The sequence below is a fragment of the Mytilus trossulus genome, chromosome 6 (assembly GCF_036588685.1).
Source record: "Mytilus trossulus isolate FHL-02 chromosome 6, PNRI_Mtr1.1.1.hap1, whole genome shotgun sequence".
NCBI classification, from domain to species: domain Eukaryota; kingdom Metazoa; phylum Mollusca; class Bivalvia; order Mytilida; family Mytilidae; genus Mytilus; species Mytilus trossulus.
In genome coordinates, this window is record NC_086378.1 from 54,510,812 (window position 1) to 54,632,707 (window position 121,896).

Genomic DNA, 121,896 nt, shown 5'->3' on the forward strand with positions numbered 1-121,896 from the left:
CTGGGATTGAGTTTGGGGGTAATAAAAGAAGATGAAGAAGAAGATGATTGGTGTGTGCCCAAATGTTAGCATGAATAAAGCATTTAAGAGAGATTGAGTATCATGTACCTTACAATACGGTGCTAAATTTTCTTTGATTTCGACAGCCAGCAACCAATGTAAAATTTTGGATGATTTTCGTTATTTTGTTAACGTTTTTAATTGAATATTTCAATAAATATGATTACTCTACAAATCACTCGTTTTCATCCCCCCCCCCCATAAAAAATAAATAAATAAAAAAGTGAGAGGCATTAGATGCCAAAGAAACATTCGGGAAAGATGGACAACACTTGAATAATTTCTGTCGTCACACGTGAAATAAAAAACGAGATCAAATAGCACTTCAAACACTATTTACGTCCAGTGGCAAGTTTAGTTCATACAAGTATTCAGAACTACAACATATTAATTTTGACCCTGCTTTGTATTGACCCGACAGTCTGCGCCGGATAAATATAAATATGGACATTAGAAACCTGTCTGTTATTTTCTGTGAAACGGATGTTCCATAACGATCAACCAACCCGTGAAGGCATCTTTGAAACTTACAAAGAAATGATTGCAACTTTACCATTTGGAACTCTTGTTTTAATAGCTTCTTTATGAGCCGCAACCCTTTATCATGCAAATCATGATAGACAACACAAGCCCTGGAATATCATAACAACTGGGAGAAATTAACCTAAGAGACAAGTAAGAAAACAAATACGAATATGAGTTACATGGCATGAAGATGACTTTCAAAATATTGTTACTAAAACATTTATATTTTAAGATCGAACAGAAATTGTCATGGAAAAGCTTTTGAATTTTATAAAAGAAATCAAGCAAATAAGTTAAAGTAACTGTGATTATTTTTTTAAGTTCAAATATTTACTAAGATGGACGAACCATATTTTCAAGGTTCCAATATACTTACTGATTGATATCTTAGTCTTAGATGTATGGTTGTTTTAATAGTTGTTAGTGGCTTTTAACCAGCTGTCAGTAGATGCGGGGACTCTCTTTTCTGTACTTAGAGTCTTCTTGTTGTTGGGATATACAAGTACCCGGCCACGTTCACTAGTATTTGTAGTATTTGTATATTTATCCGTCTGATGAGTTAAGCCTTTTTCTATTGATATGTATAGTTCGATCTTCTATTGTACTGTTATACCACTGTCCAAGGTAATGGGAGGGTTGGGATCCAGCTTACAAGTTTAACCCCTCCACATTCTGTGTGTATGTGCCTGTCCAGAGTCAGGAGCCTGTAATTCACTGGTTGATGTTTGTTTATGTGTTGCATATTTGTTGGGGGTTTTTTTTGTTCATTTATTGTACATACATTACGTTAGTTTTTCTGTTTGAATTGTTTTACATTGTCTTTTCGGGGCCTTTTATAGCTGACTATGCGGTATGGGCTTTGCTCATTGTTGAAGGCCAAGCGGTGATCTACAGTTATTAATTTTTGTGTCATTTCGTGTCTTGTGGAGAGTCTCATTGGCAATCATAATGTAAGTGTACTTTCATCCCACCATGTTTTTATCCTTGGTAATTGTTTAAACCTAGAAAATATTGGAATGTAAATAGCGTGAAAGCGTCGATCTTGATATCGTTGTTTTTGTTTATATTATACCGTTTTATTGTTTACAGGGAAATTACATTTCCAAGGAACCAGTTTAATTAATCTGAGCCAAACTTACGAATAATCATGTGTGATGAAGATAAGGAGGATATTTTTATAACTTAAAATGCTTTCAACAATGATCGAGATATAAAACTTGATATGTAAACTAAATAGCAGATTTGTTCTCACAGAAAGTTTCAATTATAGATATTGACATAGAAGATATATTATAATCTCTAAGGCGACCCTTGAATACACAGTAAAACCTCGGCAATCCAGTATATATAAATATTTCAATTAGTGACAATTTAAAGTAAATGCTATGAAAGCACTAGAGTAATCAATCCCGCTACAAAATCCCTAGTGTACTCATTCCTGGTTCAAAATCATTGTTTGGAACATTCCTTGGATGAAAATCCTCTGTTTATTACATAAATCAACTATGAAAAGTTCAAATACATAAGAAAAATCAATAACCCCATTTATATATATTTCCCCTTCAAGAACGCTTTTTTTCGAATTTATAAGGACTTGTGGATGTTTTACACTAGACCCGGATCAAAAACCTTGTAAATTTTTGTTGGTGGATAAAGTGCACTGGCGGAATCAACCACTATTACAATTGTGCCCTTTTACCAATTACAATGATTGATGTAATGTTCTATTTTTCCATATGGTACGAAATGGCGAAGCATCTTTCCATATGGTACGAAATGGTAAATATGTTTTATGATATTTCACGCTAGTAACTTTTGTTATTGGAAGAATGGTATAGCGGTATGTTTATCATTGCCATAAAAGCGGAAGGTTTAGCTAGCCATTAAATCAGGATCAACCCAACATCTTTTTTTCTAAAAATGTCCTGTGATAAGTCACATATGTGTATGGCAGTTGCTATCAATTAGTTTGTTTCAATGACGTCGGAGTTCCGTATTTTTCTGATTTTACTTTTGGTTTCTTAATAACATGAATGGTACCAATTTTCCTGCACCAGATGCGCATTTCGACAATACATGTCTCTTAAGTGATGCTCGTGGCCAAAATATTTGAAATCCAAAGCTTATATAAAAGATGAGGAGCTATAATCCAAAAGGACCAAAAAGTATAGCCAAAATCCGTGAAAGGAATCATTTTAACTTTTTAAGTTTGAGGGGTGCATGTGAAAAACCTTATAAGCTATGTTGCAGTTGTTCCTCTGATAAAGTTTATGAGGAGCGGATGTATGATCTCAACAAGCTCATTAAGCTGAGTAAAATATTCAAGTTCAGCTTGATGTCAAAAGTTTTCAATACCAGTCTCTTGTATTATCTTAAATGGTTTGCCAATTTGGGAATTTGGACAAAATCTTTCAAACTTTGGTCGACAGGGAACATGCTACGTCGTATTAAAACTTTTGCCGATTGAGAACATGCTATGTCGTGTTAAAACTTTGGGCGATTGAGAACATGCTTGGTCGTGTCAAACCTTTGGGCGATTGAGACCATGCTATGTCGTATAAATAACAGTCTATCGTAGTTTAAACATCAATAATTTTGTTTTTATTTGTCGTTTAAACATTTGCTATCTCAGTTACATCGTCAATACTGTTTTATTCATTTGTAAATAAGCTAACAATATAGATAATTTGATTTTTTGAAGAAAATAATTTAGAAAATCTTGTGTAACAATGCTTCGTTGACTTAGCTAAGCGTGTGTATGGAAGTACATCGGTTTTCCTTTTGGGTGTGTCGATCAAAACAAACCAGTCTGTATTAATGTTATAATCCTTGATATCTTTTTTCAGCTGGACATCAACTTGCCATCCATAAATAAATCACAAAGCTTAATAACATAACAGCATGTATTTAGTACTAGGTTTCAATTATTATCAGCTGTGATACATGTATTAACAAGGTTAGGTTTGAAGTATAGGCTAAAATACATATAACTGGTGTACGTGTTTCTAGTTATATGTTCAACCATTCTTATATATAGCATTCTAGATGATTTTGAATGTAAGAATATTCCCTCTGCTTCTATTCCTTCATACAAACAAGGAAAGTTTACCATGAGGTGAATGCAGTATGTTATGATCTTATTTTTCAATCGTATCAAGGACATTTTTGTAACAAGTTGTCATGTAAAAGGAATGAAAAAACAAGAAAAAGTCAAACAATATGTTTATTACCCTGAGTAAATACATTTTATTTTTAGAATCACCATTGTTGTCAGGTGTCAAAAGCAGAAAAATCATGAGAAGAGGATAATAACTATTTGAGCGCATATACATTGATTAATACACAAATAAGCAGTTAATTAATTTGTGTTTTCATATTTCAAATACATAAAATACAAATGTATGGTGTACTTAATTGTACGCTTGTTTTGATATCTTAACTTCATATCAACCAATAAGAAATGAGAATGATTATCTAGGTTTTTATATTACTTTTATATTTTGTCATTCAAGTTCTTCTCCTTGAATCGTATAACTTGAAACGATCATATATTCGATAAATTTACTAAAGGTATGATAGTTAATTTTTGAGGTATGTTCACGATTGTCACTAGTCTAGATGACAGTCTCTAGTTTTCAAAACGTTTCCCAGTGAATTTATCAACTTATAACACAACTGCAGCTGCTATTTCTCTTTGAGGTTATAGGTACATTATCATCCCCGTCATATTCACTATTTCTATCATAATAATCATCAATATTACCGCAATTTTCTATAAGTCGTTTTATTACAGACATGAACATTTCGGTTACGTTTTCATTTAATTTTGCGCTTGTTTCTATGTGAGGCATCTGTCTCTTTTCTGCAAAAATCTAAAAAACATGAAAATAACGAGATAAAGATATATTTCCAACATTTTGATGGTTTACCTATTATTTCATTTAAATATGTATTTTATACAACTGTATATGTGAACATTAATTCCATTGTTTTGTATATATGTTTATGCACCGTTGTCAAAAATTCTTTGCTCATCTAACAACAACTCGTCTGTATTAAAAAGTACACAAATTAAGTAAAAATCAGCTTCGAACTGTCAAAACGTTTAAAAGAGTGGTGAAAGATACCAAAGGAACATTGATACTCATAAGTAGACAATAAATTGACAACGCCATAGATTAAGAAAAAGATCAAAAATTTAAATTTCCTATTATTGGTCAAGCAAACATTAAACAATATAAAATTCATTCGTTGACTTTTAATGGTCAAATTTTCAGTACATATACTGGAGAAGTAAGTAAATAAACTCATTAAAGATACCAGAACCAAAATGTTTTATTGACGCCAGACGCGCGTTTTGTCTAAAAATAAGAGACTCGTCAGTGACGCTCGAATCAAAAAGTGGTGTTTCAAATGCCAAATAGAGTACAAAGTTAAGGTAATGAGGACGACATCAGTTACAAAATTCTTATGTTCATGGAGGTTTCTTACTTCAAAGACCGTGACTTAGTCTACATCAAATTACTTGAAAATGAAATTGCCGGATAATCTTGCACAAGTAACTGCAAGACTTTTTGCTGAACAGCTGACAAATATAAAGCAGCTATTTCTGACATGAAATAGACATATTTTATTTTTTACCATTTTATAGTATAGATGGTAACGTGTACATGTCTAAACAACTTAAAAAGTCGGTCACACTTGCAATTACATTTCAGTATCAGGTTTGATAAATTAATGTATGCGATCCTGTAAACCAAAAGAGATATATATATATAAATATGTTACAGTAAATAGGTGAAATTAGGAATTACATGTAATTACTAAAATTTAGGAATTACATGTAATCCCCGATGCACCTAGTAAATACGTGTAATTCCTGAAACGGCGTAGTTATTACTAGTTATAATCACTAATTTTAAAATGAATTTTTACACCTATTTACTAACTGTTAAAACAATGGTGTAATATGGTCAGCTGTCAAAAGTTAGGATAATACTTACTATAGAAGATCAGTGAGCAGTCTTAAAAAGTGATTGGTCTAACATGTATCTTTTTGTTATAGGAGCATATAATAGCTACGAGAGATAAAAAAAAAATGATTTCTTTTTGTTAAATCATTAATGAAAATGATAAAGTGAAATTATAATTCACTTTTAGCAGTCAATCTGGATCTATTTTACTAAAAATAAGCTGAGAAGCCTGCCTGATGAGTTGTGCACTTGCAGGTGAATAATTGGACCTCATTGAATACTTATTCATGTGACCTTTCATTTAACACCTAGCTGTATATAGGTTACCGGTGTATTCAGATTTAAAATTGTGAGGGTTTCGTTGAACCCTGTACATCGCCTACATTTGCTGTTAGTTGCAGGTTCAACAAAAATGGAGAAAAAATATTAAATTGTCCCTCCATATACTATCTTTTATCTAGGACTGTAAGAAGCTTTTGTCCAATTTTGGTTAAAATCCAGGATGGTTTATGAAATCGAATAAATGGTTAAGAAAAAAAATTACATTAGAGTATGTGATGTTGACAGGAGAAAAAAAACGAAGTCCATTTATAAGGAAAATAAGAAAAAGGAATTTTTTTTCAAACCTTACTTCTGGATATTGTCTCATGATCATAACCATGCTTCTGTTTAAGTTTGGTAGAAATCCAGGATATTTGGAGATTATTATTTTCAAAACTTTAACCACAGTGTGAATGTAATATTAACTGGCATAAAAACTAGATAAGTCTATCTATACGGAAAAAGTTGATTTAATTTTTACAAAATTTACTTCTTACAAATTTTCTTATGATCATAAGCAGGCTTCTGTTCAAGTTTTGGAGAAATCTATGATAATTTAAGAAAGTTATCAAGAATTTTAAGGGGGTAGGCCTTAGTAACACCAAAAGTTTCCTCTCGTTTAATTTTTCTTATATTTACATCATTGAAAGGGTAGGTCCATGCATCATCTGCCAAAGTCTTAAGGAAATTCACCGTTTCATTTTATGTTTAGGGTATATTGAATATGACCAGTTTTGGGGTACCCTATAAAACGCTCGAAAACGATAGAAGGTAAACATAATTGAGTGTGTTTGCACATGTTGTCATTAGAAATAACCCTGACTGTTAAATTGCAAAGAAGAAACACATTTTATAGTAAATCTGAAACGTAACCAAACTTTAATAACAAAAAAAAAAATCAGTGAATACCAGTGATCACTGAAACAACAAGTACAAACATGTAATTACTAAATTGGCTATTAATTACATGTATTTACTTGAACGTTTAGTAATTGCAGGTATTTACTTGAACGTTTAGTAATTACTTGTAATTCCTAATTTCACCTGTTTACTGTAACATATATAATTCTTTATGCCGTGGATTTTTGATTCTCTAATTCTATTTATCTCTTTTCCGAACCAAAGGCGGATTTAGAGGGGGCAGGGGGGCAGGCCCCCGCCCCCCTTTTTGGGAATAAAATTGGTTGCTTATATAGGGAATCACTGAAGCGTGACTGGAGCGGGCCCCCTCTTAGGTCAGTCAGTGGCCCACAACTTATGAAAATTCCTGGATCCGCCACTGCGAACCCATTGTATAAAAAAATTAATCAACGTGTGGTGGACGGTGATCTCAATAGATCATTGGATGATTTTAAGGGTCGTGATCTTTTAGCTAACAGGATGAATCAAAATATGATAAAACAGGTGTTAATGAAATTGACAACTTCGTGCAATGTGAAAGGCACTCGAATGGGATTTTCGGTTAACAAAAAAAAAAGAAAATGTATTTTTTAATCATTACATAGTTACTCGTGGATTATCGGATTTATCCAATCTCGATAGTTATAATATAAATTTTAAAGTCTTCGCCGAGGCTCGGACTTTATAATTGATAATTTGACTATCTTGATTGGATAAATTCGATAATCCACTGGTACACAGTAAGAATCTATATATATTTATTTAACAGTTTGCAAAAAATACTCAATTTCTTTATTCCTTAAAAATAAGATTGCTTAATTGAAGGAATCGTCAGTTAAAATAGGTATTCAGTGTATTAAACAGAGTATATATTGGTTTCAAAAGCATTGTCTCTGAAGGTGTTGATCGTTCATTTGATGACTAAACTGATAAAACACTCCCGCTTCCTCCCCTACCTCCAATCCCTCAAATCGCATAGAATTAGAGTGGTTGTGAATGAGGTTTCTACTGTTGTAATATTCTTTACTTTGACGGTCCCTGTTAACAATTTTTTTCAATAGCAAAAAATACGTATTTTGGGACTAGCTTGGCTATTCAGCTCATCTAATCCTTCTGTATTTCCTATTGTGCCATATTCTAAAATTGGAATTCATTTAAGACCTCAAAATTGGAAATTTTACAAGTTAATTAAAAGTTACGAATCACTTCAAGAAATGCTCTTTTAGTTTTTTTTGCAGAAGAATTTGCAATTGAAGCCTTCACGATCTTGGACACAAAGATAGATAACCCCTCCGCATTTTTGCGCCTGTCCCAAGCCAGGAGCCTCTGGCCTTTGTTAGTCTTGTTTGATTTTTAATTATTTTAGTTTCTTGAGTATAATGTGGAGTTTAGTATGACGTCCATTATCACTGAACTAAAACATATATATTTGTTTAGGAGCCAGCTGAAGGAGGCCTCGGGTGGGGGAGTTTCTCTTTGCATTGAAAACCTATTGGCTACTTTCTGTTGTAGTCTGTTCTGTGGACGGGTTGTTGTCTCTTTGACACATTCCCTATTTCCATTTTCAAATTTAAATGTAATTATTATAGTGATAACACAAAAAATGACGGTTTGCAACAGTAGTGTCAATTTTGTCTTAGGAAAATAAAACCTCTGTTTGTTTAATCATAGATGTAATGGGTATTACATCTATGGTTTAATCCATTAATATACCTCCACGTCTTCTTTGTTAATTTCACGCTTCATATCAGATTTGTTCCCTACAAGAATGTATACTGCTTTCCGTCGTTCACAAATGTCCGTCACATTTTCTAAAGATTCCTGAAAGAATAAAATTGAGGATGGAAATGAGGAATGTGTCAAAGAGACAACAACCCGATCGTAGAAAAAAACTACAGCAGAAGATAACAAACAGGTCTTTAATGTAGCGAGAAATTCCCGCACCCGGAGGCGTCCTTCAGCTGGCCCCTAAACAAATATATACTAGTTCAGTGATAATGAACGCCATACTAATTTCCAAATTGTACACAAGAAACTAAAATTAAAATAATACAAGACTAACAAAAGCCAGAGGCTCCTGACTTGGGACAGGCGCAAAAATGCGGAGGGGTTAAACATGTTTGTGAGATCGCAACCCTGCCCCTATACATCTAGCCAATGTAGAAAAGTAAACGCATAACAATACGAACATTAAAATTCAGTTCAAGAGAAGTCCGAGTCTGACGTCAGAAGATGTACCAAATAAAATAAACAAAATGACAATAATACATAAATAACAACTGACTAACAGTCTAATAAATCTAATAGTCTAATAAAAGTTTAATAAATCATATAGATATGTTAAACCATTTTCGCGTTCTCATTATCGACGCATTTTCTGTCCTCGTTTCTTTAAATTTTTGTATTAGCTTCTAAATCATACAGATATTTTATATGCAACAGAAACAATCATAGAACTGACAATATTATCCGACATAACAAAAAAAAATATAGTACTAAGATAATGACTCGAAATCACAACTACTTTAAAGTGTTACAGATGTCTTTAGCCTCGGACAAGTATGTACAAATATGGCGGTTTAGGTTGTAATGTATACCCCATCTTTGTTATTAGGATTCATAGACGCCAGAAAAGATGCAGAAAAATTACTTTAAGAAAAGAACTAAGTTTTTTTTTCAACTTTTTTTCTACATTTACCTGATTAATTATTTCGTTATTTTAGGTTAAATCCGGGTTTTTTTCAAAGAACTATTGTAACTCCTTTTTCTTGAGCACCTGAGATCACCCCTAAGGTTTTGGTGGAGTTCTTGTTGTCTAGTCTTTAGTTTTTTATATTGTGCCATGCGTATTATTATTTTCCTGTTTGCCTTTTTATTTTTTTAGCCATGTTGTTGTCAGTTTGTTTTCGATCTATGAGTATGAATCTCCCTCTGGTATCTTTTGCTCCCCTTTCATCTTGATATACCAAGGGATAACTTACTCATTGATTGTAGAAATACTAATCAGATCTTATCGTTGAGGTGATTACCTTACACATTTACATAACATAAAAAGGTTTCGCTTCTTTTACAGGAAATTAATTATCTTTAGGTAATTATATAATTCATAGTAAGTTTGGGGCCCTTCATAGCTTGCTGTTCGGTGTGAGCTTGGGCTCTGTGTTGAAGGTCGTACCTTGACTCATAATGGTTTATTTTTATAAATTTTAACTTGGATGGAGAGTTGTCTCATTAGCACTCATGTCACATCTCCTTTTATCTATCTATAGAATAGGTTGAATTGACATGAACATAATATATCAAAAAGAAGAGGTGGTATGATTGTCAATGAGACAACTGTCCACAAGAGACCAAAATGACAGACATTAACAACTATAGGTCAACGTACGGCTTTCAACAATGAGCAAATCCCATACCGCATAGTTAGCTATATAAGTCCCCGATATAACAATGTAAAACAATTCAAACGAGAAAACTAAAGAATGTTTGTTTTAACTTACCTGGTTGGAAATATCATAGATTATAATAAGTGCATCCATAGTAGCATAGTAATTGATAGAATAACCCTCGTAATTTCTCTCTGCATCTGTGTCAGACTGAAATGTTATGCATAATGCTCATTATTGGATATTTTGATTTTGATATGACACGTCTTCTGATTGGATGAGATATTTTATTTTTATCATGTAATAGACATAATTTTGTCATGTGACCATGGTGTCATTAACGTTTTTTCATGATATACTTCGATGCCAAATGGCATTTAGAATTCAATTATAAGATATATTGTAATAAAAACAATTCTGTCTTTTCGAAATAATATAAACAAAAATATGGACAGGTACACACTGTAAGTGTTAAATAACCCGCTACGCGCGTTATTCAATGAGCACCACATTTCTTCATAGATATTACGGTCAATTCTAAAATAGTCTACAAAACAATGTAAACATAATTCTTTATAAACAAAATGTTAAAAAACTAAAACACAGAAAAACAAATGTAGAATAATTAATTAAGTAAATTTTCAAACTATAAATATCTGAATATAAATTGAGATTAATCCAAAAGGTACCAGATACAGTACAGAGGTACAACATTTTAAATATATTCATTATGTTATCAAATTGTAAACTATCCACGAATACAACACCTATAAAAGTGAACAATATCATCAATTTAGACAAATATTGAATAAAGAAATCGTAGCTCAACGCGAGCAAAGCTAGGATTGGGACTTCATTTGCCTTGAATCATTTTGGCAATGTTACGCGTGAGTCATCCTTAAATTTTATAGCTGTTAGGAATAGTCAGGAAGATGGTCATTGTTATATTATTGTTCGTTTCTGTGTGTGTTGCATTTTAACGTTGAGTCGTTTGTGTTTTCTCTCATTTTTGAGATATTGAGATAAGGTACTTGTTATTCTCGTGGTGTGTGTTGCGTTTCGGTGTTGTGTCGTTGTTCTCCTCTTATATTTAATGTGTTTCCCTCGGTTTTGGTTTGTTACCTCGATATTGTTTTTTGTCCATGGAATTATGAGTTTTGAACAGCGGTATACTACTGTTGCCTTTAATTAGATCAGTTAAGGTAAAACAGGAAATAGAAAAACTAATAATGTGGATTCAATATTATTAATTAGATATCAATTTTCGTCGAAATCGTAGATATTGATCTGATTGTTGTGCAAGTGAGAGGTTTGTCGCTATAAAACTAGGTTCAATCCACCATTTTCTACATAGGAAATGCCTGTATCAAGTCAGGAATTTGACAGTTGGTATGCTTTCGTTTGATGTGTTTCAGCTCTTGATCTAAGTGCTCACGGATGAATACAACCATTATATTTTTGTATTTCTATATAACAAATGTATGCGCTGATCTAAAGCCAGAGTAGAATATTAAGGGACAAAAAGATAAGTTTATTTAATTTAGGGTTAAATCTAAACATTAACCACCATGACATTTTATGAAAGGAATAGCCAAAAAAGACAAGCTTCTAAAATAAGAAAGGATATTCAGGCCTGTATGTCCCACGACAATAAAATATTTGAAAACTATTTCATATTGGTACACAGGTTTGGAAAAACATAAAGTCAAGAAATAAAAATGAAAAACATCGCAATTTTTATTTGATGATGTCACAATCGCGTCATTATATGATACATTTTCATGCAAATTGAAAAAAAGAAATACAGAACTTATACAGTTTTCCATCGTTATTTCCATTATAGAAACATCGTTCGCATCAACGAAACGTCAAAACTATTTAAGAGAAGCTCAATTGTTTCTAATATTAATCTCACAAGAAATAAAGTTGTTTCTCGGATGCGCTCATGATTTGCCAATCTAAATAAAAAACTTAAACTTGATAAAAAAAAAGAAGGAAAATCAAGACATTTTACTTTACAATTGTGAAAGGAGTAGGTTCAGTAAGACCCCTTTTTGGCCCCAAAATAGAGCAGTTTTACATAATTGTGAAAATTAAATCTTTTAGATATTTAGAATGCCTCTGCTACATAAATATGGGCTGTTGTTGACAATATACTGCACATATATCGAGATATCTTCATAAAATCATGCTAAATTACTGAAATCTTCACAATTTCAGCATTTTAGTTAAATTTTAGACGGTTTGCGTCTTAAATGAAAGTGGCCGCATTCGTGTTCATTCATAATATTGAGATCTGAGCTGTATTTGATGATAATACATGTACATAACATATATAAAGGTTGAGGATGAACACGGATGCGGCCACTTTCATTTTTGACAAAAACCAACTGAAAAGTGACTTTTTTTTGGCATATTTGATAAACTTTTAATTTTTAATCTTGAATCGGAGCGTTTAAAATGACTAAATCAGTGAAAATTTTCACATAAACGAATTGAATCAATTGAAACAGACACTTTAGTGATTAAAAAGTGTCCACAATCTTTCGTTATTTGAACCTGAAATTTGAGGCCAAAATCGGTCCTTACCGGACTTACTCCTTTGTCTTCATTTTCTAAATACCTGTTTCCTAAGTCTAAAATTAAGAATATGTATGATAATTTGCAAATTTACAGTGATATTTGGGCGAAACAAGATCTACTCCTTTATTTTTTAATAAAGGCACATACTTTATACTTACTATCTGTACATTGATTCGTTTTCCGTTTACTTGAGCAACATATTTCATCTATTAAAATACAAACATAAATTATTTTAAGCTTTTCCCTTATGGTGACAACCTTTACATTATAAAAATACTAGTCAATATTGCTTTATATGGTATGTTCATAATTCAAGACCAGGTTATTCATGTTTCAATTCTGTTTTTACATGTGTTATTATGGATTTGTCTTCCTTATATTAATTCATTGTTCTTAAAATATGTAAATATAAAAAGTCCTTCAAAATTCTTGTATTTTCAAAACATCATCCAAAACATAAGGCCTTGATCAGATTTTGATTTAAAATAAAAACAAATTTGATAAGTAATCTACTACTTACATGTAGCTATTTTTTAAGTGTACAACTGTTTTTGACTCCAGCAATACTATTGAATATCAACTCTTTAAGGTATCACTACAGTCTAACAATGATTTTTTAAAGATATTTTTTTTATCACATAATTGTGAAGTTAGTACTATTTTGCACAGTTTGTAAAAATCCCAAAGTCATTATCATATCACAAAAGGGAGTATATTGATAATTGACTTATGTAAATAAAAGCACATGGTAATTTATCTCAATATATAGGCATTTGGGAGGGGCTAATATTCCAATCATCTGTTGATGCCAGTGTCCAGCTGTTAATCCCTGACCACAAGATAAATATTATAGTCTTATTTCACTGTTTTGCAACAAAAATAATTTATAAAACAGGGAAGTGAACAGAGAAAAATAAAAATCTAAACTAAATAAAATCTACCAAAAAAAAATAAAAAATACAATGGAAAAGAGTGGGAAAGTATTAAAAGCCTCCGACTGCCTGTATAAATTTTTTCCCTTGGTCTTCTTCATTTGAATACAGTTTTATGCATTTTAACTAATTTTCAGTTTATGTGTATTTTTTCAGTTCCATGAAATTAGTTCCATTAAATTAAGAAAAAATCTGAGGAAAAGTGTTTTTTCAAGAAGAGGATGGTCTAACTCTGGATCTTTTTATGAACCTGTTTTTATGCACACTTTTAATGTTCTAGCTTACTGTATTTCAGACATAGTTAATTTCTTTTTGCATGAACCCCCTGAGGGGTTCATGCTTATATATTGGTGAGTTTTGGGTGTGTCTATGGGCCACTCGATATCTCTCGGCCGGAAGTCAGAATAAAATTCTCGGAACGTCTCGAAAGTTATCGGTAATTTATACAGGTTGTTATCTACGTCTTTGAATGATATGGTCATTTGATGGCCCTTGACGACGCAATTATATTTGTTTTAAAACGAACACTGTACACCGTTTGTATCTGGGTCATTTATAACGTGGTATTGTCTGTTGTCTTGATAACATGTAAACTAATTATGTTTGAAGATTTAACCACGGGTATCACTGTGTATTTCATCATAGCCTTACGGGAGAGAACATTCTGGTTAAAATATTAATATTAGATCGGAAAACAGAAAGATAATATTCTTATCAAAAGTATTTAATTCAATCAGTATCAAAGAAATATATACAAATTACATACTGTATTTATGTTTTCTTTTAGAAACTAACAATGATTGAAATCAGAATATTTTCACAGCTGCAATTAAGAAATGAAGTATTTTATATATGACGAGATACTCTGCTTTGGCATTTTTGAATATTCATTTGTAAAGGATACAAAAAAATTGAATCTAAATAAATTCTTTATAAACAATAATCATTATATTTCTACGTTAATTATTTCATACCATTTTAGTTTTTAGGTTTTTTATTTATTATCTATATTTTTGTATTGTACTATATCCATAAAACGGAAAGTAAGATATTTTTTTTTATTTTTTTTTATTTTAAACGGTCGTGAATAAAATACTTGTGTATTTTCGATTCATAAAGCATGATTTTAAATCCTTGCAGCTCACAACAACCGTAAAAATAGTTTACAATAATCACAACAAAATTTAATTACAACCATAATGTTGATTATTTTATACTGTTTAAGTATGGATTTAGAAGTCTTTGCTTATATTTTGTATAGTAAAATATTCACATAGTGGAATGTTAGAATTTAAAAAATCGATAAATAAAATGTCCATCCGTAAATACTTGACGTTCGTGTTCATAGATATTATATATATTCAAAAGAATTTGAAAAAAATACTAATTGGAATGTTATTTTATCACAAAATTTCAATTCAATTTTTGTTCGTATGTTTTAATAGTTTAACCTTTTAGCATCTACATATTTGTACTATGGAACGGTTCTGAAATTTGTATTCATTGTGTTGACCAACTATCCTACACGTCTAGATTCATTCACATTATAGATCACATTTCAAAAGCACACTATCCGTTTGCGTTCTAAAACAATCCGGATAAGATGTCAACGAATCCGGAGTCAAAACATTTAATGTAGGCCGTTTGACATTCGAATTCGAAAATATGTGATGACACAAATGCGTATTCTTTTCCTGAGTATCAGTGAGATGCTTTCTATTTACTATTTCGTGCGCTAAAAGATTATTTGCATGCAATACCATTAAATTCACTCGTGAAAGTTTATTTTCGTTTTCGTTATTTAAATTCAGGACACGGCATAAAGAGTTTTACATGTGACTTTCAAGCACGGTCATCATTACAAATGGTATTCTGACCTCGAGTTGTTTCTTTTTTGAGTCACTGTCCTGTTATAAACTTTGTCCTTTACAAAAAGCTAAGAATAGATTCCTGAACTTTTTAATATATTTAGCCTTTTAACTTTTTTCATTCGATCGTCAATGATGTTTTTTTGTAGACTTAACTCGTGTCTGGCATACATCATTTTAATTCTGGTACTTTTTTTATATCTACATAACTTTTTATACAAATTGGTTATTTTGAAAGTGACATGTATTCATAAATTTCTGAATAAAGAAATTCTTCGGCAAAACTGAGTTTCCCTGTACTGCTGTAGAATGTTTGAATTGATTTAAGAAAAGTTAGGAAATCCTTGAGATGTTTTATGAGACCAAAATAAGTCTCTTCATAAGTGGTCCCAGTCAATTGCATGCCACTGGTTTCACCGCTCACAATGTCTGCCATGAGTAAAGACAGCTTCGAATACGAGTTGAGAATTTTATAGGCATTCATTTAGGAAACACAATATAAAGATATGATAGATAAATTAAATGCATCCACAATTCCAGATTATAAAACAAACTGAGTGCATAAATTTATATTGCGATAGGTTTGTGAAATTTGCATAAGTCATCCGGTTAGTAGAAATTATGATTTGTCAAAGGGTTATAATCGGGAAAATTATGAACATTCCCAAGTAATACATAAAATAGTCGAGCTTTAAAATAACTATTCAAATAGAAGCTGTAAATATATACTTTCAACTGGCTTCTTCTATTCACATTCAATTATTTCAATTCAAAAGTAAACACAAATTCAGCAACAATCATGAATGACCCGGCAGTCAGTGGTCTTAGGTTCATGTATTGCTTTTCTTTTTTTAAAGAAAGCAACTTGTTTTAAATTTAAATGAAAATTATTCTTTATACATAGAGAATAATGATGTTAAACAATTGATTATATGCAGCTGGTCAATCATGTTATTCTCTTATCTTAGACTGTCTGGAAAAAGTCGGAGCTTTGTCTATATTTAATTACTACATCATAGATGTTGGTCAAATCTGTGACGTCAAACTCCCGCCAAATGCCAAGTTAGTGTTGGACAATTCACATATAAATGCAAAATTTACAGCATTAGAGCATCAAAGACACAAAGTGTGTGGTTCTATTGATATAGTAATGGTATCAGAACACTCCTGGGGTGTTCCCAGTGGAATTTTTGTATTTATATTGACTTTATAGAGGTTCTAAGGGGGAAATTCAGTTTTTATGTCATTTCTCAGAACAATTTTTCATGAGAATTGTAATGAAAAAATAAAAATAGAAACTTTATTGGTACCCCCTTTGGCTTGATTTTGATATATATGATTGAAGGGTGCATTTTCTACAATACCGTGTCCCAGTTTTTGAATAATATGCTTCTAAATGATTAAATATGTCTTCAAAGATGAAAGGTGAAATGAGGTTTGGAACCCAGTAGTTAAATAAATGTGTCTTCTTACTGGAGCATATATCAAAAATCTAAGACACGGTTTTGTTGATTTTATATGGTTGATTAAAGAGATGAAAACAAACTTTTACTACCATTTGACATGAATGTGCCATTTTCACCCAAGTTGGAAGACCACTTTTTTTTGCAAATAATGAGCTATATTTTGAGATTAATCAAACCAAAAATAAATTTTTAATAGAATAAGAAAGGACTATATTTTAGCTTTAAAATGAGTGAAAGATTTTAAAAATCCATTGAGTAGTTTTAGAGAAATTTATCTTTAAAGACTGTTGATTGGAGTCGGAAAATTCTGTTAAACTATACGTCTAGTAAAAAGAAGAACGATACACTTCTTTTTATTTCGAAATCAAGATGAAGTTTTCATTACATACGACCATTTTTCAAGATGGTAATACCGAATGACCACAGAATTATAAATACGTTTACTAAAAACATTTTTTTTTACTTCTATGACGTCATTGGGCCAAATTACAAAAAAAACAGAAGTTTCAATTAATGATGCCAATCTCTCATTTAAAGATAAAGGCAATGTTTGCCACCAATTTGTTTTTTTTTTAAATCATACAGTTTCTTTGTTAATTTGTAAAGCGAAATTCGACTTGATAAGAAATCGGTAAAATGTATACATTATCCTTTCCAAGGCCTTGTTGATAAATATTCCGTATCAACTTCACAAATAATACATGATGGTCTTGATGTATAGATTATGTGTACTGACGTTGTTTATCATCTTAACAAGGTGTTATATTTTTCTTTCATTTGTCTTTGTTCTATAATTAATATTACTTTTAATTTTGGATTGTTTTCTGTGATATCCTTTTAAGGATGTACACCTCTGAGGAGCCAAACATTTCTAGAATTAAACTTTTTTTCTTAACCTGATTTTTGGGCTTATAAGACTGTAACAAAATAATTGGTGAAGAGAAAACCATACGGTGGTGCACTTCTTTTTTTGCTAAGGTCCTTTGAAAATGCCCAATTTTGATGATTTTCCCATTTTTCATCGATTTTTACCTATTTTTTGGCTATTATTGTGAAAAAATCACAGTTCCACAATTAAACTTTTTTTCATACTTTCTATAAAGATGAAATGGACCAATCTGAACAATTTTTACTAACAAAAACTATTATAGGTAGGTGTTGATATAAGAAAGTTTTATCATATTTTGACGCTTTTTTGTGTAAGATTTACCATGCTGTCAATTTTGTATTTTTGTGTTTTTTCTCAGTTTTAAGAATAAAATGCATATTATTTCAACTTTTTTTATATAAATGATTGAAAAGATACATATCTAAGAAATTAGAAAGACCAAAATGATATGGGATGTACATGATTCTTGAAAAATGTTTTTTTTGTATCCCTCACCCATTTTCTCAAAATTTTGGCTAAAAATACTGACTTGATTGGTCACGTCGTAAAATTTGAAAACTGAATTACTCAAAAACCATTCATTGTACAAACACACTGTTTTCACATATTCATGTTTGGTTATAATATTTTTAAAATTCATTGATATTTTCCACTTCTATCACATGTTTTGGAAATAATTCAAAAACGAGATTTCAACGGGACTGAACGAGACTGAAAAGTCAGAAGAATACATCCTTAACGTGGCTCGGTACTTATAATTAATATATATAAGTTGATCATCAAACGTCACAATTATTCAATCAAATAGTGAAATTAACCGTTTGTGGATTCTGATAAATTCTATAGAACTTTTGGACTATTTCAAATCTAATTTTAATCTAATTGTCCGCAAAAAATAAATTTGAATCCTTTGATCATTTACGCGAAATTTAGTTTCTTTCCGACAGGTTTTGATTTTCATAGTCATGCACATACATGGCAAATGAAAAGTTTTAAAAGAGTGCATCTCATTTTGTTTTATATTATCAATTGAAATCGTGTATCGTTCTTTTGTTGACATTTTGGTAGGACATAATATGTATTGTCACTATCGACTCTACTACTTCATTCAAAATATACATCTTTTAAAACATGTTTTCACTAACAGTAGACAACTGTCAAATTGTCAAACCTTTTTTCTTTTATTTTTCTCAATATAGCCCCTGTATTATAATTTGTCATGATTATCTTTGATACGTCGATTATTATCTTTTTTTGTACATTATTTCAAAAAGGCATTAATTTCTGTTACAGAATAGAACTTTATTTTAATTTCAAGCTTTAAGGGGAGACAATTACAGCAACAACAAAAAACAGAATACTGCTTTTAACATTTAGCATAATTAGTCGACGGTCGAATGTAAAACGATGCAAACTAGCAAAGGTAGAATTAATTATTTCAATATTGTAATATGTTCACTTATGGATACATCTTACTTACCTTACTCATATGTTGTGTAGGTACATGTTCTTTATTGAAGGTATCTTTCTGAAAGAAAAAAATCATAGTTTTGACATTGCACTAACATTGCCTTATGAAACAGAGGCGCGAATATATTTATACGGTTTTTTTCAAAAACTTTGATGAACGTCTCGTTTTGCATCTTCTCGTGACACTTTTTTTATATATATAATTAAAAGGCGAGCTTTAGTTGGCTTCAAAACAGAAATGTGTACTAGTTCAATGAAAATGAAGCCCATACTAAACTCCAAAACATATAAATGAAATAAAATCTAAAATCAGACAAGGTTAATAAAGGTCAGAGGCTCATGACTTGGGAAAGGCGCAAACATGGAGCGGGGTTTAACATGTAAAGTGAGATCTCAACCCTCCTCCTATACCTCTAGCCAATTCAATGAATCATGCATCACCCGCAGTGCGACATGAAAAAAATTAACGACCCAATGTCTAATATACAAATTGAATGATCATCAGTGGACATCATTTTAACCATGATAAACGAAACAATATACTTGTAAAAGAAAAAGTGAAAAACTGGAACAACAGCTTCCAGAAAAGGGTAATTGAAATGACAAACAGAAATAAAGACTTTTTTAAAACCCTTATTGAATAAAAATGCTGTTGTTGAAGACTATACTATATATAAATAGTTGATTTTCCTTCAACTAGCTTGAAGCAACGGTTTATTTCATTCAATAATATGTTGAACTACAACTGTCATATTTAGTGTGAGTTTTTTTAAATGTGATATGATTGCCCATGAGACAACTCTTCACAAGAGACCAAAGGACACAGAAATTAAGAACTATAGTTATAGATACCCGTACGACCTTCAGCAATGAGAAAAATCAATACCGCATAATTTTTAAATAAATAAATAAATACTAGTATGCAATTTCATAAGTTCATATTTATAGAGAAGTTAAACTGTTTGCAGCAAATATGTAGTATTTAATTTTTATTGTACTCACAATTAAGCGATTAATCAAGCTTGTCTTCCCACAGCCTGACGAACCCGTAACAAGTATTGAGAAATGCCTGAAATAAAACCAAAAACAAAGTTTGATATTGTGTATTCTAATGCAACAACGATTGTAACGTTCATTTTGATTGGATAACGTCACCTTTTTACATGGCATCAATTGGCAATTGATGATATGGGGCGCAAGCGCAGACGGCATATGACAGATTTTAATTACATGTTTTAACGTTGTTTTCTGTCAGTTTCATTAAAATGGAGATAACAATATTGTATGTAAAGCTCCGACGGCATCAATTGGGTATTTGATGGTCCTAACGCGTCGCCAGTAAACTTAGTTTGCGACCATCAAATCCACAATTGATGCCGTCGGAGCTTAACATACAATACAATTATCTCCTAAATGTTATAACCTGGTTCTATACAAACCAAAAGAAATTTGCGGTCATCTGAATTAAACTTAAATAATGCAAATCGAGCAAACTGGAAGTGTTTGAATTCGTAACCGCCTGGTTTTCTCTGTTGAAAAGTTTAAACTCTTTATGGTGTGTATACATGTACCATGCCAATAACATGTTTGAACTCAAATCTTTCGGTAATCTTCATCGAGGGAAAGTTACTGTTTAAAATATAACATAGTTTGGGGTTTTTTTTAAAAGGATTTTTATTATTTTATCACTTTGCGTTATTAAATCAGAATTTACTGAATCCCGAACTCTTCTGCATGTTTACCAAAATTCCTCAATATGTTTTGATCCGAAAATTTTACGGCTTCCTTAACAATTCAAAATGTAGCCGGGTTCAACACTAAGCAATGTTTAAATGATGTTAAGGGATTTTTTTTTGCGTTAGAAATATACATATAAGTACAAAATCTCTTATATCTATGCACACGTACATAAAAGGTGTTAAGGCACGCGGAAAAATATTTAAAGAAGGACGTTTTGCAGGAAAATATGAATGCCTACTCATTTCCAATCTATTAGAAACATCGAATTATTACAGAAGAGAGTCAAACATGCACATGCACTGCACTATTATTAATATAGTAGAATAGAATGATATACAAAAGGATGAAAATTATATATACATGTAACTGTAATTTACAAATATTAATATAACATACAACAAACCAGAGTATACTGATTTGTATCAATACAAAATGAATATATAATAGTCATTACGGTTAGGTTGAATTCTCTGTCATGTGTTTGTCATCCACGCACGAATTTGTCCCAGAAAAAAAACCTCTCGTGTATATAAATGTGAATTTTTTTTCAGAGACAAGTGCTAATGACCATCTACAAGAACTTACGGTCATCCGATGTTCAGTACTTCAGTATTTTGATGATACAATGTCGTAGTGTATCGTCAACAAGAGACTTATTTTTGATAGATGTGATTAATATTGGACCCATTGAGTTTAGCGCAAAGTTTCATCATATGGAAGACACAAACTTGACACTAACTCCGCTATCATGTAACAGCGACAATTGTTTTCCTTCTTGAAAAATCAGATGCAGACAGTTTCACGTTCTCTTTATATGTAAAGTGTATCTATAGATTAAGCATGGAATATGACAGTTAATTTGATATTCATTACTACTAAAATATCTAAATAGACATAATTCGATTTATCTGAACATTTATTTGTTTATTCTATTTTTATCAATTATCTATTTAATTATTCATAAAGCTAATTATAATTTATTCATTTATTTATTCGTCTATTTTATTCAAATCTAAATTCTCATTATTAACACGGTAGCTCTGTGTTATAACTTCTTTTGTATCTATGTTCATCCTCTCCTGAAGGAGAACAATAAATAAATATAGTACACATACTTCAAAGCTCAATCCATTTCACCCACCATTTTTAAAAATAAAAAGGTGAATTCCGAACTATTGTTCACCTGAATTAATTAGAATATCATAAGTTAAAATCCATAGTAAAGTTACTGCATCATAATACCGGTACCTGTACATAAATGAGAAAATGCAGAGTCTGACATAAATGATATAATCCTGCTATTTACCTTTGCTTTTTTTTAGGTTTACCATCCATTTCTAATATAAAAGGTTAATATCTAGTTTGTTTATTAGTTACCATCCGCGATCGACCTGTTTAGTAGCATTCTCATTAAATGTGGTACATGTATTCTCTCATACGGGTAATCCATTAAAGGGAAAGGTTAAACAATTATCAAAATACTTAAATGGATTTAATGTCAATGCCCTTTGTCAAACAAAGTAGTCAACAATACCAATCAAATTTAAATGCTTGTGTTAAAATAACCAAGCATTGAATTTATGTTATTTTCTTTCTTCCCCTCTCTGTGTTTTGTTGGTATGGAGGAATGGCCGGGGGGTTTGTTAAATTTGAATATTACACATAATCTTTTTTTTCTTTCAAATTGAATGTTTTAATTTTAGGATATTTTCAAATTAGTACCAAGACTTTTAATTACTCAATATAAATTTTCCTTTAGATTAAAAAAATAAATGAATAAAGAGAAAAATATATGAGCGGGCGACCGAAAGTACATGTCATTGAGCTTAAGTATTTCAATTCCAAATCTCATTTGTACGATAAAACAAGCGTGTTTATGTCTAAACTATGAGCGAGTAAATATCTACAAGTATTCTCTTCTTCATTAAAAAAGACAGGAAGAAGAAAGTCTTGTTCATCATTTTATTGTTTTGAATGAACGTTTTTAGTATAATATGAACAATTCAGTGGTTGTCGTTTGTTTCTGTGTTACATATTTGTTTTTTGTTCATTTTTTTACATAAATAAAGCAGTTAGTTTTCTCGTTTGAATTGTTTTACATTGTCTTATCGGGGCCTTTTATAGCTGACTATGCGGTATGGGCTTTGCTCATTGTTGAAGGCCGTACGGTGACCTATAGTTGTTAATGTTTGTGTCATTTTGGTCTTTTGTGGATAGTTGTCTCATTGGCAATCATAACACATCTTCTTTTTTATAATTAATATATCACAAACATTTATTAATGAATATTAGATTTTTTAATGTTTTAATTTACGTGAGAAGAAATAATACGACAATTTTTGGTTTCCAACATTTCGTAGACCGAAACAAATGGATCGCAAGACTGACCTAACATATACACGTTTATATACAATTTGAATATTATTATATATATATATATATATATCAAAGTCACATTTTTTAGTGTCTACCTCTACCTAAGATAATCAGTCTACATGATCACAATAAATTTTTCGAAAAGTTTGAAGTTGATCAATCTATAAATATTTATGTTCAAAGTCTGCTCATTTATAAGTCAAATTGTTCATCAGTTAATTACATAAATCTCCTTACATGAACGTGTACAATTCTATTCACACTTGTTATATAAAAAAGAAGATGTGGTATGCTTGCCAATGAGACAACTATCCACAAAAGACCAAAATGACACAAACATTAACAACTATAGGTCACTGTACGGCCTTCAACAATGAGCAAAGCCCATACCGCATAGTCAGCTATAAAAGGCCCCGATAAGACAATGTAAAACAATTCGAACGAGAAAACTAACGCTCTTATTTATACAAAAAAATGAAGGAAAAACAAATATGTAACACATAAACAAACGACAACCACTGAATTACAGGCTCCTGACTTGGGACAGGCACATACATAAATAATGTGGCGGGGTTTAACATGTAAGCGGGATCCCAACCCTCCCCCTAACCTGGGACAGTGGTATAACAGAACAACATAAGAACGAACTATAAAAATCAGTTGAAAAAGGCTTCATCAGATAGACAAAAAATACAAGTGGACGTGGCCGGGTACTTATACATCCCGACACAAAAAGACACAATTAACAGATCTGAGAGTACTCGGAGTTATCTGACAGCTAGTTCAAAGCCAATAACAACTAATAAGAAAATCGTGCCTCTAAGACTAAACATGTAAGTTTGTTAATCTATGATTGGACCCCCTGAGAAATTCTGAGAAAAATGTACATGTCTGAACGCTATATTTTTATGTGTTAATGTGAATGCAATGTAAATTTTTAATGTTATGATAAAAGTAAGAGATCCAATTTGTATATTAAAATATATGTAATGTGAATCATTTTACTGTTGAAACAAACTTGAATTATAACTATGTTTCAAACTTACTCAATTTACAAGATAAAACACTTAGTGGAATATACATGTATGATCACTGGAACAGGCACACATGAGACAATGATATACACAATAATACAAATTCATTTTAGCACAGTAGAACCAATTTATACCTTGACCCAGCTACCTTTAAAAAAAAGATAAAAGCAAACAAAATACATCCAAATAAGAAGCAAATGTCAATTTTTTTATTTGGATAAAGGGAGATAACCCAAATTAACACCAAGATGAAAAGGCAAACTACACATTTATACAAACTCTAGTCATTAAATATATATTTTATAATATCTGCATTGTACTAAATAGGGCCTGGTCTGTTCATTGTTAAACATGCTTGTTATGTACTTTTTGTGATAAATAATGTTATATTTTTTTTTTACTTGTATGCATTTACATGTATAAAAAAAGAAGATGTGGTATGATTGCCAATGAGACAACTGTCCACAAGAGACCAAAACGACACATAAATTAATAACTATAGGTCAACATGCGGCCTTCAACAATGAATAAAGCCAATACCGCAAAGTCAGCTTTAAAAGGCCCCGAAAATGACAATGTAAAATAATTCAAACGAGAAAAGTAATGGCCTTATTTATGTACAAAAAAAGAAAGACAAACGAATATGTGACACATAAACAAACGACAACCACTGAATTATAGGCTCCTGACTTGGAAAGGCACATTCATACAGAACGTTGCTGGGTTAAACATGATAGCTGGATCCCAAACCTCCCCTAACCTGTGACAGTGATATAACAGTACAACATAAGAACGAACTATAAAAATCAGTACCTGCTAACACAGAAAATGGGATAAATTATTCTTACATAGATCAACTGTCAGAATTTAGTCATTTCTAGGTGATAAATTCTCTGTTATCTTTTATTTCAATTTCTTCTTTTTTTCATAATATAATGTGGATAGTACTTCCAAAGAGGGACAACTCTTATCTTCCTAATTTTCCATAAACAACCCTTGCATTATCAAACAAAAATTATTAAGTTTATACTTTTATTTACATTTTCTAATTTAATTAGTAAACACAACTAATAGATTGAAACTAACTAATAAGAATTAATCCTCAAATATAATAAGGATTATTGGATTTGAAAATTATTCATATCATTTTTCGTACATAAATGACAGAGCATCATAAGCCTCTAAAGGCTAGTTCAGCCTGGTATACAAATACATGTTACTTGACTGCTTATGTTTAAAATTGAAATATATTGTATTAATGCTCTTTGGTCGATTTGTTTTCTCTTTGAAACATTCCCCGTGTCCATTCTCAATTGTATACTAGTATGATGACAATCCATTGTAAACTAGTATGATGACAGTTCATTGTATACTAGTATGATGACATTCAATTGTATACTAGTATGATGACAGTCAATTGTATACTAGTATGATGACAGTCAATTGTATACTAGAATGATGACAGTCAATTGTATACTAGTATGATGACAGTCAATTGTATACTAGTATGATGACAGTCAATTGTATATTAGAATGATGACAGTCAATTGTATACTAGTATGATGACAGTCAATTGTATACTAGTATGATGACAGTCCATTGTATACTAGTATGATGACAATCCATTGTAAACTAGTATGATGACAGTCAATTGTATACTAGTATGATGACAGTCCATTGTAAACTAGTATGATGACAGTCCATTGTATACTAGTATGATGACAGTCAATTGTATACTAGTATGATGACAGTTAATTGTATACTAGTATGATGACAGTCAATTGTACATGTATACTAGTATGATGACAGTCAATTGTAAACTAGTATGATGACAGTCAATAATATACTAGTATGATGACAGTCAATTGTATACTAGGACAGTCAATTGTACATGTATACTAGTATGATGACAGTCAATTGTATACTAGTATGATGACAGTCAATTGTATACTAGTATGATGACAGTCAATTGTAAACTAGTATGATGACAGTCAATTGTATACTAGTATGATGACAGTCAATTGTATACTAGTATGATGACAGTCGTTGTATACTAGTATGATGACAGTCAATTGTACATGTATACTAGTATGATGACAGTCCATTGTTAACTAGTATGATGACAGTCAATTGTATACTAGTATGATGACAGTCAATTGTATACTAGTATGCTGAAAGTCAATTGTATACTAGTATGATGACAGTCAATTGTATACTAGTATGATGACAGTCCATTGTAAACTAGTATGATGACAGTCCATTGTAAACTAGTATGATGACAGTCAATTGTATACTAGTATGATGACAGTCCATTGTAAACTAGTATGATGACAGTCAATTGTATACTAGTATGATGACAGTCAATTGTCTACTAGTATGATGACAGTCAATTGTATACTAGTATGATGACAGTCCATTGTAAACTAGTATGATGACAGTCCATTGTATACTAGTATGATGACAGTCAATTGTATACTAGTATGATGACAGTTCATTGTATACTAGTATGATGACAGTCAATTGTACATGTATACTAGTATGATGACAGTCAATTGTAAACTAGTATGATGACAGTCAATTGTATACTAGTATGATGACAGTCAATTGTATACTAGGACAGTCAATTGTACATGTATACTAGTATGATGACAGTCAATTGTATACTAGTATGATGACAGTCAATTGTATACTAGTATGATGACAGTCAATTGTATACTAGTATGATGACAGTCAATTGTATACTAGTATGATGACAGTCGTTGTATACTAGTATGATGACAGTCAATTGTACATGTATACTAGTATGATGACAGTCCATTGTAAACTAGTATGATGACAGTCAATTGTATACTAGTATGATGACAGTCAATTGTATACTAGTATGCTGAAAGTCAATTGTATACTAGTATGATGACAGTCAATTGTATACTAGTATGATGACAGTCCATTGTAAACTAGTATGATGACAGTCCATTGTAAACTAGTATGATGACAGTCAATTGTATACTAGTATGATGACAGTCCATTGTAAACTAGTATGATGACAGTCAATTGTATACTAGTATGATGACAGTCAATTGTCTACTAGTATGATGACAGTCAATTGTATACTAGTATGATGACAGTCGTTGTATACTAGTATGATGACAGTCAATTGTACATGTATACTAGTATGATGACAGTCCATTGTAAACTAGTATAATGAGAGTCAATTGTATACTATTATGATGACAGTCAATTGTATACTAGTATGATGAGAGTCAATTGTATACTATTATGATGACATTCAATTGTATACTAGTATGATGACAGTCAATTGTATATTAGTATGATGACAGTCAATTGTATACTAGTATGATGACAGTCCATTGTAAACTAGTATGATGACAGTCCATTGTATACTAGTATGATGACAGTCAATTGTATACTAGTATGATGACAGTCCATTGTATACTAGTATGATGACAGTTAATTGTACATGTATACTAGTATGATGACAGTCAATTGTAAACTAGTATGACAGTCAATTGTATACTAGTATGATGACAGTCAATTGTATAATAGGACAGTCAATTGTACATGTATACTAGTATGATGACAGTCAATTGTATACTAGTATGATGACAGTCAATTGTATACTAGTATGATGACAGTCAATTGTATACTAGTATGATGACAGTCAATTGTATACTAGTATGATGACAGCCAATTGTAAACTAGTATGATGACAGTCAATTGTATACTAGTATGATGACAGTCAATTGTATACTAGGACAGTCAATTGTACATGTATACTAGTATGATGACAGTCAATTGTATACTAGTATGATGACAGTCAATTGTATACTAGTATGATGACAGTCGTTGTATACTAGTATGATGACAGTCAATTGTACATGTATACTAGTATGATGACAGTCCATTGTAAACTAGTATAATGAGAGTCAATTGTATACTATTATGATGACAGTCAATTGTATACTAGTATGATGAGAGTCAATTGTATACTATTATGATGACAGTCAATTGTATACTAGTATGATGACAGTCAATTGTATATTAGTATGATGACAGTCAATTGTATACTAGTATGATGACAGTCCATTGTAAACTAGTATGATGACAGTCCATTGTATACTAGTATGATGACAGTCAATTGTATACTAGTATGATGACAGTTCATTGTATACTAGTATGATGACAGTCAATTGTACATGTATACTAGTATGATGACAGTCAATTGTAAACTAGTATGATGACAGTCAATTGTATACTAGTATGATGACAGTCAATTGTATACTAGGACAGTCAATTGTACATGTATACTAGTATGATGACAGTCAATTGTATACTAGTATGATGACAGTCAATTGTATACTAGTATGATGACAGTCGTTGTATACTAGTATGATGACAGTCAATTGTACATGTATACTAGTATGATGACAGTCCATTGTAAACTAGTATGATGACAGTCAATTGTATACTAGTATGATGACAGTCAATTGTATACTAGTATGATGACAGTCAATTGTATATTAGAATGATGACAGTCAATTGTATACTAGTATGATGACAGTCAATTGTATACTAGTATGATGACAGTCCATTGTATACTAGTATGATGACAATCCATTGTAAACTAGTATGATGACAGTCAATTGTATACTAGTATGATGACAGTCCATTGTAAACTAGTATGATGACAGTCCATTGTATACTAGTATGATGACAGTCAATTGTATACTAGTATGATGACAGTTAATTGTATACTAGTATGATGACAGTCAATTGTACATGTATACTAGTATGATGACAGTCAATTGTAAACTAGTATGATGAGTCAATAATATACTAGTATGATGACAGTCAATTGTATACTAGGACAGTCAATTGTACATGTATACTAGTATGATGACAGTCAATTGTATACTAGTATGATGACAGTCAATTGTATACTAGTATGATGACAGTCAATTGTAAACTAGTATGATGACAGTCAATTGTATACTAGTATGATGACAGTCAATTGTATACTAGGACAGTCAATTGTACATGTATACTAGTATGATGACAGTCCATTGTATACTAGTATGATGACAGTCAATTGTATACTAGTATGATGACAGTCGTTGTATACTAGTATGATGACAGTCAATTGTACATGTATACTAGTATGATGACAGTCAATTGTATACTAGTATGATGACAGTCAATTGTATACTAGTATGCTGAAAGTCAATTGTATACTAGTATGATGACAGTCAATTGTATACTAGTATGATGACAGTCCATTGTAAACTAGTATGATGACAGTCCATTGTAAACTAGTATGATGACAGTCAATTGTATACTAGTATGATGACAGTCCATTGTAAACTAGTATGATGACAGTCAATTGTATACTAGTATGATGACAGTCAATTGTCTACTAGTATGATGACAGTCAATTGTATACTAGTATGATGACAGTCCATTGTAAACTAGTATGATGACAGTCCATTGTATACTAGTATGATGACAGTCAATTGTATACTAGTATGATGACAGTTCATTGTATACTAGTATGATGACAGTCAATTGTACATGTATACTAGTATGATGACAGTCAATTGTAAACTAGTATGATGACAGTCAATTGTATACTAGTATGATGACAGTCAATTGTATACTAGGACAGTCAATTGTACATGTATACTAGTATGATGACAGTCAATTGTATACTAGTATGATGACAGTCAATTGTATACTAGTATGATGACAGTCAATTGTATACTAGTATGATGACAGTCAATTGTATACTAGTATGATGACAGTCGTTGTATACTAGTATGATGACAGTCAATTGTACATGTATACTAGTATGATGACAGTCCATTGTAAACTAGTATGATGACAGTCAATTGTATACTAGTATGATGACAGTCAATTGTATACTAGTATGCTGAAAGTCAATTGTATACTAGTATGATGACAGTCAATTGTATACTAGTATGATGACAGTCCATTGTAAACTAGTATGATGACAGTCCATTGTAAACTAGTATGATGACAGTCAATTGTATACTAGTATGATGACAGTCCATTGTAAACTAGTATGATGACAGTCAATTGTATACTAGTATGATGACAGTCAATTGTCTACTAGTATGATGACAGTCAATTGTATACTAGTATGATGACAGTCGTTGTATACTAGTATGATGACAGTCAATTGTACATGTATACTAGTATGATGACAGTCCATTGTAAACTAGTATAATGAGAGTCAATTGTATACTATTATGATGACAGTCAATTGTATACTAGTATGATGAGAGTCAATTGTATACTATTATGATGACAGTCAATTGTATACTAGTATGATGACAGTCAATTGTATATTAGTATGATGACAGTCAATTGTATACTAGTATGATGACAGTCCATTGTAAACTAGTATGATGACAGTCCATTGTATACTAGTATGATGACAGTCAATTGTATACTAGTATGATGACAGTCCATTGTATACTAGTATGATGACAGTTAATTGTACATGTATACTAGTATGATGACAGTCAATTGTAAACTAGTATGACAGTCAATTGTATACTAGTATGATGACAGTCAATTGTATAATAGGACAGTCAATTGTACATGTATACTAGTATGATGACAGTCAATTGTATACTAGTATGATGACAGTCAATTGTATACTAGTATGATGACAGCCAATTGTAAACTAGTATGATGACAGTCAATTGTATACTAGTATGATGACAGTCAATTGTATACTAGTATGATGACAGTCAATTGTATACTAGTATGATGACAGTCGTTGTATATTAGTATGATGACAGTCAATTGTACATGTATACTAGTATGATGACAGTCCATTGTAAACTAGTATAATGAGAGTCAATTGTATACTATTATGATGACAGTCAATTGTATACTAGTATGATGAGAGTCAATTGTATACTATTATGATGACAGTCAATTGTATACTAGTATGATGACAGTCAATTGTATATTAGTATGATGACAGTCAATTGTATACTAGTATGATGACAGTCCATTGTAAACTAGTATGATGACAGTCCATTGTATACTAGTATGATGACAGTCAATTGTATACTAGTATGATGACAGTTCATTGTATACTAGTATGATGACAGTCAATTGTACATGTATACTAGTATGATGACAGTCAATTGTAAACTAGTATGATGACAGTCAATTGTATACTAGTATGATGACAGTCAATTGTATACTAGTATGATGACAGTTCATTGTATACTAGTATGATGACAGTTCATTGTATACTAGTATGATGACAGTCAATTGTACATGTATACTAGTATGATGACAGTCAATTGTCTACTAGTATGATGACAGTCAATTGTATACTAGTATGATGACAGTCGTTGTATACTAGTATGATGACAGTCAATTGTACATGTATACTAGTATGATGACAGTCCATTGTAAACTAGTATAATGAGAGTCAATTGTATACTATTATGATGACAGTCAATTGTATACTAGTATGATGAGAGTCAATTGTATACTATTATGATGACAGTCAATTGTATACTAGTATGATGACAGTCCATTGTAAACTAGTATGATGACAGTCCATTGTAAACTAGTATGATGACAGTCCATTGTAAACTAGTATGATGACAGTCAATTGTATACTAGTATGATGACAGTCCATTGTAAACTAGTATGATGACAGTCAATTGTATACTAGTATGATGACAGTCAATTGTCTACTAGTATGATGACAGTCAATTGTATACTAGTATGATGACAGTCGTTGTATACTAGTATGATGACAGTCAATTGTACATGTATACTAGTATGATGACAGTCCATTGTAAACTAGTATAATGAGAGTCAATTGTATACTATTATGATGAGTCAATTGTATACTAGTATGATGAGAGTCAATTGTATACTATTATGATGACAGTCAATTGTATACTAGTATGATGACAGTCAATTGTATATTAGTATGATGACAGTCAATTGTATACTAGTATGATGACAGTCCATTGTAAACTAGTATGATGACAGTCCATTGTATACTAGTATGATGACAGTCAATTGTATACTAGTATGATGACAGTCCATTGTATACTAGTATGATGACAGTTAATTGTACATGTATACTAGTATGATGACAGTCAATTGTAAACTAGTATGACAGTCAATTGTATACTAGTATGATGACAGTCAATTGTATAATAGGACAGTCAATTGTACATGTATACTAGTATGATGACAGTCAATTGTATACTAGTATGATGACAGTCAATTGTATACTAGTATGATGACAGCCAATTGTAAACTAATATGATGACAGTCAATTGTATACTAGTATGATGACAGTCAATTGTATACTAGGACAGTCAATTGTACATGTATACTAGTATGATGACAGTCAATTGTATACTAGTATGATGACAGTCAATTGTATACTAGGACAGTCAATTGTACATGTATACTAGTATGATGACAGTCAATTGTATACTAGTATGATGACAGTCAATTGTATACTAGTATGATGACAGTCGTTGTATACTAGTATGATGACAGTCAATTGTACATGTATACTAGTATGATGACAGTCCATTGTAAACTAGTATAATGAGAGTCAATTGTATACTATTATGATGACAGTCAATTGTATACTTGTATGATGAGAGTCAATTGTATACTATTATGATGACAGTCAATTGTATACTAGTATGATGACAGTCAATTGTATACTAGTATGATGACAGTCCATTGTAAACTAGTATGATGACAGTCTATTGTATACTAGTATGATGACAGTCAATTGTATACTAGTATGATGACAGTTCATTGTATACTAGTATGATGACAGTCAATTGTACATGTATACTAGTATGATGACAGTCAATTGTAAACTAGTATGATGACAGTCAATAATATACTAGTATGATGACAGTCAATTGTATACTAGGACAGTCAATTGTACATGTATACTAGTATGATGACAGTCAATTGTATACTAGTATGATGACAGTCAATTGTAAACTAGTATGATGACAGTCAATTGTATACTAGTATGATGACAGTCAATTGTATACTAGGACAGTCAATTGTACATGTATACTAGTATGATGACAGTCAATTGTATACTAGTATGATGACAGTCCATTGTAAACTAGTATGATGACAGTCCATTGTATACTATTATGATGACAGTCAATTGTATACTAGTATGATGACAGTCCATTGTATACTAGTATGATGACAGTTAATTGTACATGTATACTAGTATGATGACAGTCAATTGTAAACTAGTATGACAGTCAATTGTATACTAGTATGATGACAGTCAATTGTATAATAGGACAGTCAATTGTACATGTATACTAGTATGATGACAGTCAATTGTATACTAGTATGATGACAGTCAATTGTATACTAGTATGATGACAGCCAATTGTAAACTAGTATGATGACAGTCAATTGTATACTAGTATGATGACAGTCAATTGTATACTAGGACAGTCAATTGTACATGTATACTAGTATGATGACAGTCAATTGTATACTAGTATGATGACAGTCAATTGTATACTAGTATGATGACAGTCGTTGTATACTAGTATGATGACAGTCAATTGTACATGTATACTAGTATGATGACAGTCCATTGTAAACTAGTATAATGAGAGTCAATTGTATACTATTATGATGACAGTCAATTGTATACTAGTATGATGAGAGTCAATTGTATACTATTATGATGACAGTCAATTGTATACTAGTATGATGACAGTCAATTGTATATTAGTATGATGACAGTCAATTGTATACTAGTATGATGACAGTCCATTGTAAACTAGTATGATGACAGTCCATTGTATACTAGTATGATGACAGTCAATTGTATACTAGTATGATGACAGTTCATTGTATACTAGTATGATGACAGTCAATTGTACATGTATACTAGTATGATGACAGTCAATTGTAAACTAGTATGATGACAGTCAATTGTATACTAGTATGATGACAGTCAATTGTATACTAGGACAGTCAATTGTACATGTATACTAGTATGATGACAGTCAATTGTATACTAGTATGATGACAGTCAATTGTATACTAGTATGATGACAGTCGTTGTATACTAGTATGATGACAGTCAATTGTACATGTATACTAGTATGATGACAGTCCATTGTATACTAGTATGATGACAGTCAATTGTATACTAGGACAGTCAATTGTACATGTATACTAGTATGATGACAGTCAATTGTATACTAGTATGATGACAGTCAATTGTATACTAGTATGATGACAGTCGTTGTATACTAGTATGATGACAGTCAATTGTACATGTATACTAGTATGATGACAGTCCATTGTAAACTAGTATGATGACAGTCAATTGTATACTAGTATGATGACAGTCAATTGTATACTAGTATGCTGAAAGTCAATTGTATACTAGTATGATGACAGTCAATTGTATACTAGTATGATGACAGTCCATTGTATACTAGTATGATGTCAGTCAATTGTATATTAGTATGATGACAGTCAATTGTATACTAGTATGATGACAGTCCATTGTAAACTAGTATGATGACAGTCCATTGTATACTAGTATGATGACAGTCAATTGTATACTAGTATGATGACAGTTCATTGTATACTAGTATGATGACAGTCAATTGTAAACTAGTATGATGACAGTCAATTGTAAACTAGTATGATGACAGTCAATTGTATACTAGTATGATGACAGTCAATTGTATACTAGGACAGTCAATTGTACATGTATACTAGTATGATGACAGTCAATTGTATACTAGTATGATGACAGTCAATTGTATACTAGTATGATGACAGTCGTTGTATACTAGTATGATGACAGTCAATTGTACATGTATACTAGTATGATGACAGTCCATTGTAAACTAGTATGATGACAGTCAATTGTATACTAGTATGATGACAGTCAATTGTATACTAGTATGATGAAAGTCAATTGTATACTAGTATGATGACAGTCAATTGTATACTAGTATGATGACAGTCAATTGTATATTAGTATGATGACAGTCAATTGTATACTAGTATGATGACAGTCCATTGTAAACTAGTATGATGACAGTCCATTGTATACTAGTATGATGACAGTCAATTGTATACTAGTATGATGACAGTCCATTGTATACTAGTATGATGACAGTTAATTGTACATGTATACTAGTATGATGACAGTCAATTGTAAACTAGTATGACAGTCAATTGTATACTAGTATGATGACAGTCAATTGTATACTAGGACAGTCAATTGTACATGTATACTAGTATGATGACAGTCAATTGTATACTAGTATGATGACAGTTCATTGTATACTAGTATGATGACAGTCAATTGTACATGTATACTAGTATGATGACAGTCAATTGTAAACTAGTATGATGACAGTCAATAATATACTAGTATGATGACAGTCAATTGTATACTAGGACAGTCAATTGTACATGTATACTAGTATGATGACAGTCAATTGTATACTAGTATGATGACAGTCAATTGTATACTAGTATGATGACAGTCAATTGTAAACTAGTATGATGACAGTCAATTGTATACTAGTATGATGACAGTCAATTGTATACTAGGACAGTCAATTGTACATGTATACTAGTATGATGACAGTCAATTGTATACTAGTATGATGACAGTCAATTGTATACTAGTATGATGACAGTCGTTGTATACTAGTATGATGACAGTCAATTGTACATGTATACTAGTATGATGACAGTCCATTGTAAACTAGTATGATGACAGTCAATTGTATACTAGTATGATGACAGTCAATTGTATACTAGTATGCTGAAAGTCAATTGTATACTAGTATGATGACAGTCAATTGTATACTAGTATGATGACAGTCCATTGTAAACTAGTATGATGACAGTCCATTGTAAACTAGTATGATGACAGTCAATTGTATACTAGTATGATGACAGTCCATTGTAAACTAGTATGATGACAGTCAATTGTATACTAGTATGATGACAGTCAATTGTCTACTAGTATGATGACAGTCAATTGTATACTAGTATGATGACAGTCGTTGTATACTAGTATGATGACAGTCAATTGTACATGTATACTAGTATGATGACAGTCCATTGTAAACTAGTATAATGAGAGTCAATTGTATACTATTATGATGACAGTCAATTGTATACTAGTATGATGAGAGTCAATTGTATACTATTATGATGACAGTCAATTGTATACTAGTATGATGACAGTCAATTGTATATTAGTATGATGACAGTCAATTGTATACTAGTATGATGACAGTCCATTGTAAACTAGTATGATGACAGTCCATTGTATACTAGTATGATGACAGTCAATTGTATACTAGTATGATGACAGTTAATTGTACATGTATACTAGTATGATGACAGTCAATTGTAAACTAGTATGACAGTCAATTGTATACTAGTATGATGACAGTCAATTGTATAATAGGACAGTCAATTGTACATGTATACTAGTATGATGACAGTCAATTGTATACTAGTATGATGACAGTCAATTGTATACTAGTATGATGACAGCCAATTGTAAACTAGTATGATGACAGTCAATTGTATACTAGTATGATGACAGTCAATTGTATACTAGGACAGTCAATTGTACATGTATACTAGTATGATGACAGTCAATTGTATACTAGTATGATGACAGTCAATTGTATACTAGGACAGTCAATTGTACATGTATACTAGTATGATGACAGTCAATTGTATACTAGTATGATGACAGTCAATTGTATACTAGTATGATGACAGTCGTTGTATACTAGTATGATGACAGTCAATTGTACATGTATACTAGTATGATGACAGTCCATTGTAAACTAGTATAATGAGAGTCAATTGTATACTATTATGATGACAGTCAATTGTATACTTGTATGATGAGAGTCAATTGTATACTAGTATGATGACAGTCAATTGTATACTAGTATGATGACAGTCAATTGTATATTAGTATGATGACAGTCAATTGTATACTAGTATGATGACAGTCCATTGTAAACTAGTATGATGACAGTCTATTGTATACTAGTATGATGACAGTCAATTGTATACTAGTATGATGACAGTTCATTGTATACTAGTATGATGACAGTCAATTGTACATGTATACTAGTATGATGACAGTCAATTGTAAACTAGTATGATGACAGTCAATAATATACTAGTATGATGACAGTCAATTGTATACTAGGACAGTCAATTGTACATGTATACTAGTATGATGACAGTCAATTGTTTACTAGTATGATGACAGTCAATTGTATACTAGTATGATGACAGTCAATTGTAAACTAGTATGATGACAGTCAATTGTATACTAGTATGATGACAGTCAATTGTATACTAGGACAGTCAATTGTACATGTATACTAGTATGATGACAGTCAATTGTATACTAGTATGATGACAGTCGTTGTATACTAGTATGATGACAGTCAATTGTACATGTATACTAGTATGATGACAGTCCATTGTAAACTAGTATGATGACAGTCAATTGTATACTAGTATGATGACAGTCAATTGTATACTAGTATGCTGAAAGTCAATTGTATACTAGTATGATGACAGTCAATTGTATACTAGTATGATGACAGTCCATTGTAAACTAGTATGATGACAGTCCATTGTAAACTAGTATGATGACAGTCAATTGTATACTAGTATGATGACAGTCCATTGTAAACTAGTATGATGACAGTCAATTGTATACTAGTATGATGACAGTCAATTGTCTACTAGTATGATGACAGTCAATTGTATACTAGTATGATGACAGTCCATTGTAAACTAGTATGATGACAGTCCATTGTATACAAGCATGATGACAGTCATTTGTATACTAGTATGATGACAGTTCATTGTATACTAGTATGATGACAGTCAATTGTACATGTATACTAGTATGATGACAGTCAATTGTAAACTAGTATGATGACAGTCAATTGTATACTAGTATGATGACAGTCAATTGTATACTAGGACAGTCAATTGTACATGTATACTAGTATGATGACAGTCAATTGTATACTAGTATGATGACAGTCGTTGTATACTAGTATGATGACAGTCAATTGTACATGTATACTAGTATGATGACAGTCCATTGTAAACTAGTATGATGACAGTCAATTGTATACTAGTATGATGACAGTCAATTGTATACTAGTATGCTGAAAGTCAATTGTATACTAGTATGATGACAGTCAATTGTATACTAGTATGATGACAGTCCATTGTAAACTAGTATGATGACAGTCCATTGTAAACTAGTATGATGACAGTCAATTGTATACTAGTATGATGACAGTCCATTGTAAACTAGTATGATGACAGTCAATTGTATACTAGTATGATGACAGTCAATTGTCTACTAGTATGATGACAGTCAATTGTATACTAGTATGATGACAGTCGTTGTATACTAGTATGATGACAGTCAATTGTACATGTATACTAGTATGATGACAGTCCATTGTAAACTAGTATGATGACAGTCCATTGTAAACTAGTATGATGACAGTCAATTGTATACTAGTATGATGACAGTCAATTGTATACTAGTATGATGACAGTCAATTGTATACTAGGACAGTCAATTGTACATGTATACTAGTATGATGACAGTCAATTGTATACTAGTATGATGACAGTCCATTGTAAACTAGTATGATGACAGTCAAGAATAAAAAATTCCAATCTAATTAAAATATTGATCTCTGATTACGTTATACTACATATGTAGTATAACGTAATCAGAGATCAATATTTTAGATTGGAAAAATGCAGTAGTCATCTTGATCTTTGGTTTATTGAAACTATGGACAGTGACTGATGACAGTCAATTGTACATGTATACTAGTATGATGACAGTCAATTGTAAACTAGTATGATGACAGTCAATTGTATACTAGTATGATGACAGTCAATTGTATACTAGGACAGTCAATTGTACATGTATACTAGTATGATGACAGTCAATTGTATACTAGTATGATGACAGTCAATTGTATACTAGTATGATGACAGTCAATTGTATACTAGTATGATGACAGTCAATTGTAAACTAGTATGATGACAGTCAATTGTATACTAGTATGATGACAGTCAATTGTATACTAGGACAGTCAATTGTACATGTATACTAGTATGATGACAGTCAATTGTATACTAGTATGATGACAGTCGTTGTATACTAGTATGATGACAGTCAATTGTACATGTATACTAGTATGATGACAGTCCATTGTAAACTAGTATGATGACAGTCAATTGTATACTAGTATGATGACAGTCAATTGTATACTAGTATGCTGAAAGTCAATTGTATACTAGTATGATGACAGTCAATTGTATACTAGTATGATGACAGTCCATTGTAAACTAGTATGATGACAGTCCATTGTAAACTAGTATGATGACAGTCAATTGTATACTAGTAAGATGACAGTCCATTGTAAACTAGTATGATGACAGTCCATTGTAAACTAGTATGATGACAGTCAATTGTATACTAGTATGATGACAGTCAATTGTATACTAGTATGATGACAGTCGTTGTATACTAGTATGATGACAGTCAATTGTACATGTATACTAGTATGATGACAGTCCATTGTAAACTAGTATGATGACAGTCAATTGTATACTAGTATGATGACAGTCCATTGTAAACTAGTATGATGACAGTCCATTGTATACTAGTATGATGACAGTCAATTGTCTACTAGTATGATGACAGTCAATTGTATACTAGTATGATGACAGTCGTTGTATACTAGTATGATGACAGTCAATTGTACATGTATACTAGTATGATGACAGTCCATTGTAAACTAGTATGATGACAGTCCATTGTAAACTAGTATGATGACAGTCAATTGTATACTAGTATGATGACAGTCAATTGTATACTAGTATGATGACAGTCAATTGTATACTAGGACAGTCAATTGTACATGTATACTAGTATGATGACAGTCAATTGTATACTAGTATGATGACAGTCCATTGTAAACTAGTATGATGACAGTCAAGAATAAAAAATTCCAATCTAATTAAAATATTGATCTCTGATTACGTTATACTACATATGTAGTATAACGTAATCAGAGATCAATATTTTAGATTGGAAAAATGCAGTAGTCATCTTGATCTTTGGTTTATTGAAACTATGGACAGTGACTGATGACAGTCAATTGTACATGTATACTAGTATGATGACAGTCAATTGTAAACTAGTATGATGACAGTCAATTGTATACTAGTATGATGACAGTCAATTGTATACTAGGACAGTCAATTGTACATGTATACTAGTATGATGACAGTCAATTGTATACTAGTATGATGACAGTCAATTGTATACTAGTATGATGACAGTCAATTGTATACTAGTATGATGACAGTCAATTGTAAACTAGTATGATGACAGTCAATTGTATACTAGTATGATGACAGTCAATTGTATACTAGGACAGTCAATTGTACATGTATACTAGTATGATGACAGTCAATTGTATACTAGTATGATGACAGTCGTTGTATACTAGTATGATGACAGTCAATTGTACATGTATACTAGTATGATGACAGTCCATTGTAAACTAGTATGATGACAGTCAATTGTATACTAGTATGATGACAGTCAATTGTATACTAGTATGCTGAAAGTCAATTGTATACTAGTATGATGACAGTCAATTGTATACTAGTATGATGACAGTCCATTGTAAACTAGTATGATGACAGTCCATTGTAAACTAGTATGATGACAGTCAATTGTATACTAGTAAGATGACAGTCCATTGTAAACTAGTATGATGACAGTCCATTGTAAACTAGTATGATGACAGTCAATTGTATACTAGTATGATGACAGTCAATTGTATACTAGTATGATGACAGTCGTTGTATACTAGTATGATGACAGTCAATTGTACATGTATACTAGTATGATGACAGTCCATTGTAAACTAGTATGATGACAGTCAATTGTATACTAGTATGATGACAGTCAATTGTATACTAGTATGATGACAGTCAATTGTATACTAGGACAGTCAATTGTAAAATTAAAAAATAAAAAATTCCAATCTAATTAAAATATTGATCTCTGATTACGTTATACTACACATGTAGTATAACGTAATCAGAGATCAATATTTTAGATTGGAAAAATGCAGTAGTCATCTTGATCTTTGGTTTATTGAAACTATGGACAGTGACTGATGACAGTCAATTGTACATGTATACTAGTATGATGACAGTCAATTGTAAACTAGTATGATGACAGTCAATTGTATACTAGTATGATGACAGTCAATTGTATACTAGGACAGTCAATTGTACATGTATACTAGTATGATGACAGTCAATTGTATACTAGTATGATGACAGTCAATTGTATACTAGTATGATGACAGTCAATTGTATACTAGTATGATGACAGTCAATTGTAAACTAGTATAATGACAGTCAATTGTATACTAGTATGATGACAGTCAATTGTATACTAGGACAGTCAATTGTACATGTATACTAGTATGATGACAGTCAATTGTATACTAGTATGATGACAGTCAATTGTATACTAGTATGATGACAGTCGTTGTATACTAGTATGATGACAGTCAATTGTACATGTATACTAGTATGATGACAGTCCATTGTAAACTAGTATGATGACAGTCAATTGTATACTAGTATGATGACAGTCAATTGTATACTAGTATGATGACAGTCAATTGTATACTAGTATGATGACAGTCCATTGTAAACTAGTATGATGACAGTCAAGAATAAAAAATTCCAATCTAATTAAAATATTGATCTCTGATTACGTTATACTACATATGTAGTATAACGTAATCAGAGATCAATATTTTAGATTGGAAAAATGCAGTAGTCATCTTGATTTTTGGTTTATTGAAACTATGGACAGTGACATTAAAGTAAGGAAAAAAACTAGGAAAAAACAACATCTTTAAAATCATATTCATGCACTTTTTTTGGGCCCTTTATAGCTTGTTGTTCGGGTTGAGTCAAGGCTCCGTGTTGAAGGCCGCACATTGACATATAATGGTTTACGTTTATAAATTGTTATTTGGATGGAGATTTGTCTCGTTTGCACTCACACCACATCTTCCTGTATCTACTTTACGTACTTCAATCGCTTCATTAGCCCTGGAAGGAGGTTAGATTTGGATTATACGAGTATAATCAGGAATTTGTTAAGTTAATTCACTTTTCTTGTTTTGACATTAAAAATGTTTACAGTAAAACAAATTACACCGAGATATATAAACAATTAACATTTCTCTCATTTCACCATTAGATTATGACTTGATTCAACTATCGTGAACAGAATTTCAAGGTATGTTTTACAAAATTATTTATGAAGTATTATATGACAAAAATGGACAACGAACAGAAATAGATCAATTCTACTTAAGGTGAATTAGAGGAGTAAATTACGGGATTATCTAGTTCGATGAGATTTGGGGCGTGTTTTTTCGGTAAATTGCAGTTAATTAGTTATATTATAAGGGAGTGAATAGAAAAGTACAAGTAGACCAAGACAACGAGGAAAACGCGTCAATGGTTTCTTTGTATCGATGGGTTTATTTTTTTTGGAAGAAGTGAACGAGTGGTCGCTATTTACATACTAGGAATTAGCGTTGATCACCGGGTAGCTTGTTATTATGTACCTTGAACAATTCGTAGCCCAAAATAACTATTTCGTCACCACGACCAAAAACATTTGAGGAATTTTGGCCCTCAAAGCTCTCCAACTTTATACTTTATTTGGCCTCTTGACTTTGTTTTTTATTCGAGCGTCACTCTTGAGTATTCGGAGACGAAACGCGCGTCTGGCGCAAATACAAAATTTTAATCCTGGTATCTATGATGAGTTTATTTAGTACTCTATGGACTTACTGCATAATTTCTATTAAGTAACATACATGTATGTTGTTTGTATCGTTAAAATTTATCACTACATCGGTATTCGAGATTTTGTAAAAACGAAAATTAATAATTCGGAAAGACAAGATCCTTCGTTCTTCTCAGATAATTGAATATTCTTGAATTATTAACAAATTGTTTGACTGGCCAGGGGACGCTTTAGAACTTAAATATTGAAGAGACAAATGTCTGTTGTTGAAGTCAAAAGTATGCTGTCCTCCACAAATGAAGTAGTGTATACGTAATAAAGTATTAAAACGTTTCAGACCACTGTGACAGACGAAAAATATACGCTAAAGAAGATAAGTTTCATCAACCTTTCACCTATTGTATTCTTAACTTTAATTTCCGAAAATGATGAAATATAAACAAAGAAGATTGTTTTCTTGTCATTTCTTTAAATCATTATTTATCAAGGGTAATATGAAAACTAAATGAAACCCAAAGTCATAACAATGAATAAGTATCACAATAACGGAATATATATATAAAAAAATATAAAACAGTCGAAGAATTCTTATAAAAACAATATTGAACAGCCCGACAGAATAGCGTTAGTAAAACGACAAACATAGGTCAGAGAAAACAGTTATATCGTAGTGAATTTACCTACGACAGAAAATGCAAATGCTCTATCCATCAAATATTGTTTATATATATATATATATATATATATATACAACTCGTCTAAACATCAACCCAACAATGTTAGATCTGTAAATTTGCTTTCGCATACATTGTAGTGTATAAATATTGGGACACATTATATCAAAATTATAGAAAAGTATACATTAACTGTCACGCGAAAATGGACAATTTTTATATAGGGTGGGTGTATAATACAGCTGCAGATCTAGACATACTAATTTATGATATTTTCAAACTGATCCAACTTATCTACATGTAAACATTGTTCTCAACTGTTGATGCATATTTACTTCTGCTGCATCTTTTTATATTATTTTTCTTTTCAGTAAGCTAAGATGAGGATTTCAAATCTTTTAACAGCTATAGTCTGTTTCGTTTTTTACATAACTTCTATCATGGCTCAATTAAATGTCGACATTTCTGGTGGCGGCGGCGGAGGTGGTGGCGGTGGTGGTGCTCCAGGCGGAAGAGGAGGAGATGTAATTACTAACATAAGAATTAATGGAGGTGGGAGATTCTTTCGAGGTGGAGGTAATAATCAAGGAGGAAAAGGAAAAGGAAAAGGACGTGGTAAAGGTAAAGGAAGAGGCTTTGGTTGAAAGCGACGAGGTCAGTCAAGATTAGAAAAGTCGGCCGTATATAATGACTTATTTTGTACTTTAAATGAATTCCTGTAGAAACTAAATAAAGTGCTCTGTTGTTTTGTGGTTGCTTTGTGGTCTTAATTGACTGTTGTTTTGATTAGTTTTATTGTTAGGGGGTGTTTTAGTGCTTTTAGACTGAATTCTTAGGCATTTATACACATTTATTGCGTTCGATCTTCTTTCAGTCTATTTCTATCAAACGTCAGTATTCAATTCAAATACCCTTTTTAAAATTCTACAGCTTTGATCTCCAATGCTGTACCAAATTTTCCGTATTCTATAATTTCACATACGATACATGATTGGTGATTCACTTGGTGTTATCCAAATTTTCACTTGGTCCAATTTCTATTATACTATCAGAATTGTCACTTGAGTCAATTTTTATTATCAGAATAACCATAACTGGCATGCGTGTTTCAGTTACATGTCCTGTCTCCACTGATCTGGGTATTTTTGTATTTTATAAGTAAGTTTTATAAATGTTTTTTATGTAATACTTGTAAAGTATATATATTGCTTTTCAGAAAAAAAAATCTAAAAATCAAATTGATAATAAAGTATCACTGGCTGCACGTACTACTTTCAAAAATTCAATAAAAAAAAAACCTAAATCATTAAAAATGGATCCCTCAAATGCCCTAGATCAAAAATATCCCTATATCAAAAACAGAAACTAGTAATTTCTTTAAGAAAAATTCAACGTGCATACTATAACTTATTCAGTTATTGTACAAGTTACGGAAAAAAATCAACCAAGGCAGAACTGCCTCAACGGCCGAAACGCTTTGTTTACACAATTAACAATTTTCTAGGTCCATACCACAAGTAATATAATAAGATCTACGAGTCATCTACTGGTTTGGTCCTGGACAGATTTATTTTCATACAGTGGAGATCACTTCTAACCTCTCATTAAATCTGTCAGAATCTGTCAGGAGAACCGTTCTAGGACAGTACGTAGAACTGTCAGTCTGACACCTTTTAGTCAGTTCTATGTTAGAACTGTTCTAGCTAGAACTGATTTGGTCAGTTCTACCTAGAACTGATTTGGACAGTTCTACCTAGAACTGATCCTGACAGTTCTACCCTAGAACTGATTTGGACAGTTCTACCTAGAACTGATCCTGACAGTTCTACTTTAGAACAGTTTTAGACAGTTCTACTTCTAGAACAGTTCTGATTACAAATTATACGGCTAGAATTGATTTATAAAGTCTACGGCTAGAATTGATTTATAAATTCTACGGCTAGAATTGATTTATAAATTCTACGGCTAGAATTGATTTTTAAATCCGACGGCAAATATTGATTTATAAATTCTACGTCTAGAATTGATTTATATGTTTTAAGAACTCTTTGTCTAAATATAAAGGCTTTGGCAAAATAGCGATTAATATTATAAAGAGTTTTGCTATTTTGCCGGTTTTATTTCAAATTTTTCGTCGGCAAGAGAACATGTTTAACCCCGTCATATTCTGCATGTATGTGACTGTTCCAAGTCTGGAGCCTGTTATTCAGTGATTTTCTTTTGTTGATGTGTTACATAAATTATTTGTTTTTCTTTCATTTTTGAACACAGATTAAGCCGTTAATATTGGGAAAAAGGGGGGGAGCATTTTTATTTCAATTGTTTTACATTTGTCATTTGGGGAGTCAGGATGGCTCATTTTACATAAAAAAATTATCTGACCTTAATCTTTGTGTAAAATGTTATTCTGGCCCAAACCACCAGGAACGGATCCAGCAGTTTTAAAAGGGGGGTCCAACTAAATGTCCTCATTCAAATGCATTGATCGTCAAAAAGGGGTCCCCCACCGCTCTGGATCTGCCATTGAGCCACTATCAACTTAAACTGATCATATTTGATTTCATCATATAAATCTATATACATTTAGCTGCAAACTGTAGGAATCCAGTTTATCTTTAGGCAAGGATACCAATTATATTGGAAAACATTAATGATTTCAAAATTGTATTTGCACTCAATTTATGATAGAACTAGCATGTCCTCTTTTTATTTAAAATATTGAATTGTAAACAAATGTGATATCTTTTTACAAGTAGTTTTCATACCTTAGACGGACCTGTTATACAAAAATCTTTTGACCGCATCAATCTAAACTGACCTTATTTGCTCTTTCTTCCTGCAAATCTATATAGCTGCACAGTAATTCAGTTATAAATTTAGGTCAAGAGGGACTGTAATATACAAGTTACTGCAATATTGGAAAACAATGACCTCAAAATTTTGTTCCCATGAATTTAAAGTGCTAGCATGACCTCTTTTTATTCAAAGTATTGAATCGTAAACAAATATCAGTAGTTTTCATACTTCAGACTGAGTCGTGTAATAAAATATTTTGACCGCACCAATCTAAACTGACCTTATTTGCTCTTTCTTTCTACAAATCTGCTTAGTATATAGCTGCACAGTAATTCAGTTATAATTTTAGGTTAAGAGGGACTATAATATACAAGTTACAGCAATATTGGAAAACAATGACCTCAAAATTTTGTTCGCATGAATTTATAGTGCCAGCATATCCTCTTTTTATTCAAAGTATTGAATCGTAAACAAATATCAGTAGTTTATATACTTCAGACTGAGTCGTGTAATAAATTGTTTGACCGCATCAACCAAAAATTACCATATTTTCGTTTTTTTTGCAAGTCTATAAAGTTGGACAGTACATCAGTTATAATTTTAGGTCCAGAGGGATTGTAGTTTATAAATAAATAAATTTTTGAAGTTTAAATATATAATAATTCAAATGACAGTTTGTCCTCTTTTTATTCAAAATATTGAATTGTTAACAAATTTCAGAAGTTTCGATATATCAGACTGAGTCGTTTTAATAACAAAATTATTTGACCGCATCAACCAAAACTGAACATATGGGACCTTTTATAGCTTGTTGTTTGGTGTGAGCCAAGGCTCAGTGTTGAAGGGCGTACATTGACCTATAATGGTTTACTTATTTTTAAATTGTTATTTGGATGGAGAGTTTTCTCATTGGCACTCACACCACATCTTCATGATCTTCCTATATCTATATATTCTTTATCATGTAAATATATATGGCTTCATTGTAAACCAATAATATTTCTAAGTCAGGACAGATATTGAATGATAAAGAGGACACCAAATTTTATCCACATCATTTTAGAGCGCCATTATTTCCTCTCTGTATCGATAATATTACTATTTAAGGAATGACTGTAATATTTTTTCTGTCTATGAAGAAATAACATAAAAAAATTTGGTGCACACTGATAAATGTGCGTAGCGGGTTTTTAAACAGTGTGCACCACATTTTTTACGTTATTTCAAATAGACAAAAAAATATTACAGTCATTTCTTATAATTTAATTCTAAATTTCATTTTAACAAAATGTTTAAACCTTGGCGAACCATAAAAAAACGTTGATGATGTTACGTTCACATGACTAACTTATGTCTATGGGTGTTGATAACAAAATAACGTCAGAAGACCCGTAACATGTACATCCAAACTTATATTATTAAATATTGAACCGTCACAAAAGTGACTTTTTAAGTCAGTATAGTTCATGATGGTTTTTTTTAAACAAAACTATTTAACAGCATAATCCAACACTCACATGACTGATTCATATACTTTATTTTAAAATGAAAAGTACATGTATGAGAAGTTCTCTTCTTGGAATAGTATACTGACTATACTGTTAATATATAATTTGAAGAAGGACAATGATTGGTTTTGTTTGTAGCCTAACGTCCAGTGGCAAATATTTCATTTATGTTCAGATCGAGTATATTTTTCAGACTTTCAGGACTCCCAGATATTATTCATAATCGTTATGGATAAGTTTGGCAACGAGCTAATGCAAATGTACATACACAATGACATGTAGTTTTTTTTACGTTTAACAACACTGATTTCATTAATCCCATAATCCATCCACTGTACAATTTTCGTTTGAACATTTGTCAAAACAGAATCCTTAATCATGAATGTAAATCCAAGGCAAACAAGGTAAATTAAGATTAAATTTCCATGAATTAAATGCCGAGTTATATTTATGAAGAGACTGTTAAAAACGGGGAACGAAGAAACGTAAATAATGATGTTTCATTTGCAATCTTATAAAAATATTTCTCCGATGAGTTGGATAACCTCCTATCCACTTCGATTTTTGTACATGTAAATTTTGATCAGTAAAAATATAGAAAAATCCGCTATTATATATAGTAAAGTAATTGGAACTGATTCTTTCTTCTAAATTCTAAAGTGCCCTTCCTGCAGTGACGTCATTTAGAACTGTTCTTCAGTCCTGACTGATTTGGTCAGTTCTGCTGACAGTTCTACAGTTAGAACTGACTCGTTTGGTCAGTTCTACCTAGAACAGTTTTAGACAGTTCTACCCTAGAACTGATCCTGACAGTTCTACCTAGAACTGATTTAGTCAGTTCTACATAGAACTGATCCTGACAGTTCTACCTAGAACAGTTCTAGGGTAGAACTGTTCTAGCTAGAACTGTTCTAGGACAGGTTAGAACAGTTCTATGACAGATTATTCTGACAGTTCTAATGAGAGGTTAGAACTGATCTCCACTGTATTTCATTTACTGTTATCTGTTATTATCCCTATTCAATTCCTTGTTATCTGTTTTTCACAAAATCAATTCACTGTTTTGCTGTTATGGGGACCCCCCTTGCCCCCCCCCCCTCTTCAATTATGTTCTGTCTCGTTGTATGGCATACGATACAGTTACAGCGGAGGTAATGACGTTGCTAACGTAAGTTGTTATTTTCGCGACATCAAACTATCATGACTTATCGGGAAAATATTCAGTTTTCGACTAATTTTTATCATTCAAACTAATTTAACTTGAAAACGAGTTCATGGACCCCTTTTTTTTAGCTCACCTGACCCAAAGGGGGCCAAGTTAGCTTTTCTCATCACTTGGCGTCCGTCGTCCGTCGTCGTCCGTCGTCGTCGTCGTCGTCCGGCGTTAGCTTTTACAAAAATCTTCTCCTCTGAAACTACTGGGCCAAATTAAACCAAACTTGGCCACAATAATCATTGGGATATCTAGTTTAAAAATGTGTCCGGTGACCCCGCCAACCAACCAAGATGGCCGCCATGGCTAAAAATAGAACATAGGGGTAAAATACAGTTTTTGGCTTATAGCTCAAAAACCAAAGCATTTAGAGAAAATCTGACAGGGGAAAAACTGTTTATCAGGTCAAGATCTATCTGCCCTGAAATTTTCAGATGAATCGGAAAACCCGTTGTTGGGTTGCTGTCCCTAAATTGGTAATTTTAAGGAAATTTTACTGTTTTTGGTTATTATCTTTAATAATATTATAGATAGAGATAAACTGTGAACAGCAATAATGTTCAGCAAAGTAAGATTTACAAATAAGTCAACATGACCGAAATGGTCAGTTGACCCCTTTAGGAGTTATTGCCCTTTATAGTCAATTTTTAACCATTTTACGTAAATCTTAGTAATCTTTTACAAATATCTCCTCTGAAACTACTGGGCCAAATTAAACCAAACTCGGCCACAATCATCATTGGGGTATCTAGTTTAAAAAATGTGTCCGGTGACCCCGCCAACCAACCAAGATGGCCGCCATGGCTAAAAATAGAATATAGGGGTAAAATACAGTTTGTATGCCCCACCTACGATAGTAGAGGGGCATTATGTTTTCTGGTCTGTGCGTCTGTTCGTCCGTCTGTTAGTTCGTCCGTTCGTTCGTCTGTCCGTTCGTTCGTCGTACCGTTCGTTCGTCCGTCTGTCCCGCTTCAGGTTAAAGTTTTTGGTCAAGGTAGTTTTTGATGAAGTTGAAGTCCAATCAACTTGACACTTAGTACACATGTTCCTTATGATATGATCTTTCTAATTTTAAAGCCAAATTAAACTTTTGACCCCAATTTCACGGTCCACTGAACATAGAAAATGAAAGTGCATGTTTCAGGTTAAAGTTTTTGGTCAAGGAAGTTTTTGATGAAGTTGAGGTCCAATCAACTTGAAACTTGGTACACATGTTCCCTATGATATTATCTTTCTAATTTTAATGCCTAATTATATTTTTTATTCAATTTCACGGTCCATTGAATATGGAAAATGATAGTGCGAGTGGGGCATCCGTGTACCTTAGACACATTCTTGTTGACTTATAACTCAAAAACCAAAGCATTTAGAAAATTTCTGACATGTGGTAAAATTGTTTATCAGGTCAAGATCTATCTGCCCTGAAATTTTCAGATGAATCAGACAACCCGTTGCTGGGTTGCTGCCCCTGAATTGGTAATTTTAAGGAAATTTTGCTGTTTTTGGTCATTATCTTGAATATTATTATAGATAGAGATAAACTGTAAACATCATTAATGTTCAGCAAAGTAAGATTTACACATAAGTCAATATGACTGAAGTGGTCAATTGACCCCCTAAGGAGTTATTGTCCTTTATAGTCAATTTTTAACAATTTTCATAAAATTTGTAAATTTTTACTAACATTTTCCACTGAAACTAATGGGCCAAGTTCATTATTGATAGAGATAATTGCAAATTGCAAGAATGTTCAGTAAAGTAAGATGTACAAACACATCACCATCACCAAAAAATAATTTTGTCATGAATCCATCTGCTTCCTTTCTTAAAAACTCACATATACTTAGGTGAGCGACACAGGCTCTTTAGAGCCTCTAGTTTAAAATGTCATTTGGTTTGTTTAAGTAAGAAGATGGTGTGTGCCAATTTTCATCTAAAACGTAAATAGTGCAATTTTTTAAAATTTTGATAAATATATAGCAAAAAATATCGTTTTTTTTTCTCAATTCATGAACATTTGATAAATATGAGTTATTTCTGAATAAAAAATGCATAAATTTTTAGGATACTTACAACATAAAGAAATTACATTTTATTTAACAAAAAACAAATTGTGTTTATCTTTTAAAACAAAAAAGTTACGTCTTTGTTTCGAAATCGATAATACAACCTCATTTTACTCAAAAGTAGCATATGAAGGTACATTTTTTATTACATATTTGATTTAATCAGGTAAAAAGTAAATGTAAATCAGGATCAAAACTGTATCGTATGCCCTTAACTGATAATAACTATTGGTCGACTCGGGTCGGTACTGTAATATTGTTCCTTATATGCCGTAGTAAGACGTTTCTCCTGTCCGGGTCATATACCTAATTTAAAATCTCATTGTACCCAAAAGAACTTTACCAAATCATAAGGCAACCAATCAAAACCGTACATCTATATATCCATTTGGTGTGACGGCAAAGTACAGTAAATTGATCATCCGTTACGATAGACAAACACAGCTGATCTGCAAAGTATACCAACTACTTGCTACGGTACATAATGCACTGTGTCACAACCCTAGTTAAATGCATTACAAAATACAAGATGAACGAAAGCTAAAAAACAAAAAAGAGACCATATGACACAGAAATTAACAACTATAGGTCACTGTACGTCCTTCAACAATAAGCCAAACCCATACCACATAGTCGGCTATAAAAGGCCCCGAAATGACAATGTAAAACAATTCAAACGAGAAAAATAACGGCCTTATCTATGTTTATTATAACCTTGTTGTTAGAGTGGTCTTACATGTAATTAACTTCCCTGTGTAAGCGGTGTTGCCCTTATGTTTCAGATGCAGGGGTTCGAATCTCACTAATAGAAGAACAAAAATTGGCTAATTTAAAATTGTAGATTTAACATGACTTTGCTATTTAGAGACGAAGTATAAATACATTATGGTGTTAGTCCTGTATAATCACAGGAGAACGTCTGTCGGGGATTGACAAAAATGCAACAGTCTTTTTATTCCTTGACATTTTGAATCCAGGGACACTGACATAAATCTAAAGAGAAAGAGAGTACTTTATATTATTATGTTACGAACTACGATCGCTCGATTAACCCTGATATCATTTGGAATTCATTAAGTTTTGTCACTCTTCTAGTTTTGACATTAAAAAATGTGAACAGTTTAAATACATTATACTGAGGTACATAAACAATAAATGCTTCACTCATTTCACCATTAGATTGTTTTAACTGAGGTGTCAACGATTTTAAGGTATGTTTTACACATTTATGTATTGAAATGTATACACAAAAATTAACAATAAACAAAAACCGTTTATTTTTCAAGATGAATTAAATTGCTGGCAGTTTTTTTTTCTAGTTAATGACACGCGTTAGTAATAAAAGGGGATGTAGATAAAGAAGATAAAAGTTGACCAAGCTAACTAGTAGTGTCTATTCCAAGTCAGAGAGCTAGTTATTGGACAAGGAACTTAGGCGTTTGTCTTAGAAGATTACAATTTTCAAAAAAGACAAAATTATTGGATAATTATTTTATTCAATTAGTTGTTTGTTATTGTCACCAAGTTTTTTGTCTGTAAACTTACAGTTGAACGTGTTTTTAATGCATAATACGTCATTCTGAAAATGCCTGTATTTGAGATGTTTAAAACGTTAATAAAACAAATGTATTAACACAAATGCTGAACACCAGGTTAAATTGAAATGGGGGACGTCCGACTATATCAACCTATGGGAAGAATGTAAAACAACTGTCACATTCCTGATTTAAAGCGTTTGTTGCTATTTTTCCTGTGACAAAGAATGTTGGTTGTTCTCGTTGTTAGTTTGCTGTATCATTGACATGTTTACCACGTCTTTTTTTGTATTCCTACTTTATAAATTAAAAGTAACATATTCATATTGATAAAACTGAAAGGACAAGGTTCACTTTAGACTTATTATGGCTCTGAGTTAATTTTATCATTGGATTATAAAATTGCCATATTCAGGTCTTTTATTGGATCTGTTTCAAAAGCCTAACTTCTTTGAAATACATGTATAAATCTCTTCATAATAGTACAGTTTTGGCTTTAAAATCAGCACAGTTTGGATATATTGTCAAATACGATAATTTTGCGCATTGTTCGGACCTTAAAGCTTGAAGGAACCCTTGACCGTAACGTAGGATCCACAATGTTCTGTAACCAAGAGTTGACTATAATGTTTGGTTTTTTTTTAATGTTGAGGTCTTTATATTGGTGGGGGTAGGGGTTTCTGCTTTGAGAAATTACTCTGATAACAGATATTTTGTATTTTCTTACTAAATTATTCATCCAGGGGCGGATCCAGAACCTTGATGTCTAGGGGGGCACCATGAAACCAAAATTTTAGATTTTTTAGAGATGTATATATGGTATATGCGTGTGAGTGTTTTGTTTTTTGGTTGTTTTAAGAAGGATCAGATCAGATCATCGTTTCTATATCTTTATATTTCTAGATCTTTTATTGTTTTTATTTATTTCACTTTATACTTTCTTTCTGCCAATAGATCTTTATTATATTTGTCCTCAACATGCATCAAATATTTGCCACTGGACGTCAAACAACATACAATCAATCAATATTTTCTACCATCACTTCTATATTTGTTTGACCTTGCTTCCAACCTTACTTTTTTGTAAAATATTCTAATTTCTGTAAAACACCTTCATATCCTTACAAATGGTGACCTTTTTTTAGCCTCGTACATGTACATGGCAATTGAAACAAGAAAAATAAACAAATATAACTATATGCTCGAGCATTTAAAGAAATGATTAAGTCCCAGATTCAGTTACAAAAGTTTAATAAGAAAATGTCAACTCATCATGTTTTCCTAGGCCGTTGGAAAAGGGGGGGGGTGCAATTCTCGATTTCCCATGTAAAATAAGAGGGAGGGAAATAGGACATTCCATTTAAAAAACAAACGTGTATGGTATTATAAAATAATAAATGATTTGATTTATTGCTGCATAAATTCACAAAAAGACGGTTTTGAAGAGAGAAAAAACATAAATTCTAAATAAAATGGTATTGTGAGTACTGTATTTTGAAATGAAGAGAAACTAAGTACTATTAAAATATAGATGTATACCAACATTAAACATATAATTTGTACCTAATCTTTAAAGGTACACAGATCAGGAGTTTCACCTGGTAATCGATCTTAATCTGTATTGTATAATTATAAACCAATAAAAATTTGTACTATTCCAATCAACATGTATATGTATTTTCCATAATTTAAGCTTCCAAAGAGACATTAAAAACACACAAAAGTGTCAATATTTACACACCCATCGATAAGTTGTCATAAATCACGCATGTGGACGCTGGCATTAATTAACGACCAGTTTAAGAAGTCAAATCAAGCTGTGATTCATTTCCGCTCTAGATAAGAAGATTCAGTAGCAATAAAATTATGTTAGAAATTATTTTTTTGGTGACCTGAACTGGGGGGGGGGGGGCACGTGCCCCCTGTGCCCCCCCCCCCCCCGGTAAATCCGCCACTGTCATCCATATTTTGACTGGTTACGTTATAGAGCTTGAATATCGAAAAGATACATATATAGTGTTGAAGGGTATAATAAAATTTAATATGTTATCTGATAAACAGGTTAAAAAACAACATTAGTTGCGCTACAATTGCTTATTGAATAAAAGGAAATTTTAACGTATAGCAAACTTCTTCAAAACATGCAGACAAGGAACTTAGACGTTTGTCATAGAAGATTACAATTTTCAAAAAAGACAAAAATATTGGATAATTATTTTACTTCAACTAGTTGTATGTTATTGTCACCAAGTTTTTCGTCTGTAAACTTACAGTTGAACGTGTTTTTAATGCATAATACGTCATTCTGAAAATGCCTGTATTTGAGATGTTTAAAACGTTAGTAAAACAAATGTATTAACACAATTGCTGAACACCAGGTTAAATTGAAATGGGGGACGTCCGACTATATCAACCTATGGAAAGAATGTAAAACAACCGTCACATTCCTGATTTAAAGCGTTTGTTGTTATTTTTTCCTGTGACAAAGAATGTTGGTTATTCTCGTTGTTAGTTTGCTGTATCATTGACATGTTTACCACGTCTTTTTTTGTATTCCTACTTTATAAATTAGAAGTAACATATTCATATTGATAAAACTGAAAGGACAAGGTTCACTTTAGACTTATTATGGCTCTGAGTTAATTTTATCATTGGATTATAAAATTGCCATATTCAGGTCTTTTATTGGATCTGTTTCAAAAGCCTAACTTCTTTGAAATACATGTATAAATCTCTTCATAAGAGTACAGTTTTGGCTTTAAAATCAGCACAGTTTGGATATATTGTCAAAATACGATAATTTTGCGCATTGTTCGGACCTTAAAGCTTGAAGGAACCCTTGACCGTTACGTAGGATCCACAATGTTATGTAACCAAGAGTTGACTATAATGTTATTGAATCACTAAACACAAACGTTTTGTGGATCTTGAGTGGCGGCCAAAGTAAATTTGCTTAAAACTGTTAAGAATTATTAAAAATTTGATCAAAACTGACACTACAACACAATATTATCCTTTGAATAGACATCAATGATATCATGGATATAGCAACCCGGTCAACAACAAAATTAACAAAGCACAAAATGTGTTAAACTCCGCCATATTCTTTATATTCATATAAATAAAGAGACGTTGTATGCGTGCTCATAATCAGAAGTGGTTGACTTTTCATCAATATTTGTTATATGTTTAATTGTTTCAAGCTCAGACCCAACCGTTGGTGATATCTTTCAAATGTTTATATATTAAGTTTCATTCTATTCCTTTTAATATTTGCTATATGGTATGGGCTTCGTGCGTTGTTGAAGGTCGTACCGTGATCTATAGTTATTTACATACTCTGTGGTCTCCGGTGAATAGTTGCATGTTGGCAATTATACAAACATTGTTTTTAGAGAGAATATTTTAAGGGCAACATAGAGGCATAAACACTAAGTCAGACGTGTTTAATACAATTTGCTTTTCTACTATATATTAAAATGTATTTCATAATATAGCATAACTTAAAAATGATTTTTTTATGTAATGTTCGTAGGCTTGTTTAATCGATAATTTTCGGCTATTTTGCAATGTTTTTGAATAGTGCGATATTGCAGCGGCTGGTCAAATTGTCAAACACAGTGTACAGTACTTCGGAATGATCTAACTGTCCAAAAACTAAAAAGAGACATAAACTATATACGTAGGAACTACTAAAAAGGGGGGGGGGAAACGAAATTAAAGTGTAGTTTTTTAATGTTTAAATAGAAGGTAACCCTAGTAAAAAAGTATCCACATACAGCATTTAAGGACATATATGATTAAAGTTAAACTTTAGAAAGCTTATACTTATTTCTATGTAACGTATGCGTGGACTTATATATGGGGAGCAGTGGCGGATCCAGGGGGGACCGATTGATTGGAACCAGATCAATGCATTTGAATGGGGACTTATAGTTGGACCCCCCTTTTTGTCCTGGGTTGGGACCCCTCTTTTTTAAAATGTCTGGATCCGCCCCTGGGGAGCATGCATAGCAGGAGACGCTTACCCTGTTGAACCCGTTCTTGCTCACTTTTGGTTAATGTCATTCCCTCAATTTTTTATTGTAACCTTGATTTGTACCTTATATATATATTTTTTAGATTCTAACATCGATAATCTACTGATGCCTGACTTAATCTATCTTAATAGGTTATTACAATAAGACAACATGTATCTTTGATTCAGACGAGTAGCTTATTTTATAGAAAATGATGAAATGTTTTGCTAACGCTGCATCATTTTATATTTTTTTTTCAGGAAGCTAAGATGAGGATTTCCACTCTTTTAACAGTTGCAATATGTATCATAATTACCATAACTTCTATAATGGCACAATTTAATGTCGACATTGCTGGTGGCGGCGGCGGCGGCGGCGGTGGACCTAACGCTCCAGGCGGGAGAGGAGGAGATGTAATTACAAACATAAGAATTAATGGAGGTGGAAGATTCTTTCGTGGGGGAGGTAATGATCAAGGCGGAAGAGGAAACCAAAGAGGCAATGGAAGAGGAAATAATAGAGGAAACGGAAGAGGAAATAGTAGAGGAAATGGTAGAGGAAATAATAGAGGAAATGGTAGAGGAAATGGAAGAGGGAATGGACGTGGTAAAGGTAAAGGAAGAGGTTGAAAGAAGTGAAGTCAAGAATAAAAACTTCACCCGTATATGACTTTGAATTACACAGCTTTGATGAAATGGTGTAGATAATGACAAAGCTATTCATATTTTTGTTGTTGTTTTTAGTTGTGTTTTTGTTGTTGTTGTGTGTGTGTGTGTGGTTTTTTTTATACAGTTGTTGCTCTCGATCTTCTTTAAAACTTCAGTAACCATATCCTGACATGTCAGCTTAACACAAAACGAAGTGATTTGCCCAACACTGAAAGGACTATTTATAGGCATTAGAAGATGTTCAGAGATAACGGATTTTATAGTATTTTTTCACGTGTAAGAAAACATTGTGAATAAAATTAGTTTTCACTTCATCTTTTTGTCTACAATGAAGTACCATATGTCTTCACCGAACATAATCAGATTTGCAAAACTGTACCTGGTAGATTCAAATCAAATTGTTTTAGATCTATATAGATCTGTTAACGAATTATACTAGAATCGTTAGCGAGCTCTATGATTCTGATGGGCCGCACATTACGAGTTTCTGTATTAAACTTTAACAGGTATACATGTATATGAAAAAAGAGATATTCGCGCGTACGACACGTGTTTCTGGAATAAACTTTATACAGAAACAAAAAGATGTGGTATGAGTGCCAATGAGACAACTCTCAATCTAAGTCACAATTTTTAAACAGTAAAACATTTTAGGTCAAAGTACGATCTTCTACAAGTTACATTCAAGTTCAACTCGAAGTATGGAAAGCCATCAATGTGAAATGCGAAAGAGGTCAACTTTTTTTAATAAAAGATACTTGAACAGAACAACCAAAAACTGCATAAAAACCAATTCCCAGGAAAAAGATATCTGAGCGCTCATAAGCATGTTTAACCCCGCTACATTCTATAGGTACCTGTCCCAAGTAAGGAACCTGTTATTTAGGGAAAATCCTTGATTGCTGTCTTTTTCTGTTGTTTGTTTTATTTTTACACACAAACATATATAACCCCACCACATTATATGTGTGCCTATCACATAGTAAGGAACCTGTTATTTAGGGATAGTCCTTGGTTGCTGTCTTTTTCTGATGTTATTTTTATTTTTACACGGAAACATATTCAACCCAACCACATCTATTTGTGCCTTTCACTTAGTAATGCACCTATAATTCAGCAAAAGTTGTTGGTTGCTGTCTTTCATATTTTTTTTTCATTTATTGTTGTTTACAAAACACAGACCGTGGGTTTCCTCGTTAGAATTGTTCCACATTTTGTCACATCGGGCTCTTTATTAGCTGACTATATGATATGGGTTTTGCTCATTGTTGAATATCGTACGGTGATCTATGGTGCTTATATCCATTTCATTCGGACTGAGGTGTAAAGTTCATACGGACATACCACATCTTATTCTATAACGTCAACTTCTATTAGATAAACAACTCAGTCTGGCTTAGGTCTTGGAACACAGTTATTGTCCTTTATACGAATATAGTCCCTAGAATGGACAGTGTGTTACTTGCAATTTTTTCTTTACCCCTTCCAAATCTATGTCATCATGTTCATGTCTCAAATAGCACATTGGGTGATAAAATTACACTGTAAAACCATTTGGGTCATAAATTTTAAAGTAAAGAAGTGATTTTTGTCTAACTGAAAAAGGGACAAAAGAGCATTTCGGAAGCTGTCAAAAGATTCCAAGACCCCCTATACATAAAACTTCCATATTTTGAGTTATAGCTGATGAAGTTTTGAATAATTTTGATATAATTTGTCCCAAAAGTAGTACAACACACTGTAAAATATTATTGAGAAAGCGCAGGTGCTTTTTTTTTAAATTTCCATGTATTGTCTCTACGTTATAACTGTGATCTCAGGCCATTAGTAGCGAATGATTTGGGGGTATGAATGAATTTCCTCGTCACAAAGCCATCTAAATATGATGATTTCTTTATAGCTACATTGTATGATGGTGACATGTAAAGAGAAGGTATTTATTATTTGTTGACGTCCACAATAAATTCATGTTGTGTTTCCTTGTAATAAATTTGACATTTATTTATTTTCCTCGCACTTGTTTGTAAAAGTTCAGACGTGAACGACCAACCATTTGAGAACCAGGTAAAGTTGTGTTATTTTGTATGATAATTATTCTTTCTACACATTTTTATGTAATAATTAATAGTTCTTTCTACACATTTTTATCTAGAATATAAAGATAGGCTAATTTACATATTTACATAATTTTTTATGAGCGTTTAAACATTTTGACATAATTGTGAATTAATTTGTTGACGTCTTTATGATAGGTTTTACCTTATGATTATACACGGAGATAAATAAACACACTGACATATTATAATATATATTATATTATAAAATGCGGAAACGTAAATAACATTTAACAAAATCAATGTAAAAACAATGCAGAGAAGAGTACTATAATTGTATAAAATCACGGACAATAAAAGTCACAATTTAGTTTTTGAGATTATTTTCTCTTCGAATAAGAAAAAACTTATTACTAGAAAATATTTTGTATTTTTCTTGAACTATTATACGTAAACAAAATTTATCAAAAATATGAATAATGATAAAATATTTTTTTAAGAAAACAAAATGTCAAATCATTTTACCTTTGGAGAATGGATCCCCTGTTTCTATATGAAAATTCATTTTTGCTCGTTTCTCAATTGCATATATTCTGTGAAAATTTACCTTCTTTTCACTTTTGTGTTTTGCTTTTTTAATACGATACTACAATGACAAAATTTCAGAGACTGAATTTTCGGCTCTCCCTTGACACCATTTGCGAGTATGGTCTTGAGGAAACGATGATAGTCCGTCGGAAGGGAACGATCCACATGGTTGACCCGTGTTAAGAGAGAGCCATATCTCTTGCACGTAAAAGACACCCTTGTAGATTTTGCAAAGGAGCAGGATAATGCCGCTACAAGGCAGCACTTTTCCCCCATTCCACTTTAAATAAATATGTTTAAACTAAACTACAATGAGAGTAGTTTATGAAAAAAATAAATATGTTTAAACTAAACTACAATGAGAGTAGTTTATGAAAAAAAAACATTTACCAAAAATACCGAATTCAAGTCAATAACAAAAAGGGAAGTCCATAAAAAGCGACAAAATTGAACGCCATCAATCAACGGTAGAAGTGAACTAAATCTCAACCCTATGTTATTGTTTTGCAGGGTCAACTTTATTTACTACTGTCATTTCAATATCGTATGGAAAAGAGCAAAAATACATTAGATAAGTTAAAATATCATGAATATTTACTAAAGCCTCGGTCACACCTTACCGGATAGCACGAACGGACGGCTATCGGATGAAAATAAAAGTTGTCCGTTGACAAAATTGTTATCCGTTTGGAGTCCGTTGATATACTGACCGAATAAAACGGACGTGTAACGAATGCATAACGGACACACATCGGATATGCACCGGACGTTTAACGGAAACGTACCGGACAGAACGGATGTCTAACGTACATCCAACGGACGAGTACCGCATAGAACGGACACCTAACGGAAGCGTACCGGATAAAACGGATGAATAAGATATACGGAAAAATTAAAGACGACAATAAGAATACATGTAAATCGCATAAATATTCAAAAGGTTTCTGTGTAACTAGTTTTGGTTTGTTCAAAATGCCGCCAAAGGGCAGTGTGTGGCCTGAATAAGAGCTGTTTGATTGTGAAGACGTTGCCTTTACTCTAAGATCGATTTTGAATGATAAGAATTCATGAACCTTCAGAAATCTGACATACCAATAATTGGCATTTCTGACGCGAAATTTTCAATTGGCATTTATCCGTTTCAGATCCGTTCATCATCCGTTTTATCAGTTATACGTCCGGTAGAAGTCCGTTTCTCATTCGTTCAACATCCGTTTTATCCGTTAAACGTCCGGTAGAAGTCCGTTGGTAAATTTATCTTCCAGACCTCCAACGGATGTATAACGGACACTGAACGGATACCAAACGGAAACGAAACGGATGAGCACCGTACAAAACGGACGCCTAACGGACGTTCAACGGACATTTTATCCGTTGGATGTCCGTTCAAAGTTTTGAACATGCTCAAAATTTTCCACCGGACAGAACGGACGTCGACGGATAAAACGTACGCTTAACGGACATGCAATGGATATGGACGGACGTCTAACGGATAAGAACGGACGTCTAACGGACATGAACGGATTGAAAATAAGTTATCCGTTAGGCGTCCGTGCGAGCTATCCGGTAAGGTGTGACCGAGGGTTAAAAAAAAATCAATAAGGCAAAACAAAAAAAAATAGAAAAAGAGGAATCTGTTCCCCCTAAGAGCCTGTGATTCATGATAACAAAATTGTGTCATGATTAATGCTTACAAAATTGTGTCATGTTTTATGATAACAAAATTGTGTCCTGGTTTACTATCACAAAATTTTGTCATGGTTTATGATAACAAATTTGTGTCATGGTTTCAGGTATTTTTGGATAAGGTATGATCTAAAATTCGTAATGGCGTTTAAGAAGAGGACCCAGTCCGTACTACAACTTCTACTCAGTCAACATTGCAGTCTATATAATGATTATATGATAATGTATATCGCTTCTGAACAGTAAGAAAACGTATGCTCACCCAGACGTTAGTGTTCAAGCTGTTAAAAAGATTTACGTATGAAGCGGTGACCAATTTCTTCGTTTATATTATCCTAAAAAATAAAAACATGTCTAATATGTCCAATAATCAAGGCCTTTGATTATAGAAATTCCTTTTTATGGATGGAATTAACATGGAAATTATACAAAAAATGGACACTTTACGAAAAAAAAATATCAAACAATGACAAATGTATAGCAAAGTAGGTAAAGACCGGTTGGTCTGGGTTTTTGTAAATCATTATTGTTAACCATTCCTCCCGACTTTTGACTATTTACCACAAACGATATGTTAACATATAGTATATAACAAGGAGCACTCATCGCAATTACGTTGTTTATCAATTCATTTAATTAATGGACTGTCACAACAAATCGGGTTATATGTCTAATCAAACTGAACCGTCTTTTGTAACCAGTTAAAAAACAAAAAAAAAGGCAATAGTAGTTTACCACTTTTCAATAGGCATAAATCAATTTAACTGAAACAAATACGGGTCACAAACAAAGACTGAGTAAACACATCAACTATAAGACGGGAAAACGAAACAAACACCAACGTACATAGAAACGATCTATGTGATAACAACTGCCATAATCCCGACTTGGGACATGACATTTTAAGAAAACAAATGATTTCAGCATAGCGATTTTAGAGATTAATAATTAGGTTTATTCTACATTATATAAAATTGAGAATGGAAATGGGGAATGTGTCAAAGAGACAACAACCCGACTATAGAGCAGACAACATCAGAAGGTCACCAATAGGTCTTAAATGCAGAGAGAAATTCCCACACCCGGAGGCGTCCTTCAGCTGACCCCTAAACAAATATATATACTAGTCAGATGACTATTTCCCCCAAGAACTTATTTCATTAAGTCACAGGGACAAATTCCAAAAGTCGTTGAAACTTACTGGAACATAACCATAAGAATTAAGCAATGAGTTTACTCAATGATAATATGTTTATGATATGAGTTGTCAATAATCTCTAAACATTGTTGTTGAAGTAAATTTTGAAAAAAAAATAGATAACCGAAACTTGTTTCCCTTAAATTTGAATTGATGATTTGATTGACTGAATGTTTTGCTTAATGTTTAGTCACAATTTTTCACGCATACTCAGGACTAGCGTCAATCAAGAATAACCGCTTAAGGTGGCTCGGGTGTCTTCCTCCATCCTGGATTTTGAAGAATCAGATAACTTTGGTCTAGATATTTGATGAAATGTGCAAATTTTGAGAGTTGGATGTAATTTATGTGAAAGACTTTTGATATTAATATAGAAAATTGTGTGTTTTATCATAATTTCTATACAGTTGTAATTTCTCAAAAACACCTTGTTTGTGTTTGATTAGATTTTTTTCAACTTTGTCAAATAATGGGATATAACTCGGATAAAGTTATTCTAAATTAATAATAGAAAGTGTTATGAATTTACCTATTTTGATATGTAGCAAGAAAACAAGTTCGGTGACCCCATTTTATTCTTTTTCTTATCTGAAAGCATGTTTTAAGTTCAATATTCTCACATTTTATCTGAAAGTTCTAATAGTACGTTTTCTTTTTATCACACAAAATTTGATTTTCTATGTATAATCTATACAAAATCTGACAATTTTGCACAACCTGTAGCGTGAAAAAAAGTCTGGTGACCCATACTTTTTAATACAGTTTTGAAAAAAGCATGATAAAAACCTCATTTTGACAATTTATCAAAACATTCTATCAATTTTAAGTAATACGCCCTAGCCACCTTAACTGTTATACAATAAAATAAACTTTTCCTCCGAACAACATCTTGTTTATCAAATATGTGTAATATTTTGAATTTGTAATTGATTTATTGGAAATCTTTTAGTAGCATGCGTATGTTCTGTAAATCAGCTATAATCCCTAAACCTATCGCACTGTATAAAATTTACAATTTATTAATTTATAAATTTCTCAAAAGGTATGCACACAATTTAAATAGCCTCCGAGCAAATGAATCGGGTTAGAACTTTCTTAATAAGTGTTTTGGAAATTTTAAAAAGATTTAACCAAGTGACAACATTTAATTTTTTTTTATTGCAAAGCGATTTAGGCTGTAAGTACTACATGTATTTTGGCTGGAAATACTTTTATCAATAAAAACTATTACTTTATTTATGAATACTGTTAATTTAAAAATTATTGCGAAAAATGCGCCAGGGTTGTTTAAACTCGCATTTTGAATTTTTTTATTAGAACTATACAGAATTTTTTCACTATCGTAAAAATAAAAATCGAATTTTAGTCTTAAATGACAAAATCGCAATCATAAATGCACGCAATAATGTCTGAATTTGCAGTATGTAGTAATAAGAGATTTTTCGGTTAACTTAAATCAAACGACAACTGCACATATGCTCTAAAACGAAGAGTCGATACTTTAAGATCTAGTTAGAGACTTGGCTTGATACAACTCTGTGTAGTTGATCTATTACAATTGAATGACGCCTGGTTAGACCAAAAAGAGAGATTAAAGTTACAAAAAGGATAACCAAATTCATTAGTCAAAAACATACAGGTAATGCAGTGGTCAAATATAAAAAAAACGATAAAAAGACAAACAACAGTACACAAAATAAAACATAAACTAAAGACTTAGCAAGACGAACCGCACCAAAAAATCCGTAATGATCTGAGGTGCTCCGGAAGGGTAAAGAAAAACATATACTGCTCGACATGTGACCCAAGAAATATTTGCCTATATTTTTCGTATGATGTCAAAGCATATATAAAAGCATAAAATATAATTAGAAAGGAACACAATCTTTCACAATGTCCATTGAAAATGTGCATATTTCAGATATGTTTTCAAATCAGTTCAAGTAAGAATGTGGGATTTCCCTAATGTCTCATCAATGTGTTTTTTTTTTCTTTTTCAGTGACAGATTATGAACTGTTCTATCGTTTTTTTGATAGCTTCAATATCTATTGTGTATTACATCAACTCTGTTTCTGCCCAAGTAAATGTCGACATAACTGGTGGCGGAGGAGGCGGCGGTGGTGGTGATCAAGCACCTGGCGGTAGAGGTGGCGATGTCAATACTAAGATTGTCATAAAAAAAGGTAGAGGAGGAAAAAGAGACAAAATTAAAGTAAACGGAAAAACAGTTGGGAAAGGAGAAAATGCAGGTGTTATAAAAGTAAATGGAAAAAAAGTTGATATAGGAGGAAAAACAGGTATAAAAGTAGACGGAAAAGGTGTTATCGGAGGTAGAGGGAGAGGACAAGTTGGACAGAGAGGACCAGTTGTAGGGAGAGGACAAGTTGGAGGGAGGGGACCAGTTGTAGGGAGAGGACAATTTGGAGGCAGAGGACCATTTGTAGGGAGGAGACAAGTTGGAGGACAAGGACTAGGGGGACTTCTATTAAACGGACTAAGAAGACAAGTTAGAAAGTTACTGGGAAATGCTGTTAGTCCAAGGGTTAGACGATTTTAATTATTTAAATATCCAAAGACAATAAATCGACAAATATCATTTGTTTTATTTCTATGTCCGAGTATTCTTTTTACAATCACATATACATAGGCATTCCATTCCCTAGCAAGACTGAATAAACAATCAGTCAGCATCAGGAAACACACCAGGATCAATATCAAAAGCATCTCAAATTTGAAGAGTATCGCACATTATCGTTTTAGCTAAATGTCAATCATACAAAGTGACTATGATACATCATTATATTTATAGTAAGAATAAAACTAAAACGTCTGATGAAAATAACTACGAATTAAAATGTTTTATTCAACACTGGCATGCCCGATTTAACGTTGTCTGTATTTTTATATGACATCATACATTTATCTTATTTTCTTTTAAGTTGAGAAATAATAAAATTGAAGAATTTTTTAAATTCAAAATTCTGAATAAATTACGATCTATAACATGTAAAACACTATATTTCAAACAGCCAATCTGAAATGAATCATACAATGAAAACTCGAAATAGATTTTCATTTTCATTTTACCTTCATCAAATGACCAACTCAAAAGCTCAAACACATCAAATGAGGGATAACAACTGTGACTTGGTACAGGCATTTTCTTATATGCAAATGGTAGATTACACCTGGTTTTAAAGCTAGCCAAACCTTTCACTTGTATGACAGTCGCATCATAATCCATTATATTGACAACGATACGTAAACAAAACAAACAGACATAATACGAACAAAATGTTAAAATTAGGGGTATAGCAGTCAACATTGTGTTATAATCTTAATCACTAAAAAACAACAAATATGTAACTAAATAAAACGAGTAACATACATTGTACATGTAAAGTTATGCTGGATTCTAATCGGTTTTTTTTTTTCGTCAAAGAATTGTGTACAAACTTACATTTCAGCAATGATGTAAAGGTGTGATATTATAACTAGGGATGGCAAAGAGTACTCGACTACTCAGGTACTCGGTCGGAAGCCCGAGTACTCGAGTACAGTTTTAGTACTCGGATACTCGTTTTCCTGTCATCTTGAGATATTTCTCTTCACATTTCCACTGACTTTAGTTCCGTTGAAATATCCCCTTCGTAATACTAAACAAAATCAAGTAACAACTTAAACATGTTTATCCTGGGGATACTATTTGTTACAGTAGAACCAGCAACACTATTTCCTTCCAAGGGAATGTTTTCATGTGTACAACTTGTAAAAAAAAATAAGAATTCAAACAGTCTTTCATTTGAAATTGTTGACCAGATCATATTTCTAAACAAGAACAAAATCTAAGTGACCTGCGGTGAACCCTACGCAACTGATTAGAGACATTTGTAACGGCGTTTTAACACGGATCAACACTTTCATGGATTAATAATTAACTCATCACAAGCCGTAAAAACTTACTGTTGTTTGTTAATCAAGACTTCTGTGTAAACGTGATTGGTATGCGATGTACATTTAAATTAATTAATTACTCTGTATTTGAAACTTATTAAGTAAACTGATAACTGTTTAATTTACAATTTAAAGATAGGCGAAAGTACGAGAGAGGCATTCGAACCCAAAAGTCGAAAATAAACTGACAACGTCATGGCTAAAAAAATGAAAATCAGAAAAACGATAGTGCAAGAAAAACAAAACACAGAAAAAGTAGAACCGAGAACGCCAAAAACACAAGTAATTTGTAAACCAATATTGTTGTTGACAAATTAATTGACAAGATGTATTATAACAAATTAACAACTCATCAGGAACTGATGATACATATATTGCAAATATTTTTGATTTTATTGGAATTTGGTTCATGAACACGTACACAAACAATAATTGCTATTATGATAGGTTATTTGTAGAAACGGCGGTCGGCAATTCGTTGTTTAATTGACACAAAAACAGAGGATAAAGCTCTGTTTGAAGTACGTATGTTTGTCGTTAATATGTATATGAAAGGTGATAACAAAAATGTTTGTAGTACGTATGTCTGTCGTTAATATGTATATGAAAGGGGTTATTGTCCTTTAATGACAATTTTTCACAATTTGTTCATCATATTTGCTAACTTTTAAAAAATCTTCTCCTCTGAATAGTTATCAAAAGTACCAGGATTATAATTTTTTTATACGCCAGACGCGCGTTTCGTCTACATAAGACTCATCAGTGACGCTCACATCAAAAAAGTTCAAAAGCCAAACAAATACAAAGTTGAAGAGCATTGAGGACCCAAAATTCCAAAAAGTTGTGCCAAATACGTCTAAGGTAATCTACTCCTGGGGTAAGAAAATCCTTAGTATTTCGTAAAATTCAAAGTTTTGTAAACAGAAAATTTATAAAAATGACCATGTAATTGATATTCATGTCAACACCGAAGTGCTGACTACTGGGCTGGTGATACCCTCGGGGACGAAACGTCCACCAGCAGTGGCATCGACCCAGTGGTGTAAATAGTTATCAAAAGTACCAGGATTATAATTTTTTTATACGCCAGACGCGCGTTTCGTCTACATAAGACTCATCAGTGACGCTCACATCAAAAAAGTTCAAAAGCCAAACAAATACAAAGTTGAAGAGCATTGAGGACCCAAAATTCCAAAAAGTTGTGCCAAATACGTCTAAGGTAATCTACTCCTGGGGTAAGAAAATCCTTAGTATTTCGTAAAATTCAAAGTTTTGTAAACAGAAAATTTATAAAAATGACCATGTAATTGATATTCATGTCAACACCGAAGTGCTGACTACTGGGCTGGTGATACCCTCGGGGACGAAACGTCCACCAGCAGTGGCATCGACCCAGTGGTGTAAATAGTTATCAAAAGTACCAGGATTATAATTTTTTTATACGCCAGACGCGCGTTTCGTCTACATAAGACTCATCAGTGACGCTCACATCAAAAAAGTTCAAAAGCCAAACAAATACAAAGTTGAAGAGCATTGAGGACCCAAAATTCCAAAAAGTTGTGCCAAATACGTCTAAGGTAATCTACTCCTGGGGTAAGAAAATCCTTAGTATTTCGTAAAATTCAAAGTTTTGTAAACAGAAAATTTATAAAAATGACCATGTAATTGATATTCATGTCAACACCGAAGTGCTGACTACTGGGCTGGTGATACACTCGGGGACGAAACGTCCACCAGCAGTGGCATCGACCCAGTGGTGTAAATAGTTATCAAAAGTACCAGGATTATAATTTTTTTATACGCCAGACGCGCGTTTCGTCTACATAAGACTCATCAGTGACGCTCACATCCAAAAAGTTCAAAAGCCAAACAAATACAAAGTTGAAGAGCATTGAGGACCCAAAATTCCAAAAAGTTGTGCCAAATACGTCTAAGGTAATCTACTCCTGGGGTAAGAAAATCCTTAGTATTTCGTAAAATTCAAAGTTTTGTAAACAGAAAATTTATAAAAATGACCATGTAATTGATATTCATGTCAACACCGAAGTGCTGACTACTGGGCTGGTGATACCCTCGGGGACGAAACGTCCACCAGCAGTGGCATCGATCCAGTGGTGTAAATAGTTATCAAAAGTACCAGGATTATAATTTTTTTATACGCCAGACGCGCGTTTCGTCTACATAAGACTCATCAGTGACGCTCACATCCAAAAAGTTCAAAAGCCAAACAAATACAAAGTTGAAGAGCATTGAGGACCAACTACTGAATGGATTTGGATAAAACTTAGCATGATTGTTCCTTAGATTATCCTGCACAAAGTGTGTGCTTAGATTTTCGATCCATCAAAAAACATGGCCGCCGTTACTTAAAATAGAACATAGGGGTCAAATGCAGTTTTTGGCTTATATCTCAAAAATGAAAGCATTAAGAGCAAATCTGAGAGGGGTAAAAATGTTCATTAGGTTAATATATATCAGCCCTGAACTTTTCAGATGAATCAAACAACCCATTGTTGGGTTGCTGCCACTTAATTGGTAATTTTAAGGAAATTTTGCAGTTTTTGGTCATTATCTTGAATATTATTATAGATACAGATAAACTGGTTATAGCAAAAATGTAAAGCAAAGTAAGATATACAAATAAGTCAATTTGACCAAAATTGTCAATTGACCTCTTAAGGAGTTATTGCCCTTTAAAGACTTTTTTCACAATTTGTTCATCATGTTGACTTACTTTAAAAAATCCTCTCCTTTGAAACTGCTGTATCAATTTCAGCCAAACTTAGGCTAAATGAGTTTCAGAGTTTCAGAGTATCTAGTATAAATTTTATATTTCATTTCCTTGTATGTCAAGAAACATAGCTCCTATGGCTAAAATAAAACATAGGAGAAAATGATTTTTTTTTGCTTTTGAAGAAAATAGGACGATCCAAAAAACATTTAAATAAATTGAAAAGCCAAAATAATCATTGATGAGAGATTTAACCAAAAGAATTAAGGTGAGCGATTCAGGCTCTTGAGAGCCTCTTGTTTATTGTAGTTTTTTGTATATCATATATATAAAAGTAACCATTACTCTCTGACCTTTGGATGATACTGTGAGTATTTGCATTGCAATTTCTTGTTTAGATGTGATAAATAAACGATAAATCTTTTATTGCAAATTTCTCTGCTGTTAAAAAAATTGTGTTATGCTTGCACAGTTCAAAATAAACCTTCAGAATAAAAAAAAAACGTAAACCCTTCTTAAAGTTGAATAAATAGTTCATTATTTTGTTGTGTTGGTATTATAATACACGATGTATTCATTGCTGTTTGAATAATGTATTGCTACAAATATCCCAAAACATGAATAATCCTTTTTGGTTTATAGTTCTTTAAGCTTTGGATTTTTAAAACATTTTGCCTCGCGCATCACTAAAGAGACATTAATTGTTGAAATTGGCATCTGCAATTTTGTTGTTCAACACTATTGGTACGTTTATGTAAATACTATCATTGGGTCGATGCCTCTGCTTGTGGACATATAGTTCCTAAGACTAACTCCATCCCAGAAGCCAATACTACGGTACTGGCATGATGATATGGATTTGCGTTATCAAAATTTGCTGTTACAAAATTTTGGAAATTATTTTAAATCAAGGACTATATTTCTCTCATTCAAAGCTCTAATTACTTCCGCGTTGTTTTGTTTGTTTGTTTTTTGTCTATATTGTTTTGTCCTTTTTGCTTAATAAATATTGATCTGCTTGATAAGCTTTGGGATTTTAAATATTTTGGCCTCGAGCAACTCTGAAGAGACATTTATTGTCGAAATGCGCATATAGAGACGTGATTCTGGTACCGTGTTTGATATTAAACAATATGTACAATCATTAGATCATGTATACATTTTGCAGTTGGTCAACCATGATTTTGTAGGATAAGGGGATAAGACTTCCATCTTCATTCCAACTTATAGCACCTCAAAGAAGTTGCAAGGGGTCGTAAACATACAGATAGAGTGACACTCTCTCTACATGCACCATAGGATTTTATCGCCCCCTTTTTGCATTAGTAAAATGTATATGAATTCCAAAATTCAAATTTTATATAGATCTTCGTTTACAATAAAGAAAATATTTTAGAATAAAGGCAAATGAACACAGGGTAAACAAACTGTCTGAACAACGGTGGTCGGACACACAAGTTATGTTTGGAAAAAACACTATTCAATTGTTATAATACCAGGCTCAACCCACCTTTTCTTCTTATAATGTCCTGTATCATGTTAGGAATATGGCAATTGTTATAAAAAAGGCCGTATCTATAAAATATATTATGTTGGCGTTTATTTTTATAGAAGTTCAGTGTTTATGTCATTCCGTTGTTTCTCACTTAATGTTGATGTATATCTCTCAGTTTTTTTGTTGTGTCCTGGATTTGTTTTTAACCTAATCGATTTATGACTATTGAACAGTTGTATACTCCTATTGCCTTAATTTTTAGGTTACTTATATGCGTATTACTTTTACTTCATGCATTAAAGTTGAATTGAAAATAACGAAATTGATTATATTTAAGGAGACGAAATATTTGACAAAATTGGTTTCATTGTTAATGGAAGATGGGGTAAAAAAATAAACATACACATTTGTCAGTTGATAGCAGAATTGTGAATCTATTTAGTTAGGCTATATGTAGACGATACGGTGTATATTTTGAAAGATAAGTAAAGGTTGAAACTATTGCATATTCGTTTTCATTCAATACGTTAACTTAAGTTGAAATCACTCTAACTACTAAGTAAATTTTATCCAGGTAACCAACGTCCAACATACGGTTGAGTAGTTTTAATCTGTTAATATCGATGCTTATATCTCATCAATCGAATTTGGAAGATATAAACCAAACTGAGGATCGTGTCCGCAGTGTGCATAAGTTAATTTATAAAGGAAATTGTAATATTTCGTTATTATTTTAGTTAAATCAAATAAACCCGACTTTTGCATAATAGCGTATGTGCTTGCAAAAAGTAATATCACAAAAGTACTGAACTCCAAGGAAAAATTCAAGTGCAAAGCAGGTAATAAAATTGTTAAAAAAATCGGGGTATTTACCGACCTATTATATGCGCACTCGTCATAACTGCGTCGTTTATCCATTTACTTAATAAATTGACTGTCTCAAATTACAACAAAAAAGGTTAAATGTCAAGCTTGACCGTCATATTGTCTCCAATAAAATATATAAACAAACCCAAAATATTGGTTGGACGATTCTGAAGTTATAATACAGACATAAGTGTTACCACTTACAGTATTACTCAAAAATTAATAATTGGTTTTCTGGTTTGAAAATAGATTTAAACGTCGTTTATATATAGAACATCAACTTTATACGCATATTTGGGTATGTATAGTTAAAATAATTATCAATTTAACTAAACATTTAGCATGGCGATTCTAATGTGTACGGAGTTTTATTTAAAGAAGATTTATACTTGCTGTCATCGACTTTCATTATTTACCGTTGTTACTTTTTGTAAAACCTTCAATTGGAAACAGAGGAAATTAGTTCATTATTTTATTTTGTTGTTGAGGTCAAATTTGAAATGAAAATGACCAAAAAAGGAAATATGTTTTAGTAAGATACTTTGAGGGTTTGATTGCTTGAATTTTTTTCTAATGGATTTGTGCCTTTGCGTGCATATTCAGGACGACCATTTAAAAGATGTAGTCAACCAAAGCTTATACATTTATATAAAAAAAAAAGCATACCGAGTTTGAGGCGACAATACAATCCATTGTTTCTATAAACCATTTTAGACAAGGCGGAGTGAGACCTTTCTGAAAGATATATATATATATTTTTTAACCAATTATGTTTATAATTGAATGTGAATAAAACAAGAAATAACGTTAAATAATCATGAACAACTGAGCATGCGCTATAGGGTGAATGGATTAGGTTTATAATGTAACATATAGTTAAAGTCTAATTAAAAACCAGATATTATTAAACAGTCCAGGACACAATTCTAAAGTTAGACAAATGTTTAAAAAATACAAACCAAAAAACAAAGAAAAATTACGATTTCAGTAAAAAAAAAAAAAAATCATGTAGTTAAACGCATTAAATACGTTATCTATTTTCAATTATGGGTAGCAAATTCAGACCTATGTATATGATCTGTTAAAACTGAATGACGCCTGACTGGCCTTACAAAGAGAAGGGATATACTAAATGGATAATCAAACTCCTAAGTGGAAAATTAACAGTCAATGCAATGGTCAAAAATGAAAAACGACAAAAAGACACAAATCAATATACAAAACCCAGCAATGAAAACTAAAAACGAGCAACTCGAACTCCCAAAAAGAAACAAGGGTATAGCAGGTGCACTGGAAGGGTAAACATATCCTGTTCGACAAGTGACAACCCAAATATCGGCCTTTATACTTCATAATAGACATATATCAAAGCAACATATAGAAATAAAAAAAATAATACTAGTTCTCACAATGCACATTGACAATTTGTATTTTCACGAAAGTTTTCAAATCAGCTCAAATTAGGTATAAAGGAAGTGGGTTTTCCCTTATAATGTCTCATAATTATATATAGATTCTATTGATTTTTTTTCAGTGACGGATTATGAACTGTGCAACCATTATTGTGATAGCTTCGATATCTGTTGTATTTTACCTCAACTCAGTAACTGCTCAAGTAAATGTCGACATAACTGGTGGCGGAGGAGGCGGCGGTGGTGGTGATCAAGCACCTGGCGGTAGAGGTGGCGATGTCAATACTAAGATTGTCATAAAAGGAGTTGGAAGAGGAGGTATAAAAGTAAACGGAAACGGAGTTCGACAAGGAGGTAAAGGCAGATTAAATAATAAAGGTAGAAGACGAGGAGGACAAAACATCGGGTTTGGAGGAAGAGGACAAGTTCGAGGGAGAGGACAAGTTTGGGGGCGAGGACAAATTCGAGGACTAGGACGAGGCGGGGGTCAGTATAGAGGATCACTAGGACATGCTGGTGGATTTAGACGTTTTTAGTTATTTTAATTTTAAAGGGAATAAAACTTCAAATATCATATGTTTTGATTTATGTCAGAATTTTGCTATTTTAATCGCAATACTGTGTTGCATTTAGTTAGAAAACGCAGATTGTAGTAATTTAACTTTGTATACCTTACATGTTTTCTGTGAGTGACTCGATTTCTATATCCTCTTCAAATATTGATTGATTTGCGAAATGTGAATAATATGTAAATAACGTGGGGATATAATGTAATAATTGTTGTAAATAGGATAGGCACCCTTATAACACTACCAGATCTTGTAAAAAGAGTGATGAATGTTTTAAAGTTTAATCCCAATCAAATCTTACGACAATATTTTGCTTGGCATCTTTTCTATTACAGGTTTTGCATTAAACTTCGCAAACGATTTGGTATTGTGTGCCTTACCCTTTCATGATAACCTTCGTGCAATATGTATTTACATAGATATAGTTATGAGTGCCAATGAGACAAGTCTCCATCCAAGTCACAATTTTAAAAAGTAAACCACTATAGGTCAAGGTACGGTCTTCCACACGGAGCCTAGGCTCACACCGAACAGCAAGATATAAAGGGTCCAAAAAATTACTAGTGTAAAATCATTCAAACGGAAAAACAAACTGTCTAATCTTTATAAAAAACGAGACACAAGAAACACTTATGAACCACATAAACGACAACCACTGCACATACATTGTATGTTTTACCACAGCACTAGTTGTTGCATAAGATAAGAATTAACTGATTGTCTCTCTTTGACTGATGTTTTTTTTGTATTTCCTTTTCTGTATGAAAATGATTTTTTAATTACGCGAGAGTGTGGTTTAATAATAGTAACTTACATCCAGGTCAATTGTAGTACGATATAAGGTAGTGACAATTGTCTCATAAATCATCTCTATATTCTTTATATTACTTTATTAATATATGAATACAAGAAAACAAGTTGTTTATGTGCATTGTTTCTCTATATGACCTTCAACCTCCATTTCTTAAAACTAATGGTCAGCTGAGTACTAAACGTTTTCGACCGATATATAAACAGCTGAATTACGTCATGATATTATTCTAAAGAAAGTAGCAATTTATTATTATCCTTGCGAAGGTTACAAGAGAAATATGATGTTTTCGAATTTAAAACATTTCCGATAAATCATTCGAAACTTAAATCTGGTTTTTATAAAAATATTAATTACATTAAGTATCAACATGCTCCCGTTCTTAAAGTGCATGTAATATTTAACAACGTCCTTTACTGTCCCTTTGGTATCTTTCGTCCCTTACTTGATTATTTACACTAACTTCGATCATTCAATCATAAAATGAAAAAAGTATGGCAAAATCGTGGGAATGCTTGGGTTATTTTAAGACCTTTAACATGTTTGAGAGGTTCTGGATTTTCTCATTGTTCTACAGTTAATGTTTATATATCAGTCCTTTCAAAAACATCGTAAAAATTCTTTTACTAAAACGTTGGTGGTTTTATTTTTATTTATTTGTTTGAATAAAAAAGAAAAGTGTGCGTCTCTCATTTAAGGAAGATAAAGAACTACTTCGATAAAAAAAAAATAAGAAGGTATTGTTCGAATGAGATTTTTATATTTCATACATTATGTCTTTGATATATCAAGTGGATTATTCGATTGAAATCTATGAGCAACAATTGTGGATGTTTCTTGATATGCATGAAACAGATGATATGAAAAGTACATTAAGCATGAAACATAATTCAAAATTTCATGAATTTAGTTTTCTTTTTGTGGTTTTTCCTTTCTCTATTTACTTTGCCATTTAGCCTTTTCTATACCCATTGTGTTAACAAAGTACATCACCGCGTGGTTGCCGATGATCCCAATAGGTGGTTGACTTAGTTAAAAGGTTGATACCTTTTTGAGCTTTCAGTGTCAATCGAAATAGGGTAAGAGGTGTTAGAGAAACTGACAACTTTCAGTGTATGCCGAAAAATAAAGAATGTGGTAGGCAATCAAAGAATTAATTTTGTCATTATTAAGGAAACAGATTATAGTATGAATGGTTCCACATGTAAGAACTGAATGCTTCTTTTTGAAACTACATTGCCGCGCTTCATACAAAATGTACTTCGGTCAACGCTTTTACAACCCTATGAAGTTACGAAAAGAAGCATTCAATACTTATAATTACATTTTTTAGCTAGGATCGATTTTTATCAAGTTTTTATTTAATTTACCTGTGCACTTTATTGTGGGACCTCTTGCCATCATGAACGATAATTTTTATTGTGTAATGAATCTGCTTAATGAATAACGCGAGATTGTAGTGTAGCCAATCAGAAAAGCGTATTATAATGAAACATACATCTAATGTAATTTTTCAGTTATGATGTTGTGCTCGCTGTTCTTATAGATATCCATCAACGGTTGATCTGTTCACCTGTCACTTGGCATTCATTTTTTTCGTTTTCGAATTTTGAGTTGTTTGCTCGCTCTAATTTTGATGTCTTCGCCTATAATATACATCTAATGAAAACCACGAAGTATATGTCAAATCCTCTAAATGCGTGTTATGTCGAACTTTATTAAACTCGCACAAATTTTTACTTTGAAACTACTACACAATCATAAAACAAAATTTAAATGTTAACGTTTTGTCAGATTTTCGGAATCCTCTTAATAAAGCTTGTTTTATACATTTGAATGCCTTAAAAAAAATTGGCCCATTGACCCCAAATTTTCTTTTTATAAATCATTTACATGTATAATTATAAGCCTAATAAAATCTTTGTTATTTAAAAAAAAAAAATTGAGAACTGAAACTTGTCAATGATAATGCTAAGAACAATCAAGAGAGAACATTTCCAACCAAATTTCAATGGCTAATATCTCAGGAACAAGCACATTGACCTATATTCTATTTTTGCTCTTTTTGTTCCTTTATTAATCTGACGGTAATAGTGCATATTGTATCTGTTAAAATTCCATCTTCCACAGATCGAAATAAAAAGAGATAACACCCAACTCAGATCAGAAACCTCGTCAATGGTTGTCGTAAGTTCATAACGATTTGTTTTGTAGTAGGTGGTAGAACTATTGTAGCCTGTTAAATTTGTCTACGACTTGCCTAGAGTTTTGAAAAAATATTAAGATGTTAATAACCTGTCCAGTTCTTGGGGTGAACACTAAATTTTTGTAAAAATCTGGATGCCTGCTAGACGACTTAGTTTGTTTAAAATTGGTATGGACTAATACTGTTACATGCAATGCATTACAAGCTAATGTTGATTTTTCAGAAGATGTATTGGTTTATGAGTTTCAGTTAATTTCATGTATCTAAGTGAACGAATATCGAAGGTACAATACATAAATTGGACAAACATGCCATTGAACCATATTTATTTGACAAAACAACATTAGCTTGTACTGCATTACATGTAACAGTATTCATCCATACCAATTTTGAACAATTTAAGTCGTCTAGCAGGCCTCCAGATTTTTCGGAAAATTCAGTGTTCACCCCAAGAACCGGTTTGGCCACAACATAACAATTTCAAGTTTATTAACAATTTACACTGTGTGTTTATGTTAAGTATGTCTAAATGAAGATATGTTTCCATAGTTTAGGACTTTTTTCATTATAGGTTGAAAAATAAGTTTAGATGTTTTTATGCTTCCTATATTTTGACTTTAGTGGAATCTTAAAACACTTGTCTATTGTTAAAGAACGTACATAGCTAATATATGTTGATCTCCAGATGTCCCTATTTGTATAGTGTTGGGTAAAAGTCTCATTAAAATGCATGTCAAACCCTTTTTTTCAACTATTTTGGCTATATTCATACAAAAATAAATTTCTTAAAAAAATTATCTGCAGTAATACGATAAATGTTGGTACCCATTTGCTCTTAAACAAATTTTCAGGTACACATCATATACGGACTTTCTAAAACTCAATTTTATTATCTGCAATTAAAATTATATAATAAAATCGCACTTAAATAGGATGTATTTCATTATATCACTTCCATGTTATTATGTCAAGATCACAATCTTTGCATGTTTTTTTTAAGAAAAAGCAAAAAATGCATGTAATTTTTCATTTGCAATCCCGGATATATGATGGTAACCAAAAGCGATTTCGAACTAAAAGGTGCATTTTCAAAGTGTAGATGAAACTTTAGGAAGAAAGGTAATATGTTTAAATATTTTTGATTATTTTATATAATCGTAAGGCTAGTAATTTTGTATTCTTTTAAATGTTAGTTTGTACCGGAATATCAAAGACGCACGGTATTTAAAATATTTGTTTTTTTTTCTCCTCTTGCTTTCCAAACTTTCTAATGTTGTTTTTTTTTTTTTTATTTTTATAAGATATATGATTTTTATTTTCTCTTTGCTTTTCCAAACTTTCTAAAGTTTTTTTTTTTTTTTTAATTTATGATATCTAGTCTATTCCTCATTAAAGTTTCTTCGTCTAATGTTATGTATAATAAGGCCTTAAAGTGTTACCCTGATTCATTGAGAAACATGCGTTCTCCTTAATTAAATGTTTTTTCATACCGGTATATGATACAAACTGTATATAAATTCAGTCGTCTAATAAAAAAATCATGCTTACCACCATTGCACCAATTTGCAGTAGATATTCACTATGGAAGTCACGAACTTTGTCTTTGCATGCATTTATGTATTTCTCTGTTCATGGTTCCTACAAAACTGGTTGTTAACTTTGTAGTGTCATCAGTCTTATTGTTCCTGTAAGTATAACATAACAAGGATACATGTTAATATATAATTACTACTGAAAAAAATAAAAATGTTTTGTAACAGAACTTCATAACAAATTGACCATAAATTGCGCAGCGTTCTGAGGTTCACGATTGCTTAATTTATATCAGAAAACATCTTATTTTGTAATTTCGTAAATTGGACAAGTTTTATATATCGACAAATAACATGTTCCGCTTAACAAAAAATCTTCAAACGAGTTGTTTTATATATTATATTGTTTTTACTAATATGAATAATCCTCTTTTTTTGTTTTTCGTTTCTTGTTTTACCCAGCTCGCATTAAAAGGCAAAGTAAAGGCTTGGACAAGACAATGCTGTTCGTAAAAATGTTAGAAAATCGTCAAATCTTTCAATATTTAAAATTTACAAGTTTTATAACCATTTCAAGATCAACTTTGTACATGAAACAAACCGGACATACTTCAAGTTAGCTTTGTGCTTTGTTTAATTAATTTGTTTGTGGTTTTGTTTCTAGGTTCAAGAGGTCATGCGTGTTTTTTCACCTAAATATATATATGTCTTCTATTTTTACTTTTTTACCATTTGCCTCGCTATGAATAATGGAGCTGTTACTTTAATTTTGCTGAAACAGCACTTCAATAACGCAAACAAAACCGCATACAGAAGTCAACATACGGTATTTAACGATATAGGCTCTGAATATCCCAGCTTTAAACAAATAGCAGAGACTACAACATTTTGTCATCAAAACCATATTATCAAAATAACAAAAACTTTTTTGAGGATGCACTTTTCTTTAAAAGTCATATTTAGGAATTTGAGTTATATGTTCGGTCTCCTTGGATTTTTCTGTACAATATAAGGTAAAATAGTTTTCCCCATGTATAACCACCAATTTTACTTTCCTTGTAAATCTTCGATTGCTCATACCAGTTCATTTACCAAAATATTAGCAGATTCTCGCTTTCTTTTCTAACGCTTGAAGACTGTAATATTGACCATCGTGTACTAAGGTAAACACTAGGTTAGTCTTTCTCGCCATATTTCAAAAATCAAAAATCTCGATGTTAAAAACCTATCAATATATTTGGCTTATTTGTTCCTGAACTAATGTTCTTCTGACTTATTATATCAATTTCAAATGCTAGTTTAATTTCAACTAAAATCACCCTAAGATATAACACCATTATATCTTTTTAATCAAATATCTCAAAACGTAGTTGGATAACCTATCAATATGTGTGGCATATTTGTTTCTTAACTAATGCTCTTCTGATTTATAGTATCAATTCCAAATTCTAGCGGTTTTTTTTATTTCAACTAATTACATCCATAAATGTAATACAATAATATTTCAAAAATCAAATATCTCAAAAAGGAGTTCGATAACCTATCAATTTTTTTCGCATATTTGTTCCTTAACTCATGCTCCTCTGATTTATAGTATTATTTTAAATTCTAGCGGGTTTTTTTTTTATTATTTCATTTAAGTACATCCATAGTTATAACACAATAATATTTAAAAAGAATCAAATATCTCAAAATGGAGTTCCATTAGTTATCAAAGGTACCAGGATTATAATTTAATACGCCAGACGCGCGTTTCGTCTACATAAGACTCATCAGTGACGCTCAGATCAAAACAGTTAAAAAGCCAAACAAATACAAAGTTGAAGAGCATTGAGGACCCAAAAATTCCAAAAAGTTGTGCCAAATACGGCTAAGGTAATCTACTCCTGGGCGTAAGAAAATCCTTAGTTTTTCGAAAATATCAAAGTTTTATAAACAGAAAATTTATAAAAATTACCATATAATTGATATTCATGTCAACACCGAAGTGCTGACTACTGGGCTGGTGATACCCTCGGGGACGAAACGTCCACCAGCAGTGGCATCGACCCAGTGGTGTAAATAGTTATCAAAGGTACCAGGATTATAATTTAATACGCCAGACGCGCGTTTCGTCTACATAAGACTCATCAGTGACGCTCAGATCAAAACAGTTAAAAAGCCAAACAAATACAAAGTTGAAGAGCATTGAGGACCCAAAAATTCCAAAAAGTTGTGCCAAATACGGCTACGGTAATCTACTCCTGGGCGTAAGACAATCCTTAGTTTTTCGAAAATATCAAAGTTTTATAAACAGAAAATTTATAAAAATGACCATATAATTGATATTCATGTCAACACCGAAGTGCTGACTACTGGGCTGGTGATACCCTCGGGGACGAAACGTCCACCAGCAGTGGCATCGACCCAGTGGTGTAAATAGTTATCAAAGGTACCAGGATTATAATTTAATACGCCAGACGCGCGTTTCGTCAACATAAGACTCATCAGTGACGCTCAGATCAAAACAGTTTAAATGCCAAACAAATACAAAGTTGAAGAGCATTGAGGACCCAAAAATTCCAAAAAGTTGTGCCAAATACGGCTAAGGTAATCTACTCCAGGGCGTAAGAAAATCCATAGTAATGCTCTTCTGACCTATAGTATCAACTTCAAAATCTAGTAATCACATCCTTTAACATAACACAATAATAACCACTGGCACAGAAGCTATGCAAGCCAATTCACACGAAAGTATGTAAAATTACATATTGTATTTTAATAAAATCCCCTTTCTTTTCCCAATCTTAAAACATTATAATCTACAAATTACAAAAAAAAATTGACAATGACAATGACAAATCATACGGATTCTATGTAATGATTCAAAATTCATTTCATTGGATAATATAAATGGGTATGCAAATTTAAGAAAGGTGTTTCACCTCAGTCTATACATGTAATGCATTTATATATTTATTTTATTTTTTTTATTTTTAATAGATTGTACGAAGCTACGACAAACTGAACTAATGAAAAACAGTCATAAAGACCAAGTTTTACTCTATACACAATGAAAGTTGCAAACGGTTTATTAACAATCCTTATCTTTTACAATTGTTGTTCTGTGCTGATCTGTGGACAGAAAAGTCACAATAATGGTTTAAATTTGAATATTTCTGGAGGAGGGGGTGGAGGAATTGGAGGAATTGGTCCCGGGGGAGACGGTGGAAGCGTCATCACTAACCTGAATATCAAGAAAATAAAAAATGTTCGCAAGAATAAAGGCGACAGACAAAAGATTAAGTTAGCAAACGGGACAACCCTTGAAGGATTTAATTTAAATATTAATGGCGGCGGAGGTGGTGGCGGCGGTGGTCCTGGAGCAGGAGGCGATGGTGGAGATGTAATTACTAATGTTAATGTGGGAAAGATGAAGAATGTTGATAAGATTAAACCGTGGAAGAAAAAGAAAGACAAAAAAGACAAAAAGAAGGATAAAAAAGATAAAAAGAAAGACAAAGAAACAAAATAAACTAAAGAATTACGGTGAACAGCATTATAATAGCAAAAGAGCAATAAATCAGATTTTAGATAAAAAAAAAAATTAAAGAATTACGATTGGTGTTGATAAGGAAATATTATATGAATAAAGATGTAATTACACACGTCTTTATTATTTCTCTATTGACTGAGATTTGAGACAAAATAAATTCGATTGCTAATATATTGTTTATATTTGCCTTATGTTAGATTCGACCGTCCTATATATAACAAGGACACTTAACAAATTTAAATTCAAATCTTTATTGTCATTACACTACATATTTATAGTATGTGACAAAGCATAACAAAATAAAAAGAAACAATAAAGTTAACGAACACATGTTATAGTTCTCATAGTTCATATACTTTTTTTTAACTCACATTGACCTAAACGTCAACGTGAGCTTTTCACGATACTTGGCAACCGTCGTCTGTCGTCAGCGGTCGTCATTAACTTTTACAAAAATCTTCTTCTCTACTGAGACAAATTTAACAAAACTCTGCCAACAATCATTATTGAGGTATATATTTTAAAAAAAGTGTCCGATGACCCTGCTTGCTTACCAACAAGGCCGACATGGCATAAAAACAGAACATAGAGGCTTTTAGTTATTATCTCTGACACTAAAGCAAATGTTTGCATTATTTCTTCATGCAACAATTGTTAACAAAAATATCGTGAGCGACACAGGATCCATGAAGCCTCTAGTTTGTATACACGACCGGTTGAACAACATTCCTTTTAAGTAACGTTACCGTAAATATAAATAACATATCATGTTTACAATAAGTTACAAAGATTATGATATGAAACAGTTGATGGTACAAATGTAACTGTTAAATAAGTTTACAACCATATCACTGTAGGCCTAGGACTGTTTGTTTCTCTTCTTTCACATTGATGACACAATAATGCTTTTTAATCTATAAAAACATAAGTTGAGTGATATTTTTTTTATTGAATTAAAGAACACAACCGTAGCTCCGTCATGCAAAAATTGTATTAGCTCTTTATTTTTGTATTGAATTATGTTACTAATAAATCAGAAAATGCAATAAATACTTTTTGCCTCCGAACTCTAAAGTTTCACTTTTCCTCCGTCTTCGTTTTTTACCTCTCTGTTTCTTTCTAAATCCTACAAGTGCAGCTATTATCAAAGAGAGTTAAAATTATAAAAGGGACATTAAAACTCCTAAGTCAAAATTCAACTTACTGCGACATGGCTAAAAAAGAAAAACAGACACACAACAGTGCTTGCACAGAACACAGCACAGACCCTAGAGACTGTTTAACACGAACCACAACAAAAACTTGGATGACCTCAAGTACAGCAGAAAGGTAAGTAGATACTACTCCAAATATGGCAGATCGTCGTGCAGCTCATGGTAATATTACAAATCCTGTAATAAGCTTATTCTGTGCGTCTCATTTGGGGAAAACAAACAGGATTACATTTAGTAAGACATTTGGAAAATTTCTGCCAGCATCTTTGAAACTGATATTCCATAAATGGGAACCAACTCGTGGTGGCTACCGTAAATTTTACGAAGTGATAATTTCAACTTCAACACTTGAAGCTCTTGTTTTGATAGCTTCCTTATAAATAATAATTTATCAAATTGAATATTTCATATTCATTTTAGAAATTATAAATCTATATAAAGGCAAAAGTAGTATACCAATGTTCAAAACTCATAAATCGACAGAAAAAATAAACAAATTCGGGTCACAAACCAAAACCGAGGAAAACGCATTAGACAAAATCCTATCAGAATAACAAATATAACATCAAAACTAAAAACATGAATTTGGGATAGAAAAGTACCGTGACACGTCTTATGTGAATTCACACTCAAATATAAGAGGAAAAAACGACACAGAATAAACACAACGTTAAAATGTAACACACAGACACGAACTATAATATAACAATGACCATATTCCTGACTATATTATAGACTAGTTGATTATCTAATGTGATTTTAATATCAAATTGTCAACATGCAGGAGAGGACTTCATAAGTGGGTAAAACTTGTGACTGATCCTTTAAAATGAACACAAACCTTTTTATTAAAAACAACTTATATAAAAACTTTCATAGCTGACTATGCAGAATGGGCGTTACTTATTGTCGAAGGTAGTCTGGTGACCTATAGTTGTTACTTTCTGTGTCGTGTGGTCTCCTTTGAAAAGTTGTCCTATTGACAATCATACCACATCTTCTTTTTCATATGGAAAACTATTTTGCATTTTAACTGATTGTATGTGCTTCCAATGTAATTTGAATATTGGGACCGTCAGATTAAACTAATAAATGCAAGGGAACGAAGGCACAAAATGATAAAATATTCACAATGATGATCTATCTATTTTCAAGTCCAAGTATTATTAAGGTATCTTCTCTTGTTTCATCTAAATATTCTTAATTTTTTTCCGGCGTTATTCAAATTTCAAATGGATTTCAAGACTAAAAAGAATATTACAATTTTGGGATAATTTGAGTTTTCTCTTCCACTTATGATATAATTTGCCTCATTCCCTGAGTTTTAAACACATCCTTGGCTTTCACATATTCAACTCTGGTGAAGGTAAGTCAAGAAAAGCGGTTCTGGCGCATGCAATTGATATTGTTGCTTTTATTTTTATACAGCAGTGCTCCTAAGAACTTTTCTTGATTTACCTTTACCAGAACGGCATCGCTGCTTGTGAACTGGCTTCATCCGAGTCTATCATCAGCTCAGAAGTTAGTACAGAGTTGCAAACATTATTTAAAACCACTCTTTATAATATTGTCCGTTAAAAAGTTCTTTCAGTTCCCTTAGTTAAAGTTGACCCTAAATGGATTTCGCTTTATTTTGATTTTTTTAATTTGGTCATAAAGCTCCTCAGTTGTTTGCGTTTTTATGCATCCTCGTCTTTCAAATGTTTGCTATTGAGCGTTCTTTGTAAAGGTAAATCAAGAAAAGTGCTTAGGACCACAGGTTCATGTCTGTGGAATAATATCAAACATATAAAAATGAGAAGACGTGGTATGATTCCCAATGAAACAACTTAAGAAATAGTTCCTTCATGTCATGCTCTATGCTCATTTTAACATGGGTAGGCATTATATTTGTCGATATTTTACACTGAGCGTTAGCGAGGTGTAAAATGTGGTCAAATATAATGCCTACCCATGTTAAAATGAGCATAGAGCATGACATGAAGGAATAATTTCGATTCTAATAGGACAAATGCAGTATTTTTATAGGTCGAAGCGTAAGAAAATACCGTAAACACTTTTGGCTTTTCTCGTTTCCTCCCCGAGGAGTATGTGCATTACAATTCATATTTGATAAGTTTAAAAACCGCGATCAGGGTAAATATATGTTGTTTGATATAAATATATAATAACAGTTTATGCTAGCTGCTTAAATGTATACATTTTAAAGGATAACGATGGACATAACGTTTATACAAACAGTAAGGTCGTGCGCATGTGTCAAACATATTTTTTATGCTCATTAGAACACGGCTTTGTTAACAAAGCGTAATAAGGACGTCATATTAGAATCTCCATTAGAGACCAAAATGACATAATAAATAGACCTAGATTACTCTCAGGTCGGACGTCTGAGCTCGTCGCATATAGAAAAATAGATATTTGCCCATCCAAAAAGGATGCGCTGCTTCGTTCCTTCTGGAGACTTCTGATTGCATTAGATCCATACAAATCGGACCTCAATTTTTTCATTTTTTATTTATATTTATTCATTTATGTAAGTTTCATCAACCTGCCTACCTTTATTTTCTCACATTTGGACAGTTTCGCAGTGAACAATCGTTGTGTACCAGAAAAATATAATAAAAATTTACAAAAAATCAGGCTTAACTTATCAAATCGATATACGAAAAGGTATACATTTGACAAAAACACGGACCGGATATTGCAAGATATTTATACACTCCTTATCGCATAAATCACAAATTCTTTCAGATCTATCAATAGAAAAAATCTACCAGTCTCAATTGGCAACTTGTGACTTCCACATCTGCATTTAATAATATTATACCTCAAATCCGGTGGGAATACCGAGAGATACTTCTCAAGACCAAATTCAGTCTTATAAATTATATAATTAATACACACAGGGGAGTAAAAAATTTATGCTTTCCAAATTTCAACAAATTTTTCATGAAGAACTTGTTTAACTTGTCTTGACAGAATAACATTTCTTTCAACATTTTGGTTATTCCAACAATGAGTATAACCACATTCAAGTAAAATTTCTTTGATACATGATGACCATTTTAAGTGATACACATCACCTTCGTCAAGTCTATTTAACATCTCATATGCAGTCAGGATTATAATACTTCGTCAAAATTATCTCCCCATTACGCCGCTTTTTTTTATGAATATAAACATGGAATTCAATTGTAGTGATGAAGCGCCGTCAATTTCATGAATTTAAATCTTGAAAACCGATCAATTTATTCACATAGTATTCTTACGATCCTTTACTTATGTCAGTTGTGTTTTTAAAAACGAATGTATGGACTTGCGCATCTTCTAATGTTCTTTTAGGCATTTTGATCAGCTTGAAACTATTGTCTGATCGGTTGTAAGGGATACTTTTGAAAGATCAAAAATTAAAAAAATACCTGGAAGGGCAGAATAAAAAAAATAGATGTAAAGATTAATAACCATAGATAACACATACTTTAAAAAATGATGTCATTCGAACACGCCTTCTCTATCATTGTCTATTGTTATGACTCATTAGAAAGTTGGTTTACTTAAACCATATATTTACTCTTTTAGTACTGTTACATTTTGATATATGTTTGTATCAACCTTAAGTCTATATATACATGTATTTATTGATAATAGAATCTGAAGCGAGATGTTGTATAAACTATTTTTCTTTTTAAAAGTTTCAAGACAAAATAGTCAACTCAACCCCATTTGAACAAAAAAGGTGTACTCCACTTTCTCTTCCCGATGATGCAATTATTGGATATTTTGAGAATTTTTTCAAAAAAGACTTTAACCGGGGACAGAGATACAAATAAATGCCATTTCTTTTGCTTGATTTGAACTGAATTTCAGCCTGGATGAGAATTATCTGTCTATTTTTTTTAAATGCTTCATGATATATTTGAAAATATGAATACGATTTGTTATTCTTATACTAAGACTGCTTTAACATAACGCGAAATTATGTTAATTTTGATACGATTCAACAGCCCAACTCAAAGTTAAGGTCAATACACCTTATCGCTTATCCCGGCCTACCAGGCCGCTTGAAATTTTGACGTATACAACAATCACTTTTCCATTGTGGCGTCAGATTTTTTTTACGGGAACCTGTGTGATATCCAGTAATGGCGGACAAATAGAGATACGGTGTATTGTTCAATTATTTAGACCTAATGTTTCCCTGTTTTAGCTCACCGTTGGAAAGTATGCATTCTGATATGTAGCTTTTTGTGACAGTGTTGCTATTTTAGAGTAAATAAGTCTTGAATCTTGAAATCTGGGGATGTTCAGTTTTAAAATAAAAACAATCCAAACATGTTTTCATGGTTTATAATTAGTCGAAAAACTGTTTTCTTAATATATCAACTATCATACTTTCAGTTTTTCACTGTATGGTTTGATGACTATGCTTTTTTATTGGTTTGTTTTCTTCGCTTTTTAAGAGTGGTTGTTTTAATTAAAAACGCAAATTAGAATCAATTATTCTCTAACTTTAAAAAAAAACATAAACATTTTGTTGTACTTGCATAATACCGTTGACGACACAAAACAACATCAACACACATAGCATTATAAAATTACTCAAAGAAATATTGCAAAAAGTTCTTTTCAGCATATAGACATAATTTATCATTTTGAAGTACACAAGGATACATGCACCATTTGTATGCATGTTATAAAGTAGATATAGTTCAACATTTTACATTTATTGCTCGGCGTAAGAATCAAATATTAAAGGTAGGTTAAACAACTCTGTAATAATAATGATTTAAATTTGTATAATTGAATAAACATTTCCATTCAAACCACCAAATAAATAAATATACATGTATGTATTAGATGAAAACCAATCCAGAATAGCTATTTGGACGCAAAAAGTTTTTGTTTATTGTTTATTGCAGTTTGACGATAAGTTTCTTTTTTTTTTTTTGCAATTTTGATTTTAATAAATATTTTGTATATTGATATTTGCCAAATATGGATGCCAATGATATGCGAAGATTCTGAAAATAAATTGTTTTAAAACATGTGAATACCGCTTCTTGTTTCATATTATTTCACAAAAAAATCGTTAATCATTGGTTGATTTGAAGTAATTTCAAGATTTCGTTTCTAACAATACATTTTCTCCCGGAATACCATGGCAGCTTTCAAGATTGTTGAAAAATTCAATAAATATATATTTATTTCTAGGAAATGCTTTTATCAACAAGATAAAAAAATCTAGCTAAAAAAATATGGCTAAAAAAATCTAAATTAAGTAGAAGTATTTGAAGTTCCCAGTTTTGTTTACTTTTTTGCAAATTAAACATAAATATAAAACAGACAGAAATATGACTCATTCGATGTGTTAAAACTTTTGATTTAGCCATTTGATAATATTATACTTTCCGTTTTGAATTTTTCTTGGAGTTCGGTATTTTTTCTCTTCTAGTTTTACTCGGAATCAATTGATCTTAGATATCTGCTCAGTTAAAAGAGTTATTGGATACACAGTTTAATTTTGTTCACCTAATAACAAAGCTAAAACAAAAACTAAACAAAAGAAATATGTTTGTACGCAACTATTGTGTGTTTTCCTTTCCTTTTTGTAGAAAAGATGAACATCTCAATAACTGACATCGGGCTGATATGGATCCTTTGCATTTATAACTATTGTTCATGCCATGGATATTATGGAGATCATTATTATAGAGGACAGGGACGATATTCAAGGCAAAAACCGCAATCATACGGTAGAGATTTAGAAAGTCCATTTAAAACGGAAGCCATAGAACAAAGTCAATTAATCAAAGACTTAAAAGCACGTGTTAGCAATTTAGAAAAAGTTATCCGTGATTATAAGGATGGAAACATTGATATTAATATCAAAGGAGGAGGGGGTGGTGGTGGAGGCGGACTCGAACCAGGAGGAAATGGTGGAAATCTAACGACTCATTTATTTATAAAGAAAATCAAAACGGTTCATACTAAAGATGGAACAAAAGTCATTATAAAGCCTGGTGATGGGCGAACATTACGAGCGCTTAAACTAATGATCGAAGGAGGAGGTGGCGGGGGTGGGGGCGGAATAGGAAAAGGCGGCGACGGTGGAAGTATATTTACAAACTTGACAATCAAAACATTTAAGACTGTATTTAGAGATGGAATAAATGTCACTACTGCAGAGGGTATAAATCCACTAGAAGGACTCGGTTTGAACATTAAAGGCGGTGGCGGAGGTGGCGGCGGCGGTACAGGCCCTGGTGGCGATGGCGGTGATTTGATTACATCTATTGTCATAGAGAATGTAAAGGATGTAACTATTAATGGAACTTGGACAAAGGAAGATAGGAAGGCATGGAAATTAATGAAGAAGTTACGGAGGCAAAAGAATAAACAGAAAGGAAATAAATAGGACCTGATGAGTCGTTCATTGATTTTTTTATGTTGGTTCTAATGGTGTGCTATATAATTCACTACTCTCCTTTGTTAAATATATATCTTTGCCCACAATTAAAACATAAGCATGAAATGGTGTTTATTTTATTTTAAAATTGATTTGCAACTTACATGTTATTAGATTCCAATTGTCCCCGTTATCATTCGTATTTAAAGATTTTTAAAATACTTCAGATTTGTTATTTTTTTTCTTTCTTATTGTTATACACCCAGCAACAAATGGAAATATCAATTGACCTCTGTTTGTTCCAAACGGGTTTTTTGTTCATCTTTGTAATACGAAATGCTCAAACCCAAAGTTTAAAAAGTACGGATATATAATATTAAATGAATGAGAAGCAATACATATTATGATAATAAACTTGAAATTAGAAGCTGAATCCTTCAATGGTCAGGTTTGACTGTGGGCATTGTAACTATTCAACAGTAAGTGGATGCAAAGCAGCCAACCATAAAAAAAAACAGTACTATTGTATGAGAGAGATTTTGCAAAACCTCAGTTCATTTTTTACTCAATATGCCTAATTGAGCAAGGAACTGTGCTTTTTATCCTGAAGTTGGGTTTCTTTAAACAAATGTACGAAATAAAAAAAACAGATGTCCATTTATAACAAATCCAAAGATGTTCAATCTGTGGGTTTTCATAACTAAAAAATGACAAAATACAGAGCATTTAACACAAAGACATTTTGTTATTGTGAAATATAGCTTGAAAAACAATACAAAGAATATGAGGATTTTTTGATAAAAAGAGTTACTGACTTTCTTTATCTTATTACACAATGGGTATATTTGATATGTTTGGGGATACAGGAACAATCACTATATATTTTTAGATAATGTAGCCTAACAACATTTTGAACCATCAACATGCATTCATTAGGATTTTTATTGATATGGCAAATATATTTGACATATATGATAAAAACAAAAGCCAACTCAATATGTGTGGTTATCTTTCCATACAAAACCATACACAAAACACAATAAGTACTGTTGTCGTGTGCAGAGAATTACCTTAATCCCATTACTTTGATATATGCAGACTCGTTAAAAAACTATTTTTCTAATTTTAATACTCAAAAGCAACTTAATTCACCACTAATGTTTCCTGATGATAGGAACGTCCAACTCAATTTGCCGGGTTCGTTAAAGTTTGTCTGCAGGAAAAAAAAACAAAATAGATTTGAAACCTACGAATATACCGTAACAACACATACTTTCTTCAATACCTAGATGGTTTACCTAGAAGTCTGGACATATATTGAAATATAATTGATAATCATAAGATACCAAAGAGACAAAACTCATTAAGTCCATTAAGAAAACCAAAAACTCTTTGTGATCGCAGCTGTTCTTGGAGGGTGAACATATTTTGTTCCATTGCATTAAGCGTCATGTTTCACATAGTAAAACTTATTAAAGATACTAAGCTTATTATTTGCCACACCAAACAAGTGTTTCATCTTCATGAAACTTGGCAATGATACTCGAAGATATACAAAGTAAAGGCATAATAAAATACGAAATTTTAGAACATAAAACATGTGTGTATTACAAAAGGCTAGTGTAATAAATTCATGAGGGTAGAAAACTTTAGTGTTTAATAAGCTAATATCCTGTGTTATCAACAGTAAAAAGTAGGAAAACAAAAATACCGAACTCCGAGGAAAATTTAAAATATAAAATCAGTTAACAAAAGGCAAAATCGAAAGCTCAAACACATCAATCGGAGTAACAACTGTCATCATATTCCTGACACTTGGTACACTTCTTATGAAAAAACCTGGTTTCATAGCTAAACCTCTCATTTGTATGACAGTCGCATGAAATTTCATTTTATTGGCAATGATGCGTTAACCAAACAAACTGACGTAGCATGTAAAAATGTCAACAAAGACAAATTAGCATAAAACTAACATATCAATGGTCAGTGCAAAATCTCTGATAGTTCTTGTCCGGGGATGTTACAATCAAGGCAAAACGGACGAAAAGGTGATAAAGACAAGAGCAAAAGATCACAACATTTTAAACTGCCTCTGGTATGACAAAAAACGAATAAACTATGAAAAAACACAGGTGTTTATACAACAGAAAACTAAAACAGAAAACTAAAAACTGAGCAACACTGTTAATACGAAAAACCAATGGTGATCACAGGTGCTCTGGTCCTGTTCTTCTTTTGACAATTGTCGGGTTGTTCATATTAAATACGTTGAAAAGTTATATTCAAGATATAATTCCTTCATGTCATGCTCTACGCTCGTTTAAATATGTGCAGGTATAATTCAGTTAAGATTTGATAATCTGAATTTATCTTTTTTTTCTGACAGAATCATGTTCCATTGGTATTCTTTATCATCCTGTCATAAAAGATATTCTATATGTAAAAAACTAATATTAAAACTATGCAAACTGGTACCAAATGCTGAACAAATCGCACCAAAATATTACAATGCAATGTTAGAGTCTAGATTAATCCTGTAAAAAATAATGGTATATCTCACAAAACTTTCATTATAACACTTCTTGTCTCATCTAATACTACTATCTCTAAGTCTATGGCTCGTATGAAGATTTCATCTCCCCCATATTCTCCTTTGTCACATATCATTTAATTACATTTATTGTAAATAAGGGATTTTTTCAACAATGTATTCTTTGCTGACCGATTGGTGAATTTTTCTACGTGTACATGATGTTTTGGTCTTTTAGGAACCAAAAGCAATTCTTAAATCGCACTTAACAGTTTTACACCTTTTCTTTCCGATTTTATTATGTTATATTTGTTATTCTCGTGGGATTTTGTTTGATGCTTGGTCCGTTTTTGTGTGTGTTACATTTAAGTGTTGTGTTGTTGTTCTCCTCTAATATTTAATGCGTGTCCCTCGGTTTTGGTTTGTTACCCCGATTTTTGTTTTTTGTCCATGGATTCATGAGTTTTGAACAGCGGTATACTACTGTTGCCTTTATTTATTGGGGGAAACATTCGTCTAATATTTTAACCATAATATAAATCTTTCTAATGAATTATACAACCATCTGATAGATTGCAATAGAATATTGCGAAAAAAAAATAACATCAGGTCATTGCTCTAAAATAAAGTGCATGAAGTTCCTTTGTTACTTAAAGTTTCAATTTTTCATTTTAATGTAAACAAGGATACACATTTGCACATACACTGTATATTTAAAGATATTTATAAGATATAGTGCATTTGTAATAAACATTCTATTGTTCTTCATAGGAAAAACCTAAACAGGTAGGTTATACGTCTTTAAAACAATATCAAGATAAATTTGCTAATTAATAAAATTTGACCATGCATAGAAGGAAAATATTATCAACTGTTCTCAAAGATACGTTATTACAGATAACTGATATTTCTTTTCTGTAAAACCGTCTTCTCTTTTTTTTCCTTTTCGGAATAGTATATGATATAATACATAAAATTGAAAATAATGTTGGTGTCGTTAATTTTATTAATAAGAATGTGTTTATTTTTTCATCTCTTTACCATACAGAACTCGAATGTTATTGAGATAACTTACAATTGTCATATAGAACTGCGAAAATGTGCGGAATAAAGCGCAAATAACGTTAAAAAAAGTATAAAATATTATCAAAACGCGCAAACATGACGCGACGTGATTTGACCTTTTGGTTGCTTCAATGTGTTTTATCATCAAATAATGTCGCCATTAACATTATACCCAATTTAAGACAGAAATAAAAATAAAAAAATAAAAAAAGTTTTTTTTAAGCATTAATTTAGTTCGTTTCTATTTCTTCTTGCAGAAAAAATGAACATCTCAATAATTTACATCAGTGTGATGTTTATCTTTGTTATTTATAACAATTGTTCAGGACATAGATCATATGCAGAAAACTATCGCCGAAGACACGGAAGACTACCAAGACATAGACCACGATCTAGAACTTTTGGAAGAAGATTAGGAAAGAAAGCAATACAAAAAAGTCTAGCTCCGAAAGAATTAGAAAGAACTTTAAGCAATACTGATCAGGTAGCACTTTCTAATATTGACAGAAATATCAATATGAATATAAAAGGAGGCGGAGGTGGTGGCGGGGGAGGAATCGATCCAGGTGGAAATGGTGGAAATCTTACTACTAACTTGTTTATTAATAAAATCAAGACAATTCATACCAGTGACGGAACAATAGTAAAAATAAAGCCTGGTGATGGACGAACATTAGAGGCACTTAAATTGATCATTGATGGGGGAGGTGGCGGGGGAGGAGGGGGGATAGGAAAAGGCGGTGATGGAGGAAGTTTATTTACAACCTTGACAATCAACAAATTAAAGACTGTTTTCAGAAATGAAGCAAATGCAACTATTGTTGAAGTTCAAAACCCTCTACGTGGACTCAGTTTGAATATTAATGGCGGTGGTGGAGGTGGAGGTGGGGGACCAGGTCAAGGTGGAGATGGCGGTGATTTGGTTACAAACATTGTCATAGGAAAAGTTAAGACAGTCACAAAAAATGGTGCTAGAAGAAGAAAAAATAAAAAGGATCGGAAATTAAAAAGGATGTTGAAGAGAAAAAGGAATAACAAAAACAAGATTAAGCCATTACCTAATTACTAGTAGTGATGTGACGGAAAATGACAAAATAATGTTATCAAGAGGATTCATCTTTTCCTAAAAATATCAACAAAGGCTTAAAAATTTTGATGCTAAATTTCAAGCTAAATAAAATATGTACGAATCAAAATTACACAAAAAATAAACCGAAATTTAACGACAAAAATACTTCATCATTAATGAATTCAGAACTTGTACTTATATGATCTGTTCTATTCTGAAAACGTATTATTTATATGCCAGCGTTTCTTACTTTAAACTAATTTGTCTCAAATTAAGACAACACTTAGCCATACAATTTGTTACTCAACTATTGCAGCAGAAAGTTTCGTTAAAAGAACATATTTCTAATCTATTTTCATGTTTGCTTATGTTCTTACATTAATTTACAAGTGTGAAACGTTTTATTTGATTTGTATGATATAAAGCGACTGTAACCCCAATTCTTGTTTAAATACCATTTGTCTCTGTCATGGTATAGTGATTCTTTGTCGGTTTGTTCTGTGCTGTATATCTTTGCTGTTATTATTTCATAAAGTTAGGTTAAACCGCTTTCATATATACATGTATATCATGTTCGTACACAGATGAAATAGTTTATAAAATTTATTCTATTTGGTTACATATTTGTTTCATAATGAAACGCCTCATTGGAAACGACTTAAACTAATAAAATATCTGTAAAATCTTTGTTGTTTGCTTTTTTCATATGAAAAAAACTGTGATTGGTCAATTTCCCTGCAGTACCAGAGTTATTATGACCGGTTTTGCACGAAAGAGAGGTATACAACGTTAATAGTTAGTATGTGTAAAGCTCATGTGTGGAATTATACCCTGTATGAATATTTTTATAATTACCTAATAGATGTGATAGAATTTAACTGTTATGAGTAATACAACATATTATATTGAAGCCAAAACAAGATCACTTATTTTTAGATCAAGTATTGCTGCCAAAATGTTGTTCTCAAAACATAAAGTCAGAAACAAATCATAACTATTTCCAATATAAATTAAGTACTAAAACTTGTTAGAGAAGCCAAAAACATTCCCCCCTAACTCAAAATTTAAAACATCGTTTCCTTTACAAAATGGCCATCCAGTTTATGGCCATGGTGTTTACATCTATTTTTGGTAATGATTCCTGTGGATATTTCTTATTCAGATCATTTCATAAAACGAATTTTAGGAAATTTCCCATCAATAATATGGAATTAAAATATTTGCGCCTGTCCTAAGTCAGAAATCTGATGAACAGTAGTTGTCGTTTGTTTTTATGTAATTTATACGTGTTTCTCGTTTCTCTTTTTTTTTTTTAAATAGACCGTTGATTTTCCCGTTTGAATGGTTTACACTAGTAATTTTGGGGCCCTTTATAGCTTTTTGTTTGGTGTGAGCCAAGGATCCGTGTTGAAGGCCGTACATTGACCTTTAATGGTTTACCTTTATAAATTGTTATTTGGATGGAGAGTTGTCTCATTGGCACTCATGCCACATCTTTCTATAGCTTTTCATTTATTGTTCTGCTTTCCATTTGTTACTGTCTAGTATAAAAAACAAAAGAAGACACGATATGTTAACCAATGAAACAACTTATTTCAATGACAAAATAAATTGTGTTTCAACAAAAAACGAAAAATGTGAAACAGACAATAAAAAATAAAATCACAAAAATACCGAACTCCTAGGTAAGTTCAAAAAGGAAATATCCAAGTCAAAAGGCAAAATCAAAAGCTCAAAATCATCAAACGAATGGATAACATCTGTCATATTCCTGGCTTTGGTCAGGCATGTTCTTATGTAGAAAATAGTGGATTAATCCAACAACTTCTACTGTATTTCAAAATTCTCAATTGGGACAGGAACTTAAGGAATGTATACATATGTGTTTAGCGCTGAGTCATGTCCGATCTGGGACATTGTTCAACATATGGAAACTGTCATGTTGACCACTGAACATTCAAATCTGTATTTGAAGTCACTAAAGTCTAGTTCAAAAGTCCATTTTTAAATTATTAATAAATAATGTTTTCATATATAAAAGGTGTCTATGTTTTGTTTTCTAGCCCTTTTTTCTATTTTCACCTGTCCATTTCAGTTATGTTTAATGAATGAAATGATTATTTGATTTTTGCTCATCTTTCCAACAAGAATCCCCTTATGACATTGTATCTTCATATTTTATGTGGTAAATTCAAAATTACATCTGTTACTAATTGTTCTCCCTAATTAGTTACTTGTTTCTCCTTTGTATTGCAGACGTTTTACAACTTACAGATCGGTCCGTTCATAACCTGTACATCAAGTTAATTTAATGACCAGATATTTAGGCAATTTTATATTACCTAGTAATAGTTTTGTTTACTGCTCCGGTCGGCCTTTAGACCAAAGTCTGGTTAACACGGAAACAATAATTGTATCAAATATTTATACAATGAAACACATGTAGAGCTAAATGTGGTATGAAGAGTTCTAAACACCATTACAAGTCAAATACAGATATGTCATTAGTTCTCTTGTTGTTTTTATGCATGATTTATCATTTAAAAATAAACAAAGAGACACCACGTGTTAAAAAATATTTAGTATATAATGATATTCAATTTTTTTTAACAGAAAAAAACAAATAAAAGGTAAGTAATTATACTACATCTCTATCTAGTTTCGAATCAATTTCAATTCCGAATATTCTTACAGACATGTCTGCTTTGAATGAATTAGACCAGTCATACAAACATTACCGAAGGCACTCGAATACTCGTACACACATTGACGTTTTGTTGATGGAATTGAGCCATTCATTCAGATACCATAATTTTAACCGTGCAAGGTGATATCATTTCTGTTCATTTCGTTTTATGTAAATCGGACTCGTATGAGACATGTTAAGAAACAGAGCTTTAGTCATTTATTAACATATCTTCATCGTGAGAATATTCTTAATAGTTTATTTTTAGAAATTATAATTTCTGGACAGTATAATTTACAATGATTTGATACATACATTTTAATATATATTCAAAATCCGTTTTTAAAAATATTATTTTCACAACGTTGCTAGTGATGAGCAATCGAAATTCACGGTTCTAAGTATTTGAAAGTGCTTACAAAGGAAAACGAAGAAAATGTATATTTAAACACTTGACGCATCTATTCTTATGTATTCCTAAAGGTAAAAGTGCATAACAGCTGCTGCCAAAAAAGACTCATTTAAAATGTCGTCATTAAGATATTTGAGAAACGGAAAAAAGTCCTAACCCCAAAACAAATGATAATTATGTAGTTGTTGATATAATATATACATTGTGTGTTATTAGATTTTAACAAATTTAAACTATATTAAATTGTTATTTTAAGTCAGATCTGTTAAATTGTTTTAATAATGTCATCATAGTAATATCATATTTGTGCAGTAAAGTTGTCTTGTTTTATCATGCTATCCATTTATCAATCGTGTTGGTTGCAATTTCAAGGCCAAAAATATTAGGGTGACAGACCACAGATGTTAAGATTAAAACATGTAACCGTCTTTATTATTTAATAATTAGACGCTGCATTCATATACGAAGGTGTCTGAAAGTGCATTTTATTAGATTTTGTGTGGTCTGAAATCATTAGACACTGGAATATTCGTCCGATCTGTAATTTAATCGCGTTTGTCATCATAACGATGTTGATATTTAGCAGGATATCCCTTTCTTGCTGACTGACATGTTTAGGCTCAACCACTATGTCACTGCCACTACTGTTGGAGTCTGTATCCCCGAGAGTTATCAACACTTCTGTTTTACATTTAATTTCATTGATAAGATCATAAAAATAAATTAGCTGTTAACAAAACTTTGTTTTTTTTTGACATACTGAAGAGTCTTTATCCCAGAAATTGATAATTTCAGCTGTATTTAATAAAACCTATCAGAATCTATGGTCTCAATACTCTTCCACTTCGTACTTTATTTTGCCTTTTAACATTTTTATTTTAGCGTAATTGGAGAGTATATTATTTACGAACGCATGTCTTACATACAACATATTGAGCCTGGGATCTATGTTTAGTATAGTCAAGAGTGCATTCGATTTTCCCAGAATTTAATTTATCTTGTTTTGTATCTTTTTAACCGATAAGTGAGATTTAAACATTGATTAACTTCTGTCGTATACGTTGTTTATATTTCTCTTTCAGAAAAGATGAACCTTACAGTTAGTTATGCCGTCGTGTTTTGGTTACTTGTCATTGATGACAATTGTTCAGCAGAGCTAACAGATGACAATAAAGTTATAGAAACGAGAGAAAAAGACACGGAAAAAGAAGCAAAAGTAAAGTTTCAACCATTGAAAACAGATTTTAAAAATGCTATTAGTAATGCTCAAGAGGTCAACCATGATAATAATAAAGGAAATTATAGTTTGAATATTAAAAGGGGTGGTGAGGGCGGGGGTGAAGGAATCAGTCCAGCTGGAGATGGTGGTAGTATTAGAACTAATTTTGTTATCAAGAAAATAAGGACGATTCATACAAGTGAGGGATCAAAAACACTTATCAAAACAGATGATGGACGAAAATTAACTTCACTTAATTTAGTTATTGACGGAGGAGGTGGCGGCGGTGGAGGTGGAGTAGGAAAAGGCGGAGATGGAGGAGGGGTAATAACAAACCTGTTAATCAGGAAAATTCAGTCTGAGCATAGAAAAGGGTCAAAGGTCACTACTTCCGGATCTGAAAGCCCTCTACATGGAGTGAGTCTTAACATTAAGGGTGGTGGTGGCGGAGGCGGCGGTGGACCAGGTCCGGGAGGCAAAGGTGGAAACCTTGTTACAAATGTTGTTATAGGGAAACTACAGCAAAGAGATTCTAGAAATGGGTCTGTGGAAAGAGCAAATCAGAAGAAAAAGCAAATTGTTAAAGACGCTAGAAATGGTACCGTTGAAAGAGTAGATCATAAGGAAAAGAAAATTGTAAAGAACGCGAGAAAGAAACTAATGAAAGCAATGAAAAATCAAAAAAAGAAAAGGAAACGGATCGAAAAAGAAGGCAAAAAGACTAGAGAAAAATGATATGTTCGTCCTTAAAGATATAATTTTTATATTGTCCGTTTTAAATTTCATACCACTATCGTTATATCTATATACTCATCTATGTTTTTCTTTTCTTTTTCAAACAAATATGAAATCGTTATATATAATATATTTTTATCATTCTATGTTCGTCTCCTTTACTTTAAACTCTCATAAACTCTCGAGAACATCACCTCAAAAACATGTTCAAAAGGCGACGCTTGTGCTTTTTCACGACATTTAATACATATAAAACGCCATTATTTTTTTTTAAATATGAGTAATTGGTGGTCGGTGCTGTGTGCGAGAACAAAATAACATGCTCTCATTCGGTGATTTTTCTATGCTTTCGAGAAGTATAAGAACATAAAAAATGAGCGAGTACAGTCATTTATCTTACATTTTTGTTATATTTACAAATGACAGGTTAAGCTGGCTATAAAACCTTGTTTAATCCACCATTCACTTCATTAAACAATGCCCGCAGTTAATATCCATTTGTTTGATGTGTTTGACATTTTGAATTTGATATTTGTTTAGAATCTTTCCGTTTGGAATTTTCCTCGAATTTGTTATTTTTGTTATTTTCTTTTTATGAATAAAGGCAACAGTAGTATACCGCTGTTCGAAATTCATAAATCGATTAAGAAAAAAACAAATCCGGATTACAAACTAAAACTTAAACTGTTTCACATGTACTATTCTTGACTTCTTATGTTCAACAACAAAAACAAATTAAAGATGTTATAACTATGTAACACTGCCTTGGTGATAGTAAAATAATATAGGTATAAGGAGTCCTCAATCATTTTTTCTTCTGTTCCCGGAAGTTAATCTTCATCATTTGCGCAATAATTTTCAATTTAGGAGACATTGGAAAATAAACTAAATTCACCAATAATTTTGATATATATATATTTATTATTTAAAAAATCAATATTTCATCATGACACACAATAATACACGTACAAAGGATAATCAACATCTGTCCTAAATGATTTCAAAGATAAAACAGTCAGACGCCTTTGTACATATTCTACTGTTTTATTGTGGAAATAGGGGACTTGGGGTATCCAGCTCAGACTTCTTAGCAAGTTTCAGACAGACGTTGTCAGTTTAAACAAACTTATTTGCTAAATACCTCACTTTTATAAATGCCTTGAAGAACATTAATACAAGATGATATCTAAAAAAAGTCATGCTCAAAAGGGTATATATGAAGTTGAAAATGGAAACGGCGACAAGAGACAGAGACAGAGACAGAGACACAACAACCCGATTGAAAAACAGAAAGCCACCAATGGATCTTCGACACAGTGAGGAAACCCGATCAGAAGGCTGGTTTGAGCTGGCCTTGATACAAAAGTACATACTAGTTCAGCGAAAACGGACGTCACATTTAACTCCAAGCAAATATATGAATTAAAATCATAAAAGCATACAGGTTAGAGGTACCTGACTTGAGACAGTGCAAAATATGCAGCAGGGTTAGATCTTGCCTCAAATATATGCTTCGCAAAAATAGATATAGTGTAATAAAAAAAGATGACATACTAAAAAGTGCATATATGACTTAGTTACGGGATAATATTTAAAATAACATGCTAAAAGGGACAATTATACCTTGAGGGAAATCGATATGGGATAATATAAACAATGACATAAACAAAATGGCAAAGATACATGACAAATACTTAGACAATATTTACCAAAATATTTTTTCTTTTTTTAGAATTTATCAATGATAAAACATAAAAATATCATCTTTAAAGCTAGTCCTACAAAACCGTTATCTTCCTCAAAAACAACGTCAAATAATGATGCAAAATGGGGTTGTTGAGGGGATTGTCCTCCACGATTATGAATAATGAATATAGGTTAAATCGAATTGAATAAACTAAATGTATTAAAATTATGATAATATTCATTTATAAGATGTTACATTGAATTTAGTGTACAATCAATGTTCAGTCGAAGATTGCACATTGTGATCAAATGTTGGTATGCAGATGTTAATCATCAGGCTCATACGGGCTAGGCACTATCTCACATAGCAATTGACAAAATTCTGTTACTTTTGCTGAAATAAAACATAAATACTTTATCAACAATAACATTGGGACACATTTTTAATTCATGTCTGTTTTTAATTTGTTTGCTTTATGCAAAAGGAAAACCTAAAATAAAACAAACATTTTTTTCAATTCATTTTTACATCAAAACCATTCACACATATGACATCATACTAATTGCTCCTTGTCATATTAGTTTTAAATGCTGTTAAATTTTTATAGTATTTCTTTTTCTTATAGTAGCACGTATCGTTTGCAATATCACATGCATGTACATTTCAGTGCAGGTAAAATATATTACTTTTATGGAAGCAATACATCGTTTTTTTGTAATGTTGCATTGATTGCAGATACTTGATTATATCTGTTAAATTTGTTCGCAAATATTCTCGATTTGAGCCGAGTTACAACTTATTTTATGCACATTGCGTTGTTAGGTTTGTGTCTTATTCACTTTTACACCGCACATTCTTTTATGGTTTATCTTTGATTGAATGTCTTTCAAAAAAAGTCAATTACAGAAAAATGTGTATATTACACAGAAAATTCTCAGACGTTTTTCATACTTACCAAATATTTTCAGTTCTATTTTGAAGAACACAAAAGGAATATAAAACAAAAGTCCACCAATAACAAAGAGAAAGGCGTACAGGAATTCAATCTTTGGATCTTGAACAATTGGTCCAATAACCAAGTAACAAGCGATCAACACAAATACTATAGGTATTATAATCGGTATCTGAAAAATGATTGCAAAAAGAAAATCAGTTGAAATCAAAATGTTTTTTTATTGTGGCTGAAATTTTTAGGGTATATCAAAATTATAAGATATATCGCTGTTTTTTTTTTCTTCAAATCTGATAATACAGTATTTATGTTTTATGTAAGAACCCAGGAACAAGCGATTATTGATGATTTTCTAAATCTTCACTCTTAAAATTAAAATATGGTGGTGTTCGGTTGTCTATATACAACTAAATGGAAAACAAATTAATAAAATTATAAATCATTGCACTAACCTTTAAAGGTCTTTCTAAATCCTTTCTTGTAAATCTTAATAGTATAAGAGAACCAACTGTTCCACCGTAGAACAGCCATGCTGTAAAACTGAAGAAGTCAATCAAACTTCCTATATTTCCTGGTATCACCATGGCGATGCTAATTAAAGCCTATAAGTACAAACTAGTTCTTAAATATATCGACATAAATCTTTTCAATTTTTTGTTGTTATACTTTGGAATGTGTATTTGAATACTGTTATTTGCATTAAAAAAAGTTGTCGGAAAATTTAAACTCTTTCTATCCATTTGATTTCAGGTGTAAACCTTGTAAAATTTCCTTGGTGTTAACTCTGAAAAGAAAACGTTTGATAAACGTAAAGGTGACAGTAATCAAAACCAGAAAATATCCCTCTGTATGTTATAGCAAATGTTGATATCGGTATGGGTGTGAGTTATTTCTGTTTGTACCGTAGAGGGTTAAATGAAATGGATATCCCGCTTTTTTAAGGTCTTTAAGTTCTTAGCGAAAAAGATGGGCTATTGTTTAGATAATTAAGATGTAAAGGAGTTGTAATGTCAACTTCAATGAGACAGCATCCAGACATTAAAAGTGCATTAAAAGAAGACTAATACTTCTTTTATATACATAGGAACTTGGTGTACAAGTGAGAGGTTTAGCTAGCTATAAAACAATACTTAATCCACTATTTTCTACAAAAGACAAATTATGAACCAAGTCATTCGCAAGATGTGTTTAAGTCTGATTTGATTTTGTCATATTATATGAAGGTATTTTTATATAAAAGTCTTTTCGTTTTAAATTCCCTTGGAGTACGTTTTTTTTTTTTATTTTACTTTTTTTGTATGATGGGAATTAAACTGTAATTGTGTCTTTATAACTAGATGTCTTTTTATCTGTTTTTTTTTCTCATTGACATATTCTCTATTTCCCTTCTTTATTCATATGCAAATGAAATACATACAGATGCATGATGCGTACTAACTACCAGAAAATATAGAATGAGGAAATGATTTTACATACTTAATAGTTTTTTAATACAATCTACTAACTGTAAAAACAATGGACGGCATTGGTGTGACCCGTTTACAATGTACATACGACAAAACTTCGGGTAAATGACCTTCTCTACTGGCTACGTACACAACTCTGTAACAAAATAATATTTGAAGTGAAAACATCTGTTAAGGTTACAAGAATATATGTCAAATACTGAAGTGAAGCATAAATTTTAATTATTAAATATTCTGTCATTTTATCTAAACTGTGATATATCAAGAGAAACAAAACAATCCGTGTAGAAAAGATTCTGAAATGAAATTTAATTAATCATCTTTTCCTCGTTTGGTAAACATTTAATTAAAAAAAAACTTAAGCATGCCATGTCAACAGGAAAAGTAAAACATACTTTTTATAATATGGCAAATATCTGTTATTGTAAACAAAACACATATCCTTTTAAGATTTTTCATATTGTATGTCAACAATGAACACATGATAGTATCACTATTGTTACAGATGAAAATAAAATCAACATTGCTTTCGAAGCACTTTTTGTATTTACCTTAATAAGAAACGCTCAAACTAAGAAATTTGAAATCAGGGGAAAGTTAATACGCTGACTTGGAAGTAGCTTTAGGATAAAAAAAAAAAAAAAAAAAAAAAGAAAAGAACTTTAACACCAGATTAGCCAAATTAATTGCAGATCAACGTTGGCTGACGTATGTTTACATATACCCGTATATCTACTAGTATAATTGTTATACCCACTTATTTAATTGCATCAGTTTTTAGATATAGGAAGATGTGTTGTGAGTGCCAAGGAGATAACTCTCCATCCAAATAACAAATTATAAAAGTAAACCATTATAGGTCAATCATCTTAAACAACGGAAATAGAATATCATAAAAACACCAGATTGAGTCTGTATATGTTATGACAAGGCATAGGTCGATGCATATGTTGGTGGACTGTTCAGTACTGGCATGAACACACGAATGTTGTTATAAAAACATTTTAAATTTCGTCAGTATTCAGCACTTCTGAGTTGACTTGGGTGTATCATTTATATGGTCATAAATGTAAATTAATTGGTTAACAGAATTTTGAAATTTTGAAATACCAAGGTTTTTTTTTAATATTTTTTATTCGAACGGTCACTGTTGAGTCTTTTGTAGACGAAATGTGCGTGTGGCATAAATATTTTATCTAATCCTGTTATCTATGATGAGTTTATGTTATATAAAGGAATATATCTTTCATTTTCATGATTTTTAATTACAATTATTTGACCAAAGTCATCAGTGAAGAGATACTTTTATTACGAAATGCTCATCGGATGAGGACAAATTGATACCGATATTGTTATGTTATATATATGTAAATATCTTGACATAGATTACCTTCCTCCACTGAATAGGGTACCATTAGCAGCTCCAAAAGTTGAAAATAAAACTGCTAAGGGCATGAGAATAGCTGCTCCCCCTAAAACTCTGTCTCCCCATGTCTGTAATAAATACAAATATATTTTGGCAGATTTCAGTTTATTTTATTAAATAAACTTGAAAATTTCTAATCGTTGCAGCTGAGCCTAGAAAAGCCAACAATAAAAAAAAAATATGCGTTCTATAAAAACCTTGAGCAGCCTTAAAAAGTGATGAGCGACTTTTTTGAGTCGTTCAAAGCAGCAAGTTCAATTTACACATATTGTCAGTAAAGTTATCGTGGTTAAACAGTTTTATAACTATACGAAACAACAAAAATGTATGCTTTTTCGAAATGTCGCAATTGATTTTATTTTGTAATTTTCAAATTCATTTTAATGTTAATACCGTTCAAATACGACATGCGCAGTACAATTTGCCTAAAATTGAAGTCGGTCACTGTAAAGAATAAGCAATCTCTGTTTGTTTAAAAACGGTATTTTCATTGCGGGTTGTCTGTAATTGAACACGTGGTTACGTGGAACAATCATTTGAATTGTGTCAACACACAGCGGGTGCAATCAGGTTCGGATATTCTTACTCATAAACGAAAAACTGGCAATGCTCTGGGATAACACTGCACATACCGAGTATAAAATGCACAGCTTTGCAGATGATTCAAAAAACGAAAAACACATACTAATGAATTTAATATTCTAGTCTGCATGGCTAAATGCATTCATTTTGTTGGTGGATATTAAAGTGTTGTTAAAACTTAAGGGTATACTTTAAAAGACACTACATTTTTAAACAATAAAATGTTTAATATCGGTATTTTATTTCTGAATATTCATTGACCTCATGAGACCAATAAAATATGTAATGCTGTTTTTAGCTATAGAAATATTAAAGATGTTGAACCATATAATAAAACAATAAAAATTATGTAACCATTATGCATAATATATGATGTCAATGAACTTCTACTTTATACTTTTATAAATGAGACAAATAAATAACGAGGTACAATCTGCTATAAAAAAAATGTACACAATATGTAATACTTTCTCGAATAGACCACACAAATCCAAGAAAAACAACAACCTTGATAAGGTTAAATGCAATTGGGGGACAAGGCATTTTATTTAATCCAAATGTTTTCAGTACTACCTAACATCTTACTTAGTAATTCTTATTTAAAAGTAAAATTGCACAAAAGTCATACAGTGCGTAATTTTTTCAAGAGGAAACACATATGAATTTGATGCTAATTTGACAGAATTTTTCAAAAGATAGTATGATAGATATATAGACAATTACTGTTTAGTGTCTTTAAATATCAGCTGTATTTGTATAAAGCTAGGAAACAAGGTGTATGCGAGCTTTTAGCTAGCTATTACATCCGTTTCGAGCCGAGTATAAACACGACTGATATTTAAAGACACTAAACAGTTATTGTCTTTATCCTGCAATTAATTCTGTATATTATTTGTGTTTTGAAAGACACAAAAACACATGTTTTGCATTTATTTTCGATTTGAAATCCAGTGAGGCCCGTGTAGTAATACAATACAGTAATCACACATTCACGGGTTCGTCAAAAAAAAATCTCGAATGATCAACAACAATACATCACTCAAGGTGAATAATTATCTATGTTAACATAACTAATTTCAACAGTAAAAACAAATGAAAAAAAAATGTCCAATTTGAAACAGGAGTGTACGAGTTGTCCTACGCTTCAGACTCGACATTCACTAATCATGCATGCTGAAACTGACATGGTTGTTTTTATTACACAATCATACACATTCAAGTTTTGAAATCGACAGTTGTCATCGTAGAAAAGACTGCTGTTCATGTATGTATGTTATCAGAAGATTGGTGTGATTCTTATTGCTCTAAAGAAATGTTTGCAAACAAACGGAACGTATAAAAGTAATCGTTAATTCCCAATGAATGCGACTCCAATACACATTCTGAGGTCACGTAGGTTCATACAATACACGGTCCGACAGTGGGCGGAGCTTTAAAGCGATATCTGTATAGTATACATATACAGCACAGCAATATCTGTAGGCCTGTATCTGTATAGTAGAACAACCAATTGCAGGATAAATACAGGTTAACACAGGGTGTTTAAAAATACAACAGATAATATTCCTGTTGTCAAGCAATTTACCGACCCGAGCTTCTAAAGTTTTGAATGAAATTAGCAGGTATTATAAACAATCTTCTGAAAATTCTTTAAAGGAACACACTCAATATATCATACATTGTGTAACTTTAGACAATAACTAAGGAGGTTCCTGCCTGACCTTGACAGGCACATGATCAGGAGAAAACTTATTATCTAGTATCGAAGCTTCTTCCCTTTTATTTTGATAAGTGGGATTACATTGCTAACTCTTAGATATAATGTGAGCTTACGACTGCTACTGCGTCCACAGAAAGTAGTTCTGCCGCTGTCATGGCTGTTAGATACGATATGTTAGTAAGTATATACACAATAGTAACAAGTAGTACTGCTATAATGTTTGCCCTCGGAAGGTTTCTGAAATAGAGGTGATTTTACAATGCATTAATTTCTCCTAAACCTTATTTTTATTTTTGTACAGAAAATCAATGTCGTTGCATTAATGTCTTTTAAATGTTCTGTTTATTTTCAAAAAGTAGCATAGAAATGTTATATACTATAGTAAGTGTTCAATTTATGTTTGGATGTTTTTTGTTATTAGAATCGTCTGAGTGGTTGATATAATAAGTAATAATTACGAAGCATGTATGTTGTCGAATTTCAATTTTAAAGCATAGACTGAAAAATAAATGCTTGTAGAAGGTAAAATTGGGTTATGGATTTGTGTAGTTTTGGGTTTTTTTAATTTTAAGTAAACTGAACAAAGTTACGTTCATAGTGAGTTGTATATTGAAATACAGTTACATAGAAATTTAAAAATAAAACACACACTCACTTTTTAGGATCTTCTATTTCCTCTGTGACATAATTTAAGTTATTCCTGAAATGGAAATATAGTAGGAAAATCAATGAAAATTCATCAATTTGAAGATCTCGTATTAATGACACTCACCATTTTTTTTTCAATTTATTACAGTTAGCAAATACTTCTGCTGATGGGCTATTTTAATGTCTTAATGGATCAATAACCAAAAAGCTCAGTTCTTTGTTTAACTGGCATGAAAATGTAGACAATGTTTTTTTATCTATTGCTGTGGTTTATCTTTAGAAAATCATTTGAAATTAATGAACCGGCTCCCTCATGCATAGTTCTGATTCCTTCTTCGAATTTCGCGGTTCTTTGCACAGTCCGTCATGATTATGTCCGCTATTCAACGATTTTATTAGTTTTCGGTTTTCAAATATATTCGATTCAATCGTCATAAATTCAATTTATTGTGTGTGGGTCCATATTCTTGACGCCAGTCTTATAACTAGTTACACCCCTAGGTCGATGACACTGCTGGTGGACGTTTTGTCCCCGAGGGTATCACCAGCCCAGTAGTCAACATTTCGGTGTTGGCATGAATATTAATAACGTGGTCAATTTTCTGTTTACAAAACATTGATTTTTTTCGAAAACTTTAGGATTTTCTTATCCCAGGCATAGATTACCTTAGCTGTATTTGGCACAACTTTTAGAAGTTTTGGATCCTCAATGCTCTTCAACCTTAGTACTTGTTTGGCTTTATAAATATTTTGATGTGAGCGTCACTGATGAGTCTTATGTAGACGAAACGCGCATCTGGCGTACTAAATTAAAATCCTGGTACCTTTGATAACTATTTACACCACTGGATCGATGCCACTGCTGGTTTGACGTCACCGAGGGTATCACCAGCTCAGTAGTCAACATTTTGGTGTTGACATGAATATCAATAATGTGGTAATTTTTTTTTCTGTTTACAAAAATTTAATTTTTGGAAAACTTAAGAATTTTTTTATCCCAGGAGTAGATTACCTTAGCCGTATTTGGCACAACTTTTGGGTGCTAAATGCTCTTCAACTTTGTACTTGTTTGGCTTTATTATACCTGTTTTATGAGTCTTGTGTAGACGAAACACGCGTCTGACGTACTTAATTATAATGCTGATACATTTGATAACTATTTGGTCTCTTTGACACATTTCCCATTTCCATTATCAATTTTACTGATTATCAAAATGTGCATTAAGTGCCGTAAATCGAAATCATATCATGTGATCATATATGCATAGAAAATGTTAAATATCAGATTATCTACTGCAGAATAAGAACATTTAAGATTACACATCACCTTGTCAGAAAATATTTGTAGGTTAAGCGAGATAACTCAAACAGTACACATATCTTATTTACTGTCGTTTTTCTACATATTGTGTGCCATAAGCATATTACGCCTTATTTGTTAGGTAAATAGTATCTGGAAAAGTCATTATGTGGTGTGAAAGTATAAAATGCTACCATAATTAAAAACGAGTAAAACAAGACGAAGCATTACAGAATTGATTTCCATCGGGGGAAAACAATCAGAAAAAAATATATTCATTTCATTATTGCTGAGAGCAAACCTTTAGAAATCCAGTGAATCCCATCAAATTGGTAATATTAGCATCATTATGAAACTCATTTTGGATTTTGAGTCTTGAATATTTTAAAGACATCGGTAATTTATACCTATTAATTTATGGAATGGCTTAACTACACAGGATAAAATAGCACACTTGGAGTACTGTTTCAAAAAAAGAATATACTAGTATGTACTTTTTTCCGCTCTGTATTTTTACATAGCTATTACACAACTATATCAATTCATCATCTAATACATGATCTTGTTTCACATGGAATTTCTGCTCACAAGAAGTCCTCAATGATTAGGATAGTCATAAATTTCAAATGCATGCCATCCTGGATTATGTAATGTCCAATGTATTTTTAGAGGTGTTTTATTTTTGCAAAATAAATCCAGACGTATAACTTACCATCCATCGTATGCCCACAGTGCATTGTAAAAGGCCAGGGCTATTGATGACGGGTTCGTCTCACTTCCTTTAAAGGAGTCTTGAAATTGTGAAACATGACCTGATAAGTATAATATAAATTAACTGTTTATGAAACTTATGTCTTACGATAATTTGTACAATCTTAACAGACATATATAGCGGGAAATGAAGTTTACTAGAGGGTAGATGTCAAACACGTTTTCATCAACTTAATTATTCAGTAAAACGACTTCAGCTGACTATGCAGTATTGGTGTTGCTCATTGTCGAAGACCGAATGTTGACATATAGTCCTTGTTGATTTGTGGGGTTTTTTTGTGTCTTGTGGAGATTTGCCGTATTCGCAATCATACCACATCTACCTTTTTTATACTAAATCTCAACAATAGCGGCGAAGAGGTAATCTATATACACATAGATATATATTATAACTTATATGGGTCGCTACTGACCCCCTACGGATCCATAGAGGGTTAGTAAAATCCATAGGAGGTGAGGCCGGAGGTCGAATCCCCTCTGCATTTTATTCACCCTCTATGGACCCGTTGGGGATCAGTAGTTAACCGTATAACGAATTTATCGGACGCTGGACATTTTCTGCTGCGTTTTGTTGAAAAATAAACAATGAAACACAACAACATTTAATTTATTAGAAGACGCCACCATTAACGCATCACGAACCTCCTATGAAATTTACTCACCCCCTACGGTCTCATAGGGGGTCACCACGTAACGACGTTTAACCAATCACAACGTGATAATTTACACGCAATACGATAATATAAGTTATACGATTCGCTACTGACCCCCTACGGATCTATAGAGGACTAGTAAAATCCATAGGGGGTGAGGCCGGAGGCCGAATCCCCTATGCATTTTATTCACCCTCTATGGATCCGGAGGGGGTCAGTAGTTAACCGTATAACGAATTTATCGGACGCTAGACTTTTTCTGCGGCGTTTTGTTGAAAAATCATTGATAGATGACGTCGCCATTAACGCGTCATGAACCCCATATGAAACTTACTAACCCCATATGGTCTCATAGGGGTCACCACATGACGGCGTTTAACCAATCACAACGTGATAATTTACTCGCAGTGCGATACTACCTATTAGTTTAATATAAAATCTATAGTGTTAGAGCACAATTAATCGAATCAATCTTTTAACTACGATTATCTTCAGTGCTTTTAGTTTGGCACCGGTAAAGAAGTTAAAGTCGCGTACCCTGATTGGCTTAGAATTTTACCTTGTCCCAGTCGAATCAATCCTCCAACAACAATAATCATCAGAGCTATTAGTTTGGCACCGGTAAAGAAGACCTGCATCCTTGCCGCCAATGTTGTGTCAATACAGTTTACTACAGCAATCGTAACTACAAATAACAAGACATGTATTAAGGATGTATTTATGTGAAGTTTATTAATAAACTCATCATAGAAATCAGGACTAATTTTGTATATACGCTAGACTCGCATGACTTTTTGACAGATGTTCAGACTCCTTGGTTTTTTCCTTCAATACAGTGTTAAATATTTTGCCCCGCAACACCCATTTTTCGTTTCATATAATATTTCAATAGCTCATTTAAATTTTATTTACCAAACTTTCAGCAAATTCTAGATTTCTTTTGTATTAATTTGAGACCCAAATAATACCAATGCGTGATCATATATTGAATGTTTTTACTAGTAATTTTGGTGCCCTTTATAGCTTGCTGTTCGATGTGAGCCAGGGTTCTTTGTTGACGTACGTTGGCCTACAATGCTTTACTTTTACAAATTGTCACTTGGATAGAGAGGTGTTTCATTGGCACTTATACCACACCTTCTTTAATAGATCTATATATCTATTACAACTATAGTACGAGTGTCTTTACATTTTCTAGAGAGCGACACATCGTAAAGAATGAAGCCATGTTTTATTATCTTGTTGTATATTTGGTCTTATATTTACGTACCTATTACAACTATGGCAACAAGTTTCTTTACATTTTCTGCTGGAGAGCCACAAATGGGGAAGAATGTAAGCTAGCAATGTTTTATTATCTCGTTGCATATGTGATCTAATATTAACGTACCTATTACAATTATAGCAACGAGTTTCTTTACATTTTCTGAAGAGCCACACATCGGTAAGAATGTAGCCATGTTTTATTATCTAGTTGTATATGTGGTCTAATATTTACGTACCTATTACAACTATGGCAACGAGTTTCTTTATATTTTCCGGAGAGCCACACATGGGGAAGAATGTAGCCATGTATTCTCCAAACGTCAATGATATGATGGCCACCGATGATGTCCTTATTACAATAACGGAAGTCCACGCGAATAGAAATGCCATGACGTCACCATATGCTTCCTTCATATAGGCATATTCTCCACCAGACTTTCGGATCATTGTTCCAAGTTCTGAGTATGATAAAGCTCCTGAAATTGTCAAATTTAAGGGTATGCAACATTATGTTAATTAAGTGAATGGAATGCTAATGTCTGGACATTTTGTGCTAATATAGCCCTAGCCTTATCATATCTTTTCCTTATCAGCCCAAAAATCAAAAATCAATTAGTGGAGTATCACTAAGTACATGTGCACATCAAAGAACATACAACAAAAAGTAAGCATAGATATAGCACATTTAAATATACATACCCAATAGCGCCAGAAGTCCAGAAAGAACCCAAATCACCAGACTTAGTCCGACTGATCCTGTTCTGTCCAATACATCAGTAGGTGAAATAAATATACCAGAACCTGGAAAAACAAACAGGTTTTGTTATTCGTACTGAGTGGATGCAGTAGAATGTGTTCCCGTGCCTGTAGTGTATGTCCTTATATTTTTACAGCTAGGGTTGGTTTTTTTTTTGCTTATGAGAGAGCTGTCTACTTATTCCATTTAATGATTAGTGTACTATTTCTTAAACTGTATTTTGGTTTGTTGTGGAGAGTTGTCTCATTTGGCAATCATACCACATCTTCGGTTTTTTTCTAATCATATATAAACAAGAATCGAATATGAAATTCAAGATTGCATTTCGCTATTTAAAGAAAAAGGGGGAATCAGTAAATGAGTTATAACATATTCACCACGACAATGTTGTATTTTGAAAATTTATGTCATGGAAATACTCACTCTATTAACTATAAGAATGAGTTTCTTGAAACTAGACTTAAATCAAATGACATCTTGCCTGACTTTACAAAATAACATGCAAAAAGACTTCCTGGATTCTTTTGTGAATGCACTAAATTCAAAATGTTGTGGATAGAAGCACAACTATTCGTTTAATCTCATCCTGTTGTTCACTATCATTTATAAACTTTCATCTGTTACTGTGTTTCGAAAGCAAACTCCCCAATTTTAAGGAATTTTAAACAAAAACAAATCCTTTCCTGTCGAACAAGATAAACACTTTGGAATCTCCTCATTTATTGTAAACTTGTTACATGCATATAGTTTTATGTTGTAATAAAGCTGATTGAATTGAAAAAAAAATGTTTCTCTTATTACTTACTAGGTTAACTCCATATGAAAATACATACATTTCATTCTGTCCTTTGAATCTAGTCCTACGGTTGATATTAAGAAACCTTCATTTCACTTTTTTTCGTTTTAGACAAAAGTTCCAATATTAAAAATTTTGCTTATAAACCCAATTTACTGTACAGTATAGGGGTCGGGTCACAACTAAAAGCAACATTAAGTCAAACCTACCAATTATAGTTCCTACTATCAGTGAAGTACCACTTATTAGATCTACAGATCGCTTTAATTTGATGGGTTCAATGATAACTCCCCCTGTATCTTTAACATTCTCGTAATCATGACTGCCATCATTGTCTGTTCCATTGGGGAAGGTTCTCTGTCGCGTTCCATTGTCCACCGTTCCGTACTTTTTACCATCATCTAGAAATGCATGTACAGTAACTTAAATTACTGATAGATTTTACGTACATTCTATACAAATGTTGAATTTTTCAAGGGATTTCAATCAAATCTATTTAGCCAAATATAATTTGTTTTACGATTTTCATTTTGAGTTAAACAAAGTTTAACGCTAAATTTAACTTAAATCTGAGACATTGCCCATTTACTTTTACCTGACATGAACGTGTTTTTGTGATTTTCAGTTTATTTTTGTTGAAGACCGATATATTGTGGTGTCTGGGCAGCTTCTTATGTTGTGCTGTTACACCACTGTCCAAGGTAAGGAAAGGGTTGAGCGCTCACAAACATGTGTAACCCCGCCACAATCTGATAAGGTCTGGCCAATTCAGGAGTGGTTGCCGTTGGCCTACATGTGTCATATATTTTGTTTTTCGTAAACTTTTTAGTTATAAATAAGGCTGTCAATTTCTCAATTTAATTGTTTCACATATTGTCATGTCAGGGCCTTTCTAGACGACTATACTGTATGGGATGTTTCTCATCGTTGAAGGCCAAACAGGTAAATCCTTACATCCACTTTATTTTTACTTTAGTGAACAGTTGTCTCATTGGCAACCATACCACATCTCCTTATTCTTATTTTCAGAACATTATTTGGAGTGATTTAGAATTAAATATTTTTTGAAGACACCACTCTTCAATTGTTGAAATCATAATTAATTTTGATTTGTAATAATAAAACTTCATCTCCGTATTTAAGCAAATACAGCTTATTGGATTTACATTATATAAATATCCAAAACTGTAAACCAACTAATTTTCGCGAGCAATTTAATTTCGCGACTTTAGCGAGTAAAACAATAACGCGAATATAAATCGTCGCGATTATGTATAACTGGGATCATTCCTTGTTTAACTACATCAAATAAATTTAAAAAAATCGCGAAATTAAATCGCCGTGAAGTGGACTAGAACGGGCTTAATGCAAAATAAAGTATCCGCGAAAATAAGTTTGTTTACAGTAGACAATATAATAGATGTCTTTGCGAGGGTATATATTAGGTATGTTGTGTTAGTACTCATACACTGATTTCCCATATCTACTGTTAATAATATAGATATTTAAAACTGTGTATTTTACAATTTCATTTCGAAGTTTGCCAGAAGAAAACAAAAGATTATTTTGCATCCTTTAGTCACTGTGTTAATTTATTGCTATTGCTAAATTTGTGCTCGAAACTATTAAAATTGGTGTATCTGATTTTTTTTTTGTGTACATTAATTTATCATTAAAATGGTATACTTTTATCTTAAACTGTATATAAAACAATATATATATGTGTGTGTGACTTATTTTGATGACTCTCGGGTAGATTAATCTTGATTAAAGCGGTTATCTCCGTGAAATTTGATAGTTTGTTTTGTGTTTTATTTTTGTAATCAATATAGACTTGACACGAACATTTTTATCTACGATTACCTAGTAATTAATGTTTGTAGAAGGTTATTTCAAAATCAAAATAAACACTCAATAACCATCAACTATTAAAAGTAGAATACTATTTTGAAAATGAGGACTTGCATTAGCTTTCAAATAGACAGACAATATGGCATAACTCTCTATCCAAGTCAAAATGTTTAAAAGTAAACAATTATAGATCACAGTACAGTCTTCTACACGGAGCCGTGGCTCACACCAAACAACAAGCTATAAATGGCACCAAAAAGACTCTGGTGTATGTCAATTCAAACAGGAAACCCAAAGGTCTATTCTATTGATAAAAAAACGAAAAACGAGAGACTACGGACAGGTGCTTGTTGTGAGAACCTTACTATTAAACGCATGTGCGATGGCTAACATTACAAGTTTCTGTCTTTTAGCACGCGCCACTTTCAAGTCGCTTATATTGAAGAAATTCAGATGAAAGATGCGTCTCGTGTTTTCCCCCAAAAGAATAAAAGCGTGTAACTATTATGAGTCGGATTTTCACACACACATCTTTGTAACTTAAAAAATGATTGCTACGTTACAACATGTATCCTCATAACCATATGTATAACTTCAGAAAGAAAAAGTAACACACTTTGATAAAAAAAATTGGGTGTGAAAAGTTGAAGGTCATAGTGATTTATCAACCTACTTTAATTCTCACTATCATAAAAGATCGTAAAGTAAATATTACCTAACACGGTTTTTTTTACAATTTAATGTTCAAATACGCTGAATGATCTATAAACTTTAGAAATACTAATTTGTTTTTTCTAGATGGTGATAGAAAAGTTGTGAGTTTACATGCACGGCGTGCCGCGCTTTAAGAATATTCATTTATGCATTTACAATGTATCTATTCGTTTCCACTTCGAACAGCTAAAGTGTTCTTCAAAATAAACGCCGGTAGCTTATATGGCCCACTCAGCTAGCTGGTATAATCATTAACGTGTATTTATGTCTACATTGTTTTATCAAATTGAATAGACACTTTAGAAAATTATAAATCATTCCTCAATTTTGTAACGTAAGCATTCATTTTTAATAAAAGCAACACCATTTCCCTCGATTGTTCTAACATTTTAACGAATTTCCTAAACTAAAATACAAAGCAGAATCGATTGCCAACAAAGTTTTTATTAACTTCAATCGGTAACAGTTAAAACAGTAAACTCATTAAAACAAAATACATTCAAACTAAATATGAACAGTTTTATATTATGAAAATTACACAGGTGCTTGAGGACAGGATCCTGTATGAGCCCCATATAGTCCCTTCCCCTTTTTTTTATTCATAAATCTCAGATTTTTCGATATATATCACTTATTTGTACCATATATATATACTAATATACCATATTTATACTCTAAACATGCATGTTTACTATCAACGTGCATATTTAGAGTATAAATATGGTATATTAGTATATATATGGTACAAATAAGTGATATATATCGAAAAATCTGAGATTTATGAATATAAAAAAAGGGGGGAGGGACTATATGGGGCTTATACAGGATCCTATCCTCAAGCACCTGTGGAAAATTATTATTCTTATTTTAATAAGGGGTATTAAGGTTAAAGAGTATGAGAAAAAACAAAGTACACATTAAATGTACTAAATGTCAATTACAACTGAAGATTTTAATCAAAATAAGGGAAAGTTTCAAACAATGTAATTAATTAACATATCAGTACAGCCGTACCAGTACTTCCGGCGGCATTGTCCACATACTAATAAACAAAACAACTTTACCTTCTTGAAAAGCTTTGTTTTCCATAGCTAATTGTCCAAGATCTTCAGTTCGACATCACATAGGTCAATTTTACATAATGTATGTTTTGAGTATCTTCTAGGGATTAAGATTAACGATGTACATTCCTAAATCAGTATAGAAAGGACCTCATTTAGTGTTAGATCTGTGTCAATGTATATTTATAAAGATAAAACTACGTTTGTAAGAGATATACAGTAATATTACAGGTAGATAAAGAAATGTCAGTTTATTTATGTATTTTACCTGGACTGCATTGAACTAAGAGTCCTTGACTATAATTTTATTTATGAGTTATTGCGTAATCAAAGAGTTGTATATGCAACATCACACTAGCTAATAGAGTCTAATCACACCGGATACTAACGAGGTTACTCGTTAATTTCCGGCAAGTATCGGAAATTCCGTTACAATTGAAGCTGAGGTAGATGCATTTTGATAAGTTCAATGCTTATATATGAAAGAAAAAACTTATATATGAAAGAAAAAACTTATTTATGAAAGAAAAAAAACACTGAATATAAAAAAGAAGATGTGGTATGATTGTCAATGAGACAACTCTCCATAAGAGACATAATAATACAGAAATTAACGACTATAAGTCACCATACGGCCTTCAAACATGAGTGTTTTATTTTCTTTCTGAACAAAACTGACATGTCTGGTTTAACACTAATTGACATTTCTGGTTTAACACTAAGTAGAGAAATGTCGCTCAATTGTTTGAGTACTCATCACCATCATTGTTAATATTAACAAGAAAAGAAAATCTATTGAATAAAATATATACATAAAAAAACAGAATCCGTAATCAAAATTTTTGAAACATGACATAAGTAGAACTCAGAAGCATACAGTAACACCAACAGATCTTATGAGCAACATTATGAAATTTCAAATCAGTACCAGATAATTTCATTGCACAGTTTTCTTTTAATATTGATAGTATTTCCTTTGTGTCAAATCATGCCATGCAAATACTCAATTAGGGTGCGTCAGTATTGATTTTGTAAACACATATTTTTCAAAAGACAAACTAAGAAAGTTCTAAATATCCTGCATTGCTGATCTTTTTTTTGGTTTAATCAGTATCGTTTCTTCTTTGCTTTTTGCCCAAACACGTCAAAAGTCTTATTAATTTAGTTAGTCTTGCAAAATTTGAATTATTTGTAGATAATGTCTTGTTGATAATGTTTTGGTATTTAAAGTGTCTAACAGTTTCGGTCTTGTATGATTACTAGTATTTATACTGCACTCGTTCTATTTGATCAGTCAAAATGCATTGACCGTATATTTCTATGTCATATACAGTCACTGACCTGATATCACCTTTCCTCATGAATATTTAAATAGAAATTGTCGATATTATATCAAATTATTCATACGACTTCTTCAACCTGTTCTTGTTTCCAGTGTAAACAACGATGCGTGTAACGACTCAAACTTGTTTCTTTTACAATTTTTGGGAAAACATATTTCACTTACTAATACTTTTTGTTTGCAACCTATAAATCATTATGTTTTATGTTTATTGATGATATTTTGGTCTGTAAACAAATGAATTCGTTCACCATTGATTGCAACAGGTAATGATGTACATTTCATCGTGTGATATGAGGCCTTTTTAAAGGGGGATTTTTCCCCAATTTTTGAATCAAATAAATAACTTTAATACACTAAACAACAATTAAAAATGTTATTTTAGATTGCAGTATAAAGACAATAATAGTGCATTGACTTGACATATCAACGATATAAGGATGAGGCCCGAAACGGGGAAAATGCTCGGCACAGTCTCGCATTTCCCCATTTCTAAGCCTCATCCTTATATCGTTGATATGTCAAGTCAATGCACTATTATTGTCTATCTATAGATCTTGCCTTGGTGATATTGTTTACCTCTTTAAAAAATCTATCTATCATAGTTTTCGAGATAACAGACAAAAAAGAGAAAAAAGACTAAAATCGTAATGAAAGGCCAGTAACTCATATTAGAAATCGTTAGACAGTCTTGATATAAATAAACGTTGTTTTTATCCCAGTCCCTGTCAAATGTTTGCAATATATATCGTTTTTCAAGATAAAAGAAAAAGCTTGCATTCTACTCCTATGTTCTATGTTTAGTAATGTCTACCTAGTTGGTTCGTAGGCAGGGTCATAGGACACACTTCAAAGCTAGATAATCTAACTTTATGATGGTTGATAGCAAGTTAGTTAAATTTAGGCGAGTTGTCTCTTTAACACTTTAAAAACTTTGAAAAGAGGCTAAATTGAATAACAAAAAAATATAACTATCAAGAGTGTATGATTCTATAGCATACATGTCAAAGTTATAATTATAGTAGTAAAATTAGGTTGTCTGTACATGCGAGAATTTTGAACTATGTCATATCCTTTTTTTTTTTTAAGAAATTTACCTGTGTCGTCACTTGTGTGCATGCGTCGATCTAGTCGGGTGACACACAATGCGTGGGGCACTGTCTGTTTTTATGTGCTGACCGAGGGTGTTTTGCCCGTTCGTTTATATTATATGATTAGTCACCACTTCGGTGTTGACATACATATCAATTATATTGCCATTTTATAAATTTATTGTTTGCAATAGTATGAATGATTCTAAATACTTAAGAATTTTCTTGTCCCAGGCAGATCACCTTAGCCGTATTTGGTACAACTTTTTTGGAATTTTGGGTCATAAATGCTCTTCATCTTTGTTCGGCTTTCTTTACTATTTTGACCTTAGCGTCACGAATGAGTCTTGTGTGGACAAAACACGCGTCTACCGTAATAAACTATAAGCCTGGTAACTTTGTTAAATATTAGCATGTCGTTATGTTCTATCGATTGTTTACTCGTGATTTCTCTGTTCTGAATGTTTTTCCATTTATCCTGTCATGTAATGTCGTCATATAGTGTTATAGTTAACATTGCAATAAAAGCGGAAGGTTTGGATATCCACCTAACCAGGTTCAACCCACCATTTCTTTAAATGACCTGTACCAAGTGAGGAAAATGGCAATTGTTAACTTATAGTTCGTTTCTGTGTGCGTTGCATTGTCGTTTGTTTTGCTTTTTTGCACTTAAGTGATTTTGTTGTTTCGTTCTTTTCCTTTTATATTTGATGTGGTTCCCTCAGTTTTAGTTTTCAACCCGGATTTGTTTTCTCTCAATCGAATTATGACTTTCGAGCAGCGGTATATTACTGTTACCTTTACTTGATATATAAAACACATTGTTTTAGATCAATATTCATTTGGGTCACTAATATGTTATCTAAATTTTTAAAACTCCAAAATTGAGCAGAAAGAACTGAACCTAAACGAAAACATAATTTTGCGTCCGTTTTTTTTTGGTCGGTTTTGTAATGCGATATCTTTAGGTATGTATATAGTTGTCTGCTCCTGTTTATTTTCATCCGTCGACTTATAGTTTATCATTGCACCCTGAGTACCCCCTACTTTATTCAATGGTAATTTTGTATATGACATAACGTAGTTCTCCTCTTATATTTGATGTTTTGCCCTTAAAATTTTAGTTTGTAACCCGGATTTGGCTTTTTTTCTTAGATTTATGAATTTCGAACAGCGGTATACTACTGTTGCCTTTATTTTGCACTTCACGGTTGTGTAACCGTTGTAAATTAAATATTGAACCAAATATGCTTTTTAAAAGTTTGTACTTCACTAAATGGTCAATTATTTATACAGACTGATCTGATATTTTATTTCAACTCCTCCTTTTACTTATAAAATAAAGCAATTGTTTTTATTTAGAATATGTATACTTTAGGTGTTTACTCAATCCATATATTTTTTTGTAGTTTTAAAGGATGTTGAGAGCTCGATATTTGAAAAACGCGGACGTGATTTTGAAAGTGAATAAATAAAAACAGGTCTGAAAATCAGTCCAACGGTTAACCACAAGTTTGTACTCTTTGCATTGGTTTAGGAGATGCATACTTACCGTATTTACACAATCCATATATTGTTTTTGTAATTTTTAAAGGCAGTCGAGAGCTAGATATTTTAATAGAAATACGGGTACGTGATTTTTAAAGTGAGTAAATAATAACAGGTCTGAAAATCAGTCCAATGGTAAATAACAAGTCTCTGTACACAGAGAGTCAGTGGTGCAGTATTGGTTGTAGACATGAAGGCGGTTTGTTTTATTTTATCCTATGTTGGTAAGTGATTTTATTTTGCCAAAAAATATGACGAGAAAAACCTTAAATTATCGTC

At 31.9% G+C, this 121,896-nt stretch overlaps 8 protein-coding genes across 13 annotated transcripts; 6 read left to right on the forward strand and 2 right to left on the reverse strand.

Moving 5' to 3' along the window:
• Positions 1–3,791: 3,791 nt before the first annotated feature.
• Positions 3,792–79,252, reverse strand: LOC134721543 (ras-related protein Rab-13-like). 6 transcript variants are annotated; one of them, XM_063584628.1, is made up of 7 exons: positions 79,129–79,238; positions 20,376–20,442; positions 19,384–19,431; positions 12,907–12,954; positions 10,280–10,375; positions 8,493–8,600; positions 3,792–4,457 (listed from the first exon to the last, which is right to left on the reverse strand). In XM_063584628.1, the coding sequence occupies exons 1-7, from the start codon at positions 79,191–79,193 to the stop codon at positions 4,245–4,247; spliced, it is 645 nt and encodes a 214-aa protein (XP_063440698.1). In that variant the 5' UTR covers positions 79,194–79,238; the 3' UTR covers positions 3,792–4,244. The 6 variants fall into 6 exon arrangements, with proteins under 6 accessions (XP_063440698.1, XP_063440699.1, XP_063440700.1 ...); XM_063584629.1 differs by lacking the exon at positions 79,129–79,238 and adding an exon at positions 22,420–22,579; XM_063584630.1 differs by lacking the exon at positions 79,129–79,238 and adding an exon at positions 22,362–22,411.
• LOC134723552 (uncharacterized) lies at positions 42,821–58,109 on the forward strand. Its single transcript, XM_063587134.1, has 3 exons — positions 42,821–43,010; positions 44,575–44,857; positions 57,601–58,109. Exons 2-3 carry the CDS (start codon positions 44,750–44,752, stop codon positions 57,967–57,969), a joined length of 477 nt encoding a protein of 158 aa, XP_063443204.1. The 5' UTR covers positions 42,821–43,010; positions 44,575–44,749; the 3' UTR covers positions 57,970–58,109.
• LOC134721542 (PE-PGRS family protein PE_PGRS26-like) lies at positions 59,944–66,131 on the forward strand. The gene is made up of 2 exons (XM_063584627.1): positions 59,944–60,072; positions 65,535–66,131. Exon 2 carries the CDS (start codon positions 65,544–65,546, stop codon positions 66,090–66,092), a length of 549 nt encoding a protein of 182 aa, XP_063440697.1. The 5' UTR covers positions 59,944–60,072; positions 65,535–65,543; the 3' UTR covers positions 66,093–66,131.
• Positions 72,680–74,568, forward strand: LOC134723553 (rRNA 2'-O-methyltransferase fibrillarin-like). The gene is made up of 2 exons (XM_063587135.1): positions 72,680–72,880; positions 74,117–74,568. Exon 2 carries the CDS (start codon positions 74,126–74,128, stop codon positions 74,528–74,530), a length of 405 nt encoding a protein of 134 aa, XP_063443205.1. The 5' UTR covers positions 72,680–72,880; positions 74,117–74,125; the 3' UTR covers positions 74,531–74,568.
• Positions 78,613–82,793, forward strand: LOC134721544 (adult-specific cuticular protein ACP-22-like). The gene is made up of 2 exons (XM_063584635.1): positions 78,613–78,699; positions 82,095–82,793. The coding sequence occupies exon 2, from the start codon at positions 82,165–82,167 to the stop codon at positions 82,624–82,626; it is 462 nt and encodes a 153-aa protein (XP_063440705.1). The 5' UTR covers positions 78,613–78,699; positions 82,095–82,164; the 3' UTR covers positions 82,627–82,793.
• A 5,727-nt stretch (positions 82,794–88,520) lies between these two features.
• On the forward strand, positions 88,521–90,386 carry LOC134723554 (keratin, type II cytoskeletal 1-like). Its single transcript, XM_063587136.1, has 2 exons — positions 88,521–88,619; positions 89,477–90,386. The coding sequence occupies exon 2, from the start codon at positions 89,482–89,484 to the stop codon at positions 90,277–90,279; it is 798 nt and encodes a 265-aa protein (XP_063443206.1). The 5' UTR covers positions 88,521–88,619; positions 89,477–89,481; the 3' UTR covers positions 90,280–90,386.
• Positions 90,387–93,478: 3,092 nt separating this feature from the next.
• On the forward strand, positions 93,479–95,619 carry LOC134723555 (regulator of gene activity-like). Its single transcript, XM_063587137.1, has 2 exons — positions 93,479–93,586; positions 94,123–95,619. Exon 2 carries the CDS (start codon positions 94,128–94,130, stop codon positions 94,932–94,934), a length of 807 nt encoding a protein of 268 aa, XP_063443207.1. The 5' UTR covers positions 93,479–93,586; positions 94,123–94,127; the 3' UTR covers positions 94,935–95,619.
• A 5,328-nt stretch (positions 95,620–100,947) lies between these two features.
• LOC134721545 (b(0,+)-type amino acid transporter 1-like) lies at positions 100,948–120,134 on the reverse strand. The gene is made up of 14 exons (XM_063584636.1): positions 120,076–120,134; positions 117,640–117,765; positions 114,220–114,411; positions 113,157–113,258; positions 112,694–112,933; positions 111,751–111,876; positions 110,480–110,579; positions 108,475–108,519; positions 107,933–108,056; positions 105,482–105,585; positions 104,131–104,227; positions 103,078–103,227; positions 102,629–102,797; positions 100,948–102,066 (listed from the first exon to the last, which is right to left on the reverse strand). Exons 2-14 carry the CDS (start codon positions 117,662–117,664, stop codon positions 101,999–102,001), a joined length of 1,542 nt encoding a protein of 513 aa, XP_063440706.1. The 5' UTR covers positions 117,665–117,765; positions 120,076–120,134; the 3' UTR covers positions 100,948–101,998.
• Positions 120,135–121,896: the final 1,762 nt, after the last annotated feature.

What these genes read in the sequence shown, in the direction of transcription:
- LOC134723552 (XM_063587134.1), top strand. Translation starts at nt 44,750, where the DNA reads ATGGAGGTGGGAGATTCTTTCGAGGTGGAGGTAATAATCAAGGAGGAA. An exon ending in CTTTGGTTGAAAGCGACGAG is followed by an intron (nt 44,858 to 57,600) that starts GTCAGTCAAGAT and finishes TTTTTTTTTCAG; the next exon opens with GAAGCTAAGATGAGGATTTC.
- LOC134721542 (XM_063584627.1), top strand. Translation starts at nt 65,544, where the DNA reads ATGAACTGTTCTATCGTTTTTTTGATAGCTTCAATATCTATTGTGTAT.
- LOC134723553 (XM_063587135.1), top strand. Translation starts at nt 74,126, where the DNA reads ATGAACTGTGCAACCATTATTGTGATAGCTTCGATATCTGTTGTATTT.
- LOC134721543 (XM_063584628.1), bottom strand. Translation starts at nt 79,193, where the DNA reads ATGCATGCAAAGACAAAGTTCGTGACTTCCATAGTGAATATCTACTGC. An exon ending in GCTTGATTAATCGCTTAATT is followed by an intron (nt 19,432 to 20,375) that starts GTGAGTACAATA and finishes TTTTTCTTTCAG; the next exon opens with AAAGATACCTTCAATAAAGA. An exon ending in CTACACAACATATGAGTAAG is followed by an intron (nt 12,955 to 19,383) that starts GTAAGTAAGATG and finishes GTATTTTAATAG; the next exon opens with ATGAAATATGTTGCTCAAGT.
- LOC134721544 (XM_063584635.1), top strand. Translation starts at nt 82,165, where the DNA reads ATGAAAGTTGCAAACGGTTTATTAACAATCCTTATCTTTTACAATTGT.
- LOC134723554 (XM_063587136.1), top strand. Translation starts at nt 89,482, where the DNA reads ATGAACATCTCAATAACTGACATCGGGCTGATATGGATCCTTTGCATT.
- LOC134723555 (XM_063587137.1), top strand. Translation starts at nt 94,128, where the DNA reads ATGAACATCTCAATAATTTACATCAGTGTGATGTTTATCTTTGTTATT.
- LOC134721545 (XM_063584636.1), bottom strand. Translation starts at nt 117,664, where the DNA reads ATGGAAAACAAAGCTTTTCAAGAAG. An exon ending in GAAATAGAAGATCCTAAAAA is followed by an intron (nt 108,057 to 108,474) that starts GTGAGTGTGTGT and finishes CCTCTATTTCAG; the next exon opens with AAACCTTCCGAGGGCAAACA. An exon ending in ATTTAGAAAGACCTTTAAAG is followed by an intron (nt 102,798 to 103,077) that starts GTTAGTGCAATG and finishes ATCATTTTTCAG; the next exon opens with ATACCGATTATAATACCTAT.